The sequence below is a fragment of the Sorex fumeus genome, unplaced genomic scaffold (assembly GCF_029834395.1).
Source record: "Sorex fumeus unplaced genomic scaffold, SorFum_2.1 ptg000099l, whole genome shotgun sequence".
NCBI classification, from domain to species: domain Eukaryota; kingdom Metazoa; phylum Chordata; class Mammalia; order Eulipotyphla; family Soricidae; genus Sorex; species Sorex fumeus.
Genome location: NW_026606156.1, coordinates 125,513 through 247,408, shown reverse-complemented (window position 1 = coordinate 247,408; position 121,896 = coordinate 125,513). Strand labels below are relative to the sequence as shown.

The 121,896-nt window shown below is 56.3% G+C and overlaps 1 protein-coding gene across 1 annotated transcript; it reads right to left on the bottom strand.

The window, feature by feature from the left end:
* Positions 1-350: 350 nt before the first annotated feature.
* On the bottom strand, positions 351-86,468 carry MAML3 (mastermind like transcriptional coactivator 3). Its single transcript, XM_056134517.1, has 5 exons — positions 86,442-86,468; positions 77,096-78,574; positions 6,285-6,515; positions 4,643-4,730; positions 351-1,360 (listed from the first exon to the last, which is right to left on the bottom strand). Exons 1-5 carry the CDS (start codon positions 86,466-86,468, stop codon positions 381-383), a joined length of 2,805 nt encoding a protein of 934 aa, XP_055990492.1. The 3' UTR covers positions 351-380.
* Positions 86,469-121,896: the final 35,428 nt, after the last annotated feature.

The following is a 121,896-nucleotide window of genomic DNA, read 5'->3' as shown; positions in this document are numbered from 1 at the left end:
CGGCCGACACCTGGTGGCCACATCCCGGGGTGCCCGTACCTGCGTCCACTCAGCCTTGCGCCGCCACGAGGCTCCCAGACGGTCGGTCCAGGAGGAGGCGCCGGCCAGGGGCAGGGATGGCCCCGTGTTCTCCCCGGGGTAGGGGGTAGGGGGGCGGCCGGCTCGGGCCAGACGGAGCCGTGTCCAGGCTCTCCGGCCGCGCGTCCCCCTGTGGCCACCCTCCGGGCGGGGCCACACAATCCTTCTTCCAGTGTAGCCGCACCCCGCGCGCTCCTGGTCCAGGCGCGGGCCCGGTGGGCGCGCGCGGCGCCCCTGCAGTCCGGCTCAATCCACCGCGGGGGGCGCGGAGCCTCCTTCCCGCTCTGGGGGACCCCCGGGCACTAGGGGTTCCCGAACAGCTCGTCCAGCTCCTGCATCCACTCGTCCCCCGGACCGCCCTTGACGATGGAGTCCACGAGGTCCGGCCCATCGGGGAGGCCGGGGAAGGGCGGCCCCGCGCCGTCGCCGCCGTAGCCGTAGCCTGCGTCCTGCGTGGGGCCGCCTGTTGCCGCCGCCGCGAAGCCCCCCGTGGGCAGTTGCTGCGGGGCCGGGGGCTGGCCGAAGGCGGGCAGGGCCTGACTCAGGCCGGGCAGGACCAGCGGTCGCGCCTGGCCTCCGCCCGGCTGCGCGGGGAGTCCGGGCATCATCTGGCGGCCCGCGGCCCCCGGTGCGAGGGTGCGCACGGCGCCCGTGCTGGCGTCCACTACCGGGCCCAGTGCGCCCGCGAAGGGCGGCTTGCCGAGCCGCGGCTGGCCGGCGGGCAGTGGGTAGCTGGCCCCGTTGTTGAAGGCGCCCAGCTCGCCGCTAGTCCTGCCGGGCATGGCCTGCAGGCTCCGCTGTGGCCAGCCCGACGCGCCCTGCTGGGCAGCCGCGCCCATCATGCTGGGCAGTCGCGTGGGTGCCTGCGGCCGGGCCAGGCCTGCGCCCACGGGCCCCTTCATCTGCGCGTGCTGCTGCGCGGCCGGGGCCAGCGCCGAGTTGACCAGCATGTTCTGTCCGAAGCCGCTGACCAGGCCCGCGCCCTGCGCCGCGCCCGGCTGCCTGGGCCCCGGGGCCGGGCCGTGCGCTGCCATGCCCAGGCCGCTTTGGTTTGGGTGCTGGAGCATCGGGGCCATGCCCGTGCCCAGGTTGTACATTCCCGGCTGGCCGCTGGGCGCCGAGCTGTAGAGCCCCATGTCCGATGGTGCGGCCGTGCCGGCCAGGCTCCCCGGGCTCTGCGCTGGCCCCATGGCCATCATGCCCGCGTTCTGCGCCATCAGCCGCGCCGGGCGCATGGTCTGCATTGCTGCCTGACTCCTGGCCGCCATGTCCTGTGGAGAGCCTGCAGGGACACAAGGACACGCGGGCTCAGGCCCCACCCGTCCTGCAGCTAGGCCTCCCGCCTGCCTCCACCTCGGGGGTAAAACTGTCACCAACTGGGGAACATCGAAGATGGAAATTAATCACCCGCCTAAAGGGCCAGGGAGTGCCACCACCAGGGAATTAAGCCCCAAGTCAATAAGGATCTTCTGGGACAGACACACGCACATACACACAGACCCACACTCTCACTCTACGGTCATGCCCATACAAAGGGAAAGAAAGCAAAGGAGAAAGAGCAACCCGTGAGCACCAGCAGGAATGAGGGATCCACTGCAGAACTGAGCTGGGGTGATCGGGGTCCTCCCAGCTGCGGTGTTGGCATGACGTGCGCGTGAAAGTATTAAGAGCACCGAAAGTCACGGCAGTAGAGGTGAAAAGGGTGGAGTGTAGACAAAAAGGGTCCGATCTTCCGATCTCGCTCGGCTCAGAGACATCCCTTGTATTTCCTTGTGCCGGACCCTCCCATGCACAGGCTTTTGGGGGCCACGTCCTGCCCTGGCCTCACTCCTGTTTGCGTTTCAGGAGCAAACTGTTTCCCACTCTGCAAAACGCTCGACTCGGGCAATAAGGTGGCATGTGCCTAGGCTATAAGGGCCGTGGAGGCTGTGCTGAGGGCTCTGCCGAGTCAGGGGTGGGGGTGGGGGCAGGACCCAGAGACTGGCAGAGTCATCTCCCTGAGGACCGCGTCAGCCGTGAGCGCTTTAACCATGCTCTGGAAAACTGGCCATGGCAGAGCAGCCCACACGCTCGCTCCGGTGAGTCCTTTACCTGTTTGTGGCTAGCATCCCAGCCGGCCAGGCCCAGGACCCCAGAACAATCCCCCGTGTCCCTGCCCAGGCCTGTGTCTATGACCAAGAGGCATTTCTTGGACACTGACAGCTGGTCACTATCAGGAGCGAACTGGGTCCCCCAGGGACTGCGGAGACACGATAAGAGCGAGGGGCCCCGTGGTCCAGCTCCTGACCAGCCTCTGGGCAGCCAGGGGCTCTCTGCGTGTCTTTCGTTTGAAGAAACGAGACGAGAGAGAATTTTGATATGCCTTAAGTTTTAAGGCTGATGATCAAGTCCACGACGCATTAGGAAATGGGAAGGTCACTCAGGGTCCCGCCAGAGGGACTTGGCAGAGGGCCCCAGAAAGGCTTTAAAAACAAATGCCCCCTTCGCCCCCAAATTTTAACTATAAGCAATTAAAAAGAGCAGTGTCCCTAATTAAACACGGGATGGCTGGGGCCAAAGTGACAGTACAACAGGTAGGGCACTTGCCGTGCGCACAGCCGACTCTGATTTGATCCCCAGTACCCCAAATGGTCTCCCGAAACCGCCAGGAGTGATTCCTGAGCACAGAGCCAGGAAGAAGCCCCGAGTATCACTGGGTGTGGCCCAAACCCCACTCAAAAAACCTGTAAGACCCATGAAATATGCTGTATTTACTATGTTGCGTGTGTGTGTGTATATATGTCACTGTCATTGTCACTGTCCCCCCGTTGTTCATCGATTTGCTCGAGTGGGCCCAGTAACATCTTCATCATGAGACTTGTTGTTACTGTGTTTGGCATATTGAATACATCACGGGGAGCTTGCCAGGTTTTGCTGTGTGGGCGAGATACTCTCAGTAGCTTGCTGGGCTTTCTGAGAGGGGCGGAGGAACCGAACCTGGGTCGGTCAGGTCGGCCGTGTATATAGTGTATATATATATACACATACACACATATACACATATACACATACATACATGCATATGTACATATACACACATATATAGCATATAAGTACACACACACACACACACACACACACAGTATCTACTGCAACTCTTAATGTTGGCGTCCTGTGACCTTCCTGGCTAAATCTGTATTGACTCCAAGGCTGAGCTGATCCCAGTGGGAAATATCGAGTTGTTTATAAAAAATAGTTAAGGGGAAGACGGCTGCCGTGCAGAGAAGCTGGAGACAGCGGGTAGCGGGCACAGGCCGTGGGCGGTGCTGAGGGCGGGAATGTGGAGCTGCTGCCTCCTCAGGCCAGGCTCAGGCAGCGCCTTTCAGGAAAGAGACGGCCCAACTGCCAGGGAGCCTGCCTTCCCCGCCAGGGCGGCGGGCCACGCTCTGGGACCAGCGCCCTATTCTCACACTCAGGCTGTTTCAAGCCTCCAGGGAATAAAAATATACAGGAGACAGGGGCTGGAGCGACAGCACAGCGGGTAGGGCGTTTGCCTTGCACGCCGCCGACCTGGGTTCGATTCCCAGCATCCCATGTGGTCCCCTGAGCACCGCCAGGAGTGATTCCTGAGTGTGAAGCCAAGAGTGGCCCCTGTGCATCGCCAGGTGTGACCCAAAAAGCCAAAAAAAAAAAAATATATATATATATATATACAGGAGACAAAAAGTCAGATGCAGGGTGGGGGTGGGGGAGTTAGCTCAAAGAGGGGAGCTCATGCTGGAATGTTCCAGGCTGACCCCAAAGTCTGCCCTGCTGGCACCCCAGGTTCTGGGCCTGGTGGCCCTTGAGTAGTAATATGCTGGGTGTAGCTGCTATTAAAAAAAAAACTCAAAAAGAATCGACTTATCTAATCACTATATAGATATGTTAAGATTGTGTTACATCACAGATTACTTTGTGGGGTGGGGGGTGTTGGGCCGTACTTGGTGCTCAGGAGATCAAACCAGGGCTGGGGGTGGGGGGAACGGTGCCTTCACCCCTGCACTACCGGCCCATTCCGGCAGATTCTTAGAGCAGCTGATCGTCCCGGAAGTGCGGCATTAACTCAGGCCCCGAGAGAAGTGGGGTGCGGGAAGGAGGATTTCTGAGCCGGTCCTGCTGCTCCCTGGGAATATCTGGGTGACTCAGGCTGGGCTGGGGGGGCACGGCCAAGCTCCCCCACGCGGACAGAGGCCCTTGCTGTCAGCACAGCCGGGGCCAAGGACCCCGGGGCTGCCCCCGCCGGCCTCCATCTCCCATGGAAAGGATGCAGAATGCTGCCAACTTCCTCTCCTTTGGGGCTTCGGCCAGTGGAGAGGGCAGGAGGGGAGGGAGCATCCCCGGGACCCCTGGGGACGTGCAGATGCGACCAGCTGGTCGGGCGCTGTCCGCGGGGACACTCGGAGGGAGTGGGCCCGGGGCTCTGCTGCGGGGACAGTGCCCCCACCCCACCCACGGGGGGCTCCTGTGCGGTGACGAGAACCAGCTGCCCCAGTCCTGCGCCCCGGGCCCCTGCGTGCCGGGAACACCCCCCCGACGGTCTCACCTTGGAACTGGCCGACCTGCGCCACAGGGTACGGGCTCCGCTGCTGCTGTTGCGCGTGCTGCCGGGACAGCTGCGGCGGCGGCTGCTGCTGCTGCTGTTGCTGCAACGACAGGACAGGCTGGGCTGCCGCGGGCCCCCCGGGACGCGAGCCCCCCCACCCCCGCCCCGCGCCGCGCCCCGTCTGGGTTCACACCTCAGTGCTTGGGCATCATCGTCCCCCTGGGAGGAATGGAAGACACGGAGCACCCAACGGGGCTTGCTCCAGAAACAGTTTTCGTCGGAGAAGACCGTTGGGGCAAGGGTCTGGCCCATGGGAGACCCCCTACTCTCTCGCCCAAGCCCCGAGCCCCCCACTGAGCAACAGTGCCCTGCCTGGGGCTCTCAGGGCACCAGGTCACACGGTTCATCTTTTCCCTCGAGAACTGTCTAATCTCAACGTGCTGGGCCAGTCTCAGAGGGATGTGGGAGCCGGGATGGGTTCCCCTGCTCTTTCCTGTGCATTCCTCTTGTTCCCTGAGATTCTTCTGGGAGAGTGAGGCTCACCCAGGAGGGAGAGAGAGCCCTGCCCACCCCAGGGAACTCCATCCACCTCAGGGAGCACCATTCATGTCTAAGGAGCACCACCCGCCTCCCTCAGGGAGCATCACCCAAGCCTAAGGGGCACCACCCACCTCAGGGAGCACCATCCATGTCTAAGGAGCACCACCCACCTCAGGGAGCTCCACCCATGTCTAAGGAGCACCACCCACCTCCCTCAGGGAGCACTCTCCCTGCTCATTGGAAGAGGCTCTGTCCCCATGAGTTTCTTCTGCAGTCCCTTGGTCCACAGGTCACGGAACTCACACCCTTGGCCTCCTGGACCAATGAGTGTCCCCTACAGTCCCTGTTCCCTGGTCACCTGAGGGACAGTGCTAGAAGCTCAGGAGGCTTCTTGACTGCAAGAATGATGGGTGGGTATGAGCGTGTGCGTGTGTGTGTGTGTGTGTGTGTGGTGTGTGTGTATGTGTGAGAGTATGTGTATGTGTGTATGTATGTCTGTGTGAGTGTGTCTCTCTGTGTGTGAGTGTGAGCATGTTTGTGTGTGTGTGTGTGTGTGTGTGTGTGTGTGTGTGGGCTGACCTGACCTGGTGGATGGGCAGCTCATCTTTCGGGCACTTAGGGGTGATAGTCCAGCTGGCCGGGCCTCCTGTGCCCAGACCCTACACAGAGCCTGGTCTACCTGGGCTGTAGGGTCGATCTCCCTTGTCTACTCCTGTTAGAACATTCTAGAAGGGGAGCCATGGAGCTGGATTCCTTAGGCCTGGAGCATCTTGCCAGCGCACAGGAATGCAGTCAGGGCCACGTACAGGCCAGGACCCCCCGAACCCCCTCTCTGGGCTGGCTCCGAAGAGCTGCAGGTGCTTCCCGGGGCGGCCCGGAAGCCCCCCGGACCGCAGGCTGCTCTGTGGGTCTGCACACCCTCCGGCTGTCCCCCGACAAGAAACAAATTCTCCGGAACATTCTCACTTTTCCCTTCAGGCCAGGCATCCTGGGAGCAGATGAGGCCAGTGAGGTGCCCCTCTCCCTGCACCCCTGCAGAGGACGCTGTTCCCGGGAGGGAGGGAAGGGGGTGGATGAGAGAGGTGCCCGCCCCCCAGCCCACCTGCTCAGCCAGGATCTGCTGCTGCTGCCTCTGCTCGCGCAGGAACTGCTGCTGCTCCATCAGCTGCGCCCGCTGGTCCAGGAGCATCTGCTTCATGAGGGCCGCCTGCGGCTGGCTGCCCAGGAAACCGGCCCCCGCCGGCGTGGCCCCTGAGCCCAGGCTGCCCGAGCCGGGGGGCACGGACGACTGCAGGGGCCCGGCGGTGCGGGGGAGCCCCATGGGGTGCTGCTCCTGCGGGCGGGGGGGAGAGCAGAGAGGACATTAGCCGGGGGCAGTGCTCACCCAGGGGCTCACACCCGGGGACTGTCCAAGGACAAGGGCTGGGCGTCCGCGCACAGGCTGGTCCCTTCAAAGGACAGAGCGTAAGTATGTCCTCAGGCTGGGAACCGTCTGGAAGGGATGGCCTGATCTCACCTGTCCTAACCGCCTGCCACTTCTCGGCTGGCCAGAGAGAACATTCTGGAAGGCAGCTGGGACACATCAATCAACAAATGTACTGTTTGATAAGGGACAGGAGCGATAGCTCAGCGGGTAGGGCGTTTGCCTTGCATGCAGCCAACATGGCCGACCCGAGTTCGATTCCTCCGCCCCTCTCGGAGAGCCTGGCAAGCTACTGAGAGTATCTCGCCCGCACGGCAGAGCCTGGCAAGCCACCCGTGATGTATTCGATATGCCAAACACAGTAACAACAAGTCTCACGATGGAGACGTTACTGGGCCCGCTCAAGGAAATCGATGAACAACGGGAGGACGGTGACAGTGACTGTTTGATAAGGGCAGCATGAAGGTGTGTGTGTGTGTGTGAGAGAGAGAGACAGACAGACAGAGAGACAGAGAGAGACAGAGAGTGCGCACAGAGGGGCTGATGACCTGGGTTGTGGGTGTCCCTTACAAGGGACTGTGGATAGACATTTTCCTGGGGTTCCATGATGAGACAGAACATGAAGAAACAAAGGGGAATATTCTGACATTATTTAGAAAAAATTTGGGAGGAGGGGTTTGAGCGATACCTGGCAGTGCTCAGGGATCACTCCTGGCAGGGCTCAGGGGGCCATATGGGGTTCTGGGGACTGGATCTGGGTGGACCACATGCAAGGCCAGTGCCCCACCCGTTGCATTATGGGTCTGACCCCATATATATATATATATATATATATATATATATATATATAACCCCATGTATATGTACATAGATTTGTGTATGGACATGTATGCATATATGTATGTATTGTTTACAGCTACAGAACATGCTGGCAGCTTCCTCCCAAAGCACACGGCTGACCACGGCGGTGAGCCACGATGGACCCTGGTCTTGATCTCCTGGAACCGTCTGAGACCCCAGCCCCAGCTGCGCCTCGACTGAGGGGGGTGTGGCCACGCCCGCTGGCTTTCCCCTGCGCCTCCAGGTGCAAACACGCGAGGGCGCCCTCGAGCAGCCCACTGCGGCGTGCCCAGGAGCCAAGGGCCCAGGAGACGAGGGACACAGCCCGACCCTGCTCTGTGCCAGCCTCCGGTGCCTGGCGGCTGCGGCCCGACCCAGGTGTCTCTGCAGATCCTCTCTGGAACAGGCCAAGAGCAGAGGGCTGTGGAATGTCCGAGGCGCGATGGCCCCACAGCCCACCAGGGGCTCAAACCAGGCAAGTGCCCTCCTCTCTCCCTCCAGACGGGCAGTGGCGCCTTGTTTCCTTTTGGACAAGGGGGCACACCAGGGGTGCTCAGAGGGCCCCACATAGCCCCAGGGAGAACTGGGACGGGCCACAGGCAAGGCCAGCCCCTTGCTCCTGAACCGTCTCTGCAGCCACTGTGCACAAGAAGCACACCCCCGGCCCTGCTGACGGGCCGCCTTCCCTTCTCCAGGTGTCTGGATGACACCGGGTACTTAGGGCCTGGGTCTAGCGCTGACCAGGGCCGCCTTCCCTTCTTGGGGTGTCCAGCTGCGTGGGGTACCTAAGGGCACGGGGTGCTGGCACCCATCTCCAGGGATTCAGCTGATTCTCACCCCAAGAGATTTGGCCTTAACCTGGGAGTGAACCGCAGCTGTCGGGCACCAGCCCTCCTGCCTGTGCAGGGGCTGTGGGGTGGAGATGAAGCCTTGCTCCTTCAGCCCGGATCACTGGGGCTGCTGGGGGTGTGGGGGCTCCCAGCTAGTGCTGGGGGCCCCAAAGGCCTCTCCTGGTGGCACTCAGCCGGAGGCCTGGCGCCTGGCTCTCCCCAGGAATGCCCGGTCCCCTCCTCCTCCCCAGGGGTCAAACATGAGGCCGGCAGTGCCCCAACCCAGAGCTCAGGGGCCCAGGCTGGCCCATGACACCCTCTGAGTCCGGAGAGGCCCTTGAGAGCGCGGGGGCAGGCAGGAGAGTGGGGGGCCGACTTCCTGGGATGCTCTGACTCCCCTCCATGACCAGTCTGCTCAGAGGGGCGGCCTATGGGCCCGTGCCCCAGCCGCACCCCCATGCCCGGGACCTCCCGGTTGCTGCATTCGAGGGGCAAGGGGACGGACAGCCAGCCAGAGGCTCGGGTGGGGGCGTGCGCCCGTGGACCTTGGGGCCGGCCTGGGCCTGCACAGGGCGCCCGTGTCTGCGGACACGCGCGCGCGCGGGGGCTGCAATTACGCGGGCCGGGCCGGCCGGGAAGGCGGGCGCGGTATTTTTAGTTTTAATTACTGCCTTGCTCTCCATCCACCCCACCCCGCGCCCGCGACCTCCCTCGTCTTCTGCCCTGAATCTTAATACTGTCTCTTTCCCCCTCGCGCCTCGCCTCGCTCTGCTCCCGGAAATTAAAGCGGGGAGTGGGGTGGGGTGGGGTGGGGTGGGCTCGGGCCCCGAACCGGTCTCTTCGGGCCCCGGGAAGCGAAGCGAGCTGCGTCCTCCGCCCGGCGCTGGACCAGGGCCGCTGCCCGCCCCGAGCATCCTTCCCCGGGCGCGCGCGGGGGCCGCCGGCGCGCCCGCACTTCCCCCGCGCGCCTGCGGGCGGCGGTGTGGGCGCGCCCTGGACCCGGCCGGCCGCGCGTCCCCCCGCCCGCTCGCAGACGGCTTCATCAGGCCGCGGCTGCAGACGCCGCGCCGGGCACTCAAGTGTTACCGGCGACAGCAGGTAGCCTGGCAACTGAGCGCATAATCCCGAGCAGATGGCGCGCGCGCCGCGTGATGGACAGCGCGCACGACAGCCCGCCACCAGCCCGCGGCTCCCGGGGGGACGAGGCCCTCTTTGCACAAAATGAGTTTGCGCGCCCCGGCCCCGGCGGCTCAGGGGACCGCCCCCCACCCCCTCCCCCTGCCGCCGAGCATCTCCCGCTGACACCGAACCGGTTTCTTATTACCCACTTTCCTTCCCGCCCCGGGGGAGGACGCGGGGCAGGTGGGGGCGGGGAGTGGAGGCCCGGGAAGGAGATGGGAAGGGCCGGGGCCCCCCCTTTCCCGGAGGGTGGGGGATCTGGCTGAAACCTGACCCCAGGGGACCCTCCGCCGCGCGGACTGACCCCCTTCCCCGGGGCGCCCCGCTGCACAAAGGCGCTGCCTTGCCTTGCCGCTGCGTGGCTACCAACCGCCTAACGGAAATTTAGGATTTTCCTGAAAAAGTCTCCTGGGGCATCTCAGGGCCGTGAGGGGGTTCAGGCTTATTTGCTTCCAGGTCCCGGAGGGCCGCAGACCGTCAGGTGTGGGGCTGTGCCCTCCTGGTGCCCGGAAGGTCCTTTCCCACTGGTGGTGGCATGTGGAACAAAGAAGCCCAGAAGGGTAGTGTGTGTGTGTGTGTGTGTGTGTGTGCGCGTGCGTGTGCGTGCACGACGTGTGTGCATGTGTACCTGTGTGTGTGCGTGAGCGTTTGTGTGCGTGTGCATATGTCCATGTGGGGTGTGCATGAGCGTGTGTGTGTGTGTGTGAGACGCCCTTGCACCTCTGTGTGTGCTGGGGAGTGGGGACCTCTGGGGACAGAGCACACATACACATTCCTGGCTGGGAGCAGTAAAACTCTGTCACACCCCAGGGAAAGGGGCTTGGGGAAATAGACGTGTGCTTGGCCAGGCTCAGACAGACCTGGGGCTCTCTGTGCAGCCACCCTCTCCAGCTCTCTTTACTGGGGTTCAGGTTTCAGGAGGGGGAGCTGGTGGTCTCTGTTGGGGGCAGGTAGGCAGGTCTCAGAGGCAGCAGCAGCAGGTGGGATTGTTAATGGTGACACTAAGGGCACCAGCTCCTCTGGCCTGGAGCGGAGGCGAGGCTCAGATGTGCCCGGGAGCCTGTGCCCTCCACTGGGCTCGGAAGCCTGGCACCTTGCAGAAGCCCGCCAGGAGGCAGTGGCTGTCCCTGCAGACGCCGCTGCTGGGCAACAAGCGTCACTTTGTGAGGCTACTCCGGCACTGCAGACCCGGGAATTCTGGAAGCATCCGTGGCTGCATCCCGGGGCTGCTGTGCACGGGGTGGGCTCGAACCCCAGTGCCCCTAACTCTGGGAGGACCCTGCTCTGCTACGGGAGGGGGCGGGTTTCCTGCTGGAAAAGGCTCTTCCCCCATTGGGAGGAGACCCTGGCTATTCCCAGGGCACCTGCTGAGGGAATGTGTGTGTGTGTGTGTATACACATACAGGCACATACAGCACCACTGGCCCGCAACACGGGGCCACACCTTTTCCAGAGCAATGGGGCCCCCAAACACAGTCCTATAAAGCAAGAGGACAGAAATCTGACCCACCATCCTCTCAGTCCGCCTTGAGAAAGGACATGAAGCACAACCAGAAAATGGGGGAAAACACCCGAACGCTTGGGATTTCAAAATAAGGTGCTCCTCCCCGCCCCCCCCCCCCCGGCCCCGTCAGCAAATGCACTGTGCACTGTGGATATACAACTGCCCCCCCACCCCCATGGCCAATGAGGTGCATCCTGGCGTGACCGCTCTGCTGGCGAAAGCAGCCCCACAGTCTCCGAGACTGATGTAGCCCAGCGGGGGGCCGCCCAGAGCCCCCGCTAAAGACACGCTATATTTGCCCACTGAGTCCCCGAGAGGGCTCGGGAGGAGAGGACAGTGGGAACAGGAGGCGGGGAATAAAAAACGGGGAGAAACGCTCTGGATGACCCGCAGAGCAGACATGGCACAGAAGCATGAAGGCAGAGCAGGGCCGTCTCAGCCTGGCCAGCGGCCGTCATGTCTTGGGTGCTCGGGTTTGCCGTGTCCAGGCTGGCGTCATTTCCTACTGCACAGCAGTGGACAGGCTGCAGGCTGCAACCGTGTGACCTCTGGGAATGCCAGACCTGGCTGGTATCACGGCCCCAAGGGCCACAGGTTTTGGGGGGCTTCCCAGCCCCCAATACAGAATATTTACTGAACAGAACTAAGTGCAGAACCAAGATCATAGACTGGGGAGGAGAAAAGAAGGCGGGTGAGGGGGGTTGGCTGAGAACTTCTCTGGCTCCTGTGGGGAGGAGGGAGAGGTCAGCCCGGGGCCATGGCGGGGACAGTGCACTGGCCACGGGACCCCCCTCCACCATCCCCTCTCTCAAGCATTTTCTTGGGGGCATAAAGGACGCTATTTTTCTTTTTCAGAGCTTGGAACGCTGTCACCTCAGCCGTCCGACGGAAACGGCTCGGAGAGTTGGAGTTGTGCTTCTGCCCGGGTGTGAGTTAGAGAGCCCCGTGGATCCCTTTGTTGTGATGAATTCCGCCACCCGAGCGCCTCAAAATTGGTTACAAGTTCATTAGCGTGCAACAATAGGCACTTGATTAAATAAATGATGGCACATCCATTCCGTGAATACTAGTCAGCCCATCGAGCCCGGGCTTTCCCTGAGGGTGGGATCACACAGGGGGAGGGAAGCCAGCGACAATGGCCAAGGGGGGGGGGCAGCTTCTAAAACAGAAGTCACAGAGAGGCCGGGACAGGAGCAATTGATTCCCGGGTGCAGAGCCAGCAGGGACCCCTGGGCAGTGCAGGGGGTGTCCCCGAACAGAATAAACCACAAGCAGAATAAACCTCAACCACAGGAGGAGGACGGGCCGCCGTGGGCAGGGTCAGGCGAGGCTCCCGTGAATCTTTTCATCCCAGAGGGGCTATTCTGAAAGTCTGTTCGCTTTGGCCACGTCCACAGGAGCTGCTCGGTTGCCCCAGGGCTGAGCCCAGCCTCCACGCGCCCCTCTGGCCCGTTTCCTGGGAATCTTTCTGTGGAAGGCAACGTCGGGTCAGGATGCACGGAACAATGACTGTGCCGCAGTTCTTCTTCGAAAGGCAGAGGAGAGACGGGGCCACTAGTGCCCAGGGCCGGCCCCACAGAGGGTACCCTGGGCTCAGGCAGTTGTGCAGGCGGGTGCTCGGCCCTGGGGAGGGGCTGTCAGGGTCAGGGAGCCCGAAGGCAGGCACTCAGGGAGGAAGGAACCCCAAGCAGAAGGAACAGAGAGGCAGGAGACCCTGAGTGACCCGGAGGGGAGAGACCAAGCGGGAGGGGCCTGGCAGTGAAGGAAGCCACCGAGAGTCGGGGCCGGGGGTCAGGGGTCAAGGTTGCCAGGCTTCCCTGCCCTCCTGGCCTCATCTCCTCATTTTTCTAGTCCTGTCACAGCAGCTGTCTGAAATTGATTTTTCTTAGAGACTCGGCCTTGGGTGAGACAAACACGCAAACAACAAACGAAGCGCCAGGCAGAAATCCGGGCCAGGGGTGATGTTCTCCGCACTGTCCCTTCGGGCCCAGGGGATGACACTCGGACATGGAGGCCACGTGACCCCGTGGGCACCCCCGCCCCACCCTGGGCTGTCCCGTGCCACGGCCAGGGCTCCTTCAGTAGGAGGGCCGCCGTGTGCCGACGCGCCAGGTTTGGTTGTTTTTCTGGAAAGGGGCCACTGGCCAAAGGAGCTAGGGAGTCTGCAAGAACCACAGAACCCCCCCATTCCTGACCACAGGACACGTGGGGGTCAGCCCCGGGGCGTGCAGTGCCCTCACCTGGCCGCCAAGAACCCCGCACACCTATCTCTGGTTCCAAAGCAAGACAAGGCCGGCACCCCCTGGGGATCAGGGAACCCAGGTCGGCGCATCGGTGTAGGAGGGAAGGAGACCCTTACACCCACCCTTACACGCAGGCCCCAGGCCAGCCCAGGCCTGGTGGACAGGAGATGGCCTTGGGAGGGGCACTGGGGTTCCCTCTAAGTCCCCGCAGACCTGCTGGGGTGCCCGGCCCTGCTGTGTCAGGGGTCGTCATGCCACCTGGGCTCTGTTCCGCATCCCCTGCTTTAGGGGGTGACGCTGTGATGGCTCGGGTTCTGCCAACCCAAGTCCTAGAGCCCCCATCCCATATCGCAGAAAAGCCCCAGAATGGTGGTCCCTGGGGAGGCCGTGTGAGGCGAGAGGCGGGGGGCCGGCAGACAAAGCTCTGGGAGGAGGGTGGGACTGAGCCACCATCAGACCCCCCCAAACTGCCGAGGGGCTTCCTCTCACTGCTTTCTGGCCTGGAACCCACCTTGGTTCTGGAGAGAGGGTCAGCGAGCGGTGAGGATCCCTGGTTTTGAAGATGCAGCAGAATGGGGACTTTCTTGGGGGGCTCATTCTTTAGGGTCAAGGCCAGGGGAAGGTGGGAGCGCTCGGAGCGGCAGGCCGTAGAGGCAGGAGACATCTCCCCAGTCTCTGGGGGCTGCTTCCGGGACCCCCAGCGGACAGGCCGCGTCTCCCCCTGCCCAACACCAGGGCCCTGAGGAAGGCCCAGGAGGAGGCTTGGAAGAACATGCCCTGGGGGCTGCGTCCAGGAGACAGCCCTGGGGGTGGGGCGCAGAACCCCCACTGTTAGACACGCTGATCTGGGTCACAAGCTGGAAGGAAGAAAGCTGAGGAAGGTGTTCCAGGCGTGGGGAAGGTGCGGACCAGACCCTCCAAACTGCTGAGTTAATCTAATTGGGGTGGGGGGCGGGGGACGCTCAGTGTTGGATCACGCTCAGAGTGGCCAGAGCCGCCTGGCCAGGGCTCGCTGCACGGGAGGTATATTTAGGCTCCGCTTGGCCGCCCCGCAGGGAGGACGCCAGTGGCCACTAAAGATATCTCTGCAGGCGCAGAGACACGCCGGGCAAGGGGCTGGCCACGCCGCCTGCCCCTCGCCCGGTCCCCTCCGCCCCTCGCACCTGACGGCTAAAAATAGCCCTGCAGGAAGCGCTTCGGTGGCTAAAATAATACCGAGCGGACACGCTCCTTGGCGGCATCCACAGAGGGAGGTGGGGGCGGGCGGGCAGGCGTGCGGAGAAAGTGTGTCGGGCTCGGGCCAGGCGGGAAGGCCTCCCTCCCATGCCTCTGCTGGAGCAAGGAACCTGGCCGCCCGGTTAGGGGCCTGCATGCATTTATTTGGGGGCAGCTGCCCTAGCGTGACCCTAGTCACCACACACAACGGTCCCCAGAGCACAGAGCCAGGAGTGATCCCTAAGCATGACAGGTATGACACCCCCCCCCCCAATAAAATAAAATAAATAAAAATTCTCCTGAATTTTCACACGGCTCAATTGGTGAAAATTAAGCTGCTGGTCATTTTCTTAGGGGAAAAGAGAAACAAGAGTGTGTAAATTCAATGGAGTACTATGTAGCTGTTAGAAAAGATGAAGTTATGAAATTTACATACAAGTGGTACTACATGGAAAGTATCATGCTAAGCGAAATGAGCCAGAAAGAGAGGGATAGACATAAAAAGATTGCATTCATCTGGGGATTATAAAGTGACAAAATAGGAGATTAATACCAAAGAATAGCCGAGATCAGTACCAGGAGGATTACTCCATAGCTTAGAGGCCAGCCGGGCTCTCTAGGGGAAAGGGAAGCTCAGATAGAGAAGGGAGCACCAAATAAAGGGTGTTTGGAGGATTCTCCCAGGAGGGGAGATACATGTTGAAAGTAGACTATGGACTGAACATGATTGCCACTCAATGCCTCTTTTGCAGACCCAACACCCAAAAGGAGAGAGAGAACAAAAGGGAATGCCCTGCCACAGAGGCAGGGTGGGGTGGGAGGGTTGGGGGGGGAGGGATACTGGGATCCATGTGGTGGGAAATGGGCACTGGTGGAGGGATGGGTACTTGATCATTGTATAACTGAAACCCAAGCACAAAAATTTGTAAGTCTACAACTGTACCTCATGGTGTTTCACTAATAAAAATAAAAAAAAAAAAAGAGTATGTAAGTGTCCTATTGTTTCACTAAGATGGAGCTACACCCAGCAGGTAGAGTGCTGGGAAGGGAACTGTCCCCTGATGCATGGGGTACTGGAAAGGGCACTGTCTCAGATGCACAGGATGCTGGGAAGAAGGGCACTGTCCCCTGATGCACAGGATGCTGGGAAGAAGGGCTGTCCCCGATGCAGAGGCTGCTGGGAGAAAGGGCACCATCCCAAGAATGGAATGAAAGGAGAGACTCCTGGGTTTCCCCGGGCTTCTCCCTCTGCTGGTGTGGGATTCCTGGGGTTTGGTACTGCTCCTTCCTCCCAAAGCTTAATCCTATTTTCAGTGCTCTAGGTAAACTGGGGAAGCATTTTCTGCTGCAAGACTGCAGTGACTCACACAGTAAACAGGTCATAAACATTTTACTGCTCTGAGTAACCTCGTGCCAGGCAGGCGAGGAGAAAGGCACAGAGGAGCCCCCTGTGGGATCATCCACGGGGATGTGGAACCCTTTAATTGGGGGCACCCTCTCAGGGTCTTGGGGAGTCTGGGAGCCGCTGGGCCACATTAGCTGGTCCAGGGGGCCTCGGCCTCTGGGTTCGCCAACAGGTCGGTCATTCAGTTGCCACGTCAGAGCTCGGTCTGGCTCAAGGGGAGGGATGAAACTTTGGCACCTCCCAGGTCAAGTGGGGAGCTGTGGGCCCGGGAAGCCAAAGAGGGGCTCCTGGCCAGCAAGGGGGTGCCTGGGGCGAGAGGGGCCTCAGGGAGGGGGCAGAAATGTCACCTGCACACCTCTCCCACCGAAAGCTGGCCAGCAGGGCAGGGGCTCGCCCAGTGCCCCCATCCCTCACACAAGCCGTCCCCAACTTGCCAGGCTTCGCGCTGCCTTTGCCCGCCAGAGCCTCGGAGGGGTCCAGCCAGGGCACTGCATCCCGGAGAGATGGAGGAGACAGAAATGGGGGCCCCCGGTGGGTGCCATCTTCATACCCCGCACCACCCCTTTCTGCTTGTTTCCCATCAGCTCTGATCCTGGGGGGGCGTTGAGGTGAGACTTGGCAAGCACATAGTGGGTCAGCCGTGCAAACGCGGGTGCACCCTGGAGAGCCGCGGCTTAGACCTGGCAGAGAGTAGGGGAGAGAGCAGGGGAGCAGTGGCTGGCGGGGTTCGACCCCTGGCGCCCCGCCAGGAGTGATTCCCTGAGCACTGCCGGGTGTGGCCCCCAGACAGACAGAAGGATGCTCGGGCGCCCAGGCCAGGAGAGCCCCACGGCTGTGAGCCCTCGGCCGGACCAGAGGAGGCTGGACCCCACTATCACCACCAAGTGTGTACCCGAGACCCTGCTGGTCACTGCGGCAGCGGTGGGGGGAAGGGACGTGGGGGGCGGGGTCAGTGGGGACCTGGGGCCCTTGCCTCTCCCTCCCTGGAGTCCCAGAGTGCCCGGGGGGGCCTGCAGTGAGGAGAAACGTGGGGGGCTGTGTACAGTAGTCGGGTACAACAGGACAACAGTTCCTTCCTGCTGCCCAGAGAGGCACCGGGCTGCGCTGCCTGAGTTTCTCCGCGGGGGTATAAGGCCCCACAGAAAGTACTCTGCCCCCCAGACTTCGGCAGGGACATTTCTGCAGCAGCTCTCTCTTCGGAAGGAACTTTGCGGAAGGGAGCCAAAACTTAAGACACCGAAACACCCAAAACTACAGACAGTCCCAGCCTATGGCCGCTACTGCATTCTGGCCCTCGACTTTCCTGAAATACTGGAGGCCAGCCCTGAGGTGGCGCCACAAACATTAACGATTGTCCCAGAGCCCCCACCCTACAGGACACAGCAGGTTCTAGTGGCTTTGGGTGGGTGGGTGGGTTCCCGGGATTTATGAGCCCCCAATAGAAGATGACTGAAATAAATGAAGAAGTTTAATGAAAAAAATTATTTTTTACCTTCTCTCCCCAAAGAAAAATTTTCCCAAGTAGTTTATTATTATTTTTTTTTCTTTTTGGGTCACACCCGGCAATGTACAGGGGTTACTCCTGGCTGCACTCAGGAATTACTCCTGGCGGTGCTCGGGGGACCATATGGGATGCTGGGAGTCGAACCCGGGTCGGCCGTGTACAAGGCAAACGCCCTACCCGCTGTGCTATCGCTCCAGCCCCCAAGTAGTTTTAATTGTGTATGTATTTTTTTAGGCTTAGAACCTTGAACATGTGTGTGTGTGTGTATATATATATATATATATATATATATATATATATATGTGTGTGTGTGTGTGTGTATTATATACGTATGTCAGAGCAACACCCTCCTGTTTAGACATGCCAGTGGGTCACTGTGTCCTCCCCGGAGCACGCACGGCTGAGTCGCTGTATGAATCCTGGGGCCCACTAGCCACACACACAGATGCCCGTCGGGAGAAGGATGGGCTGGAACACGGGCTGGATCCTTTAAATCAATAACCGGGGGCGGGGGGCCGGCGGTTCTCTTTGGTGATTTCATTTGCAGCCACAGCTGGCCAGATTGCTTATTGGAAAATAAAAGTCACGGCAAATTGAGCTTGACAATAAGCAGCTCCGCTCTGGAGCCCGGATCCTGTGGCACGGAGGGGCGGGGGTCGGGTGGGGTGGGATGGGGTGGGGTGCTGTCTCGGGTCAGTCTGGGTTTACTCCGTCAGCCACCCGACGTTTGTCGCTGGGTGAGTGCCGCCCTCCTGCCCACGGCCCTGGGCGGAGCCAATCAAGAGACGGAACACACCGGAAGGATGGAGCAGGGTCCACAGCTGCATGGGACTATCGGACGGGGCAGGATGTGCTTCATGGCCCAGAACGTTCAACTGGTCAGCTGGACGCAGGCGACTCGGGCAGGGCAGGGGAGGCCCTTCCTTCTAGGGGGCCTGGGCGCAGTGTGGAAAGTGGCCGCCACCTTATGCTCCAGGACACAGAGTGGGGGGCAGAAGCCCGCCTCACCCCAGTGGCAGGCACCTCCGCGTCTGCAAAGGCATCTGGATGCATCTGGCACCTTTTCCCTGCACGCGTGTGCGTCCTGGACTGTGCGTGTCCCGGAGTCAGGCCCTCTCCTCTGAGCAATCCCCAGGGCTGAGGGGCTGTCACCAAAACCTCGACCCCCGCCTCACACCCGCTGCCCCTCCGCTTGACTGTGACGCTGGGTTCTGCCACCTTAGGCAGCCCATGTTTCTGACACTACAGAATATTGCAAGGCACAGCCTGAGTGCCCCAGCCTGCATTCTGCTGACTGGGCACAGCACATGCCTTTCACGGGGCAGACCCCGGGCTCCCCCCTGGCATCCCTGGTGTCCCCGTAACACCAAGCCACCAGCGAGAGAGGGAGTTCGCCAACGCAGGAAGCAGCAGCCCATCCTTTGGGGTTTGGATTTGATTTGACCCTGATCGAGTTAGCCCACACGCCTGTGGGTTCCCCCAGACCCACGGCCCGGCTCTCTGTTCTGCACCACCTCGTCTGTTCCCGGGCATCGGGCAGGATTAGCGGTGAGTAGTCACAGCATCATCCGGCCAACCGGAGGCAGAAGGCGGGGAGGGCTCAGAGCTCCGAGCCCCAGCCCTGTGCTTTCTCCCTGGCACCCGGGACCAACCACGGCCGGAAACAGGTGATAGGTAAGGAGAGAGACGTCTCTGAGGCAGGGCAGGGAGAGACGCACAGCAGGAGCCAGACGTCGGGGAGCACTGGTCCCTCCCTGTGCCTCTCCACACGCAGGCACCTGCGTTGCATCTGATTAGCACACGGCGGGCTATGCGGGGTTGGTGAGAAGCAGAGAGGAAAAATGGGTGAGCCCAGAATGAAGCTGCCAAATGTGCCTGCAGACCTGGAGGAACGAGTTCGGAGCTTCCTGGAACCCGGCAGAGGAAAAGGCCCAGTCTTGTGTGGGCTCAGAAGTGTGGGACCCGGATGGAAGACTGCCACGAGTGGGGGAGGGGAGGGCGGTGAGGACGGAGAAGGGACCACGGTGACCATGCTAGCTAGTGACCAATGGTCACTCTGGGCAAGAACTGGGTGCTGGAAGGAGGTAAAAGGACAAACACGATAACCTGTCAGTGTCTGTATTGCAGACCATAATGCCCAAAAGGGGAGGGAGGGAAGGAGGGAGGGAGGGAGGGAAAGAGAGAGAGACAGAGAGGAAGGGGGGAGGTGCCGGCCAGAGGCGGGGCAGGTGGGGCGGGTGGCAGGAGGGAAACTGGGGTCACTGGTGGTGGGAAATGCAGACATAGAGGGACGGGTGTTGCAACATTGTATGAGTGAAACCCAATCAGGAACAACTTTGTAACTGTGTATCTCATGGCGCAAAAATAATAAGACATGGGGGCTGGAGTGATAGCACAGAGGGTAGGGTGTTTGCCTTGCAAACCGCCGACCTGAGTTCGATTCCCAGCATCCCATATGGTCCCCGAGCACTGTCAGGGGTAATTCCTGAGTGTGTGAACCAGGAGTAACCCCTGTGCATCGCTGTGACCCAAAAAGCAAAAAACAGAAAAGAAAAAAAACCCCCTAAAACAGAACTGTGGGCTCACATGCCTTTTGGGACAATTTTGGGACAACCCACCCCGGAGGTCCCCCAACATGCTGGAAGTCCCCAACCTTCCCTGCAGGGCTCGTCTCCCCGAAATCAGGACCCTTTGGGACCAGCCAACGACTGAGGGACAATTTGGGGACCCCTGGCCTGAACGCATCTGTACCTCCACCTTCCCTTTGTGAGTTTGATTTTTTTTTTTTTTCAGGGCCACACCTGGCCGTGCTCGGGGCTGTGCGTGGTTCCGTGCCCGGGAGGGGCCGGTGGGTGCAGGCAGGCGCCCTGGCCCCGGGACCTCACTGCATGCAAGGGCAGCCGTGGGCTCCCCACGGGGGTCGTGGCGGCTCACCTCGGCGCGTGAGGCCTCGTGCACGCCCCCGCCCCGCCTGGCAGGGCTCGGCAGCCGCACATGCGCAGCCGGGCCCAGGGCTTCCTGCGTGATTACACCCCGCATTCTCGTGATCGCGTCTTGTTCTCGTGTGATCTTGCGTCCTGCTCTCGCGTGGTCACTCCCTGTGCTTGCGTGTCTGTATCCTGTTTCCTCGTGATCATGCCCAGGGCCCGCGTGATCACACACCCCGCTCCATCCGCATCCCATTCTCCCGAGATCCTGCCCTGCACCCTGCGCCCACCCAGGCTCCAGCTACGGCCTCTGTGGACCCTGCCCCTCCTGGACTGTGGGGCCGGAGTGGCCTTCCTTCCCCTGGCACCCCGTCTCTGCTGTCTGGCGCTGGACACCCAGCACTGGGTTCAGGCCGGCAGGGGCTGGACAGCTGCAGAGGCTGCCCAGTGCCCAAGGGTCAGGCTGGCACTCGCCCAAAGCCTGCTTAGGGCTCGGACCCACTGGTCTCCTGGGACCCGGGGCCACTGCACTGCTCCTCAGAGCTCAGAGTGTCCAGGGTCAGGCCACCCGACACACAGGCGAGGACAAGCACCTGCCTGGCTCTCGAGGACCCACAGCTTGGATGCTCCGTGGGCTCTGCCCACCTTTTCCCTGCCGAGGCCGGCAGAGGGCGGCTCCTTCCCCACCCCCCCACCCCCAGAAGCAAAGTGGAGAAAGTCCTGGGTTGAGTGGGGGGATGCCCCTCCCAGACATGAGAGGCTATCGGGCACACGGGTCTCCTGGGGTGTGGGCACAAGCACCCTTATCAACACAGACCCTTTCTCCAGCACGGCTGGATTGGAGCAAAACATTCCAATTTCTTGCTGGCATCTCCTGGGACATTCCAGACTGCTGGAAGGAATAGTGGGTGGGGAGGGCGGGAAGGGACCACAACCCCCTAGGCTGCCCCTCTGGCAGAGATGCCACTTCCACTTGCCCAGAGCTTCTGGGGGCCTTAGACTGCTACGGTAATGATGGCAAGAACATTGACGGTGGCCTGCATGCGTGTGTGCCCGTGTGTCAGCAAGCAGGAGCCTGTGGCTCATTTTGCAAGGGCCTCATTCCCTTCCTTAAAAAGCAGCCACGTTTGTGGAATCTAACATAAGCCAGAGAAAGAACAGCAGGAACGGAAGGAAGCTGAGAACAGACAGGGGTTCCTGAGGGGACTTGGGGGGGGGATGGAGGAATCAGGGGAGGGGAGAGGTGGAGGGATGCCGGCAGTGTTGTGGTCCCTTGAGTGGGAGAGGGTGAGCCTATACTGACACGTGGTTTCAGGGCAGGAGCAGATTAGGGGAGAGCACAGCTGTGCTGTGCAGACGTGAGGCCCCAAGTCTGATCCCAGGCACTGCCCCACCCGCCGAGTGTGATTCTGGGGCCACCGTCCTTCCCCTCCGGACACCACAACAAAGTGTTCACTCTGCAAGAAATGTGTGTGCCCCTCTGCTCTGGTGGGGTCGGGGGGCTGAGCACTGGCCTGAGGGCTGAGGTTTCCCCACAGACACACTCCCCCCTTTTCCTATCCCCCCACACACCATGCTGCTTCTCCGTCAGCTTGGAGCGCCCACAAAACTCCGGGGCGCCAGTGCATGCCTGAGATCCGCCGGCATCTCTGCCTGGACCCACGGGCAGGCTCTCTACGTAGTGGCTAGCAGCTGTTTCCATCTGGAAATAACAAATAACCAAGAATTCGGGCTTTCAGGGGCCCGAGCGGAAGAGGGGGCCACTCTGGGAAATCATGTGCTTCTGGTCTGATTTCCTAGCCCTGCCTCTCCTCCTTCCACGCAGGCCACAGGCAAAGCCTAACCACCTTCCAGAAGCTTCCCTGCACATGTGGGGCCTCGTGGGGCATGGGGTTGGCACAACAGCATGGGCGCCCATGCAAATCTCAGCCCCTCAGTCAACGAGGCTCCCTGGGGCACAGCTGCTTCTGGGGGGCCGCTGAGAGGACCCCTTGGGTCTCTTAGAATCCAGGAGGCTGGGAGCACCTCCTCCCCAGCCCCCTCGCTCTGCTCCTGGCCGTTTCCAAGCCAGGAAGCTGTTATAAATCCCCCTCACCAAGCCCTGGTGACAATTTCCCGGCCCTTCTCGGGATTTAATATCTCCACCGGCAACCCGCACCGGCCGCAGAACAGCACTCATTTTTACGGGGATCCTAAATTCTCTCTCTCCTGCAGCCTCCGAATCCTCCCCGAGCAGCCCATCGGCTTTTTAAATTGCTGCCACTTCCCAGACAGCTGTGTCCCCAAGTTATCAGCCACCGCACTCCGCGGATTCCCCCCTGAGCCCGGAGCCTCATTGAGATGAGACGTGGAGATTATGCCCGCCAAAGTGCATTACTTGACACTTAACCAAATCACTCCTCATCTCGTGTGCGCACTGCCAGGCGCCCGTTAGCTCAGCCCAAGGGCCTGTCGCCATCCTGCCTCTCTCCCTGCTCCGGAGACGCCTGGCAGGGGCTGGGGTGGGCTTCGAGGAGCCTGGACCGGAGCGCCCACACGAAGGCGGACAGGGATGGACAGGAGGTGCCCGGTTCCTGGCGGTCTTTGACAAGAGGGGACAAGTAGGGGGAAGTGCACTGTGGTGGCTCCACATGGGGGGAGCAGGCAGCCCTGTTCTGCCATTCAGCCCACCCTGGGGCTGGGCCTCCCAAGTAGCATGGAGGCTGTGATAAGGACCCGGTGGCCCCTCGGTGCTGCCCTCCGTGTCCCTTTCGGGACCCAGCTCGCTGCCTGCAGACCCAGGTCTCAGGGGTCCATGCCAGGGCATTCCCACGCAGGGGCACAGCCAGAGGCTCTACACACTCCGTCTCTCTCCCTCCCTCCCTCCCTCCCTCCCTCCCTCCCTCCCTCCCTCCCTCCCAGGTGATCTCAGCTGGCAGGGGCATGTTTAGGGGTGCAGTGGACTCCCTTCTCTAAAAAGGTCAGGACACGGACATTCTGGGTGGGTGGGGACACAAGGGGGTTTTACAGCTTGTTCCCGAATATCTGCCCTGGGGGTCTTCAGGGCCAAAGGCGGAAGCTGGGGGCACGGTCTGACCTTGAACCTTGCCAGGCTGGGCTTTAGGAAGCGCCTCTGTCTGTCCCGGGCGGGGGTAAGGAAGATATTTTCCACTTCACGTGGCTGACAGGGTGTGTGGGGGCCAATTTCCAGCAGGGGCTTAATATATTTTTGATGAAAATTGCTGCAATGTGGCGCACAGATGAAAGAAAACGGCTCTCCGGGAATGGAGGCGGCTGGCAGGGAGTTCCTGCACGGATTCCCTGCCGCTCCCCTGCCCAGGCCTCAGGCTCCGACGGCTCCCGGGCGACCCAGGGCAGATGCCGCCCCAGCACCCACTGCCCAAGGGACGGAGGGTCCCCGTGGAGAAGCCGCTGCTGGGAATGTGTTTGGAAAACAAGCTCTGTGGACGGGCTTAGCTCCCCCTGCAAGAGCCCGCAGCAAACACCCGCTAATGAGTCACCAGGCTGGCAGGCAGGAAAAGGGCCCCGCTATCTATTTCCTGGAATGCTTCAAAATGTTTCAGATGCTCCCACCGGATCACAAAACACAAGAGGAAGGGACTCCCAGAACTCAGCCCGAGACAGCAGAAGCAGGCGAAGGAACGAATGGCAAAGGAATGAATGAATGAATCGCCAGAATAGATCCACTCGGTTGGTACGTTTTCCAGATGTGTGCGGGGCTGGGGATCAAGCCCAGGGCCTCCTATGTGCAAGGCGCAAACTCTGCCCAGGAGTCAGATGCATTCCTGGCTTTCCAGAACTGTCCTTTTTTGGCAGAGGGGTTGCGTCTTACTGATACTGATTTAAGTAGGACCTCACGGAGCTGCTTACCATTGTATTGGGGAGAAAAGCATGTTTCTAAAAAAAAAAATCAAAAGAGTCCAGCCAAGTGGCAGCTGAGACTAAGGCAAGAACATGCCTCCAGGAAGGGATATGAGGACGGGGCTTAGGGAGGAGGCTGATGCCTCAAATGTGTGAGGCCCTGTGCTAGTAGGACAGGGCTCATGTGGTTGGGCCCAGTTTGATCCCTGGCAGCCCACAGTCCTCTGAGCACTGGCAGGGACAGCCCCAAATTCCCCCAGAATAAATAACAACTGGAAGCCACATGTCTACGCCGTTGCCACACAGAGACGTCAGACAGCAACCCGGAGAGAAGAAGCGAGCTACGGAGACAACACTCAGCTACTTCCCTTGCTCTGGCGAGAGTGGGTGAGGCCCAGTGGGGACCCCTAGGTACGACTGCTGGCGACAATGGAAGAAAAGCACTCGGACATTCCTTATCTGAGAACTAAAACCTTAAAGTGGGTTCATTTAAATCCAATTAGTTTTCAGATGTGGATGATTTAATTACGCATGCCTTCGGACTTGTCAGGTTCCGTTGCGTTTCTCACAGTCTCACCCCGATTTAGCCCACCAAGGCCCTAAACGCCGCGTGGCCCTGATTTCAGAAGCCGAAACAATTAAACACTAGTTACCGGGGGCATGAGAAGTGGACGGGCAGGACAGCAAGGGAGCTGAAGAATCATGGGCGACGAATTCGAGCTGTCCTCCCAAGGCAGAGACACTATCTGCAGAGAAGTCAATTCTTCCCAAATGATCCCGTGGATTCAATGCAGCTCACATCAAGACTGTGCTGGGATTAATTTATGCACTTACTGAGATGCGTTGCTAGCTACCCGAGAAAAATTAAACAGGAAGAGGAAGCACTGAAACAGCTAGCGAAGAGCAAGGTGAAACATTTAACACCCGAGTACAGGCAGGCGTATGGGACCCGTGCTCTGGGCAGACCCAGGATTGGCCGGCAGGAGAGAGATAGACGCCTAACAGGAGTGATTCCCAATTATTACACGTTCCCGATATGGCCAAAGGAAGTCTTGTTAAATAAAGAGATGGGCTGGGGGAGAAATTTAGAGGCTGATCTGCATCTCATAAGTTGCACCAAAATGCCTTTTCTAGAAAGCAAATAATTAACTGTGAAAAACAAACTCTGAAAATGTTAAAGAAAAAAGTATTTAATGACTTTTGGCGTAAAGCCTTCCTAAGTATAAAATAACTTGGAGCGATGAACGAGGTTAGCGAATTTCCTAACATATGAATTTTTAAAAGGCATCGAAACATATACAAAAAATATGAAAGTAGGCTAAAAACTGGGATGAAATATTTGCCCTGAAAGGCCAATCTGAATAGTAAGTTTTTGAGCGTCTCCCAGGCAGTGCTTAGGGGACCTAGGGGGTCACGGCTGGTGGTTCTCAGCCAGCCCCCGAGACCTGGGGGTTCTGGAGAGTGAATAGGGTCAGCCACATGCAGCTACCAATCAGCTCTTTAACCCCAATATATAGCTGTTTTTTTTTGGGGGGGGGGGCGGGTGTCACACCCAGCTCGACTCAGGGCTTACTCCTGGCTCTGTGCTCAGGGATCAATCCTGGCAGGGCTCAGGGGACTGTATGTGCTGCCGGCTTGGTCACAGGGAAGGCAAGCCCGTACCTGCCGCATGTCTCTGCAGCAACCCCTAACATATATATTTTTTGGCTTTTTGGGTCACACTTTGGTGATGCTCAGGGGTTACTCCTGGCTCTGTACTCAGGAACTACTCCTGGCGGTGTTCGGGGGACCATATGGGATGCTGGGGATGGAACCCAGGTCAGCCACGTGTAAGGCAAACAACCTCCCCGCTGTACTATCATTTCGGCCCTAATTTTTTTTTTTTAATGAAGTAACATCACACTCTAAAAATGGGGCACAGGTATGAATAGAAAAGTTTATGAATAAAAATATAATGCACTCAATAATTTTCTTTCTTTTCTTTCTTTTTTCCTTCCTTCCTCCCTTCCCTCCCTCCTTCCTTCCTTCTATTCTTTCTTCCTTCTATCCTCCCTCCCTCCCTCCCTTCCTTCTATCCTTCCTTCCAACTTTCCTTCCCTCCCTTCCTTCCTTCCTTCCTTCCTTCCTTCCTTCCTTCCTTCTATCCTTCCTTCCAACCTTCCTTCCTTCCTTCCTTCCAACCTTCCTTCCTTCCTTCCAACCTTCCTTCCTTCCTTCCTTCCTTCCTTCCTTCCTTCCTTCCTTCCTTCCTCCCTTCCTCCCTTCCTCCCTTCCTCCCTTTCTCCCTTCCTTCCTTCCTTCCTTCCTTCCTTCCTTCCTCCCTCCCTTCCTTCCTCTTTCTTTCTTTCTTTCTTCCTTTCTCTCTTTCTTTCTTTCTTTCTTTCTCTTTCTTCCTTTCTCTCTTCCTTCCTTCCTTCCTTCCTTCCTTCCTTCCTTCCTTCCTTCCTTCTTTTTGGGTCACACCTAGGGGTGATGCGTGGGAGACCATATAGGATGCCTGGGATCAAACAGCGTGCAAGGCAAACGCCCTCCTTGCTGTACTATTGCTACCGCCGACCAATAATACTTCTGTGTGTGTGTTTGATTTTGGGCCTTAGGTCATGCCTGATGGTGCTCAAGGGCTACTCCGGGCAATGGCTCAGGTCACTCCTAGTAGAGCAATGCTCAGGGACCATGTGGTGCCAGGGACTGAATGGGGGTTGGCACATGTAAGGTAAACACCTTAACTGTCTCTCTGGTCCAATGTAGCCCACAATTCAGAGACATTCACTCATAACGATCATAGAGATGCAAATTAAAATCTCAAAAAGCACATTTTTTTTATTATAGATTGCACCTCCCCCAAGTCATAATTCCTAAGACAGGAAAGAGAAGACATTCAGCTAGATGGTGCAAACGAAAAAGATTCTTCTGAAACTAATTACATATCACACGTCAAGATTCTAAAAAGTTGTTAATAACATCCAGCCCAGCAATTGCTTGCCTCAGAGTCTACACTATAAAACTCATCAGAAATTCTGCCGAAGATATGTTTACAAGGATGTTCATAAACAAAAAAGGTAAACAGCAGAAATGCTCGACAATGGGGCACAGATTAAATTTTCAATAATTTATGGTATCATCATAGCAGGGGAAATTACGCAGGCATTAAAAATCATGTTTTATAAATCATGTTTAATGATAAAGAACAAATTCTCAAAAGCTAAGTGTGAAAAAGTTGGCTACAGATCCAAGTGTGTGGGGCTCCCTGTGGCCCCAGCCCGGCTCCTGCCACTCGGCGTGGGCCCGTCGACCCGGGAGGCACTTCTCGGCCGGCGGGATGGTGAGTGATTCCAGAGCATGTGACACTAAGAACCCTGACTTGGTGGGGCATCACGTACTTTCCCTCCTGGGTCTGCTCTTGAGCCCGGCAAGTTTTTCCCCTGAGCATTGCTCTCTGTAGCTTAAACTCAGATGCAGACACTAGAGAGTGGGCACAGCTTGCACACCCCCAGTCAGATTCGACCCCCTGCATCCCTGGCCTCCTGAGCACTGAGATGAGCACTGCTGAGATGAGTACCATGAGCCCTGGAAGCACTGTGCGGGAGTCTCCATCCACAAAACAAGATGAAACGGTACCGACAGAGCTACTCCAAGGGATGCTGCTTGGTTAACTAAAAATCCCCTGCAAGGGTAGCTGTGGGCTTTTGTGTGTGTCAGTGAGTGTCAGTGTGTGAGTGTGCGTGTGTGTGAATGTGTGAGTGTGTGTATGTGAATGTGCATGTGTGAGTGTGTGTGTGTCAGTGTCAATGTATGAGTGTGTATATGTATGAGTGTATGTGTGAGTGTATGTATATGTGTGTGTAATTATATGTGTATTATATTGTGTGAGTCTATGTGTCAGGGCTGGAGCGACAGCACAGCAGGTAGGGCGTTTACCTTGCACATGGCCGAGCCAGCCGACCCGAGTTCGATTCCTCCGCCCCTCTCGGAGAGCCCGCCAAGCTACCGAGAGTATCTCGCCTGCACGGCAGAGCCTGGCAAGCTCCCCGTGACGTATTTGATATGCCAAGCACAGTAACGACAAGTCTCACAATGGAGACGTTACTGGGCCCACTGGAACAAACTGAGGAACAACGGGAGGACAGTGCTACAGCGTATTATGTGAATATGTATATATATGCGTGTGAATATATGCGTATGTGTAAGAATGTGTGTATAAGCTTGTGCGTATTGCACTGTGTGAGTGAATGTATGTGTGTATGAGTGGATATGCATCTGAGCATGTGTGTGACTGTATGAGTGTATGTGCGACTCACCTCACGGACCTGCAGATGCACACATGGGCCCTGGCGACTCCGATCTGGCTCAGGCCACTCCCGTGTGGAGCCTCCGGCACCGGGTCTCAGTGAAGTGGTTCTCAGTGAACCCTGTGGGCTGCTTGGGGAGGCGGTGCCATGGGAGGAGACCTGGCCATGCGCCACACACCCTGACGGGGACATTTTTTCATTCTGGGGCCATACCCGGTTGTACTCAGGAGACCAGAGGGCGTGTCAGGACTCGGGCCGGGGCGGTGGCACAGCCATGCTGGGCAGGGGCCCTCACCTTGGGACACGTCTCTGGCCTGGAAAGCTTTTTCTCTTTTTCTTTTGGCTTTTGGGCCACCCCCGACAGTGCTCAGGGTTTGCTTCTGGTTCTGTGCCTGGGACTGACTTCTGGCTCAGGGGTCACTCCTGGCAGGATTCGGTGACCACACGGGGCGCCGGGGGGCGGGCCTTGCATCAGCCTGTGCATGGGGCAAGCGCCTGCCCGGCCAGGCTGTCTCTGGCCCTCGGACCCTTTTCCTTACCAAACAGCTGAGCGCACGTTAGTGGCAACCATAGCTGCAGCCTCCCCCGGGGAGGGCAGGCAGCCTGGACAGGCTGGAGTGGGTCCCAGGAGTGGGGTACGAGCTCCAGTGGGGGCAGGGTCGGGCTTTAGGGGCTCCGAACCCCCCTGCCCACACCATCCCCCACTCACCCAATTCTCTTTCCATGCGTGTCTGTGCTTGCCGTGGCGGGGGGGGGGGGGGCGTCACTATATTCAGTGAACTGCCCGCCGGGGAAGGGGCAGTCCCCACCCTGTGCCCCTGCTGCTGGCCGCTGCCAGTGGCACCCTCCTTCTGAGCCATCACTGATGGGCCTCCCCTTCACGGGCCTCCACTGTGCAGGGCTCAACCTCGAGGTTCCCCAGGCTGCTCCTTGGCTGTGGGGGACCCGTCAGCAAGCGCTGCCCAGCGTCACCAGGACAGGCCCACAGGAAGCGGGTGGTAACGCTAAGCCCAACCCTAACACCCCCTGGCTTTGGGGGTGCTCCCTCCCTGGCTTCCCGGGTCAGAAGGACAGAAAGGGATGCCCACTCTCAGTCTGGTGTCTGAGGGTCGGCTGCGGGGTCCAACTGTGGTGCCACTCAAGGGGCCCTGCCAGAGAGGGGGTGATGCCGGGCGCTCCTGGTGGGGCCAGACTCCACCGCCTTCTGCTCCCAGGGAGGAGCTTCTGCTTCTGCAGGGCTTCCTGGGGTGGGGGTGGGGGCTGGAGTGGGAGGGAGGAGGGTGGGCAAAGGAGAGGACCCTCTGAGCTATTTCCCTGGCCCCCTTTGAGTCTGCCTTCTCACCAACCTGGCTGAGGCGGAACGCTGCAGTTCTAAGGCTTCCCTTCCAGAAACCCGCGACCCGGCACGGTCCAGGCTGGGGCACTTGCTGAACGTGCCCACTAGTGTTTTGCTGTTCCACACAGGGTGCCCGGGAAACAACGCTTGGTTCCTACGTTGCGGCTAGGCACGGCCGAACGAGCGCCGGGTCATCCCTTCGTCTTTCCTCCTCTACCTCCTCACGCACCGCGAAATCACAGACTTTCTTTTTAGAGAGAGAAAAGACGACGGCACAGAGATAGGACTGAGGGCAAGGCACTTGCCTTGGGCTCGGCTAAGCCACGTTTGCTCTGCGCACCAGAGACGATGCAAGACCCTGAGACCCGCTAGGAGTGATCTCCGAGCACAGAGTCAGGAGTAAACCCCGAGCGCGGCTGGATGTGGCGCCCTAAGAAACAAAACCACCTCCCCTCCCACAAGGGAAAAAAAATAGACAAAACATCAACAGGTTTGGGGTTGGAGCAATAGCACAGCGGGTAGGGCGTTTGCCTTGCACGCGGCCAACCCGGGTTCGATTCCCAGCATCCCACATGGTCTCCTGAGCACCGCCAGGAATAATTCCTGAGTGCAGAGCCAGGAGTAACCCCTGTGCATCGGCGGGTGTGACCCAAAAAGCAAACAAACAAACAAACAAAAAAACATCAACAGGTTAGGAAAGAGGCTGAAAGCAGCAATGAGCTGCCAAGGTAATTCTGCAGAGTGCAGAGCACAGGGCTAAGTGGACCAATTTAGCAGAGCGGGGGGTGGGGGGGGGGGTGGGGGGGTGGGGGAGCTGACATCTACACTTTCAACGGGGAAAAGCCAATGTATGTAAGAACCTTAAAAAGCTCAGAAACGAGAGGTAACAAGTACAGCAAAAGGATGGGGCGCCCACAGGGGTTGAAACTCAGCGGGGAGGCAAGTCTGCTGGGGACACCAGCCCCCACCCCGGGGACCTCCCTTCTCCAGAGGGCGGGCGGTTTCCATCTGAGGAAGCAGAAGCTGAGGGTGATTCTGGCGTGGGCCTGGGGTGGGGGTGGGGTGCTCTCAGCACGCTCCAAAGGCTTCCTCCAACTTGGCATCAGAAACGCTGGCGGCCAGCAGCTTCTGGGCACAGTAGCCAGAGTGGCCGCCGGGAGAAACGGCTAAGGCAGCCAGATGCCCCAGGGCTGGGGTCAAGGCCCTCCCTGAGCAGCACGGGCTCCCACCAAACCCAGGCTCCTAACACACTTCTGACAGGAATGACAAGGGACCTCGCAGGAGGTGCAGGGTGGACGTCTGCCCAGACCAGCATCCCTCAACCCGGGGCCGAACGGACTCCCTGGGCATTCCAAGTAGAAATCGCACAAAGGAGGGACCCAACCTGTATGACCAGTTACACCTGGGCACAGAAGAGGGGGACGGTGACCTGGAGAGTTGGTGCCTGTGGGTTTGGGAATACTTGCACGGGGGCCACCCCGCACCCCGAAACCCTGGGCCTGAGCTTCCCAGGGTCCCTGTCTGCTGGTGTACACAGGACCAAATGCTATGACCAGTGGCCTGAGCATTTGGGGGTTGGTTCTGACAGCCGACTGGAAGGACAGATGCCCAGCCCAGGCGAGGGAAACCCTCAGGGTGGGGCTGTTTCCGGAGCCTTTCCAGAGGTGGGCAGTGCCCTGAGGACCCAGGAACTCTCCAGCACCGGAGTGTCCTAAGAACCTCCTTGTCCCTCGTGGAAGGCCCCACCCGACTCTGAGCACAGGGATCAATTCCTGTGGGTGAGCTGGGCAGTGGCTCTGAGCTTCCGAAGGCCAAGGGGCTGTCCAGTCGGGCAGAGTCCAGCCAGTGGGCCTACAGTGGGACACAGTGTCCGCTTGAAAGGAGGCCGGAGGGAGAGGCCAGCGGGGCAGGCACTGGCTTGGCATGCAGCTGACCCAGATTCGATTCCCAATGCCACCCCTCCCCCCACCCCAGTCCCTTCCAGGAGTAATTCCTGAGCACAGCCAGGTGTGGCACAAAACCCAAACAGATAAGAATCAATTAGTGAAATCTTGAGCTGAACTGTGCACGTTTCCTGGAAAACTCTTTCGAGAACTGACCTTTTCTCTCAAAATAGGTAGATCGAGCCTGTGAGCGTCAACAGAGCTGAATTCGGTGCCGGACACAAGTTTAACACATTCAGAGCTGCCCTACAATTCATGTCGATTAACCCACAGCCACGCCTGGGCCACTCGTGGCACAGGCCAGTGACAATGTGTCTGAGTCAGTTCAGACACGTCAGCTGACTCTGTGTTCTGGGACACACTTGGCAGTGCTCAGGGCTTATTTGTGGCTCTGGGCTCAGGGGCTACTCCTGACGGGGTCTGGGGGACCGATGCGGTGCTGGGGACCTGAGCTTAGTCTGGACTCATGCCAGCCAAGCGCTCTACCCACTGTCCTCTTGCTCTGGTCACAGCCCACTTCATCCTTCAAATGCTGAGACAAGGACGAGGCCGAGAAGCCATCATGTTCCAGAAGAAGCTTCAATGCATGAAGAAATGGACCAGCCCCAGATGACCCATCGTCTGAGGCCAGTGGCGGGGTGGGCAGGACCCAGCCTCCCCCTCACCACAGGCACTTTATTCCTGTAAGGAGCCGAAACTGCAGCTGGACGGGGAGGAGAGGAAGGCCAGGTGCAGGGACCGATTCCAGGGATGCCGAATCTGACTCCAGAATTCCACAGGGCCCAGGTGATGTTTCCCTTCAGGACAAAGTTTGGTTTTTTTTTTTTTGCTTTTTGAGTCACACCCGCCGATGCACAGGGGTTACTCCTGGCTCATGCACTCAGGAATTACTCCTGGCGGTGCTCAGGGGACCATATCGGATGCTGGGAATCGAACCCGGGTCAGTCGCATGCAAGGCAATGCCTTAGCCTGCTTGGCTATCGCTCCAGCCCCAAGGATGAAAGTTTTGTCCCAAGAGGAGCTTCAGAAGCCAGACAGGGCTTCCCGCTCGCCCACCATCCATCTCCACCCGAGAGGTCAACGGCGGTGGGTGCAGGCTTGCTGGTGACCCTCCGGCATCACCGATTATCCTGGTACCATCTGACCGCCCCCCCCCCCCCCACAACTCCGTGCCACGGGGAACAAAAGGCGCCGGAGAGAGCGAGAGAGCGAGTGGCACATCTGTGAGTGGAGCCCGGCAGCCCCCTCCCCCCGCACCTTTGCAGCCTGCCAAGCGCAGAGACCAAGATGGGGTGACTCAGGCAGGGGAGCGGGGCGGGGAGGGAGCCAAGATAAAAATAGAGATGTTGATTGCATTGTTCCTAATTCCGCAGCCTGGTGAGTCAACAGCAGTGACAAGACGACACAAGAAAGCAGCCCAGGGAGGCTGGTGGGGGGTGGGGTGGGGTGGGGTGGGGTGGGGGGAGGCACCCAGACAGGGGGGCTTCAGAGGCTGCAGCTGGAACATCACGCCCCAGCCAGTCCCTCGGCCGACAACGGTGTGAGCTTGGGCAACCCAGAGAGATGTGGCGGGTGTTGGCAGGATGGGCTCCAGGGCCGCCGCCTTTGTGGGAAGGTCTTGCCCTGGGAAGGAGCATGGCACGCTGAGACAATGTTGTCTCCCGGGGAGCAGGGTTCCCCGCCACGCCATTCCGGAAGGTTGCCATGGCAGCAGAGAGGGAAGGAGGGAGGAAAGGAGGAGCAGGTGGGTCACGGGGTCCTCATTCTCCCGCAAGGGCCCTGGCCGCTCCCTTGCCTGTGGGGTGAGGAGGAGCCCTGGGGGCCAAGGCCCACCTGCGTGTAGGGTTGCATCCCCCCAAGGCTGGCCTTCCCCAACAGCCAGAGTCAGCCGCTCCCCCAGCGGTCTTGGAGGTGCTATGGGAGGCTTACTCCCTGTCTGACACAGCTGGGGCTGGTTTCCAGAACCTTCTTCCAGCTGCCTGGCTACTGTTCTGGTTACCCTCCAAGGGATCCCAAGGGATCGGTTTGGGACTCAGGGTCTGGCGCTGAGGGTCGCACTGGGATTCCGGCCACTCCCCTCCAAACGTTTCCTCGGTTCCCAGGGCGGCTCCTGGGTAGAATGACTGTAACACGGCAGCTGCCAATGTCCCCAAGGCTTTTCTGTCCCCATCCTGCGGCTCATGCCGTTACTGTAAGCGTTTCCGCAAGGGACTGACGTGGGGTCCGTTCACCGAGCACAGAGTGCTCGTCCCACTGGGAAGGGACGGAGCCTGAATGGACCTTTGTCTCCCCTTGGACCTTCCCTTAGAGAAGCAGGACTGCTGAGCCCTCAGGAGGAGGACGTCGGAGCACACGCCGACGAGATCTCACCGCACCAGGTGACCAACAGGAACCGCCGAGGCCCCGTGAGGTGGCGCGAACACGCCTTATCCTCAGCAGCAGTCCATAGGGCAGGAGTGCCCACCGAGAGGCCGCTGGCAAGGGACCTGATGAGGCAGATGAGAGGCGCACAATGGCAGCAGTGGTGACCAGGACACCCTCACGGGGCGTGAACAGAGGGGTGCGCAGCCACCACGTCTTGGTTTCTGATCTAAAAATGGGGACAAGTAATGGTATACTGCAACCCCAAAGGAGGTCAGGGAGGAAGAGGAGATGGCAAGAACTTCCGGCTCTGCAGGGAGCAACTCCTCCTGGTGTTCCGAGCACCGTCACCGTCCTGGGTTTGGGGGACACGTTTACCTTCAGGTCATCCTCGCCAAGGACACCTTTCTTTGGGGTAGGGAAGACAGAACCGCACTTGGGGTTCGTCTCAAACATTCTGGTCTGAAGAGTTCGTGTGTGACTGACTTCAGAGAGGAGGCATGAGGTCAGGGAGGGACAGCGGGCATCACTGGTGGCCAGCAGGGGCGACCAGACGTCAAAGGGGAAGAGAAACAGGAACTTGAGCACCTGAAGATCCCCACAGTAGCCAACAGGGACAGGGAAGGAAGGCCACATCATTTCTGACTCAGTAGCATGTGGTTGCAATCTCGATGGCAAACCTGCAGACTGTTCCAGAATGTTCCGTGCGAGCCTCGCTCAGGGGAAAGAGCACAGAGCAGCTTCCCTCAGAGAGAAGAGGCATGGAGGGAGGCAGAGGAAACCCGGAAAGTATTATCTGGGGCTGGTTCTAGGGTCACACTGAAGGGGAAGCTAAGGGGTCACCGGGGGCCCGGAGAGATAGTCCAGGGAAAAGATGCTCACCTTGCATGCAGCCAACTTGGATTAGATCCTCGGCACCACACCCAGTCCCCCAAGTCTGGTTGGGAGTGACCCTGAGTGCAGCGCCAGGAGTAAGTCCTGAGCATGACAGGATGTGGCCCCCAAAGCCAAACCAAACAGGGGTCAGCGCTGTATCTCCCCAGCCCTGACGCCAAGCTCCAGCCCATCCGGGTTGCAGGAGAGGGCAGCCTGTGGCACACAGCCTGCAGCTTTCTTGCCGTTGGCCTTTTCCTGGTCCCTTTTCCTCTAGAGTGCCACCAGGCTAAGGGGCCATGGCTTTATTTCCTAAACACCCATATTCTCTGGGATCCCAGGAAAGCAAGATGAGTGCAGACACCCACAGAGAATTGGAGGCTCTTCCAGAAGGTCAGTGCCGTGGGCCTCTGCCGAGTCGGAGGGTGCCCCATGCTAGAGACCCTCTCCAACTGGTTCCCCCAAGCCCCCAAGAACCCGCCTGTCACTTCAGCATTCAGGATTCTTCTGCTATGATGGTTTTCAGTGGCTGTGCCACGGGGTCACGGTGAACTTGGCACCCCGGGACCCTAACTTTTGCCTCCCCTGCACCCTTAGAATAGGAAGACCTGCACTTTTAACTCACTCAGTATTCCAAATGCTGGTACACCTCACTTTAAGGCAGAGTTTTATTTTGACCAGGATGGAACCCTGGTCTGCTGCGTGCAAGGCAAGAGCGGTACTCGACTAGCTCTCTGCTGCCCGCCTTTAATTAGAGAGGGTTTGCTCGCCCTCTTTGGGTGAGCTGATGGTGCCGCTTTTCCAAGAGCACGAGTTCCCTTCCCATCTCTGTCATGCTGAAATAAGGCATGCGCATCATTTGTTCAACATAGCACTATTGCCCCAAACCTAGGGATTGAGCTCCAATAAACCCAACAACTCTACTTCCTGGCATCTACCCCAAGGACCCAAAAACTCTATTCAGGGAGCCGGAGCAATAGTACAGTAGGTAGAGCACTTGCCTTACATGCGACTGACCTGGGGTTGATCCCTGGCATCCCATATGGTCCCCTGAACACCGCCAGGAGTAATCCCTGAGTGCAGAGCCGGAAGTAACCCCTGAGCATCGCCAGTTGTGACTTAAGAAGTTAAAAAAAAAAAACCCTCTATTTGGAAAAGAACATTTGTGCGCCTATGTCTTTTGTAGCACTATTCACAACAGCCCAAATCTGGAATCAACCCGAGTATCCGAGAACAGGTGACTAGATAAAGAAATGATGGCATATCTACACAACGGAATACTACTCAGCCATGAGGGAAAATGCAACGTGCGATTTGTTGCTATGAGAATGGACTTGGGCTGGAGCGACAGCACAGCGGGTAGGGCATTTGCCTTGCATGCAGCCAACATGGCTGATTCGAGTTCAATTCCTCCTCCCCTCTCGGAGAGCCCGGCAAGCTCCCCAGAGTATCTCGCCTGCAGGGCAAAGCCTGGCAAGCTACGTGACATATTCGATATGCCAAACACAGCCACAACTGTCACAATGGAGATGTTACTGGGCCCACTCGAGCAAATCAATGAACAACGGGAGGACAGTGACAGTGACAGTGAGCATGGACTTGAAAATATCTTGCTAGTGAAGTCAGTCAGAAGGAGAGGGGCAGGCCATACGGTGTCTCTCATATGCGGCAATGAAGAAAGCATAGTAAGGGAATAAAAAATATCCAAGGGCAACAGAAATGGAGAACTGGCCCTAAGGAGGAAGGTCACGGGGGGGTGGGGAGATGAGGGACAGCAGGATGTGGGGGGCACTGGAATGGGGTGGAGGGAAGGGGGGCACTCCAGTGCACTGAAATGATTCATGCTAAGAACAAACCAACCCACTATTAACAGCCCTGTAGACTCTGGTGCTAAAATGAAATAAAATTTAAGAAGAGGAAACGGGACAAGACATCGCAGCTGGGCAAGAAGGAAATGACGGCACTCGACACAGGGAGCTTTGGCCCACGGGTGGAAGCCAGGACACGCGTGGAACTCTGACTGCAACGTGCGACGACTGTCCTGCAGGAACCCGGGACTCAGCAGGACCCACCTCCACCTGCCACGTGTCTCATCATCTCTGTCAGACACTCGGCAGATGCGCTGACAGACAGCAAGGCACCTGCTCCGAGATGACGCGTGTCTCAGTGAGCTCGGCAGCTCTGCCAGACGCCGCCGGGAAGGAGCACAGAGCAAAGGAGAAACGCACGTCAGAGCCTGGCGTCAGGCAACGGGTTTGAGGATTATTATTCTCATAGCGGATGGAGCGATAACAGAGCGGGTAGGGCGTTTGCCTTGCATACGGCCGACCCAGGTTCGATTCCTTCGCCCCTCTGGTAGAGCCCGGCAAGCTACCGAGAGTATCTCGCCCTCAAGACAAAGCCTGGCAAGCTCCCCGTGACGTATTCGATATGCCAAACACAGTAACAACAAGTCTCACGATGGAGATGTTACTGGTACCAGCTCGAGCAAATTGATGAACAACAGGAGGACAGTGCTACCGTGCTATTCTTGTAGCGGAGGCTCCCACCTGGCTTTGCCCTGGGCTTTCTCCTGGCTCTGTCTTCAGGGGTCAGTCACTCTTGCTGGAGCACATCCGGCAGTGCTGGGGATCGAACCTGAGACAGCCGCTTGCACAGGGTGTGCCTTACCTACTGTACTACCTCCCAGACTCCCAGGCTGAACGCTGAACGTTCTTTCTTTCTTTCTTTCTTTCTTTCTTTCTTTCTTTCTTTCTTTCTTTTCTTTTTAAATTATTTATTTATTTATTTTGCTTTTTGGGTCACACCTGGCGATGCTCAGGGGTTACTCCTGGCTCATGCACTCAGCAATTGCTCCTGGCGGTGCTCAGGGGACCATATGGGATGCTGGGAATCGAACCCAGGTCATCTGTGTGCAAGGCAAATGCCCTCCCTGCTGTACTATTGCTCCGGCCTCTGAATGTGCTTTCAAGAATAAAATGAGCAAGCAGTGCAATGTCCTCGCCAGCGTGACCCAGTGCCAGTCCCCCACCTCTTCAGTGGGCACTCAGGCCCAGCTCATAGGAATTGCTTCTCTTGATAATATTTGTTTCTAGGCTATTTCTAAAGCTCTCTCTCTCTCTCTCTCTCTCTCTCTCTCTCTCTCTCTCCCCCCTCCACTTTTGCTCAATATTTAATCATGTAAAAATACCTGTTTACATTTACTCTCTTTAAAAAAATGGATCAGGGCGAGAGAGAGAGAGAGAGAGAGAGAGAGAGAGAGAGAGAGAGAGAGAGAGAGTGAGTACAGGAGTTAAGGCAAATGTCCTGCACGTGGCCGACCTCAGTTCAATCCCAGGTAGCATGTATATTCCTCCAGCACTACCTGGAGTGATCCCTGAGCCAGGAGTAAGCCCTGAGCACTGCCAGGTGTGATCCCAGTGCAAACAAAAAATATTAGGATCATATATTATTTTATGGGCTGGAGCAGCAGGTAGGGCGTTTGCCTTGCACGCGGCTGACCCAGGTTCGATTTCTCTGCCCATCTTGGAGAGCCCGGCAAGCTACCGAGAGTATCTCGCCCACACGGCAAAGCCTGGCAAGCTACCCGTGGTGTATTCGATATGCCAAACACAGTAACAACAAGTCTCACAATGGAGACGTTACTGGTGCCTGCTCGAGCAAACCGATGAACAACGGGAGGACAGTGATGCAGTGATATTATTTTATAGTATGTGTTTTAATACTTATCATATCATGAACTTTCTGGCACTGTTGAGATACACCGACCCCTTTGATATATCTCTTTGGTAGAATGTTTCACAGGATCTGTCCCACCACCCTGTGACACAGCTGTCCCTCCAGCTCCCTCTACCTTCTCCAGAGACATTCTGTCACTTGTCTTATCATCAGATGATAAACACCCTTAAGTAGAATCACTTGTCAGAGGGGTACGTCTGGGTCTTCTCCACGCACTCCTGAGTATTCGCTGCCCATTTCCCTCGTGTAAAGTGCCTGGCGATACCGCTGGAAGTTTCCTGGGAGAAGTTCGCTTGTCACATTGATTACCAATGTGACTTCTCCGATCCAAGCAAATCTATTGTTATCCTTGGAGGGAGGGATTACTCTGCTCGCCTGAATTGAGCTGATCGCTGTAATTAGAAGGACGCGCTACTGCAGAGCTTGTATTAGGCAACAAGTTAATCTAAGTGACAGGCCGTCTGCAGGCACACCCAGCAACCCCTCCCCGCCCCACCCCCAGACCAGGACAGCAGAGGCGCCGAGACACAGCCAGAGAAGTGGCCATATGCGCCCCCAACCCAAGCCCAAAGGCAAACTCTGCACTGGGGGATGGATCCCTGGGAACCTGGTTCGTTTCTTTCTCATCTGCCTAATGTGGATGATAAAGAAAAAGATGCGTGAGAGTTCAAAGGGACAGAAGGTCACGTGCCCATCACAGGGCCAGGCACAGCAAGCACCTAGAAAGTGCTTACTTTATTTTTTTTTTATTATTAGTGAAACACCATGAGGTACAGTTGTAGATTTACAAATTTTTGTGCTTGGATCTCGGTCATACCACGATCAAGTACCCATCCCTCCACCAGTGCCCTTTTTCCACCACCAGGATAATATCCCTCCCCCCCCATCCCCCCACCCCCCCCCATACCCCCCTGCCATTGTGGCAGGGCATTCCCTTTTGTTCTCTCTCTCCTTTTGGGTGTTGTGATCAGCAAAAGAGGCATTGAGTGGCAAACATGTTCAGTCCAGTCTAGAAAGTGCTTACTTTTGAAAATGATTTAATCCATCACCACATCGCATCACTGTCACTGTCACTGTCCTCCCGTTGTTCATCGATTTGCTCGAGCAGGCCCAGTAACGTCTCCATTGTGACAATTGTGGCTGTGTTTGGCATATCGAACACATCACGGGTAGCTTGCCAGGCTCTGCCGTACGGGCGAGATACTCTCGGTAGCTTGCCGGGCTCTCGGAGAGGGGCGGAGGAATCGAACTTGGGTCGGCCATGCTGCTTGCAAGGCAAATGCCCTACCTGCTGTGCTATCGCTCCAGCCCATCACATCACATAGGAAATGTTAATATTTTGGGAGTAGATGGAACCAGGTGCAAATAATACATTTGGGAGCAGGGGATACATTTGGCTCTAAAGGTGTTTTGTCTGGTAAGGCCACAGGAAGTCAGGCTCATCCTCTCCATCATTATCTCCATCATCACCATCACCTCCATCCCATGTCCTCCTCCTCTTCCTCCTCTTCCTCATCATCATCATCATGACCGTCCCACTGTTATCATTACTGACATCCTCCTTATCATCACCACCTCCGTCCCCATCACACCATCACTTCCACCCATTGTCATCTTTCTCATCACCATCATCATCATCATCACCGCCATCCCCATTATCATCTTCCTCACCATCATCATCATCACTGCGTCCCCATTATCATCTTCCTCACCATCATCATCGTCATCACTGCATCCCCATTATTATCTTCCTCACCACCATCATCATCATCACTGCCATTCCCATTATCATCTTCCTCCCCACCATCATCATCACCACTGCCATCCCCATTATCATCTTCCTCACCATCATCATCGTCACCACTGCCATCCCCATTATCATCTTCCTCACCACCATCATCATCACTGCCATCCCCATTATCATCTTCCTCACCATCATCATCACTGACCCCAGCATTTTCCCAGCACCATCACCATATGGCGGCCAACACTGGGCTGAGGGCCTGAGACGAGGGCTAGGCTGAAAGGATGCTGGGGCTGTGAGCAGCCTTGACCATGGAGTCGGGTGGAGGTCCTGGCCCCCAGCCCTCGGTCGGCCTCTCCTGGATAGGCGTACCTGTGGGCCCTGGCCTCCCACATGGCAGAGTCTGTGCCCTGAGCCACAGGTTTCCCGTGTCCGTGGCTGCCCGAGCAAGAGGGTCTTGGGATGCGGCAGGATGCAGGGACAGTGGGGATGCTCTCATCTCACGGCCCCAAGGCAGTAAGCAGGACTCCCCTTCCCGTGCCCGCGCGGGAGCAGAGGGCAGGGCGGAAACTGTCTGCGGCTTGTCCACAAACGCAGGCCAGCATTCCCTGAGATGTGAAAGGGTACAGTCGGTCTGTGTAGCTGGGGTTCCAGGGCCACCCCGCCCCCAGTGCTCCAGATCAAGGCTTGGAGAGGGGGTCGGGGGGGCGCTACAAGCAAAGGGTACATTCATGGAGGAAAAAGCCCATGTTTTTTATTCTATTTATTTATTTATTTATTTTCTTAAAAAATTTGTTTTTGAGGCAGCTGGGGCACTAGAGTGGCCAGTGTGGGCCTCGCTGTCCTTCTGGAATGAGAGCAGCCTGCCCTAGCGGCCAGCCCGGCCGTTTCCTTTTGTCTGGTGTTTGTGTCACACCCAGTCATGCTTGGGGCTGACTCCTGGCTCTGTGCCCAGCGATCACTCCTCGAGGGGCTCGGGGCTACGTGGTACTGGGGACTGAACCAGGGCCTGTGACGTGCAAGAAGGTGCCTTAATCCCGGATGGCCCGACCACACCTTCTGTGGGGGCTCCTGGGATGTTCCCAAACCATGGCGAGGCAGCAGGGAGCACAGGTGTCTTTCTTTCTTTCTTTCTTTCTTTCTTTCTTTCTTTCTTTCTTTCTTTCTTTCTTTCTTTGCTTTTTGGGTTATACCCGGCGATGCACAGGGGTTACTCCTGGCTCTGCACTCAGGAATTACTCTTGGCGGTGCTCAGGGGACCATATGGGATGCTGGGAATCGAACCCTGGTTGGCCGCATGCAAGGCAAACGCCCTACACGCTGTGCTATGGCTCCAGCCCCGACAGGTGTGTATCTTTCTACACTCATGATTTTACATTCTCGGGGCAGAGGCCAAGAGTGGAATTGCTAGATACGATGGCAGTTCTGTTTTCAATTTTTGGAGATGTCTTTGCACTGTTTTCCAAGAGGCAAGTCAGCAAATGTGAACTCACGATTCTCTCTCCCTGTGACCACAGGACCATTGTGTTTGAACAGGCTTCCTCTGAAGCTCAGATAATGGAAAGGCAGAGAAGGCTCCCAGAACCTGGGGGAGGGTGAAGGGATGCTGAGAGCCCGGCACCCCAACAGAAGGGGTCTGACCGTCCTTCACTGATCTTCCAGCTCCACTCTCCTGGACACCCTCACCACAGCGCATCCCAGGGCTGAGACTGCCTCATCTGCGTGACACTTCTGGCTCTGGTCCTTGGAGTCTGCGGGTGGAGCAGAGATGGGCCAGGCAGCTCATGGCCCCAAGGCTGGGCAGGCCTTCATGCTGTCACCTTCTGAGTTAGTGGGTCAGGAGGCCACGAGATGGGGGCGTTCCTAAGCCTCGCCTCCCCCCCCGCAACAAACCTCAGCTTGAGCTAGAAATAGTCCCATATTCAGAAATCAAATCCAGGGGCCCATCACCAACAGGCCGGCAGGCACTTCCAACAGGACACCCGGAGGCCCGAGTCCGTGTAAGAAACCCCTGCCTCTGCAGTTCCAACGGCCCTACTTTTTGTTTATTTAGGCCACACCCAGGGGTGCTCAGGGATCACTCCTGGCCCAGTACAGGGCCTCATGCAGCTGTCACATGCACGGTGGGCACCTCCTGCGGCACTCTCTCTCCAGCCAACACCCCTTCTAAATCTCTCCCGCCTCCTAGCCAGGGAATCCCCCTTATCTTTCTGGCCTAGTGCCGCCTGATTTGAATAATGTTTTGCTTAAGAATTAGTTCTGGGGAATTTTTTTTTTCCTTTTTGGATCACATCTGGCAATGTACAGGGGTTATTCCTGGCGTTGCATTTAGGAATCACTCTTGGAAGTGTCAAGGGACCATACGGGATGCTGGGAATCGAACCCGGGTTGGCTGCGTGCAAGGCAAACGCCCTACCCGTTGTATTATCGCTCCAGCCCCTGGGAAATTTTTTTTTGAGGGGGGCTATACCCGATGGTGCTCAGGGGTTACTCCTAGCTCTGCACTCAGGAATAATGCCTGGTGGTGCTTGGGAAACCATGTGGGATGCTGGGGATCGAATAGCAGACAAGGCGAAAAGCCTGCCTGCTGTACTATTTACTGCTCCAGCCCCATGTTCTTTTCTTATTTTTTTCCTTTTTGGGTCACACTTGGCATTGCACAGGGATTACTTCTGGCTCATGTATTCAGGAATTACCCCTGGCGGTGCTCAGGGGACCATATGGGATACTGGGAATCAAACCCGGGTGGCCACGTGCAAGGCAAACGCCTACCCACTGTGCTATCGCTCCAGCCCCTGGCCCCATATTCTTAATATTTTTACTATTTTTCAGCCAATCTTCTGTTAATTATATAGATATTTATATTTTAAACGAATCACCGCAAGACACAGTTACAAAGTTGTTCATCGTCGAGTTTAGGCTGGAGAAAGACACAATGGTGCATCTACACAACGGAAGTTTTTTCCATTTTGTGGTCACATCCAGTGGTGCTGGGGACAGACACCTGGCAGTCTTGGGGAATCAGACAGCGTTGAGGGTGGGAGTGGGGGAATTGGACTCGGGACTCCAGCATGTATATATAGTCTGAGCTTCCGGCCCTCGAGTCGAGCCCCCTCCTGGGACACTTAATTTATTTCTTCAGCCCTCATCACCTCTTATTTTTCTAGAGACTTCCACCTGTCCAAGGCTTTAATTTGCACCCACTTGTCAGGCTTACTCTCTGCTAGGACGGAAGCCTAGTTTCTGGGACAGGGATAAATTTTAAGGATCATGAATCGTGGTCGGCACCAGCAGGCGCTCAATCAGCTGGGCTCTAATGAGCGGCTGGGTATTAACCACGCTGGTGTAAATCCCAGCTAAGCAATTGGTACCATGCAACGGGCCAAGACCAGCTCTGCCACCGTCACCCCGCCCGGCAGCTCTGCCACAAGCTGCTCCAGGCGGCAGGAAACAGCTCAGCGGCTGCCAATCACTGTCACCCGTCAGGGGTGAGTCTGCAGAGGACGGACAATATTTACAGACAAACTCTGGGAGGGGGAGGGGGAAACAGCTGCCCGGGTTGTTGTCACTTAACTAATGATGTCAGGCCCAGCCCAGCCCCACCTTGATGATGTTTATCTCGGAATATCTGAGGTTCTATCTCAGAAGCCAAGGACCGCTGATCTGAAGCTGGGAGCATCAAGTCTCTCTCTCTCTCTCTCTCTCTCTCTCTCTCTCTCTCTCTCTCTCTTCCTCTCTCTCTCTTTCTTCCTCTCTCCATCTCTCTCTCTGAAATCTGCAATTTGCGTCTATGGCCACGACTCTAAGGGAGCAAAGATGCCCCCACTTGAAAGCTTTTCCACGCTCAGAAACCCAGCATGTCTGTTTCTGTAAATGTTCGCAACTGCTCAGGGAAGTAGGCAGGAGAACAGAGGGGGGAGAAAAAATGGAATAGCATGAACGCTGGGACCTCTGAGCTTCTCCTGGAGGCTGAAAGGTGTAATTAGGGCAAATAGATCATTTCCACTCAAACCAGGACAAGTGGCAGCAACGGCGGCGGGAGACTGCGCGGTCACCGGGGTGTGATCGGCTTCACTCGCGTCAGGAGCCGTGAGGGGACCAGCGAGGGTCCACGGCGCATGGCAGGGGCTCTGGGCTTGGTCTTCGAGGGACTGGAATGCCAGGTTGCAGACGCCCATCAAAATATTCCTACTGGCCATTTCCTCTGATCTCTCCTTGGATCATCTCCGCAGGATGCTCAATGAATGACCTAGCAAATGAATCGGCGTCCCCCCATTTTGGGGTGTCAATAGCATGACAATATCAGCAGCCCTGTGAAGGCTGACTCTGAAGCTGGGAAGGGGACACAGGTTGTTCCTCCTCCGAGATGTGCCTGTACACTGAGCCCGCTGCGACCCGCACGCAGCCCCTCCTCCGTCTCAACCAGCCCCCCCGCCCCCAGCTTTCTTTCCCTTCAATCCTTGCAACACTATCAGGCTAAGTGAAAGGGGTCCCTGATTTTCCAGGGGGAACAGGCAGTGTGAAAAGGCAAGTCTTCAGCATCATTAGCGGTTCATCTCCTGAAACCTCAGGGCAAGCCCTAGGCAGCCTGTCTGGGCCGCCCTCCCCGCTCACCCCCCTTCAGGTGTCGAACATCAAATTAATGAAGCCTGTGGAGAAGCCTGTGGACGGGTGGGTGGCAGGGAGCTGGGCCGGGAGAAGCAGCTCAAGGACCCTCCCGTGCAAGCCCCCGGCTCACTGAAACATGTGTGTATGTGTAGACATGTGCATGTGTGTATATATATGTGCATGTGTGTAAATTTGCATGTGAGTACATGTGTATGTATGTGTCTATGTGTGTATGTTACATGTGATAGCTGTGTACATGTGTACACGTGTGTACACATGCGTACATGTATGCACACGTGCATTTGCATACATGTGTATGTGTGTATTGTGTGTACACACGTGTACATTGTGTACATGCATGCATGTGTTTGTATACATGCGTATGTATGCGTTGTGTGTATACATGTGTATATGTATGTGTACATGTGTATATGTGCTTACATGCATGTGTGTACATATGTGTGTATATGTGTGAGCGCACACACACACACACACACACATTGGGGAGAAATCGGAACTTCTGTCTCCTGAGCATTAGTATGCTAAGAGGCCCCAGCTGTGGCGGGCAGAGTGGATGGGGCAGTGCTTCACAGCCGCTGAGCTGAGCCGGAGTCGGGACAGGAATAAAGCACCTGGTGGTGACCTCCAGACTGTCCCCTGTGCCCCCAAGTTCCATCCCAACCCCGATCCACAGAAACAATTTTCAGCGTGAGGCACCAAACTCCGTCCAGCTTGTTGTCACTGATCTAAAGAGAGCCAATGACTCACTCGGGGGGCACGTCCCGCTCAACCTGGGGAGCCTGCCACGGACTCGTGGGGTGGGCCAACACTGGCGGGAAGAGTAGGTGGGTGGTCAGAGTTGCGGGGGCCGGAGGGCTGTTCTCTGGGGGCCAAGGGTGGCCTTTCTGTCCTTGCTCTGCTACCCCCAGGCAGCCCCAGGGCCCGGAGGGGCTTCACTGGGAGCTTCCTCGGGTTCTTCGGTTCAGAGACTGGGAAGCCACTTGCTTCTCCGGACCCCCCGGAGAAGAGCAGAGCCATCCGGGGCCCACCACGCCTGCTGCTGTTCACTGGAGGCTCGCCAGGCAGGCTTGTGCTGGGTGAGCACCCGGGGGTGGGGGTGGGCGCTCTCATGAGAAGGGAACTTGACCTGACACCAGTCGCCATCCCCCAGGCAGGGTTATGCAGACCGGAGTGTGCCAGTGTGGGCACTGCCATCTACTTGACCTCCTGGGCACAGGGACCAGTGGGGACCAGTGAGAACCGATGTGAAGAACAGCTGGGTCCAGTGTGGTCCAGTGAGGACCAGTGGGAACCAGTGAGGACCAGTGGGCTGAGTGGGTTCAGTGGGAGCCAATGGGCTGAGTGGGGTCAGTGGGGACCACTAGGATCAGGAGGGATTGCTGCTTTCTGAAAAGTGATGCTCAAACTAAGATTGAAAGATAGGGAACTGGTTGACAAATCAAAGAAAGCCAGTAACGAACTGAAAAAAAAAAAAGCCAAACCCAACTCTAGGTGACAAATTCCACTTCTCTTGGGGTGGGGTGAGGGGCTCTGGACCACACCCAGAGGTGCTCGGGGTTTACTTGTGGCTCGGGAGTCCTGTGGGTGCCGGGATCTAACTGGAATTGGCCGCATGCAAGGCAAGCACCTGAGTCCCTGCACCCTCTCCCCAGTCTGCAAATTCCACTTTTACGATTCCATAATCAGACGGAATGCACGCTGAGACCCCACCAAGGTCTTCCGTGGTGCCCTCAGCCCAGAGAGGGGTTTAGGGCTCCTGCCTCGCTGCTGACCAACCCTGGACCAGGGTCCGAGACCCAAGTCTGGCAGCCAGAAAGTCTTTGCTGCTCTCAGGGTTGGACTTGGAAATACAGAGGCTGACCCCTCAGTGAAACTCTAACCAAGACCAGAACAAGTAAATGGACCACGGCTGGTCAACGAGAAATATGGCCAGGGTCATTTTTTTCCCCAGTCCAATATCCCTGTGAATTAAGCATTTTCCAACCGAGAATACTAATAGGAATCTGACACTCGACCGCTCGTGACCAATAAAACATATTTATGACACGAAGCGCAATGTGCCGACTTCCAAAAGGTGGTGACAAATGACTTGACTCCCAGCACGATTGGAAGCAGCTTGAAAAATGAGTGTTGAATAAAGCGTCGCCGAGGCTGAGCACGCACGGTGCCCGCTGGCCAGATCTGGGTGGGCGAGAGTGTGCGTTGTGCTCCAGGAATACAGGAAACGGACAGACAACGGCGTGGCTGTGTGTGTCTCCTCCTCAGAACCAGAGCGAGAGGCCAGTGGGTACGAAGCTGACCTGGCTGGGTCCCCCGCACCCCATAAAGAGCCTGCCCCCCCCCCCCCGCCGGCAGGGATCCTTGAGCACAGAGCTAGGAGCAAGCCCTGAGCACTGCCTGGTGTGGCTCACGCCATCTCCTACCTCAAAGCATGAGACAGTCACGCCATCACTGGCCTTTGTACACAGAGTTATGGGGAAAGCCACGGAGTAACCCTGGATATGCTCCTCTAACTGGGGTCTTCCTGAAAGGGTGGGGGACGCAGCACCCGCGGGTGGAAGCAAGTGGCCAGTGCTCACTCAGAACTCTGCTAAATGTCAAAGGGCACCTGGTATTTGATCAGATGTTATGTTTCATCTTTTGGTTGGCGATGCTCAGGGCTTCTTTCTCCTGGCTCTGTGCTTAGGAATCACTCCCGGCTGCGTTTGGGGGACCCTGTGGGATGCCGGGGATCGAACCCGGGTTGGCCTCGTGCCAGGCAAGCGCCCTCCCTGCTGTACTATTGCTCCAGCCTGCGCCATCTGGGATTTCAGGTACAGATCTGGGCATGCACTTCAGTTGTTTTGTTGTGTGTCCAGGGGCCTGAGGGTTGCTCCTGGTGATACTGGCGAGACAGGCCTGAGGGCCCAATGCTTGGGGAGGGGGTGCTGGAGCCCACCTGGACCACACCTGAGGAGTGTGCTGGAGCTGCACGGCACGGGGGATCTAACCCTGTGATGTGAGATCACAGACCCCTGTGCAAGCTGGGCATTTGCCCCTGGGCCTTGAGCCATTTCCCTGGCCCCTGGGGAGTCCCTCATCAAGAGAGGAGTTCTTATGTGCAGGACAGAAGTTATAGCATTCCCCTGGGGCAGGAATGACAGGACAGCGGGGAAGGCACACAGTCAGCCTGGGTTCGATCCCCGGCATCCCATCTGGTCCCCTGAGCCCCACCAGGAGTGATTCCTGAGTGCGGAGCCAGGAATAACCCCTGAGCATTGCCGGTGGTGGCCCCCAAAACCAAAAACCCAAAAACGAAAGAAATAACAGCACCTTTGCGACCAGTCAGAAAATCCCAAGGCCCGCGAGACAGCAGCCGGAGCACAGCTGTCGGGGTTGGGAGAGTGAAGGCTTCCGTGGGCTGTCTGAAGGCCGCAGGGGAGAAAGAGGCGGTGAGTCTGTGGAGATATATTTTAGCCGAACGCCCGGGAGGACTTTCCAATCATTCCACATCCCCAACAATGGAAATGAATGACAAGCAAGGTCTCGACAGCTCTCCTGACAGAGTTCTGGAGGAGATTACCACTCTTGGCAGGAGCGGGCGTGCCATACCCTTGACAACACACAGATCCCGCGAAAGGTCAGCACGTCCCGGCTCTCCCAGAAGCTCAGGAAACCAACACGCCCACATCCTTCACATCATCTCTGGCACCTGGGTGCACGGGAGAAATCACCCATCCTTCCTTTGCACATGGCATCCGTTCTCAAGGCCAAGAGACGAAGGCATGACAAGGGTGTGCTGGGGGCTGGAGGGCTCAGAAGACCGAGTATTGCCTGGCATGCCGGAGCCCTGGGTTTTTAATGCCCAGCACTGCATGATTCCCTCTCCCCACCTACCCCCCGGCCCCAAAGGAAGCGACCCCCGCCACTGACCTTGGACCTGGGAGTACACCTCAACTTCCTCTAGGTGTGACAGCAAAGCAACAACAAAAGCAGCAACAAACCAAAGATAAGAAATGTCGGTACTAGTTCCTGGTACTAGAGGCCAGTCACACATGCTAGGGGAAAAGGGAGCTCAGAGAGAGAAGGGAGCACCAAATAAAGGGTGTTGGGAGGATCCTCCCAGGGTGGGAGAAGCATGCTGAAAGTAGACTATAGACCAAACATGATTGCCAGACAATGCCTCTTTTGCAAACCACAACACCCAAAAGGAGAGAAAGAACAAAAGGGAATGCCCTGCCACAGAGACAGGGTGGGATGGGGGGATGGGGGTGGGAGGGATTCTGGGACCCGTGGTGGTGGAGGATGGGCACTGGTGGAGGGATGGGTACTTGATCATTGTATGATTGAAACCCAAGCACAAAAATTTGTAAGTCTACAACTGTACCTCATGGTGTCTCACTAATAAATTAATAAAGAAAACAAAAACAAAAACAAAAATAAATGTCGGTGCTAAGCCAGGACATTAAGACAAGCCTCTGGACGCTGCCCTGAAAGCAGGAAGCAGAACCGAGGCCCCACTTCTACATTACGTGGGCAAGATAAAACTTGTGAGTCGAGGTGACCCGGGAAAGTACAGCATGCTCTCATAGGCCCGCCTGGTCATATACATTATCTTGGCAGTACGAGGCAGCAAGCAGTTCCCCCCCACCCCCCACACACACATTCTTAATCTGGCTTGACCTTCACGTATCAGCATGAGCCTTCTCTTTGCCCTACGTGTAACTGGCCACAAGAATGTGGGAGATGTACTATGTAGAACCTATGTGTCCGGCTCCGTATCTTCCTCTGACATTTTATTTTATTTTTTCCTCTGACATTTTAATCATTGCAACATAGCTTTGACAAACATAGCTTTGACAAGACAATATATACGCTGATGTTCTTTTGATGAATGCCTATCCTCTAACATTTGTACTCTCGTTAGTGAGTCTTTCTCTGTGACGAAGTCATGAGGACGTGACTGATAAAAAAAATAGAATAGAAAGAAACCACTGAAGGCCGCTCTCTGCCTTGAGCCTAAGAGAGCCTTGGCCCTCTGACCTCTCTGCATTCCTCTTGTGTGTCTTGTCTGCGCCTCTGACCGACTGATACCACTTTGTGCAACAAGAAAGCCGTCACTGGGGGCTGGAATGACAGCCTGGGAAACCCGGCTTCCAACTCCGGCTCCCCGACATGGTCCTGAGCATTGCGGGGTGTGGCCCCGAGATCTAAAGAGAAAAGCCACCCTCTTCCTTCCAGCTCTGCCCGTCGGTACTCCCCGGCACCAGGACGCTGGCTCGGCCCCAGGTTGGTGTCACTCGGGAGCTGGGAGCTCGGAGCCACTCTGCAGGCACTTCCCAATCAGCCAATGGCATGCAGGCAAGATGGGCGAGATGGGTGGGCAGGGCGGCTGGGCAGCGAGGCCGGGAGCCCGAGGAGGAGCCGCTCCGTCCGCCAGGTGGAACCGGGGCCCAGTCTGCGGAGGGAGGCCTCGCCCTCAGAAGGCGAGGAAGACCCGCTCCTCAGCTGAATTCCACCCAGCACCCAGCTTGTCCCCTGCGGGGGCCGCCCTGACCTGTCCACCAGGTCAGAGGAACTTCAGAAACTGCTGTTTTCATTTCTTTTCATTTTACTGCTGGAGGGGTGGGATGGGGTGGAGGGTAGGGGGATGATCCTGCCACACCCAGCAGTGCTCCGAGCTGACTCCTTGCTCTGTGCTCAGGGATGGCTCCTGGCTTAGGGTGCTGGGGACCAAATTCATTTGCAAGCACTTTGCCCGCTGGACTCCCTGTCCAGTCACCACACGGCTGCTCTTTTCACATGTTTCGTGGCCCTTAAAAGCCCGATGCAGATCTCTGGCTCTGTTTGGGGCGCCACTGGGGGCATAAGCCACGGGAAGGGGATGAGGCTGGGTCAGTGGGGGCCGCACTGCAGATGGTGGGGCACCAGGGAAGCTGAGGAATTGAATTGGTCATTTTAAACCTCATCCTCCGAAAAGGGATCGAGAGGCTGGAGCGACAGCACAGTGGGTAGGGTGTTTGCCTTGCACACGGCCGACCTGGGTTCGATTCCCAGCATCCCCTAGGGTCCCCTGAGCACCGCCAGAAGTAATTCCTGAGTGCAAACTAGGAATAATCCCTGAGCATCTCTGGGTGTGACCCCCAAAAAAGCAAAAAAAGAAAAAAAACCAAAAAACCCAAAACAACAACAACTGTCACTGTCAATGTCCTCCCATTGTTCACTGATTTGCTCAAGTTGGGCCCAGTAACATTGTGACGCTTGTTGTTACTGTGTTTGGCATATCATCACCGGTAGCTTGCCAGGCTTTGCCGTGTGAGCGAGATAGCATGCTGGGCTCTCCGAGACGGGCGGAGGAATCAAACCCGGCTCGGCAGTGTGCAAGGCAAACGCCCTACCGGCTGTGCTATATCGCCCCAGCCCAACAACAACAATAAAAAAACCAAAAAGGGATCCAGTGGCACCAGGTAATGGGACGGCTGGGTGGGAGGCAGCAGGGGGCTGAAAGGAAGCTCCCAGTCAGGCGACACCCTTGGCCCCGTCACTGCCGCCTGGGCAGTGGACAGAGCATGAGGGTCTCACCCGCATGGCTGGGCAGGAGACTAAGGAAACTGAGGGGACAGGGAGCCACGGACACACAGGCCTAGGGCGGTTCAGCGTCAGGACACAGAGCCGCGGGGCCAGCCAGGGGCACAGGTGATGGGATTCCCGCAGATTTCAGGCCAGGAAAGAGTCACTGGACAGAGGACAGCGTAGGGATGAGACCAGTCAGTGGACACCGGAGGTGAGCAGATGGCGAGGAGCAGACAGGACCAGGACACGTTCCCCTGGCGGACAGTGTCTGGAGACGGGGACACCCCCAGAGAGGAGGTACTGTGGGCACGTTGAGCTTGCCTCTCCCTGGTCTCCACTGGCTCTGCAGGTGTGGCCCAGGTCACACGGCCTCCCCCAAGCGTCAAACCCTCAGGCCTGGCTTGCCAATATCACCAGGAGCAACCCTTGAGCCCCTGGACACATAATCAAGACAACTAAAGTGCACGCCCAGATCTGTACCTGAAATCCCAGATGGCGCGGGCTGGAGCGACAGCACAGCAGGGAGGGTGTTTGCCTTGCACGAGGCCGACCCAGGTTTGATCCCCGGCACCCCATATGGTCCCCTGAGCACCGCCAGGAGTGATCCCTGAGCACAGAGCTAGGAGTAAGCTCTGAACATCACCAGGTATGGGCCCCAAACAGAAGCTGGACAATTAAAAAAAAAGAAAAAAGGAGGGGACACCTGGATATTAGGGAGGGACCTAGGTCCATCTACTGGAACCAGACAGTGGGCCTGAATGCTGGCTGGAGCCCAGCCACTGTCCAGGAGGGGCCGTGAGATGGGGGCAGTTCTCAAGAACCCACCAACTCCGGAATAAGCCCGTATTCGCTCTCGCAGGAATCCGGATAGATGGAAGATGGGACCCAGCCTTGTCTTCTGCCTCTCCCACCGTCAACCCACCCCAAAGTGCTCACCCAGCCCCTAGTTAGAAGCCTTGAAAGAGGAGGTCCACCCATCTCTGGGTCCTGCCTGGCCACACGGTGAGTCCTTCCTGCCCTCCACATCAAATCTCCCTTAAATCTGGCCCTTAAATGTGGCCTCTGCTGTCAACGCTGAGGCTCGGAGACCAGGACCCCAGTGCGGAACAGGGAAACACGGGAACGATCTGGACCCCAACTGAGACCCCCGCCCAGCCTTCAGGGGGGCTGCTGATGTCTTGGGCTCATTGGTTTCCCATGCCCGCCATGCTCAGTGATACAGGAATGATCAATCAATCGGAATCACCAGCCAGGAGCCTGGGTACCACGACGGGTGGAAGTGGGGGGTGACCTCAGCCCCAGCGCAAAGCCCAGGTTCTGAATCCGTGGGCAGGGGGAAAAAATCTCCTCGGAGATGTCAAAGGCCAGCCCGGCTGCCCCCCCATCCACCCACCCCCTCCCCGCACCAGTGAGATCCCTTCCTAAGGGACAGAGGCACCAGCACGATTTGGTTTGGGGGCTCAGCCCCCCCCCCCCGAGAGAGCGCAGACAGCTGAATCAGCCCCTTGTGACCTGGCGTGGAAAGGAAGGATGGGTGGAAAGGACCAGGCAGTTCGGAAAAGAAAAGCAACTTTCTTCTCCCAGGAGGAAAGGGCGGGAGAGCCCAGAGGCGCCAACTAGCGGCAGCCCCCTGGGGGTGGGGGGGCATGAGGGCGGAGGGGTGTGTGTGTGTGTATGTGTGTGTGTGGCAACTCTTTGTGTCCTGGCCCAGCTCCTAAATAGGGAATGTGCGAGAGGGAGACGGCCCCTCCTCCCTCTCTCCTTCCAGAGAAACAACAACAGGCCCAAGAGCACAGCAGTCACTCGGCCTGGCCGCCACAGTGTGTCAGAGCCGTAACAGGAGCGGCCCGAAACCGCCAATTATCTCATAAGAGGGGGAATCACCTTTTCTGCTGTGGATGACGACGGCATAAATGGGGTGGGGGCAGGACTCAACCCCCCCGCCTGCCGCCGCTGTGGAAGGACACGGAGGGGCAAGGTGCAGACTGCGGGGACTCCGCCCTGGCCGGAGGCAGGGCCCACTGTCCAGGAGGGGCGAGGGAAGAAGAGGGGTCAGCGCGGAGCCACCCCGGGCAGCCACTGGGTCACAGGCACGCGGCAAACTCCGTTGACAAAGAGACATCTGTTCCATTACTCCCGAGCATTGTGGCTAATTACATCCTGGCCCGTCTGGAATGACAGCTGCTCGCTGGCCGGTGAACCGTGAAATCTCGGCATGTTCCCTTTGGGGCTGGGCTGGGGGCAGGGCTGGGCTGGGCTGGGCGGGTGGGTGGCAGGGGGGATGGTGAAAGCGTTTTCCCGCCACCCCCACCGGCCTGGCACTGGGAAACGGGCAGGGATAAGTGCGCCCAGGAGTCCCCGGCCCTGCATGCAGCCTCACGAGTGAGATGGAGAACAGGTCCTAGCGTCTGTGGCTGCTCCTGTTCACAGGCAAGCGGGCCAGGAGCTCCCCATCGCCATCCCCCAGGGTCGGGGGAGCCTGGGAGGGGGGGTGTGGGGCATCGAACCCGGGTCGTAGTGTGCGAGGACAGTGCTCTCCCCAATCCACTAACTGAGTCTTCGCGCGCGGCCTTGGCCCCTTCCAGATCCGGCCCCACCATCACCCGCTCCCGGGGCTGAGTGGAGGATGTGCGGGCTGGGGTCCCCTCCGCCTCCCCAGCAGCTCCCCTGCCTGGTCTACAGGACGGGACGCGATCTGGAGGAGGATCGAGTCGTTCTTCTGAGAAAAGGAAAGGGTGACCTGGAGGAGGAGGCGGTTCTGAGAGAAGAAGGTTCATGGTGGCCTCTGAGTACAAGGTTTCCTCTCTCAGCAGGGGTGGGGCGTGGTCTGGGTCACACTCAAAGGGGCGGGGGGCTACTCCACGCTCGCTCCGTGCCCAGGAAGCCGCCCTGGTGGGGCTCAGGGGGGCCTAGGAGGTGTCAGGGATCAAGCTTATGGGGGGGCACATTCCTGGCAAGCGCCTTAACTCTGTAACTCTCTCTCTCTGTGGCCCCACAGCGAAAGGTCTTGATTCTCGGCGCCCTCCAGTCCCCGTTTCTTCTGCACAGCGGGTGCCCTGTCCCACTCTCCCCAGGGGCCACGGGGACTGGCGCGAGGGCAGGGTGTGCTGACCCCAGTGTCCACTGGCGCGAGGGCAGGGGCCGCTGACCCCAGTGCCCGCCGTCTGGAACAGAGGAACTCGAGTCATGAGTGTCCTATGCCCATCACTGGGCCCACGTCTCCTGCAGAGGATGGTGGGGTGCAGGGGGCACCCCTTCTCCTCCTGCTGACCCAGAGCGGCCTCATGCCTCCCCCTCCCCTTTTCCATCCTGCTCCCAGACCCCCAGGGAACAGGAACCCCAAACACGGAGCTGGGCTCTGTGCCAAGCTGGAGCCAAATCCTCCCCCACGATGGGTAGGGCGTTCTGGAGGCCACATGGCTGTAGATGCCACTGCCCCAGCGGAGCTAGAAGAGCTGCCCCCCGGGGTGCCGGCGACCCCCAGGAGAACCAGACATCCACCGGGCGTCTGATCTGGGAAGAGTCGGGATTGCAGTTTTCGATCTTCACGGACGCTTTTCATCGTTGCTTCTTGCTTGGGAAAGGTTTTATCGGGACGTGTTGCTGATCCAAGTCACCATCCCGCAAGTGCCCTGGGAAACTCGGGGCATAAACGGGGAGCAAAGCAGGTGACGAAGAGGCAGGACCCCTGAGGGACCCATTCCAGGGGCTGGGCAGAGGCGGATGGGCTGTAAATCAGAAGTTGCAATTCAGAACAGAACAGAAGGACTCGGGGCAACCTGGTTCCCTAGGCGGGAAGACAATGGGCTCTCAGGAACCATCAGGAAACTAATAAACGTCTCAGTGAACCCTAAAACAATGCACTAAGCAGAGGCTCCAGAAACGGGACCCAGGTCGGCCACCTCTGGGAACCCCTCCTGTGGGGTGAACCAGAGCCAAGTGACCATCGGAAAACTCCACTGCTATGTCCTTTGTCTCACCATTGGCTACAGTCCCCAGAAAGCCTCATGTCCCAGGCGGCGATTTCAGGTGACGGCCTAGTTGGGTCTGCCTGATGTTAAATAATTAAATCTCCTTTCTCGTCTGAAGATGGTTTCGACATGATTGATTAAGCAAGTTCTGCTCTATCAGGTCTCAGCATAAAAGCTCATTGATAGAGGCCAGAGTGATGATAGCACAGCAGGTAGGGCACTGGCCTCACACACGGCCAAACCCAGGTTGGATCCCCAGCATCACATAAACCACCCCAGCCCGGCCAAGAGTGATCCCTGAGCACAGAGCCAGGAATAAGTCCTGAGCACTGTGGGGAAGGGAGGGAGGAAGGGAGGGAGAAAGGAAGGGAAGAAGAAAGGACGAGAGGGAGGAAATAAGGAAGGAAGGAAGGTAAGAAGGAAGAAAGGAAGGAAAGTAAGAAGGAAGGAAGGAAGGAAGGTAGGAGGGAAGGAGGGAAGGAAGGTAAGAAGGAAGAAAGGATGGTAAGAAGGAAGGAAGGAAGGAAGGAAGAAAAGGAGGAAGGCTTGTAGCTCTAGTTGGAGTTGAGCTGCTATGGGAACGAGGGCCAGGGAGGCAGCATGGAATATTCTGGACATACCCTGGACCTCAGAGTGGGGCAAAGTATCAAAGACTTCTGGCGAGTCACCGCCGCCCCTTTCAAACCCACCAGGGAGGCAGCTCATCTTTGGCTACTCCTGGTCTAATGGAGGCCACAGTCTTTCTGGAGTGCAAGGAACTTCTGTGGGTGCATCAGGGACCCCCCACCCCCGAGGAGCATTTTGGGGGAGCAGCCTGGCTGCGTGGACACATGGCGCAGGCTCCCGCTGCCTTTCCCGACACGGTCTGCTGGAGTCAACACGGAAATAAGGCCGAGAGCCAGTGGGGGAGGGGGTCCATCTCTGGGGGTCTTGTGGGAGCCTCGAAGGGGCGACGGAGTGCTCACACAGCCTGCGCACACTCGGGGCTACCCGGCACGTGCACAGAGAGAGCGGGGGTGGGGCATGGAGGGCCACCCGGCCGCCCCCAGCTCGGGACACGCAGGAACTCCTCGGAGGTGAGAACTAACAGGGCAAGGACACTGGTGCCTCCCCCATGGGTCCTCGGGTCCCGCAGGGAACATAAGCAGGACCAGGGGACACAAAGCTTCTGCCCTGGACTGCCCAGCACCAGGGTGAGGGGGTGATGGACTGGGCACGGGGGCGGGGGGTGGCCCCGGCTCTGCCACCCACTTCCCCCGGGGCAGCAGCCTCATGTCCCTCTGTCCTTCCCCACCTCCTCTCTCACCCTCCCTGTGTTGCGAGCAGGGGGCAGACAGAGCTTGGGGTGGCGAGGACCCTCAGGGCTGTCTGACCCCTCGCATCTTCGATCCCGCTGCCGCTGGCAGACAGGACAGCGCTGAGCCTTGGCAACAGCTCGATCCCGTCGTCGCATCAGACCGCAGCAGGTCCCGCGCTCCACAGAGACGCATGAGGACCGGAGTCCACCCGCAGCCCCGAGGTGCTGTTTCTGCTCCGGGTGTCCTGGGCAGTGGGACGCGAAGGCGGCTGCTCCCTGTCCCTGTCCTGCTCGCCATGGGGCCACTTCTTGGGGACACAGAGATGTCGGGGCGGGAGGGGTCCCTCCCCAGGCCACCGGGGCCATGAGTGGGGGGAGCAGGTTGCAGGGGCCGCCTCGCGGGGGCTGGGCTGGACGGACGCTCCTTCCCCTCCGCGGCCCGCCCGCCTCTCTCCGGCTCTCAGACCCAGCTGCCTCCACACCCGGGAGGTCACTTCCAAGCAGCCTTTTATTTGCTCGGCAGATTGAATCTGCGCAGTCGTAAAATCACAATTGTCGAAGTAAAGCCGGAGTGAGAGGAAGGCTCGGGGGTAACGGTGCTCGTTAACCCTTTAATCCCGAACGAGGAGTGGGGGGGGGGGGGGTGTGTACAGGGACCAAGGCGGAAACAGGCCGAGCCGTGGGCTCAGAGTACGTCTGCGCAGCCGGTACCCTGTGCTCAGCACTTGCGTTCTTGTGTGGGCACAGGACACGCCCCTTCCCTGCCAGCTGGGCTAAGGTGACAAGCGAACACCACACCTCACTGGACCCGCCAGATTCTCACATCAAAGCAGCTCTCTGTGTCAGGCAAAGGATATAAGAAATAAACAACCGACTGATAATCGATTCACTGTTAATTTCCATTCCAAGACTGCATCTGAAAGGCCTGGGGGGGGGGGCGCGCAGAACTTCCTCTTTAGCTACAGACCCTTCAGGCTCCATGCAGATATTTCGTTTCTCTCTCCTTAAAAATACCCGCCACGTGGCTTTATGGGATGGTAGCCAAGACTCAAGGCGATCCTCTGTGACATTCGGGGGGACACTGCCTGGCTTCCCCATAAAGCTACCGGTCATAGGTCTTGTGGGAGGGTTGTGAGCGCACGTGTGTGAAGATGTGTGTGTGTGTGCGTGTGTGTGTGAATGCATGTGTGTGAACGTGCTTGTGGCTGTATGTGTTTGCGTGTGCACGTGAGAGCATGTGTGAATGTGTGGAGAGGTATGGTGAGCATGAGAGTGTGAATGTGTTTGTGGCTGTGTGTATGCGTTCACGTGTGTGCGTGAGAGTGTGTGGATATGTGCACTGAGCATGTGTGTGAGTGTGTTTGTGGCTGTGAGCATGTATGTTCATGCGTGTCTGTGAGCGTGGGTGTGTGATATGTTTGTGTGAATGTGGCTGTGAGTATGTTCATGTGTGTGTGTGTGTAGGAGCATGTGTGTGGATACACGTGTGCGAATGGTATGGGGCTATATGTCTGTGTTCACGTGTGCATGCATGTGTGAGTGTGTGACTGTATGAGAGTGTACGTGTAAGCAAGTGTGCGAGTGGGTCTGGAGTGACAGCACAGTGGGTCGGGCGTTTGCCTTGCACACGGCTGACCTGAGTTCGATTCCCAGCATCCCATATGGTCCCCCGAGCACCGCCAGGAGTAACTCCTGAGTGCAGAGCCAGGAGTAACCCCTGGGCATCACTGGGTGTGACCCCCCCCCAAAAAAGAGAGTGTGCGAGTGTGAATGAATGAGGGGGCTAGGGGTAAGCTGGGGGTCCCTAAGCAAGCGAATGCAGAGGTTCCCCATCTTATGTGACCTTCTGCACCCCTTGCAGAAAAAACCCACTCACCCCCCCACCCCATCTACCTTTAGAGAACAAAGTGTCCCCAGTCACACCGAGGCTGTCACCCCTCATCATTCCTGCACCCCCAGGGCGCTGGCACCACCCACTTTGGGAAACACCAGTTACACTAATTGTCTGGGATCCGTCAGCTTTTCCCCACCCCATGAGTTTCTTGGCGCCCAGCAGGATGGCGTGGGTCAGGTAAGCGGCCACCGCAGACGCGCACACATTTGACCAGTCACCAACTCTTCCTCCCTCTCCCGGCTCCGCCTCCTTCCTGCCTGCCATGTCTGTTGCCCAGGCTGGGCCCAGCGGACGGCAGCGACGGGTAAATCCGGGGAGGTGTGGGCAGCTGGGGCTGGGCCGAGTGGCAGGACCAAGATCCCTCTCCGATTCCGTCCCGAGCAAATGGAAAAGGCGTTTCTCGAGAGGCTCCTGCCAAGGCTCGGAGGGATTACGGTGGCGGGTGGCGGTTTGCAGCGTTGGATACTGTCACTTTCCCCGGGATTCTGACAGCTCAGGTTACCGGGAGCCGAGCCACGCTGGGGCTAAGCTGGAACACTCCCCTGCGCCTTCCTACAAAGCCTTTAAATATGGGCTCAAGAGCAGGGCCTGGGCCTGCAGTCGCGGCGGGAGGGCGGCTGCGGAGGGAGATGCCCAGGACACTTTCCGGATGGGCCGGGCTGCTGGATGAAGCCTCTGGTGGAGAAGGAAGTCGCCTCCCCCCTCCTGAGGTGAGAGACTGGACTGAGCGTCTGGGGGCTAGGGAAGCCTCAGAGCCGGAACCTCGGAACTGGAACCTTGGAACCGGAACTCTCCATGTGCCTGGAACTCCCTCAGAAGCGGGCCTGTTATTGTTCTGTGCTAGCGGGTTTGACCTGGTCAGGAGACTAAGTCTCATCTCTATTCTGGGTGGGTGGGGGCATACCTAGCGGGACTCGAGGTTACTCCTGGTGCTGCACTCAGGAATCATTCCTGGCGGTGCTCAGGGTCCACATGGGATGCTGAGGATTGAACCCGGGTTGACCGTGTGCAAGGTAAATGCCCTCCCTGCTGTACTATTGACTCTGCTCTCCAGTTTCATCTCTCTCTCTCTCTCTCTCTCTCTCTCTCTCTCTCTCTCTCGGGTCACACCTGGTGATACACAGGGGTTACTCCTGGCTCATGCACTCAGGAATCACTCCTGGGATGCTTGGCAGACCCTATGGTGTAGGATAACACTGTTATGTCCTTCCTGCATAGCCTTAGGTAGTTGAAAAGGCTATGCTTTTGTTTCAACAGATGATAACCCCACTGAGAAACTTTGGGTCCCATTATGTCTCATCAGAAATCGAATTCATCCACCTGATTGATGTGGATCTCAGACCGCCAGAGTCTCACAAGCCTTCAGATTCCCGCTCCAAGCCATCACCAAACTAACTGATTTCGGCTGGAAGTCACAAGGACAGAAGAGGAGCCAGCGTCGGAGGACCTGCAGCAAAGGCCTCTTGCTCCTTTAACATATCATGAGGTGACATTAAGAGCTTTCCTTATCCTCCTCTTCTGCGGGTTGTGGAGCTCAAAGAAAGAAGTTACAAATAAACACAGAGGAAAGAAAGCACTGTGATGGGAGCAACCCAATAAACCTAAACGACCCGAGGCTATGCAGGAAGGACAAAACAACGTTATCCTACAATATGGGATGCTGGGAATCGAACCTGGGTTGGCCCCGTGCAAGGCAACGCCCTACCCACTGTGCTATTGCTCAAGCCCCAGTTTCATCGCTTTCAGCGCTCTCTCCTTTCTCTTTCTCCTTCCCTCCCTCCCTCTCTTACTCTCTCTCTCTCTCAAATTTTTATTTGGCCATATCCAGTAGTGTTCAATGGTTACCCCTTACCCCACTCAGCGCCCAGGGGACCATATGCTGGAGCAGGAAGCCAGCACTCTGCCCGCTGTGCCATCATGCCAACCTTCAGCACTTCTCTTGAGCATGTGGGGTAATAAATTATAGGACTCGAAGTGCCCCGGGGCACATCCCAGCCCTTCTAATAGACCTTTCCACACTCACAAGGCGCCCCAGTGACTTGGAATAACCCTCTTTCCCCGGCAAAAGCAGCCCTCTCTCCCTCACCCCCGCTTTCAAGTTTTTAAACTATTAGTGGGCCGATGAATTGCAATGGATCTTGACTGCTGTGTGCAGCCGAGGTCTGTCTGCATGTTAAATATTCACGAGGGATGGATGTCTGCGTGTGAGCGCACCCCCCAGAGGACGGTCCTCCCTGCAGACTCCCACCAGCGCCCGTCAACGCCGAGTGAGCTGCACATATCACATATCTTCGGCTGCATTAGTCCCGAAATCAGGAATTACTCTACCCTCACACACTTCCAGAACAACGAATGCAGTGGAGACGGGCAGCCACTAAGCTACAGGGTTGACACGGGAAGATGTTGCCACCCGCAGTGACCCTTTGATCACTAAAACACAGCACCCACACAGAAAGACACAGACACACACACACACACACACACCCTGCCAATCTGGGCATATGTCCGTGATGCTTCATTGTCTTCCTTGTGCTGGTCCTTCTTTCCAAGAAACATTTTCTAGGTTAACTGTAAGTGAGGGTTGTAACAGGGACAAAAACAGAAAAAAAAATCACCGAAAAATTCCAGCTGCAGCAAAATACATTTGAATACAACTGTGACGGACAAAAACAATTCTTCCTTCAGGAAAGAGGCGCTTAGAGTTCAGATGACAAATCACCCAAGAAGAGAACCAGTGTTGTCTAAATTTTTGTGATGAATGATAAATAAGGCAAGTGGATTTCCAAAGAAGACACAGCAGGTTATCACAATCAGAAAAGAGACGTGTGTGTGTGTGAGAGAGAGAGAGAGAGAAGAGAGAGAGAGAAGAGAGAGAGAGGAGAGAGGGGAGAGAGAGAGAGAGAGAGAGAGATGAAATTACACCCAAACATGTTTTCTGGCCACCGTTTGCGGCTGAGATCATAAAAAGCAGAGAAAAAAATGAGCGAGTTGAAAAAACACAGGGGTTGGCTCTGAGCTTCTCGGCCCTATGACCATCCTGGCAACATTCTTAGCTCGCTTGCTGTCTCTTGCACTGTACACTCATATCATTTTGTTCCCCAGATGGATACTCCTCTGACCACAGGAAAAAGGGGAAACAATGAATCCTCGCAGGGACACGCCCTTGAACTGCTCTGCGTGTTTGTTGCTTTCTGGGCCAGGACTCTAAGGGCACTCCAGGCCAGGGACTCAGGGTTAAAGGGGAAAGGGTCACCCCCCCCCCCCCCCACACACCCAACCTCGGCAGGAGAGGAGAGCACCAGCCCTGGAGGGGAGAATCTTGCTCAGATCCTGTCTCCTAGAGACAGGCAAGGTGGGTGGGATCAGAGCCCCCTGCCCTCACAGCTGATAAAGGGGTTAACTCCCCATCCGGGTCAGACTCTCCCCTTGAGGGTTAGGGGGGCTTTCTCCCACAAGGAAGCCCAAGGGCAGGCTGGGAGCTGCGGGGGGGGGGGGTTAAGGAGGGTCTCAGGAAGGGGTTGGCCATGGGAGGCTGAAGTGACGTTATCAGTGCAGGCGGGGCCAGGAGAGTGTGCAATGGGAAGGGGCTGAGCCTGGGTCGTCCCAGCACTGCAGAGGGTCACCTCTCGCCCCCCACCAGCACTGTCAGGAGCACAGAGCCACCAGGAGGACCACCTCCGGGTCAAAGCCAGACATATAAAGGCACACTGTCCTGGGAATCGGAAGTCCCCTCTGCAGGTCACGGACCCCAAACGTGGTCTCTCCGCACCTGAACCCTCCCGGAAACTCAGCGACCACCTTTCTCTTGTCACAGCACCCCACCTTGCCAAGGGGCCCTTCCGGGGAGGCCAGGAGCAGATCCTTCCATTGTACAGCCAGCCGGTGCCTCTCCATCCCTGTCCCCATCCTAAATCATCTCGGGAGTGAGAGGAGTGAAAGCGAAAGCTGTCTAGGAAGGAGAGGGACAGTCGCAGCCCTGGCTGGAACCATAAATTCTCCTGCTAAGACTTGGCCTTTGCTTGTGACAGATGACAGGTTCCAATTCCGTCACTTCCTTGTCTATAAACACTCCAGGTTCAGGAAGGAGGGACGCGGTGGGTGGGGTGAAACTCCCTGCTGGGTGTGGAACACGGCTAAGGGTGGGTCTGAGGCTCAGGACAGGGTCCCGGCTCATGGGGTACATGTGTGAGACCCCAGTTCAATTATTCCCAGCTGCACATTCTGCCAAGTGCTGCCAGGAGTGGTCCAGAGCAGTGAGCTCGAGTGTCCGTAGAACACAGCAAGGTGTGGCCCCAACTCCCCTGGCCCCAAACATGGGGACCCGTGTCTGGGGAGATGTTGAGGGTTAGCCGACATGCCTTGCATGCATGGAACTCCAGTTTGCATTCTGGCCAGGTAGCACCCCTCCCCCCAGCACTGCCGGGAGCCCCAGGTGGTCCCTAGCTTTGGCTCCTTGGACCTGGCGTGGTGAAGTCTGGTCCAGTCAGCTGAGAACTGCCCGAAGAGAGTGTGGCAGGGCCCCTCGGAACGGATCAGGGTGCAGGAAGACTATCTGGGCTTTGCTTTTTCTCCCGTGGAATGTTAGTGGTCCTCGGTCTCTTCCGTCTTAAGTGGCCTTATAGGTAGTATTTATTTTACTTATACAACAGGAAATGTTTTCTTTATAAAACAGGAAACGAATCGGGAGACGAAGATCAATGATATCGCTGAAAGGGCATTTGAATTTTTCCTTCAGATCTCCAAAGCCTATTTGTGTGATTTGTGTGAAATTTAAAACTCCCTTTCCTCTTTAATCCCCCAAACAGCCCAGCTTCAAACGCTCGCCCACCCCCCCCCCCCCCCCCGCACCCGAGACCCCCGCTGGAGTGATTCTCCAGCCCCAGGACTCTAGGAAGCAGTCCGTTTCTCCAAATTCCTCTTCGGGTTGGTTCTTTTGTGGGTGCAGGAAGGTGGGGTGTCTCCTCGGCTGGCGGCCAGTGGGGAGCTGGGCAGGGCCAGGGAGGGCAGCACGTTGACCTTGGGGAGCCGCGTTCTCGCGAGCTCCCGGCATCTTTGCCTTTCCTGGCTCCTGTACTGAGTTATGAAGCCCTTTGGCTTTCGTAAAAGCTGTTTCGCTCATTCTCCAACTAAACACAATCGTAAATTAAGAGCGCCTCTCAGAGGGAGGGGGAAGGCCGGCCCCTCCACCTGCTGGATCCTCACCTTCCTCCCCTCACCCCACCCACCCAGGCAACGGGCGAGGCTTTTCTTTTCTTTTCTTTTCCTTTTTGTTTTTTTTTTGGCAAATCAAATACTCCACGGGGAGCTTGACAGGCTCTGCCCATGCAGGTGGGATACTCTCGGTACCTTGCTGGGCTCTCCAAGAGGGACAGAGGAATCGAACCCAATGGAGACGTCACTGGTGCCCGCTCGAGCAAATCGATGAACGACGGGAGGACAGTGCTACAGTGCTTCTGTTCTTTAAAGAGCCTTTAAATAGCACGTTCTGTGCTTCTCTCCAATTCTGTTTGAACAGGTGTGCCTGTGTGCATGCGTGTTTGTGCACGCATGTGTATACACGTACGCGCGTGTGTTTTAACGCATGTGTGTGCGTGTCCATGAGTGTGAGTGCATGTGTGTGTTTGTGTGCATGTGTGTGGTTGTGTGTGCATGTGTTGGGATTGAACCCAGAACCCCGTCCATGAGAGGCCTGTGCTCTACCACGGAAGCCACAGCCCAAGCCCCAACCAAGCAATCTTTTATTTATTTTGGGGTTTGGGGCCACGCCCTGTGGTCTTCCGGGCTGACTCCTGGCTCGGTTCTGTCCTTTCGGAGGGGCTGCGGGGGAGAGGACCCTATATGGTGCCGGGGATCGAATCAGGGTCTGCTGCAGGCGAGGTAAGCGGGTTAACCCTGCGCGGTCTCTCCAGCTTCCTACCTCCAGGCGATCTCAATGCTGTGTCTAACTACACATTCTTCCTTCTTGTTTTTTTTTGGGGGGGGTGGGTAGGTGGGGGCTATACCCAGCTGTGCTCACTCCCAGCCAGGTGGCTAGGGTGAATCTTCTCTTCCTTCATCGCTGTTCACAGACACGAGGGAAGTCCCTGCCCGAGCGCGCAGCTAGACCAGAGAGGGGACCTGGGGGCTAGCCAGGCCTTCCTGGGGCCCCCGGGCTGGGGGTCAGGGGATTCTCATCCCAGTCCTGGAAAGCCACAGCTTCAGCTGCCACCCTGAGACTCCAGCTGCACCCCACCCCTCCTGTGGGGGGCTTAGGGCAGAGAGGGTGGGCTTCAGGGGTGGGCGGTGCGGTGGGCGGTCAAAGCCGGGAATGCGAAGCTGAGGGCTGAGCTGGGCATAGCAGGTTCTCATCTGCCCCCCTGCCGCCTACCCAGCTGTGGTGGGCGGTGGCCACCCCCTGGCCCAGCAGCCCAGATGCGGGCGGGCTCACCTCCCTTAGGCCTCCTTCACCATCTTGGTGCAAAAGACAAGCTCTTCCAAGACAGTACAGGGCTGAGGTGCTCTCCTTGCAAGCTGCTGACCCGGGTTCGATCCCCAGCTCTCCATATGGTCCTTGGACCCGCACCAGAAGAGATCCCTGAGCACAGAGCTAAGAGTAAGCCCCAACTCTGCGGGGTGTGGCCCCCCAACCTTGGGGGTGATGACGGGGCACAGAGGGGCACTTTGGGGGCTGGAAACTCCTCCTCCTGCACACCACGGGCATCTGTGCCTCAAAACTGGGGAGGAGAAGCTATGGGTGCTCCCGCCGCCCCTCTTGGCTCAGGACAGAGGGATTGGTGAGGACAGATGGACAGGCCCAAACCAGGATGCGGCGGCTTCGTGCGAGTGATTCATGCAACAGCTGATCCCGCCCGCACCCAGCCCTGGGTTCCACCGCCAGCTCCTTCCCTCACCTCCCTGCAGACGCTCAGAGCCAGGCCCCCAGCACGCGTGGGGCAGCCTGAGCCTTGCACCTCCACGGCCCAGGGAGGCCCAGAAGAGCCCCTGGCATCCTGCCCAGCCAAGAGCAGGATTTTGCAAACGATTCCGGGCTGGCCGGTGCCTGCTGCCTGCCTCAAGGCAGGGCCCTTCCAGCTGGCCTGTGGCCTCCACTCTCCAGCCCGAGCTATGAGGATTCTGACCCGAAGTGGGTCTCAGAATCCCTTCCGGCTGCCTCCAATTTGTTGGAGGAGGGTGTGTTTTTCTGCTGTCACAGTCACTGTGTTTTCCAAGGGAAGCACAGCTAAGAGAGAAAGGAAGCAGTTGCCACCCATAGGTCCAGAGGCTGGGAAGAAGTGGGTCAAGGTTCCAGGAGGAAATGCATCAGCTTTGGAAGCCACAAGAGGCTCACTCCGCCTAACACCCATTGGCTGTCTGCGCCCTGCCAATCACTCAGCCCCGCCCTCCTCTCCAGGTAAGGGCAGCATCTCAGCGGGCATGGCCTGGCCCAGGTGCAGATTTTCAAAGTTGTGGGGGAAGTCGGAACCAGGATTGTCTGATTCCAAATCAGAAAGCCTTCCACGAACGTGCCCTTTCAGAACGCCCACCAACCGTGGTCACAGGAAGTATGCGTCCCTTGGTTCCTTTCCCATTCCACAGAGGGGGAAAACAAAGCAAATTCACATAAACAGCGGAAGAAACCACAGCTAAGACAGAAAAGATGATGGACTTCAGGGACAGGGTATGCACACGTCCCTGTCCAACGAAGGCTGCATCTTGAAAACACTTGGACAGTTACGCAACAACAGCAACCACAGAGCAACTGAGTCTCGGGAGAGCAGAGGATGGGAACAGGCCCTTCTCGGAGGAAGCCACACCGCCGGCCCACGGCACAGGGAACAGCGTTCCTCCTCTCTCGTACCGGGGAGACGTGAGTGAGCCGAGAAGCCCCTGAGCTCTGCTGGGGGTGGCCCCAACCCCAACAGGAGAATATGAAAACACTGAATTAAAAAGACACAAGTCCGCTCCCGTGGGACTCCTGCAGTGTGATTCCCAACGCCCAAGGCCTGGAGCCAGTCAAGCACCCAGGACAGGAGCAGGGGTCAGGCTACTGGGGTCTCCATGCACAGTCGGGAGCTATTCTGCCAGAACCCCCCTCTCCCCGCCGTTCGAGCCCTTGGTGACAATCTAGGTGGCAGCGGAGGGGATGAGGCCAGATTAGAGCGGAGCAAGGAGGGGAGAGGAAGCGGTTCACCGGCTTCATGCCAGCTTGGAACAGGCTGACAGACACGGTGAACAAGATGTGACAAAACCAACTTCTGGACTCCGGTTGCAAAGCGGGTCGTGCTTGGGGGCCAAAGGGCGGGCCGGTCCGAGTGAGTGTGTCGAATCCAACCCTGCTTTTTTTTTTTTAATCTGATACTCTTTCTGGTGCATGCGACTCATCACGGGGGTGATGTCCATTGAGGCCCTTCGGTCCCCGAGAAGTCCGACCTGCAGGCAGGGTCTGGGCCACGCTGCCGGAACGGGGTCTCTGAAAGGTTGGCTGGGGCCCGTCTTGATCCATCATCATCTGTGAGGTCATGCCTGTCCACCCGCTGGCTCGGACATGGTGTGTGTGTGTGTGTGTGTGTGTGTGTGTGTGTGTGTGTTGTGTGCACCCCAGAGAAAGTCCAGGTTTGCTTCAGATGCCTGGAACCTGGCCCATGTCCCCACCTGCTGCCTCTTTCTCTGGGAGAAATTCTCACAGTACACAAAATAGGCCGATGGCTCAAATGTTTATTGAAGAAACGTATCTTACAATCTTACAAACCCAGCGATGCTCAGAGGTTCCTTCTGGCTCTACACTCAGGAATTACTCCTGGCAGTGCTCAGGGGACCAGACGGAATGCCGGGGATCGAACCCAGGTCAGCTGTGTGCAAGGCGAAGGCCCTACTTGCTGTGCTATTGCTCTGGTCCCACAAAGAAAGCTTTAAAGGGTGCGGGGTCTCCACCCGGAGCAGGGGGATGTGGGGGTTCTCTCAGGCAGAAGACGGTTTCCCGGGAGGCCAAGCCATGTCAGGGCCCGGAGTTCAGAGCAGTCTGGGTTCCCAGCCCAGCACCCCGTTTCCCTGCCACAAGCACCAGGACCGTGCCCTCAGGCCTGCCCACTGAGAATAGACCCCTGAAAGTGCGGGGCACGCGGTGGAGGCGGGTGGGGGCTGGGGCGGCTCCCTGGGAAGCACCAGTGTCTCTGCATCTCTTGCCTGGTCTCTCCAAAGCACCCAATGTGAACGGGAGACAGCAAAGTCTCCTCCTCCGTGTGCCGGCCCGCCCCAGGGACCCAGTGCCCCTCGGCAGCTCCCAGGAAGGGTGTTTCCAGGAGAATCAGTCCTGGGGCCTGGCCGAGCCAAAGCTTCCTCCTGTCCTCACTCCCTGCTGTCCAGTGGCCCAGCGGGACCAGACAGAGCCACGGGCAGGGGGCAGGCTCTGAAAGGTCTGGCTGTATTTTTTTTTTAATTGAATCACTGTGAGAACAGTTACAAAGCTTTCAGGTAAGTCTCGGTCATACAATGATCAAACACCCATGCCTTCATCAGTGCACATTTTCTACCACCAAGACCCCCAGTATACCCCCCATCTCACCCCCTCATCCCCTGCCAGTGTGGCAGATGATTTCCACTTTATTCTCTCTCTATTTTGATTACATTCCATTTTTCGACAGAAGACCTACCATTGTTATTTGGAATTTTCCCCCAACATTCAGACCTGCTGAGAGGGCACTGTTAGCACTGCCCTCCCGCTGTTCATCGATTTGCTCGAGCGGGCCCAGTAACGTCTCCATTGCGAAACTTGTTGTTACTGTGTTTGGCATATCTAGTACATCACGGGTAGCTTGCCAGGCTCTGCCATGCGGGCGAGATACTCTCGGTAGCTTGCCAAGCTCTCCGAGAGGGGCGGAAGAATTGAACTTGGGTCAGTTGCATGCAAGGCAAATGCCCTACCACTGTGCTATGGCTCCAGCCCGCTGAGAAGGCATCATTAGATAATTTGTTTTCTGGTTGTATTGTGATCTGGGGCCACCCCTGGCTGTGCTCAGGGCTGACTCCTGGCTCTGTGCTCAGGCCGTGAATGGCACTGGGCTTGCAAGCCGGGCGACCCATTTGATCTGTAGTGCTGCCGTAGGCGCTGAGTGCCCTGACTGCCAGGCAGGAACAGTGCTCTCACCGGCACACAGGCTGTGTGAGCACCAAGGCCAGCAGCCCAGCGCCACAGTCACTGCAGCAAGGGGGCAGGGGTCCCTCAGCCAGCACATGGGGGAGGATGTGCCCATCCCGCCTCCTCCTCCAGGCCCACCCCTGTCGGCTCCCAGGATCTTGGCTCCCCTGCCGAGCAACACCTGGTCTCCTCCCAAAGCCCTACAGGGACACCTGGGCTCCTCGAGGGCCTCTGACAGCCGCCTCCTCCCTGCCCCTTATCACCCGCCACGTCCTCCCTCGCCTCAGACATCAGAGTCCAAGATGGCAGAGCAAGGCCACGGGACTTCAGAAAGGGAAACCTGTCAATCAGTCAAAAGCTAATCACCAATCCTCCTTCTGCATGGACTTGGGGTCCTGGTGTAGCTGATCTAAATATATATATTTATAATGAAATATATTTACGTAAAGGTAAAGGCCCTCCCGTTGATCGTCGATTTGCTCGGGCGGGCCCAGTAACGTCTCCATTGGAGACTTTGTTGTTACTGTGTCTGGCATATCGAATACTCTCGGTAGCTTGCCGGGCTCTCCGAGAGGGGCGGAGGAATCGAACTCGGGTCGGCCATGTTGGCCGCTTGTAAGGCGAACAACCTACCGCTGTGCTATCGCTCCAGCCCGTACATAGAACATATTTGTAACATGTAAATATATATTTATATGTAAATATATAAAGTAAATAAATACAATGAACATTATTAATTAAAAAGTAATAAATACATACGATATAAAGTAATAAACTTTCTTTTTTTCTTAATGTAGGAGTACTGCTATTTATTCAGCCACTGATTTATTTTTATTTATTTATTTAATTACTTTGCTTTCTTTTTTTCCTAGCTAATTCATCACTTTACTTTGAAAGACTAGTCTTCCATCTAGATTTTTAAAATTTATTTAAAAAATTTTTTTATTTATTATTTTTTATTAGTGAAACACCATGTATTTTGCTTTCTTTTGAGTCACACCTGGCGATGAGCACTCAGGAATTACTCCTGGCGGTGCTCGGGGGAGAATATGGGATGCTGGGAATCGAACTCAGGTCAGCCGCGTGCAAGGCAAACGCCCTCCCCGCTGTGCTATGGCTCCAGCCCTTCAGCCACTGATTTAAAGTAATAAACTGTCTTACTGGGACGTGAGTCTTCGTGAGGCTCTTCTACAATGACTATGGCATGCCTTACTTCAGTGTCAAAAATGCATCTGCCTTTGCACCGTGAGAGATGAAAGGTGTATATGACGCCCCGAAGTGGCTCGGTTTAGGGTCTCCTCGAAGTCCTGCCCCTGCTCCAGCCCCGGCATTAGCCTGACCCCCCAGACTGGGTTTTCTGCACGCAAAGGCACACAGCCTTCACATGGGATCATGGTAACTCACTCCAGAACAGACAGAAACGGGCCTTGCTATTACTTTTATGATTTTCGGGGCCACACTCGGCTGTGCTCAGTTCTTGCTCCTGGTGTGTGCTTAGGGATGGCTTATGCTGAAGCCCCGGGGGTGGTGGTGGGTGCGTCCTCTCGGGTGCGGGGGGCGGGAGCCGGGCTGTCCCGACCCCAGGCTCGCGCCCAGCCCCTTCCTCTCCACATGATCCCTCTGGTCTCTACTGCCCCCAACACAAACTCCAGCAGGCCCTGGCCCTCTCCCACACAGAAGCTTCAGCCCTGCGGCCCCAACTGACACGTGTACTTCAGATCCTGCCCCCTGCCCTAGCGAGTGGCTCAGCTCTTGGGGAAAGAGCCGGCAGCCCGGCAGGCCTGGAGTGCAGCGTCTGACCTGCTTCTGCTTCAGGGAGCCTCCTTCCACCCTCCCATATAGGCACCCGAGGGACTCGTGGGGGGCCCCGGCCTGGTAGCAGGCGGCCCTTGTGTGGCACAGCTGGTGACTTCAGCTGGGCACTGCGAGGTCTCTGGCCTGGTCAGGAGTGGCCCAAGCTCCCGGCCACACAGGAGAAAAGCCAGGAGAATGTTCCCTCTTCACTGAGTCTGTCTCCGAAAGCTCATCTCTGCAACTGGTGCCTGAATAAACGGCGGTTTCGGGTTGGACGCTGTGAGGGGGATACTGCTGAGTACGAACTGGTCAAGTGCAGAGCATCCTAGGGCCGATGGCAGAGCAGCGAAACCCAACCAACAGGAGAGGCACGGGCCAGAGGCAACCCATGAAGAGGCTTCATTCCACAGGAGCTTACTCAGGCGCAAGTTACGATACATCTTTTTATTGCAAAAACGGAGCTCCCCCCCCCCCCCCTTTCCAAAGACTTTTGTAACTTCTAGAAAAGCCCAGAGTTTAGAACATGGTGCTAGCCTATGCTTGCAAGCCTGGAGCCCTGCTTCTCTCTGGCATTCTGCACAATGGCTATCTTTGGAGAACATTCTCTTCAAGGCAGAGATCAAGTATGAGGGAGCGAATCCTGGGAATAGTTATTTAGCAAAAGGAGCATCTGAGAGCCTGTGACTGCTCTAAATAATGAAAACAACCATCTTCATAATACTATGAAGTTACTGAAAAATAAACATTTATTTCAAAAAAAAAAAAGCCCACGGATTCCCATGCAGGGGCTATTTGTGGCTGCACTGAACAGACTTTAGAGAAATTGCTGAGTTTGCATCACACCTTTCGCTGAGGGTGGAACCAGCACCTTAACAAGTCACTGTCACTGACACTGTCCTCCTGTTGTTCATCGATTTGCTTGAGCAGGCCCAGTAACATTGTGAGACGTGTTACTGTGTTTGGATATCGAATACGTCATGGGTAGCTTGCCAGGCTCTGCCGCGCAGGCGAGATACTCTTGGTAGCTTGCCGGGCTCTCTGAGAGGGGCGGAGGAATCGAACTCGGGTCGGCCATGTTGGCTGTGTGCAAGGCAAACGCCCTACCCGCTGTGCTATCGCTCCAGTCCACCTTAACAAGTGGGAAATAAAAATCCTCAGGCTAAGAACGCACGGCTGCAGGGCCCCTGCACACAGAGCTGTGCTGGCTGTGGGCCTATACGCCAGCCGCTCACCGCCTGAACCCCTCACCTTTCCTGCCGCCTTATCATAGACTCAAACACCAAGTCCTGCTACATCTGTCCCTGAATGTGGTCGAGCTGGGGAGTTTGTATGTTTTCTTTTCCTTTTATCAGTTATTTATTTATTTTTTGCTTTTTGGGTGACACCTGATGATGCACTAGGGTTACTCCTGGTCCTTTACTGAGGAATGACTCCTGGCGGTGCTCGGGGAGACCATATGGGATGCTGGGAATCTGAACCCGGGTTGGCCGCGTGCAAGGCAAATGCCCTTCCCGCTGTGCTACTGCTCCAGCCCCTCCTTTTATCAGTTTTTGCGCCACGGTCCGAGGGTGGTCGGAGGACTGTGTGTTGCTCGGATGAACCGGCCTCCAGCGTGTCTGTAAAAAGCCTGTGTTCAGCCGACGCAGCTGTTTCTTGGTCCCAACCCTGGAGGTTTTTAATAATTTTTTTTGGGGGGGGGGCTTTTCAGTTCACACTCAGCGATGCTCAGAGATTAATCCTCTCTCTGTGCTCAGGAATTACTCTTGGCGGTGTTTGGGGGACCAAATGGGATGCCGGGGATTGAACCCAGGTTGGCCATGTGCAAGGCAAACGCCCTCCCCGCTGTTCTATCGATTTGGTCCAACCCCTGAGGCTTTTAAATGCAGAGCCCAGACGGCCACTCACTGGCTCAGCAGGGGTCTGGAGTCCGAGGCCCCTAAAGGGATGTGGTAGCACCAGGCCCAGGACCCAGAGGCCCTCAAGTGTCTGTGCAAACACTGCAACTAAAAGCATGAGGCCCCTGCGAGTGCCACAGGTGGCTGTCACAGCAAACACAAGGTCACCAAAGGGGAGGGGTGCAGGGCATGGCCTTCCCTGGCCCTTCAAGAGAAAGAAACCCTTGGAGTAGAGGAACCGGTGGAGTCCCTCTGTTACAGCCTCAGGGACGCCAGGGGCATGCTCAGAGCTGAGCCCTGTGAGCCGCTGCTGCTCTGCTGAGAAACACAGCTGTGGGCTGCCATGTTCCGGGCACCGCCCCAGGGCTCCCCCAGGACCTGCCCATGCGGGGTCTCTGCCCAGGGGCCGGTGACCTGCACTTTCCGCAGGGCATTCTTCAGTGGACGCCAAATCTCAGTTCACAGGGTTCCATTTCTCTTGGTAGACGAGAACATTCTCAGCCCACACACCCTTTCCAAGGGAATCGTCAGAGAGCATCTCACCACTGCTTCCTTCCACAAGGTCAGTGTCCAGAGGGTCTCCTGGCTGGGACCGTCCCTCGTCTGCAGCTCACCTCAAGCTCAGTGCTCAGGAATTATTCCTGGCGGGGCTTAGGGAACCATATGGGGTGCTGGGGATCAAACCTGGTCAACCATGTGCAAGACAAGTGCCCTACCCACTGCACTATTGCTGCAGTCCCTCTGTTACTATATCTTTTTTTTTTTCTTTCTGGGTCACAGCCAGCGATGCTCAGGAGTTCCTCCTGGCTCTGCACTCTGGAATTATCCCTGGCGGTGCTCGGGGGACCATACGGGATGCTGGGAATCGAACCCGGGTCAGCCACATGCAAGACAAATGCCCTACCCGCTGTGCTATCGTTCCAGCCCCTGTTACTATATCTTAAAAAAATAAAAGAGAAAAGAAATGATTACTCGCAGGGAAAGCAAAAGCATTACAAGCGCTTGGAACTAGGACCCTGTACTGAGAAGCTGGGGAGCAGAGCTGGGGCTGGGGTCTGAGAGAGAGGGTGGGTAAACCAGCCCCCAGCCCCCTCCCACGGAGCCCGGACATGGTACTTGCAGACAGACAAGCGAATAAGTGGGCGGTCTGGAGAGGAAGTGGCCAGGGGCCCACAGAAACACCAACCTCCCCACCCCCCGGGCCACGCGGTGGGTGAGGGCACCCACAATCAGGGGCTTCTGGTCTTCTTCCGCCCACTGGCTGGCACAGGCATGTGAGAACCCCTGAGAAGCACAGAGGCCACGAGTCAAGATTGGGGATCCCCCACCTGCAACCACGATCACCCGAGAGACACTGCATGTTGGAAACGATGTTTCTCCCCCACTTCCCAATTCCCTGCCCTCCCTCAGAGCTTCTGGCCCAGCCCTTCTATTTCATCTCAAAATCCGCCCTGGGCATCCAGGCCAGAACTCTGCTCATCTGCTGTAAACATTAGGCCTGAACTTCAAGAACTGCGAAAACCGAAGAAGTGTTCCAGCGTCCTTATTACAACACAGCACTCGGTGCACTGCAAACACAAACTAACGCAGAGACAGACCGAGACAGAGAGAGAAAGCAAGCCGGCGAGTCTGAGAGGAAAGATCAGGAAAAGAACAAAAAGACACAAGCATGTTTGCTGTGGTTATTTTAGCTCAGAAACTCATGTTTGCAAAGTGAAAAGGGACATCCAGAGACCGAATTCAGGACAAACCGAAGTTCCAGGAACTAGGAGGCAGGACCAATGATCAAAGCAGTGATTTTAGAACATGGGCAAGTGGATCAATCATGAATTTGCCAAAAATAACCAAACAATTATTTAACTAACAATAATGAAAGCAATAATCACTTATGATTTTACCAACTAGTAAAGGCTATTCTTAATACTTGTAGTTCAGTACATTCTTCTGTACATACTTGAGAAAATATAATCTGTATGTGACCATCTGTTGCATGATTTCTTACTCCACTTCTGGACAAGTCTTTCCAGTGAAACACTAATTCCTCGGGCTCTTCTTGGTATTTTCCCAAGATCCTTATTTTGGCTCCAGTTTCTTACTATGATAAGCCCCACCCAGAGCACCTGACATGGAGCCTTGATCCTGTTCAACGCTCTTGTTGTGTAGGGAATGATCCGAACATCCCGAGAAGTGAATTTTCAATAGCAGCAGCAGAAAAACAAATGTCAGCTCCATGTATGTTTCAGGTTTTTTTTTTTTTTTTTTGGACCTTGTCTGCATTCCTGCTAGTATCTGTGAAATGTACTGGCCTCTGGTGTAATTAACTCTCCCAAGCGTTAGGCAAATACTGCTCCGGAATCAGATAAGAGTGTGAAATAGACAGGATGTTTGCAGAATGGCATTTCAGATTTACATGTGCATTCTGAAGCTTGTTGCAAACAGGGGCCGAGTTCCTCGCGCACCCAAAGGCAGGCTTTTGCTTGATGGCACTGTAGGAGTTAAGAAGTGATTATTCTAACAAGGCCTTCCTAGAGGTGTCTCGTGAGACGCAATAAGGAAGCCTGATTTCATCCAGAAACCACCTCTTGGGCTTCTCACCTGACATGGCTCTTCCAGAACAAGATCTGCAAGCTTCCGTTACTCCTAACTAGGCAGAGAAAAGGACCCGAAATAAGTACCTTTAAAGAAATTCATGTTTGGGCTGGAGCGATAGCACAGCGGGTAGGGCATTTGCCTTGCATGTGGCCGACCCGGGTTCGATTCCCATATGGTCTCCCAAGCACCGCCAGGAGTAATTCCTGAGTGCATGAGCCAGGAGTCACCACTGTGCATCACCGGGTGTGACCCAACACCCCCCACCCAAAAAAAAAACACACACACACACACACACAAGAAAGCTTGTTCCAAAAACATCAATCCAACTTAGAACATTTCAAATACTAGTGTGTATGTGTATGTGTGCTTGTGTGTGTGTGTGTGTCTGGGTGTGCTGAGGAGGGTTCCCTTAACACCCACCCATCTGCAGAGCTGGGGAGCTCAGATGAATCATCTCTGTCTAGCTGGGAGGAGAAGCTACTGAAGTGAAGCTGGAGTGGAACCGGAGAGGCCCAATCTGTGTGACGTCAGCCCTCAGATTCCCTGAGGTGGTGGCAGTCTGACCCGCTGGGCCCGAGGGCCTCTGGGCAGCTTCCGCAGGGCAGGGTCTGCATTAAGGCCGTCCTCCCCGACTGTCTATTTTCAAACACAGCCGAGGCAAACCATCAAGTCCCGCGCGGTTGTGTTTCCCTGCCAGTACCCCACTGCCGGCAGCAGAAACCAACTGATCTTTGCATTTCTCCAGAGGGACTTTCTTTCGCGTCTGCCGGCCTGTGTGGACAAGAACCCAGCGTGCGGTTTTGGGGCTGGAAGGCGGCAAGGAATGAGGAACCAGCCGCAGAGCCCAGCCTGTCTCTGCGGGCCGGCCCGGACATGCGGGGGCACTGCAGTACGAGCCCCGAGATGCAGAGAGCCGCCGAAGGACACCACAGGACCCTCCCTCCGGGCCCTCCGACACCTGCAGGTGGGGTGCAGCCAAGTTCCTGTCCTGACCTGCATGCACAGGCTGACCCCCACAGGAGATGGCCAACTCCCTGGCCAGTGAAGGCGCCTTCAGAGCACACGGCACCAGGCAGCGAGCAGCTGGGAAGGGTTTGGAATTCCCACCCACGCAGAGAGGGTCGGGGGACACGAACCATCCCCCTTCTCCTGGCGGCGAGGCAGGCTCAGGGCTAAACTAAAGGCCGTCTGTGTGGCCTCCCATACCAGCTGGGGCTACTCACTTCACCAGGAATCAGGGGCTGACGGAGACCATAGGTGAAGTGGCCCTGATTTCCACCAAGCACCCTGATACGACCCCCGGGCTTCCCTGAGCAGGAGGGACTGTAGAGGCTCCTGGCTCTCCTCAGGCACAGGCTGCCACGGCTCCTGTGACCGGCCCGGCCGGCTTCACTCCCAGCTGAATGGCTCCCACACGCTGGAGAGAGGAAAACAGCCCCCAGGCCCAGGACATGCGGCCTCGGCCTTCGACTCTCCCTTTCTAGGACCACATCGGCCGTGGTCCGTCAGGACACGCACAAGATGCACGGCCCCTTCCCAACACCAAGAATCCAACTTCCCGGGCTCCTCACTCGGCGAGATTGTTGAGGCCGCTCAGGCCTGGTGAAGCAAGACTGGACGTCGTGACCTCCAAATGCCCACCCGCCCCCCTCCAAGCCACGTCCAGCCTGGGAGAAAAACTATTGCGAGGCGGAGCCCCAGTGTGAGAGGTCACGGCGCGAACTCTGTGAGCGGTTCCCAGCTGGCAGAGGGGGAACGGATGCAACGTTTGGTTTCTTCCCTGCCATGGGTGGGGTGGGGGTGGATAAAGGCCAGGCTCCTGGGCAGGGTCCACGAGCCCCTCTGCCCACTACGGGGGGAATCGAAAGGCCGTGAAGCTGACTAAGCCCCAGAAGGCCTAAGTGCGCGCGCACAGGAGCGCTGGCGGCCAGCGGGGCGCCCGCACGCCGGACTCACTTACCTGCCCGTGGGCTGGCAGGGAGGCGTACGCCAGAGGCTGGTTCATCACGCCTTTCTGCTTCAGGAGGAGCATGCGCTTCTGCTCCTCACTCAGGTGAGCCCTGGGGGCCTGCAGCTGCGGCGCCTGGGACGGCGGCTGCGATGGCTGGGGCTGCGGCTGCATGTACGGCATCAGGGGGTTCTTGCCGGCGTTGGCCATGGGCGGCGTCATCCTCTGATTCAGGTTGGCGTTGAAGTGGGTCAGGGGCTTGGTGTTGCCGTACGTCAGGATATTGTGCGGCTTGCTCAGGGAGTTGGCGCCGCCCAGGTTATTAGCCGGCTGGTTGACCATGTTCATGGGGTTTGGGGGGAGGTAGTTATTCATCGTTGTCTTCTGCAGGTTGTTTGCCATCGGAGGCACTATTGGGTTTTGGCTGTTAAAGGCTTGGGGGTACATCATTGGGCTATTTGGTTTCTCGGCGGCGGCGAAAGCGGCGGCGTACGGGCTGGAGGGGGGCCCCAGGGGCGACCAGCTGGAGCTCTGGCTCGAGTGCTGCTGCTTCTGGTGCAGGAACTTGACCCTCTGCTGCTGCTGCGCGGCCATCTGCTTGAGCTGCTCCGCCGGGGACAGGTCCGAGCCGGGCCCGGCCGCGGGGGTCAGGAGGTACCCGTTCCCCGGCCCCCGGGGGGGCGCCTGCCCGGGGGCGTGGGCCGGGTTGGGGGTCTGCGGGGACGGGACGGCGCAGTTCGCGGGGGAGCCGGCGGGGTTGGGGGCCGCGGGCGTGCCGGCCACGGAGGGTAACGTCGGGGCGGCGGAGCCGGCGGAGAAGGGGGGCCCGGAGGAGGCGGGCCGGGCCTGGGGCGAGGCCAGGGAGACGTGGGCAAAGGGCGAGTGCGTGGGGTCGCTCTTCACGCTCAGGCTCTCCTGGGACAGCGGCGTCTCGGTGGCCGGCTGCGAGAACTCGGGCTCCTTCTTCTCCTCGAAGTCCTCGTTGAACAGGTCCTGGATGTCGTCCTCGGGGACGGTGTTGGCCAGCTCGTCGATGAGCTCCTGCCACTCCTGGTCGTTCAGGTTGATGTCGGAGAAGAGTTTGTTCTGGTTGGACAGGGACGTCTCGGACGGGTCCATGCCGGCCGGGTCCTCCAGGGGCTCCTGCTTGAGCTCCTTGCCCTGCATCCCCGGGAAGCCCTCGTCCAGCTCCCCGCAGCCGTTGACGGGCAGCTTCATGTCGGGCAGCCGGCCGTTCTTGCCCAGGTCGTCCAGCAGCACGGGCGCGTGGGCGCCGCTGTTGGGCAGGGGCAGGGACGGCTTCAGGTCCAGCTGGTGCAGGGGCGACGCGGCGGGCAGCGGCGGCAAGCTGACGGCCTCCAGTCCCACCGCCAGCTCCCTGCGCAGACGCTTGTGGGTCGGGGAGAAGCTCCCATCGCAAGCTCCGTTCTGCTGGTCTCCATTGAGGGGCGAGCGGGCGCCTTCCAACTTCCGCTTCACCGTCTCCTGGAGCTGGAAGGGAAACAGGGAGATGGTGAGCACGGCGGGAAGCAACCCCGACTCGGAGAGCCGACCCGGGAGGAGAGAGACGCGCACACTCCAGCCACGTCCCCGTTGGGACACCCGGAAGAGACTGCCCCAAGGCCAGAAGGCAAGAGTACCTACAGGCTGCCTTACAGCCGGGAGGAGGCAGCCCCAAGGAGTGTCAGCTCCCCAGGGCGGGCGGCTGGAGACTCCCCTGGCCCACAGCTGGCCTGAGCAAGGCGTTACGACCGCACCCAAGTTCCTGTCCCACCTTGATTCAGAATGCCAAGCTGTGGGTTCAACCAACCACCCCCTGCTTTTTTTTTTTGTTGTTGTTCTTTTTGGGTCACGCCCAGTGATGCACAGGGGTTACTCCTGGCTCTGTACTCAGGAATCACTCCTGGCGGCACTCAGGGGACCATATGGGATGCTGGGAATCGAACCCGGGTTGGCCGCATGCAAGGCAAACGCCCTACCCGCTGTGCTATTTCACTCCAGCCCCTCAACCAACCACCCTTCAGGCACACTGGCCCCCTCCAGGTTTAATACCCACATCGACCAGCACGGGTACGGAGACCAGCGATGAGCGAGACCCCAACTTCCTGGGGCTCTGATGCTTCCACACCCCTCTCCCCGGGTGCCGGGAAGCAGCAGCACCCATCCACGAGCCTGCTTGCCGACGGCAGATGCAGATGTCACACTGGCCACTAGCCCCCCGCTTCTCACCACGTGCCCATGGCATGGCTCTGGCCACACCAAGAGGCCCATCCCTGCCAGGCATGAGGTGTCCATGGTCCCAGCCCCGCCTTCCTGTCAAGTTCTTCCCCCTGGGTGATCCACGGACCCTGAGGCTCAGCTTGTCCCCACTGCATGCCGCCCCTCGGTCACCAGACACAACGGCGTCTCACAAGGCGCCCAGCTCAGATGTCCTGTCCCCAGCCAGAGACGTGCGCCTCCTCCTGGAAATGACCCTCACTGCCCACCACCAAGTCCTCTGGCTCCTGCCTCTAAACCCTCCCTCAGAGATGCTCCGGCCAAGACCCCAGGCCAGGAGGCCGCCATCTATTCAAGCTCGGTGCGAGTCCTCCCAGCCGGCCTCTCTGCTGACCCCATTCGTCCATCCATCCACGCTCCCAGCAATTCTTTGTTGAGTTGTTCTTTATCAACTTTCCTCCAAGGGGACCACAGGTGAAAACTGCATACCGGGGGACCATGGCGCTAGATTAGGGGGTCTGCTGGTAGGAGGGGGTCGGAGAAAGGAAACACGGCCAGAAGGGGCCATGGTTGGGCAAAGGTGGAGAGACACTGAGGGTCTTTTAAGAGGCTCTATAACATCCCTCTTAAAAAATATAGGTTGCAGGGTTCGAGTGATAGCACAGCGGGGAGGGTGCCTGCCTTGCATGTGGCTGACCTGGGTTCGATCCTCGGCATCCCATAGGGGCCCCTGAGCACCTCCAGGAGTGATTCCTGAGTGCAGAACCAGGAGGGACCTCTGAGCATCGCCAGGTATGACCCCCAAACCAAAAGAGAATAACAATATTAAAATGCTGCCCTTCCTGTTTGCAATTCTGCCATGGTTTCCAGTCTCTGCTGAAGGTGCAAACAGGATCTCCCTCACGTGACTCCTGGCCCTCACGCACTGCTGCTCTGCCTCAGTGCTCGGCGCTGGCTCCCAGCTCTTGCAGACCGTTTCCACCCCCTCCCCAGAAACCTGTGCCTGCCGCCTCTGTCTCTGGGGCACTGTGCCACCTGCTGTCTCGCCTTGCAGCAGATTCAATTGTGTCTCCCTGCCCTGGTTGGTCACGGCTCCTCTAAAACTCAAGGACATGTGCCCCGGGGCCTCACTCGGTGGCCCCTGCAGGAACGAGACCCCCAGACAGGGCGCAGATACTGGACCAAGGGTTCCCTGCACCTTCCCCGCGACCATCAGACTTCCGGTGACTCTGTTTAGATGCTCTGCCCGCCGCCTGTTTTAGAGGCCCGCAGTGGGCTGACCCACTGATGGGGACAGGTGTAGCCTTGCCTCCTGTCCACTCACAGGCCTGCGTGTGGGGCCAGGGATCAGCACTGCCTGGCGCAGGTCCTGACCCAGACGCTGCATTTCAGCCAGTGGTCACCTTCCCTGAACCTCGTTCTCTGCACTCAGAGCACTCATTCCAGAGAAGTCCCATCCGGGCCGGGGGAAATATAGCAGGTTGGGCACCTGCCGGGCAGGCAGGGAACCCGGGTTGGAACTCTGGCACACCACATGGTCCCATAAGCCTCGCCGGGACTGACCCCAGAGCACGGAGCCAGGAATGAGCTCTGAGCACCACCAGGAGTTCCCTGAGGCCGTCTTCTCCCGACAGGCCGGACGGGTGCCCTGCTGACCTGTGGGCCTGTTAATACTCCTGCTCAGTGTGTGTCTGACCCTCCTGTCTGCCAGCCAGGAGCTTTAGGGAACACAGTGGCAGGGTGAGGGTCAGCGGGGGTGGGGGGTCACTGAAGGCTTTAGAGGCATTTCAGGAAGCGCAGGCAGAATGACCCCAGGAGGGAGTGCAGAGATCCCCACCCCGCAGTGTCCCAGAGCATTGGGGTGAGGGACCCCCAAGCCTGCATCAGCAGTGGACTCAGGTGTCGGGGCACCCCCGGTCAAGCAAACCACTGGAGATGAGAATCTCGGCTTTCGTGAGTGCAACGATCCATGGAAAAGTGAGTAGGAAGAGACCCCGAGCAACACCCAGGGCGAACCGGCTTTCCGTTTCCTCTGTTATAACTGGTTTGATGATTACTCTTGGGCCACACCTGGAGGGGCACAGGGCTGACTCCTGGCTCTGAGGTCACAGATGGCTCTTGGCGGAGTTGGGGGACCATCTGGGGTGTGGCAGGTAGAGCCCAGGCTGGTTCGTGCAAGGCGAGCACCTTCTCTGATCATCTGTTCCCCCAGCCCCTCCATTTTCACCACACCGAGCCCTTATCTGCAGTCGTGGAGGGGGACTGAAATCTGGAGACAAGGCGCCTCCCAGGACGACACTGCCCCGGCCAGAGGCAGGGAGAGACCAGTGGAAAAGGACATTATTGAGCAGACCCAGAAGCCGGGTATCTGGTCAGGGGATGTGCAGGAGCATGCCCAAAGCCCAACACAGTGACCACAACACACGGGGCCATGACACTCAATGCCACGGCATACGGGGGTCACAACACACATGGCCACGACACATAGGCCCCAACACACATCAGCCACGTTCATGGTGGCAGCTTTGGAAGCCCGAGGAGACAGCACCACACACACGTTAGCAAGGCAGGGCCAGGAGAGAGCTGAGGGGCTTGGCAGGTGGGAGGCTGGGCACCCGTCCCCTATACCACATGGGCCCCGAGCACTGTCAGGGAGCACCCTGGAGCCTCAGAAAGCAGACAGCTCCAAGCACTGTCAGGAGAGGCCAGTCACCAAATGGAACCAATTAGTTAAAATAAGCAACAACAACTAGAATCATTCACGGATCTAGGAAGGCGCTGAGATGTCGGAGAGCGCAGGCCCGGAGAGCTGAGGAGAGAGAACAACTTTGGTCCATGCCGCCATCTCGCCAAACCCGGTGGCCGAGACCCACACCCTGCTCTCCTCAGCAGAGGTGGGTGGGTGCTGCCCTCACTCCAAAGGTCGGCCAAGGTCATGGCGCTTCTGTTGGCTCCGCATGGGGTCGCCAGGCAAACCTTGGTAACCGCTACGAAGTGGTGAGTTCTGGAGAACCCCTGCCCCCCCCCCCCCCCCGAATCTCAGTTTCCTCCCCCGCAGAATGGGCCCCTCAGGCCAGGGCTGTGAGCAGCGGCTCAGACATGTCCTGCCTCAGGAAGCCCCGGGTCCCGCCAGGGTGACCTGGAAAACCCAGGCTCACCACCACTGCGCTGGCCTCTGGGATTAGAGACGGCCTGGGTCTCCAAAACCCAGCCGGGGGGGAGGGGGGAGGAGGAGGAGGAGGAGGAGGAGGAGGAGGAGGAGGAGGAGGAGGAGGAGGAGGAGGAGAACGTTTCTGCCTCCCCAAGCATCTGGGCAGCTCTTCTCATGTGCACGACAAGAATCCAATTTGCGGCTGCAGCACCAGCCCAGGTGCTAATGGATTCATGTCTGAGACGGTCCAGCAGCCCCGGTGGGCGGCTCCAATCCAGCCCCTTCCTGAGGCCCCAGCCCCCCGCCCGGAAACACCCCACAGCCCCCCACGGCGGCTCTTCTCACGCCCACTCAACACATCTGCCCCAGTGCCAGCGCTCTGGACGGTGAGGAGCAGCGGTGAGAAGCGGGTGTGTGTGTGTGTGTGTGTGTGGGGGGGGCTGTGTGTGGGCACACGAGAGCTGTGTGAGGGGTATGTGGTGTGTGGCACGTGTGATGTGGTACGGAAGCATCTGTGTGGTGCCTGGGTATGAGACTGTGGTGTGTCTGGTATGTGGTCCACGCGTATGAGGCATATGGTGTGTGCTATGCATGTGCTGTGTGTGCATGTGTGTGAAGCATGAAGGATGTGTGGCATGTGCACACGTGTGAGACATGTGTGGTCCAGATGTATGAGGCCTGTGTGGTATAGGCTGCTGTGTCTGCGCGTGTGTGAGGTATGCGTGAGGGATGGAATGTATGGGGGGGTGTGTGTGTGGGGGGGAGAATGTCTGGTGTGTATGTTGAGGCACGTGTGTGTGTGAGGCGTGTGTGAAGAATGTGAGGTGTGTGTGGTATGTGGTGTGCACAAGGCATGTGGCGTATGTGAGGTGTGTGTGGCGGGGACGCATGGCTGGGTGAGAGCCTTGTGGGCCATCTGAGCACTTTGCTGTCTGTGTCCTGAGAAGCTGTCTCCAACAGAGAGGAGAGAGGAGAAAGAGGAGAGAGAGAGAGGGAGGGGAGGGTGAGGGAGAGTGAGAGAGTGAGAGTGAGAGAGTGAGAGAGAGATCGGGAGAAATTCCTGCTCCTGTCAGCTCCTGCCCCCTCACCCCGTCCCCCCTGCAGAGGAGCACTTGGGACACAGCCTGGTCCAGGAGCCAGGGCTCACTGCTGTCGCGCCCTGTCCCAGCCCCTCTGGTACGCCAACTGTGACCAGCTCCGAGGCGTCACCACGTCAGAGCCCCGTGGTTCAGGGGCTAATTCTCCCTCCCGCCTTCCGCGCCCTCCCAGCTGTGGTGCCGAGGTCCTGACTCTCACAGCAGCCCTGCGGGCGACTCACGGTGGCAGAGCAGCGACGCCGGCCCCTCCAGGATCCGGGCCACCCTCCCCTGCCCCCACCACACACACACACACACACACACACACACACACACACACACACACACTGCGCCTCCCCAGGTCCCGCTGCTCCCGAGCACTTTTACGGCTTGTTTTCCTCAAACCGTCCAACCTCTCCCCATTCCTCTGGGTGGGACTAGCTGTATTTACCCCCCACTCTCTGCCCCTTTCACCGAGACCCTGCGACTCCACCTGGGGGTCCCCACTGCAAACACTCTCCTTGCAGCTGAGGACACACACTACAGAGTCTTTATTTTATTTTAAAAACACTATGATCCCTTGTTGGGGTCACACCCAGTGCAGTGCTCAGGGATCAGCCCTGGCAGGACTCAGGGGACCTGAGGCAGGGCCGGGGATTGGCCCCGTCTGCCGCATGCAAGGGCAGCACCCGACCTGCTGCCCTTCCTCCCTGCTTCTGGCTGCTGCCCGCTTCTCCCCGCCCCTGGGCACTCCTGCCCTGTCCCTGCTCAGGGCTCCCGGGCACGGCCATTACCTTCCCTCACCCCACATGCCCCGCACCCCCAACCATCCTTAGCTGGTGGCAGTTTTTCCGTGCTCTGAAGTCTGCACGCCAGTGTGAGGCCGAGCTCTGGAACGAGCCCAGGCCACATCTGGCCCTTCACTGCACCCAGCGGGGTCCACCCGCAGTGTGGAAGGTGCTAGAAAGGCTTGTGACCCCCGTGAGGACTCCCAGGGTTTGTCCGTGGGGAACAACCCGAGAGCAGACAGGAGCACGTAGCAGAACCTGCCATGGCCTGCGGCTGCCAGGCCTGCGCTCTCAAACCCAGACACAGTCACCTCGGGTCCCCATCCAAAGACTGCAAGCGGTTCTCACCCACCAAAGTACCTGTCCTGGTATGCTATTACATCCTGGCTAAGGTCCACCCGAAGGGTCTGTTGGAACTTACTGAGCTCCAAGAGGCCCATTTCCAAAGACATTAATATCCCGAGATTCTAGGCTCTGGGCTCTCCCACACAAATTCGGAAGGGCAGGGGTATTCAGTCCATTGCATGATCCACGACAGTTCCTGCAGGGCCAAAGAAGCCAAAGGTTGGTGCCATCATGGATGTACAAATCCGGGCAACCAGGAGTTGGCCTGGAGCATGGAACTCAGCTTCTGCTCTTTGGTACAGAGTTGAACAACACACCCCTGGGGATGCCACACCTGGTGATGCTCAGGGGCCACGCCTGGTGGTGCTCCATGGAACCACAAGTGGTGCCAAAACTCGAACCATGGTCCCAGCCACAGCTGCACATTAAAGCAACCTCCTTAACCTCTGTCCATCTCTCTGGTCCCAGCAATACACTTTTCAAAACAGCATTTGTCCATTCTAACCCAATCTTAAAACATATAAATTTAAGTATTTACACTTATTTATTTTTTATTTGTAAAACATACACATTTAAAGTCTTTAAATTTAAACAACACATTTCTGGTTGTCCCTTGATGAAAAAACAAGGATGTGAGGTCAGGACTGGTTGCATGCTAAGCCAAGAAGAGGCAGAATGTGCCCTGCCATGATTCAGGCCGAGCCTTCTTTGGGCCGCTTTATGCTCACTTCAGAGAGATACATAGAGGGGAAACTGAGGCACAGGGAGACCAGGCCAACAGGACTCTGAGTGGCCTATCCACTGACCCAGCTGCCCTGGTGTCATTTGTGCAGTCTCCATTAGCATTGATACCATGAACGTGCAGTTGTTGTTGTTGTTTGGTAATACCCAGAGATGCTCAAGGGTTATCCTGGCTCTGCACTCAGGAAATTACTCTTGGCAGTGCTTGGGGGACCATATGGGATGCTGGAGACTGAACCTGGGTCGGCAAACGCCCTCCCCGCTGTACTATTGCTCCATCCCCGAACATGCAGTGTTTTAGAAACTACCACCCTCTGTACGGACTGGACTTTTTTAAAACTTGCTTGCTCAGGGCTGGAGCAATAGCACAGTGGGTAGGGCGTTTGCCTTACATGCGGCCAACCCAGGTTCGATTCCCAGCATCCCATATGGTCCCCTGAGCACCGCCAGGGGTAATTCCTGAGCGCAGAGCCAGGAGTAACCCCTGTGCATCGCTGGGTGTGACCCAAAAAGCAAAAAACAACAAAAACGACGACGACAACAACAACAACAAAACTTGCTGGCTGGAGATCTTTCCTGCTGGAGTCTTGGACCATTCCTTTCATTTGGCGGCCACGTGAGAGGACCCGAGGGCTAGTTTTTAGAGTCACAAGAATGTGGAGGGAGGGCGGGTTTTTACAGCAACGAATATTCAGTTCCATTGTGTCCAACCCATCCTCCCCAACCAGAACAAGCCGAAGAGAAAGGAGCTGGCCGAAGACTGCCCACACAGGCGGATTTCAGGGAACGAGGCTTGCGCTCACATGCTTATCGGGATTTAAAAATATCCAGAGTGTACACAACGGAAAATGTCAGGAACTCGAGAAGCCAAAATATGCATATGGTGTTTGCCAGAGCCACGAAAACCTAGCAACTAAATACACTTAATTATGTGATGGGGCGGCCCCCACAGCCTCGCTAACCCCCATTTCCTCCATCAGAAGCCAGCACGGCTCGGCGGCTCCAGTTCCGAGACCCTTTTAGCTTCTTCAGGCTCTCACTGGACTCCGGACCAAGGCATTGTTCATCCCAACGGGAGGGCAGGGAGATTGCGTGTTGCCGAGGAGTTTGTGTTCGGGACCTGGGGCTCGCTGAAGTGGGGGTGCCTGCCTGCAGTGAGGCTGCAAGTTTGATCCTTCCACCTTCCCCATGCTCAGGGCCAGAGTTCGGCAGCATGGGCTCCGGGGATTCTCCCGTGAGCACAGAAATTTGTGGGGCTCCTGTGTTCCGGGAGCACGGGTGAGAGCATCAGAACCCCGAGCTGTAGATCACACCACAACAGCCAGAGAACAGGGGATGACCCCGGGCAGGAGAGCTCGCCCAGGAGCGGGAGGCCCATCTGCAGAGCAGACCCAGGTTCGATCCCTGCATACGAGCCCTCGGTCATCCCCGGCACCGGCTGCTCCGGTTGCCGAGTAACCCAATGGGGATGCCCCCAGACCCCTGAGCACGGCTTGTGAGTCTCCCCAATAACAACAACAACACAACAACAACAACACAACATTCTTTTTTCAGTCTGATTTTTCTTGCCTTTGGTCTATCGGAAAGAGAAATTATATTTAAATCTTTCGCAAAGTTTCGTCTTTGAAAGCCAACAACCCTCACCTCACCCCCAAGCCCCAGAAACCTGAGTGCATGCGTTGCTTGGTTCATGTAAAGAACTTTGGGGGTGCTTTCTGGAAGGCTTGTTGGAGTCAGGGCTGAGCATGAGAACTTGGTTTGGCAGGTTACACGCTGATATCACAGGGTCTCAGGATGTCAAAGGGAAGAACGTTCTGAAGCGTAACCAGCCTTCAACGTTGACAATATGGGCGTGCTGGGCTGGAGCCCACAGTGGGCTGGTGCAGAAACTTTTAGAGCAGGGTGTGTTTTTTTCCCCATCTCTACCCTCCCTTGTGGATAATTTCAAGCAAAGGGCTGTGACATCACACAAAGAGCCTGCCTGAGCTAGTCGGGGTGACCCGGCTTTAAGAACACAGGTTCTGTGGGACACCCACTGCCCAAGCCTCACCATGGAGAGTCAGGGGCTTGGGCTGATTGACATGATTGACATGGAGGAGGATTCTACTTCCGGCCTCTGTTTTGTGGCCAAAAAACTCTGTTTCTGTGAATAATCTTTGTTTTCTGGATAATCCTCAGCAGCATGAACAGTTGGGAATTTTCACGTGTCTGGCTACATCCCTGGGATAAAACTGAGAGATAAAACCACTGGCCCCCATGACCTCGGGGGTCTTTTCTAAGATGTGTGACCAGTCTCCATGCTTGAAAGACCCTCAGAGGCAGAGTCCAGAGGCTATTTCTATGCATCAAGCAGCAAAACCGGATTCATTTCATTCCAGTTCATTTCGCCTGACTCTGTAACTTGGCTCAGGGCCAACCTGATATTTATCCTCATACGCCCAAAAAAAGAGCTTACTATGGAAAAGAACCGGCATATAATAAGGGCCATAAGGGGAATGCTTAAACGCCTTAATACAGAAATGGGGCTTCAGGCCTCCGGCCCCAGGAGGCTGAGCGTAAATAAACCACTGATAGATGTATTATGAATTCTTCTCATCTATTAATTGAAGTCGCTCCCCAAGGATGCTTATTTACCAACTGTTTGAGAGTCTAGTTTGAATTGCTGCTTGTTACTTTGAAATCTAGCCGGATCTATATATCCTGACGACTAACCCGGGCTTCCAATTCTTCTCCATTTAGGCCGCTGTTGGCCCAAATTGGCTTAAATGAGGGAGAGTCTATTGTCTCCGGAAACTCAGTGTCCAAACGCGGAAACGAAGGCCACGAAATGTACCCTGGGCCTGCTGGCACACTGCAGCTTAACTTTTCGTCTGAGAGTCGTGAAGGAGAAGTGAGGAATGAGTTATGGTCATTACTGACTTTGACGCTGGAACGGAGCAGAATATGGAGAGGCAATACTGCACCCGAGGTAATTATCTCATTACTATGAAGTGTCACAGAAACGCATTAGGCAGAGTGCAGGCGGAAATACGGAACAATTTCTTTTAGGTCTAAAAGCAGTTTTGGGTTCTCTGACTGCTAGAGCTCTGCCTGGGAGCGGGGGGCCTGGAAGGAGAGTGGGGGTCTGGGGGCCCATTTCAGGATGCCCACACTTGAGGTAACAAAACCCTCATGGGAAACTTCCGTACCCCAGAGCCTAGTCTTTAAAAAGGCTTCTTCCTGGGTGAGCCCCCTCGACCTCGCAGAAAGGATGAAGTTCGTGGCCTAGAAAGCTGCCGACCGCAAGAAAGAACGTGTAGAGGAAAGGACAGTGCTGACTCCAGACCAGCGTCCCCAGCTGCGTGGACACTGAGTGAGCAGGGACACAGAACGCATGACACTGACGGGGAGCTGTTCACACAAACGGCTTCTCCTCCGCATTTCAGGAAGCACAGGGGTACGTGGGGCAGGGATGCAGTTGGATGCCACCGGCTAGAGAGAACAGGGCCACCAGCTGTGCCACAGGCCTGACGCTGGAGCCTCGGGAAGGAAGGTGGCACTGCCAGCCAGCAGCACCTGAAGATGAGCACGAGAGCCCTGGGCCAGGGGCGGCCCTGAGGACGGGCCCCTCGGTTAGATGAGACGAACCATCTCCGTGTGCGGGTCACATAAGACATCAGCCAGGACACAGGAGAAACGGGGGTCTGGTGAGGGAAGAGATGGAGAGAGAGCAGAAGGGGGAGTTGGGGAAGCGACGAGGGTCCCTCCTGGACCCAGCACCAGCCACGGCACCTAGGGATGGGATAGAGGTCCCGAGTTCTTGGTCGGACCCTGACTTGCCGAGTCAGAAACTCTCTGGGTGGGCTCAGCGGGAGAGTGGGGCCTCAGGAACAGCCGTTACCTCGCAGGAAGGGTCGGGGTGACAGGAACGTCCACTGTCCCGGGCCGTGGCAGGCTCCCAAGAGCTGAGCTGAGGCTGACGCTGGGGAGGAGGGGCCTCGGGATTCTGCTCTGTTAAGGTTGACTGAGATCTGCTCTGAGTCACGGGACTCGGTTGCCATGGAGAGCAAAGTTCTAGAACAGGGCTGCAGAGAAGGCCAGGCCTGTGGCGAGTCACAGAAGCCAGAGGCCAAGGCGCGTGGGGCTGGCAGACTCTCCCGTGGGGGAAATCTGGTCTGGAAAGGCATAAGGGCAGCGAGGCCTCAGAGCGCCTGTGCCGGAGGTGAGGTCGAGGTGGGTTCAGGGAAAGAAGGTCTCGGAGCAGAGAGGCCGGCATGGGAAGGGGCCCGCGTGGAAGGGTGCTGGGTTCCTGCGTTTACCTCAGACTGGCTACCACAGCCACTGCGCCCACTCCTTGGTGTGAAGCACCTTCCTGTATTGTACAGTCACCTCACCACCCAACAACGAGATGCTTCTTTTGGAAAAATGGAAACTCCCCTTGCTTGGGTTCCCCGGTGACCTGTGCTCACTGCTGGTCTCCGAGAGCAAATGATCCCAGACGCCTCCCACGTGGGCACACACGGCATTTGTCTCCGCGTGATGTAATGTAGCATAAAGTTCTCACGGTGCATGCGTGAGGTCACATGTCACGATTCCTTTCACCTTAAAGGTCGGATTAAAATTCAATATACCCCGTCCCCAAACACACACACACACACACACACACACACACACACTCACACACACACACGTGCGCGACCTCTTGTTCCTCTGTGCTGATGGGCTCTGCTATCCACTCTTTTCATTTGGTCTGCACCTGGCGTGGAACTGCCGGGCACGTGGCCACTGTGGTTCTCTTCTCTGACACGCTGGGCCGTGTCAGCCCTGCCTTTACATTCCCGCCCAGGGGTCTGCTTCTGAGACGATGAAGAAAGGGGAGGCAAGGCCAGCAAAAGAATGGTAGAGACAACTGGGGGAGAGGGAAGCGGAGACAACCACACACCAGGTTGTGTGGTTGTGGATGGGTGTCAGTGCATGAGTGTAACTGTGTCATTGGGCGTGAGTGTGTAGGAATGTGTATTGGTGTGTGATTGTGTGTCTGAATATGTGTGTGTGGGTGTGTGGGTGTGTGTGCGAGTGTAAGTGTGTATGTGTTTGGTTACGTTATGGGTGTGATTATGTGAATATGTGTCCGTATGAATGTGTGTGGGTGTTTGTGTGTGGTTATGTGTATAGGTGTATGTGAATATATGTATAAATTTGTGTCTGCGCAGGTAGATGTGAGAGTATATATGTGACTGTATGTGTGTGGTTATGAGGATGGGTGTATGTGAATGTGTGAATGTGTAAGTATATGTGTGTGATCTGTGTGGTTATGTGTATGTATGAGATTGTGTGAATATATGTATAAATGTGTATGTGGGTATACATGAGTATGTGGGGGGTATATGAGAGAAAGAGAGGGAGAGAGATAGAGAGACAGACAGAGAGACAGAGACGGGGTGTAGAGACAAGGCAGCGTGGGTGGAGAGTTGTGTTTTCCGGCATCTCGAGGGAAGAAGGGAAGGAGGCGGTGAAAGCCGGGGGCTCGGGCAGGGAGGAAGTCGTGCAGCTGCCCGAACCCAGAGGGGCCGGCTGCGGTTTGTGGGGCTCAGTCCTCGCCCCCGCATTTTAGAACTGCCTCAGGGAGAAATGCTGCAGCGAGGGACAGGGCAGGGCCAGGGGCTGGAGCCGGGCAGGGGACAGAACCCACCAGAACACGCCTCCCCTCCCCAGGGGCCAAGAAACGCACCCTCAGCCCACGCGACCCAGCAGCGGCCCCTGTGCTACTTCCTGGGCCCCCTCTTTCATTTCTTTACCAGGGTTACATCCGTAGGATCCTGGGGCCGTGCAGAGCCGGGACTAGATCCTAGCGCCAACCTACCTGCCAGGTCCTTTTCTGGATTTGATTTCAACTGTTTGGAACCTGAATGTGTGTGTGTGTGTGTGTGTGTGTGTAGTGTGTGTATGTGTGTGTGTGTGTGTGTGTGTGTGTGTGTGTGTGTGTAAGCCCAAACTTGGCTTTTGCCTCACCCATAAAAACTGAACTTTTCTAACGTTAAAACGTTCCAAGTCCAATTGACGTTTTTAGGTCTTTATCCTAAATTCTAAGAGTTTGGGGAAACGGGAACTGAATCATGTTCCGTGTTCACACTGGAGTTGGTGGAGAAGGGCAGGTGCTGGGTGAGGTGCCCTCAGGCGAGGCCCCTTCTGGAGAAGGGTGCGCCGTGGATCCAGTAGGTGTCTCCTGGCGTGAGCCGTGGATCCATTGGGTGTTCCCAAATGGATGTGTCAGGGGTCTCAGGATCACAGGTTGTAAAGGAGGACAAGTCCCGGTGAGGGAGTTCTGGGGCCTGAGGGTCACATGTGAGACCCTGAATTTCATCCCTGGCCCCTCACAAACACCTGCGCAAGGCTGGGTAAAGGCCCAGGCCTTCCTCCCCGCCCATTGCACTCCCTGCCCAGCACTGCCAGGCCCCAGCTTTGAACTGTCCAGTCTGTTGGCCAAACTGCACCAGGAGTGACCCCATGGCACCAGATGAACCAGGAAGTAGGAAAGCACCCCAATCCTTCCGGGCCCCGGGGCAGCGTCAGAAGGGGCCTCCAGCCCCAGGAGACAGAGATGCAACACAGATTGCTAGGGTCAGCAGAGTGACCTTGAACATCTGCCAGGGCGGAACAGAAGTCACAGAAACACTCTCTCCCACTGCCCAGCATCCCTCTCTCAGAAGGCGGACCCTTGGCTCGGCGACTTCACCTGCACCGGACCTAGCATCGGGGGTGGACACACAAGCACACACTCCCGCCACGGCCTCCAACGGCTCCACTCTGTCATTTCTCTACGAGAAATGGCTCTGGTTACCCCATTCTCCTCCCCCTGCCTTCCTGGGGCCCCTCGCATGAAAGAAAACAATCCCAGCATTATTTGGACGTTGGCTTCTCATGAAAGGCAGGAGGCACGAGGAGCCCTGCTCCAAAATTCCAAAGCAATTTCACAATCATAATGGAATTGAGGGAGGAAATGGCTTCGCCGAGGTCCTGAAAGCAATCGCCCATGCGGCCGTGTGGAGTGTCTTTATAAATTAGAAAGGGATTTGCAAACATTAGTCGCTCCACGCCACCGCTCCACACCGCTCTCTCTGGCCCTCACTTCTGTACCTGGCGCTGGGGGAGGAGCCAAGTGCGGGGCAGGAATGGAAAGACAGTCTGGATGCGGGATGGAGTTAAGGTCAGTGCAATCACCTTGCATGCAGGTGCAGCCGCCACCCTGGCTCGAATTCCGACACTGCACATGATCCCCTGAGCACTGCTGGATGGGAGCCCCAGCCCCCACAGAGCTTAAAACGGAGACAAATCCTCTGAGCATTCTGTCCAAGGGGCTTCACCTCCTGCCCCATTCCTATCTCCAGGCCCAGGAAGGAAGGTGCTCATCGACCAAGAAGCAAGTTATGCGAGGAAGAAAAAAGAAATCCCTGCGAAGCTCTAGTACTGTCTGCGAAGTACTACTGTAGTAGTGCTCTCTGTAAAGTACCCCCTGTGCAGTACCTGTGAAGCACTGTTGGTTGCAGTACTCCCTGTGAAGTTTTATCGGTTGCAGTACTCCCTGTACAGTACTCCCTGTGTAGTACTGTGAAATATTTCCTGTGTAGTACCACGAAGTACTCCCCATGAAGTTTTATGGGTTGCAGAACTCCCTGCATACTGCTCCCTGTTAAATATCCCCTATGACACGGATGGGCCACCAGGAAGAGTACACCAAAAAGAGAATACGGCAGCGCCCCCCCTCCCCAAAGGCAGCATCCACGAGCCATGGGAATACAGGGCATGTGGACACTACCCACCGGGACAGAGAAGGATAAGAAGGGAGTAAACCCTGGTCAGCAGGGACCACAAGAGGTGCTGATGCTCTGAATCAAAAGAAACATCTTTCTCTCCTCATCCTTTCCAGAGCACCCACAGCAACTACATCCACAGCATCTACATCCACAGCACCCACAGTATCTACATCCATAGCACCCACAATATCTACAACCACAGCATCTACATCCACAGCACCCACAGCATCTTCATTCACAGCATCTACAACCACAGCATCTACATCCACAGCATCCACAGAATCTACATCCACAGCATCCACAGCATCTACATCCACAGCACCCACAGTACCTATATCCACAGCATCTACGTCTAGAGTATCTATAGCATCTACATCCACAGCACCTACAGTATCTAAAACTGGGACTGGGAGAGGTGCACAAGCGGGCATTGCTCTGGGACAAGGCAAGGGAAGGGCAGGATCGTGACAGGGACACAGCTGGCGAACTCCTGGCCCTTGCAGTGACACGCATTGAAACCTGCGAGCTTCTCCCACTCTGAGACGTGGATTAGAGCAGACACCAACTTCCAGCCCGGGGCCAGGGCCTCCCCCTCCACTGGGGCTTCCTCGTCTCCCTCATTCATACGGGCACACCTCGGCAGCTGGCGGAAAGGCCCAGCGTGTGGGCGTACGAGACCGGGTGACCATGTCTTTTGAGTCCCAGTTATGGAGCAGTGGGAGGGCTCGTCCCACCTTCCCTCCATCAGCCCTCATAGGAGGGCCGGGGCCAGTTTCACTCCCAGGACTTATCCGACAGCAGAATTGGGCTCCTCCATGCCACACTGTCGGAGGAGGGCGGGGCCACACCCCACAGTGCTCAGGGACCACCGTGAGGGACCCGAGGTGGTGCCGGAGATCAGCCTCGACTGGCTGCTTGCAAGGCAAGTTTCTTGCTCACTGTCCTCTCCCTCTGGACCTGTGCTTTAGTTCTTGGGGTTTTTGGGGTTTTGTTTTGGGGGGTGTTTTGGTTCCTGGGGCATACTTGGTGGTACTCAGGGATCCCCCCTGGTAGTGCTTAGGGGGTCCTAGAGGGTCCTGGGGGTTGAACCTGTGTTGGCTGCGTGCTAGCAAGCACCCTGCGCACTGGGACTGTCTCTCTGGCCCCTAAACTTGAGGTTTACAGAGCATCTCTGGGAACCCTCAAAAAGCACGTGTATCTTATTTCTTCCTTTTTAAGGGGTGAGGGTCCGAAAGCTTTGATCCCATTCTGACTTGTGCGGGATCCTGCAGAAACCTGAGGCCACCCCTTGGGGAGAGGGAACAAGGAGGTGGGAGAGAGCTGTCCGCTGAGCGGCTGTGATGTCCTCCAGGCTCAGAGCCAGGGCCTTGGAGGAGCCCGGGGGAGCGGAGGAGGAGCCTGGGGAGGGCCCAGGGCTCGAGGGGGCCAGGGACGCGCCGCAGCTGGGCCTGCAGCTGGGCCCCCGCTGGGCAGAAAGGGATGGACTTAACCTTGAGGCTGCGGAGGGATCAAAGGGTGGAAGCCCCGGAAGTGCAGACCCCCCGGGAGGGACTTGCAGGGGCTGATTAGATGCCGGCAGAGGGGGCTGCCTGGGGCAGCTCATGAACTTCCTGTGGGCCCCCCTCGAGTTTCTAGACCAAGGCCATGGGCGTCATGCCAGGGCTGGGTAAGGGTGTCGTGGGAGGCAACCGTGACTATTCCTCCTCCTCCTCCTCCTTCTCCTCCTCCTCCTTCTCCTTCTCCTCCTTCCCTCTTCCTCCTCCTCCTCCTCCCCACTTTCCTCCTTCTCGGGCATCTGCTGTGCCCCCATCACTGAGACCTGTCCGCAGACACCCTCCTTCACGGACACTCAGGGTGTGTCGGAGTGGGGTGCTGTCATCTCCTGACAAGCTGCGGGTGAAATGCCGCCATGCTGCCCCTGGTGTCTCCTCCGCATCACTCCTCTCCCCTGTCCCAGATTCTGGGGTGCGCCTGTTAACTGCTGCCCTTGAACCCCAAGGCTCCACTTCGGTCTTCCCCATCATCCTGGAGACCCTCCGCAGGGCCTGGGGACACACAGGGCCCAGGGCACTGGCCTGGCACGCAGCCGAGCTGGGTTTCACTGCACCCACAGGGTCCCCAGAGCTCACCCGGAGTGATCCCTGAGCACCAGGCTAGGAATAAGCCCTGAGCACTGCCAGGTGTGGTCCCAAACCCAACAACAACATCGCCCCTCACAGGGTCGCTGAGTTATCATCTACAGGACCCAGGTCTGGGATCAGGACCACAGGGTCGATTGGTTCGAGGGTCTCATCTCAGGGGCCGCTGATGGGGGGCCCGCCTCAGACTCCCGCCGGCTGCTCTGGGCCGGATCTCCTTCCTGACAAGGGAAGCAAAGAGATAGATTTCTGAGGAAGCGCGGGGTGCAAGGGGTGGCCGCCGGAAGGGTTCACCTGCGCAGGGGATGGAGGGCAGAAGCAGCCCGGCTCCCTGCCCAGCACCACGGGGAGTGTCGGGCTCTCCCCATGACACAGGCCGCCTCGTCCTCCTCTTCCCCCTCCCCCTCCCTCTCCCCCTCCTCCTCCTCCTCTTCTCCCTAGCTCCCCATGGGGTCATGCTTGGGAAAGTTCACCATGTAAACAACATAAGGTGAATCTTTCCTCCTTCCCACCCCGGGGGGGGGGGGCATACCTGGCTCTGCACTTGGGTCACTCCTGAGGGCTCAGGGGAGCCTACCGGATGTCAGAGGTGCGACCTAAGCGCCCCACCCGCCGTAGGCCGACTCCGGGCCCTCTGGCATGGTCACTCATGAGATCGCGCCTTCAGTGAAAAGCAACTGCACTTCTCTCTTGATTCGCTCTTTGCTCTCCTGTTACACTTGTCAAAGCTACGTGGTTCGAGACGTCACTGAGTCGAACAGACAGAGGCTGAGTCTGACAGGAGGGAGAAGGCTGGGCGCCTTCTTCCACGCAGCGTTTGTTCGCCATGACTTTTTATAACTCACTACAATCATTTGTGAGAATCAACGACGCTGACGCTTCGTCTCACACGCTCCTCCCAAGTCCGGCTGCACAGGGCACGTTCGGCCAACGGGACTCTGATTCCTTCTCCAAATTTCTGTTCTGCACAGGAACTTTTGGGGTTTTCTGGAGGTTAATAAATAATCCGTATTTTTGCAGATGCGGTCAGAGAACGGGCAGCCGCCAAGATCCTCATAAACCAGCCTTTAAAAATCGGTTTCTAATTTTTCCTTTCTGCAGTGCCAGGGGTTGAACCCAGGACCTCAGTAGTGTGTGCGAGAGTGTGTGTGAGCGTGAGAGTGTCTTGGCTCATCTCCCCAGCCAACCCAACACTAACAACTCCCCCCATGCAGCACAAACAGAACCTGGAGCTCAGGGCCGGAGTGACAGTGCAGTGGAGAATGCATTTGCCTTGCAGGCGGCCGATCTGACCCGGGTTCGATCCCCAGCATCCCATATGGTCCCTTGAGCACCGCCAGGAGTGATTCCTAAGCCCCGAGTATCTCCATATGTAGCCTGAATAAACAAAACCAACCACCACCACCACCACCTGGAGCTTTGCTGAGGTTTTGCCGGCCCCGAGTCCCACCGCCCGCCGGCGTCACAGGACACTGCAATTCTGACTAGGATGTTTTTGAGCCATGCCGGTCCCCTCTGCTCCCCAGCCCGGCGCGTAAGGAGGAGCCCCCAGCAGCCCTGGCTCCTCCTGGCGCCTGTCCTCTCTGGTCCTGCGCCCCCCTGCCCGGCTCGCAGCACCCCCTGGGCTGGGCCCGCCTTATTTCCCGGCCTAATGGCTGCTTGTTTAAACACGGGGGCTGTTTGCCTTGCTGCGGCCTGCTGCATGTTAAACACGGGCTGCAGAAACCCTGTGCCAATCCAATAAAGGGATCAGCAGTTCAGTGCGGGGAGGCAATTACCAGATGGTCCCCAGTGCGCCTTCGAAGCTTGAGGAAGGAAAAAGGGATCGAACGGCTAAAAGGAAAATCGGATTCTGCTCAGCATCACGTGGAGGGCGCCAGGCTGGGGCGGGCCGGGGCAGAGGAGATCAATGGGGAGCAGGGAGCAAGCTCATCGCCAAGGGGTTGCCCGTCGCCCCCCCCCCCCTACTCTCTGCGCCTGCCTGCTTGCCCGCCTTGATTCCAAGGAGCGCACTGCTTAATTTTTTTTAATGAAAAACTGCCATCCTTCGCCACACCCTCCACCTCTCACCTTTAATTCCTTAAGTACTATATGAGAAAGTGGCTTTTCTTGTGCAAGCTCATTAGCATATCAAAGGCAACCCACAGTGTGCAACAATAAATAAATGGATAAACAAACCCACCACTTGGACAGAGGAATGGCATGCAGGCAAGGGAAGAAGGCGGGTATTGCCTGGGAGATCAGTGGGTCCCTAACTGCCGGTCAATAACGCGATGGATTGGTTTTGCTGCCTTAGCTAAGTCTGGGAAAGCAGGGAGATTAGAGGCGAGATTTCCATGTGGTTCTCACCCAGAAAGCAGAGGCTGGTCAGGGCCTGAGGGGAAGGAAGAGGCTGGGGTTTCCTGTCCTTCTTGGTCCCTCCTAGAAGGCATCTGCCCTGCACAATCATCATCTGAAGAACAGGGACGGGCTGGAGAGATAGTACACTGGGGAGAGCACTTGCTTTGCATTTGGCCAACCCGAGTTCAATCCCCGGCATCCCAGATGTTCTCTGAGCCCACCTGGTGTAAGTGCTGAGTGCAGATCAGAAGTAAGCCCTGAGCATCACTGAGTGTGTGGCCATAAAACAGATAAAACAACCTAAGAAGAGCAGAGAAGTAGTAGCATCAGAATCTGGCCATGCTGGGAAATACCCACAGGACATTTTTGGGAGTCCCTATGTCCCCAGAACTGCACCCAACATCTGTCTCTTTCTCATGGGAATCCTGATAGTACCTGAGCTACTACGGAGGGAGGGATAACACGGGGGTTTCCTGCCGCCATGTTCAGGGGGTTCCCTACACCAAGGCTGAGAGGTTGAGGGCACTCCACCAACTACAGGATCCCAGGAGGGCAAAGGACATACTGGAAAGTTCTCAATCCTGTTTCTGGCACCAAACACACATGAATTCTTGGATTAAGGAAGGTGCTGGCCTTGTCCCCAAGATTCACTGTGTCCCTTAGAAGGGGGAAGGGCTCAACCACCCCACAAGGGCCAGTGAGTCCTAGCTTTGTCCCCAAGACTCACCGTGTGCCTTACAAAGGTGTGTGGGTGGGTGGGGGGGGACTCACCTATCCTAGACTCCCGGAGAAAGCAGTTTCACTCCCCAGCAAAGCCGTCCCTTCCCTATGCCCTTGTCCCAGTGACATGAAGCCAGGGCTGTGGTGTAGCTACTGATGGGACAGCAGCCAGTGTCCCCAACGTGGAGCATGGGGAGCATCACAGGGAGCTCCCGAGAGCCATGGAGGAACGATGCCTTGGGCTCCCGAGTGCCCTTTGCCTTCCGGACTTAACAAGAGGACCAGTTTCCGTCCTGGGGCTCTGGGTTTCTGGGTTTCCACATACAGTGGAAGTCTCCATGGGGAAGAATTAACGAGATGCGCCTCATGCATGCCCACGCTCTGGGGAGGGGGCGGTGGTGCTGCTTTATCTCTATCTCCCGCCTTTTCAGCTACCAGCCACCTACCGACCGATCCATCCGTCTGTCTGCCCATCCATCCGTCCGTCCATCCATCTATCTATCTCGGTACATAGTCGGTAGACAGATACAGGGATGGATGGATCGATGGCTGGATTGATGGATGGATAGATCGACAGGCAAACTACATCTCTGATGTGCTAGAACAATTCTGGGGGCGGGGAGGGTCTCCCTAATGGTACCCAAGGGCCAGGGCTGCTGATGCTGGCAGTGCTTGGCCTGCCAGGGGGTGCTCTGGGCCCGTGATGCCCAGGGAACACCAACGTCATGCTTTGGAGGTGCTCGGGGCCATCTGCTGCTGGAGACCCAACTTGGGGCCTGGTGCACGCAAGGCTTGTGCTCCAACCTTTTGAATCAGCTGCACGACCTCCCCGGACAATGTTTAAAACTCTGAAACTTTTGTTATGCAAAGCTTTCTGGAAATATCAGGATGCCTTCCCAGTCCATCAGGTTGATGACCTTTTTTTTTTTTGGATCCCACGTGGTGGCCTAAGGGATGGCCACAAATATCAACCTGAGGTCTATTGCTTCATTCTCTTCTCTAGAGAGACACGCCAGTTACTGGATAATCTCTTACCTCTATTAAGAGAACCGCACACAGCAGAACAAGCGATACCTTTATGAGCCTGCTCGGATATACCAGCTCGGCGTATTTACAGTGTCTAATGTCTGGAGGGCAGTGGACGGTCTCCGCTCCCCACCTCTCTGCAGGGATAGATGTCCTTCCCCTTTCCTTCTCAGGGCGGGGAGGGGGTGTCAGCATGGACTCCAACACGTGATCCTGACTCCACATTCTTCCCTCTACTCCTGACACAGTGACACTCACAAATATTCCTGCACTCTCAGAACTTCACCTCAATGTGGAGAGAAAGAGGGAAATGGTAGGAAAATCACAGGATGAAATTCTGCTGTGAAAATGAGCACTGCAGGCCAAGGGGATGTTTTCCAATGGTTATTCTGAGATGATTGAAGTCAAATGATGGCAAATGGACTTGAGGAGATTCTTCTGTTTTTTTTTTTTCTTTTGATGTCTTCTCGTGTAGACATTGAGCCTATTTTAACTTCAAACACATAAGGAATTCTTTCTGAAATCCTTACCTGCCATATCATTTACCTAAAAATGGCTCCTCTTTCCCCCACCCCCTCCAATTTTTAACACACGCATTTTTCTCTTTAGGTAAACACCTCGAATCCTGTTATTCTGCATCTGGCAATGCTGCCCTCTCTCACTGCCATGAAATGAAAAATCACGTCCTGCTGTATAGTCAGACGAGCATTAAATCACCGCAGACAGGGACAGCCAAGGCCACCTTCATCTCCTTCAAGCTCCACTCCCTGTGAGGGCGCCCCTCGGACCGGGCGCCTCACACACTGAAATCCCACTAGGCAAATGCATTCCGATCAGGGGGTGGGGAACCTTTGTCCTGTTGGTGACATCCTCCCTGGGCCTTATGAGGGAAGGCCGCTCAGAATCACATACGTAGGTCCTGTCAAGCACGGGGTCACTTGACAGGATTTCAGAAGCATCAGATGGTGGGCGGCTGTGATATTCGCCACCACCTGGATTTAGATCATGGTGTTCTGATAAATGCTTTCTCGGAAATAAAATCAGAGGTATCGAGAATAGAAAAACTCAAGACTGATGAGGGAAGGGCTCCAGGAAAATGGCTTTTGCTTCACAGGTAGAGCTCTGCTCAGGAATCCCAACTGCACATTCTATTAGCAGCATTACGGTGTATTAGTCCCATCCCAGAGAAGAAGTCCATCTCCCACTCTATTTCTCTCTCTCCCCTCCCCCCACTTTGGCCCTTAATAAAACTGTTTTGCTTTTCTTAAAAAAATAAAAAGCTTTACATCTTCAGAGCAAAAACTTATCCCGAGATCAGAGCACCAGCATAAAGCTAATTCAGACCCCGAAGCCGTAAAGTGCATCTTTTCATCAGACGCCCCAGAAGCGACCTCGCTCTGCATCCCGCCTGCGGTGCCTGCACTGGAGCAGATGCTCCTACTGGCACAGTTACGTAGCTGGGAAACAAGGCCTTCCCCCCAAAGAAAACTCTAAAAATAAGTAGAAAAATAGCCCAGGCATTGGCCTCTGCATGCCCCCATGATCCTCATCACGCAGAACAATAGACATCTCTGATGATCTGGATAAAAGGGTCTCAGTTGGCTCAGGGGAATGGGGCGGTCTATTCTATATCAATTTGGGTATTACATGGGAGGGCTGCACAGGTAATGGGAACGTTCTGGAAAGGCTTATGTGGCTGCCTGCATTCCCGAAGGATTCCAGGCAGCTTCTGGGTTAGGTCGGAAGCACCAACTCTCCCCACACGTGATCTGTTATTACTGATCCCCCCAAAATACTCAGATAACAGGAGCTTCACCAAGCGCCGCGTGCCATACCAGTTCCACAGTCTCCAGCGCCACCAAAGTACAGGTGTGGTGGTGGCATCTGCGGAGCTAAAGGAATCTGATGGGAGCCACGGGTATGCTGTTCCCGAAGGAGCTGATTCTAGAGCAAGACTGAAAGCAACGGTGAGAACAAAGGATACAAAGATTCCTCACCACCTGACTTTCCTTTAAAACAGGGAGCCCGGATCCTCTTTGGTTTAAGAAACAGTCCTTTCTCTTAACATGGAAAAATATTTGGATTCACAGAAGAGTCAGAGCCTTTCTTTATGTGGCTGTTCTGGGGGTGAATGCTGCCGGCTTCCATCACTGGACAGTGAACAAAGGTGGGGAATGAACATCCAGGCAGCATCGTTCAAGCGCAGGTCTGGCGAGAATCTCATCAGTTTCCACCATCTTCCTGTTCTCTCCCACATATGTCCTGTTCTCTCCAAAGTGCTCGTCCAAAGTGACCCTCTTGACCCCCGCCTTGAGTAGCCAGTCCTTCTCTCTGTGGGTTTGACACTCCTGCCAGTCCTCAACTATTACTCTGGGACTGTCCCTGGGTTTGGACTTGTCTGTGTTTGCAGACTGCAGTGACATGCTCTGACAGCAAGAATAGTTGCCGAGCAGTGCCTGAGTTTCAGTGACTCATCCCAGCGACAGGTTGTGGAATCAAAGGGCCCCTAGGACTGGGGCATTCCCGGGACGCCTGTCAGAGTCTCAGAGCGTGTAAGGCTGAGCTTTTAGTTGGTTGGGTTTTGGGGGTCATACCCAGCAGTGTGCAGGACTTACTCCCGACTCAGGTCTGGGGACAGAGAATTGAATCTGCTCAGCAAATGCCTTTACTCCTCTACGATCTCTGACCCTTGCAACAAACGCCCAAGCAATCCAAGTTCTACTGTTCCTGGAAACTGTCACGAACTTCAGCCCCACTCCCGAGGCCTAAGTTTGCCAACCCTGCTGTGGGTATGGGGGCTGCCTAGCAGTGATTCCCTTGAATTCTGCTAGGAAGGGCTCCCCCTGCCCTATCCTCCCCTCCTTGATCTTAAACCGGTACAGACTTGTGGACATTGGTTTAATTCTGGAGGTATTACTGAGGACTCTGAGATCCAGGTTTTTCTTGGTGGGGGCCAAACACCGGAGCGAGGGGTGGCACAGAGGATCGTGGGATGTTGTGGAGGATTGTGAGATAGTGTACAGAGGCTTGTTGGCTAGTGGGGCTCAGGGGGTGGGGAAGACACCAGAGAAAACTGCTTCCCTCTGACTCAGTGACACGCGCTGTGGTTTGCACTGGGCCGCCCCTCCATGCAGAGTCAGCCCTACAGGAACCCAACGTGTCTAGGCACTTACTCAGGGTGTTGGGAAACTCCCGAGGAGCCCTAGCCTTTGTCCTCTTCTCACTTCCTTCCTTTCAATCACAACACTGTAATTTACCAAGTTATTCATAATACAGGTGTTCCAGTCACTGAATGTTCTGATATCAACCCCACCACCCCTGCGACCTTCCCTCCACCAGCATCCCCAGTTTCCCACACACCAACCCAACCTGCCCCCTTAGCATCGTGCGAAAAAATTTCACTTCCAAGTAAAATTGGAATATTACAGCACAAAAGCAAATGGAATTACCAAAACTTAGATCACTAAAAAGTTAATTTATGATGACCCTATATCTCTCAATGGTGTTAACTAAAATCCTTGAGGATCTAGACTGAGCTGGTTCATGCTAACTGAACCTTCTGTATTATTGTTTTCACTCATTCAGCTTCGTGGGCGGGCTGGAGCGATAGCGCAACGGGTAGGGCATTTGCCTTGTTGGCTGACCTGAGTTCGAGTCCTCCACCCCTCTCAGAGAGCCCGGCAAGCTACTGAGAGTATCTTGCCCACAGGGCAAAGCCTGGCAAGCTCCCCGCGACGTATTCAATATACCAAACACAGTAACAACAAGTCTCACAATGGAGACATTACTGGGCCCGCTGGAGCAAATGGATGAACAACGGGAGGACAGTGACAGTGAGCTTCGTGGGCTTCTAGTGACTTTCCCATCCAATTTGCTGTGATGCTACAGGGCTGACAGTCCTGTGACATTGGGCTCATGCACCTGGCATGGCTGCACAGTCCAGATGCTCGGGCACTGGACCTGCGTGGTGACCTGGCAGCTTCATGAGGCTCAGCTGTGGAGCCGTTTCTCTGCCACAACACAGCAGGGGTAGGTGGGGGTGGCTGCGTTTTCTGAAGGCAGAGGCAGAAGGCCCTGCCCTTGGGTGTTCTGAGACCACCGAGTTCTCAGCCCGAGGACTGGGCCACGGGGAGGATGCGGGAAGATGCGGCTGTTGCCGTTCTTTCTGAGACCAGCTGGAGGGCTGGGTGGTTTCCAGGCATGGCTGTGGGTCGCGGGACCTCCTGGCGGAGAGGAACCTGCCCACCCCCTTCTTAGAAGGAGCCAGAACCTTCCCCGGTTCCTTTTGAAGATGACAGTAAATGGGCTGTCGCTAGTCCCCACAATCCTCCACGCGCCATCCCCATAATCCTCCACGGCCATCCCACAATCCTTCACTGCCATCCCAGAATCCTTCACGCACCATCCCATAATCCTTCACGGCCACCCCACAATCCTTCACGCGCCATCCCAGAATCCTCCACGGCCATCCCACAATCCTTCACGCGCCATCCTACAATCCTTCACGGCCATCCCAGAATCCTCCACGGCCATCCCACAATCCTTCACGCGCCATCCCATAATCTTCCACACGCCTTCCCACAACCCTCTTCTTGCCATCCCACAATCCTCCTCGCGCCATCCCACAATCCTCCTCGCACCATCCCACAATCCTCCTCGCACCATCCCACAATCCTCCACGCGCCATCCCACAATCCTCCTCGCACCATCCCACAATCCTCCTCGCGCCATCCCACAATCCTCCTCGCGCCATCCCACAATCCTCCACGCGCCATCCCACAATCCTCCACGCGCCATCCCACAATCCTCCTCGCGCCATCCCCAGCCCCCACGAGCGACCCCCTCCAGTCCCTCCCGCAGGCACGCTCCTTTCCTAGGCCTTCTTTCTGGAGACGATCTTTGAAAAGGTACTTTAAAGATTCCTTCCTGTTGTGCATCTTACCTTGAACACTGCCCTCACCTGCGCGTCCTGAACCAGATTTATGAAAGAAAACTAGCATATAAATAAAAGGGTTTTCATGCCTATTTCTCACAGCAGGGCACTTTCTCCTATGCTCAGATTTTTAAAGAAAATCGTTTTCATGATCAAGAGCGGTTTCTGGTCGTCGCTGAGAGGGAGTGTGTGGAGAGCCTCCGTCTCCCCTGGGCCTTGTATTGGTTCATTTATGCATTTGTCCCTTACCGCTTTAGAAGCTCCTCTTATCTGAGTATTTTTTATATGTATATATATATTGGAATTTATTGCTATTTCTTTTTTATTCAAACTGGAAATCGAGAAGTGTGTTTGGAGGAGAAACGGGACCGTCTTAACAGTCTGGGGTGGTGGGCACGTGCTCAGCAGGATACAGGCTGTGGGTGAAGGATGTGGCTATGGGCATGTGGGTCATGGGGTCTAGGAACCTGGTTTGGGGATGTGGGTGTGGGGAAATGGGTGCAGGACGTGGGGTGTGGAACTGGGGTGATCTCCCGAGACTTAACCCAGAACTGGTACAGATTCTGTAAAGGGCTCATAGGGAGCTTGTGGGGATCCGAAAAGCATCTATCATGAGGCTGAAATGCCTCTTTGCAAGGCATTTATTTCAGCATGAATCCACTGTTTATAACCACTCATCTGCATGACCCAGGAAATGTTAACCCCCAAATTCCTGCAAATCCGGAACAGGCAACTCCTACTCTCTACTTCCAGAAAAATGGGTGCAAATCCTTGGAAGGTGGGTTTGCACGAGCAACAAACAACTGGAAAAGATAACGTGGTACCCACAGGATAAATCTGGACCTGGAATTTCATCCTTAGTGTGCCCCTCTTCACCCCCATCTCTCCATCCTCCTCTCCACCCTTCCCTGCACCCCACCCTCACCTCTCATCCCATCTTTCCATACTCTCTCTCCCACTAAGATGTCACAAGCAATTTATTGCTGCCAGCACCCAGGCAGCTGAGTGTACACTCACTCCCCCACCTGACCTTCCCTCACGGCTTCTCATCCTTTCTCACCACAAACCAGCAGAACCTCTTGGGTAATCCAGTTTACCCTCAGCTATGGTCCACAGGCAGGCGGAAAGACACTTCTCTCTCCGGGACAATATTCCGTTAAACCTCACAAGTTGATTAGTTCTGACTCTTAACAACCCATCAACCATTAGTGCTAGGAATAATGCCTGGAAATTAATATCCGCATCTCAGCTCATAGAGGAGTCTGTTCTCTTCAAAGTTAGAAATAAATAACAAGACATGAAAGCATTTAAGCAACAAACATATTCAACAAACAATGCTCAGGAAGCAAACAAAAGTGACTCCATCGATATCTGGGTCAAAGCCCCCTCCAGCCACCCCGCCCACTTCTCTGGTGGTTCTAATCCCCTCATATTCTATATTGGGTGGGGGGATTTATTAGGGAAAATGGTAATCCCCAGACTGAACACTTTCAACATCTCAGTTTTTCTAGCTTCTTTGTTTTCCTGCTTCTGTTTGTTCTAATTTGTGCTCAGGACTTACTCCTGGCTCTGTGCTCAGGGACTTACTCCTGGCTCTGTGCTCAGGGATCACACTTCTGGTGGGGTTTGGGGGGCAATATAGGATGCTGGGGATCAATGCCAGTCAGCTACATGTAAGAAGAATGCCTTACCCACTGTACTATCTCTTTGGTGCCATGCTTATTTTTAAAGAAAATGTAAGGTCCGATGAATCTTTGTTTGCTCCTTATCTCTGTTTTCCATCCTTCAGCCCCCCAATAACATGGCTTGAATAGCTCTTCAGAAGGGATGGTTGAAAAGAGAGTCTATTGAAATCATGGCTTCAGTTGCATTTTTCATGAACCAGAAACCATTAGAAACACTGCTTGGCTGTGAGATTTGGGAGTCAGAACTCGATTCTGTTCCTTCAGGTTAGCAAAGGAGGGTTGTGTCTCCCCATGTGTCAAACTGGAACAAGTGATGCCCCGACCAAGCAGCACATTTGAAAATGCATGTGTTTAAACATGGAGAACTGGGGACCAGAATGGTAGGGCACTTGTGTTGCACATGGTCGACCCTGGTTCAACATCCAGCATCCCATATGGCTCCCTGAGTCCACCTGGAGTGATAGTGATCCCTGAGCACAGCGCCAGGAGTAAGTCTTGAGCACTACCAGTTGTAGCCCCAAATCCAGAAAATAAAAAATAAAGCTACTTCTTCTAAATACGAGAACTGGAAAGAGAGGATATTTGTCTCTTGCTGAATATATATATATATTTTTTTTTTCTCTCAAAGATTTACTCCCCATAAAAAGTTCTGTGGATACTTTTCTTTCTATACTGAATTCAATCTGCATAATTTCATCAAATTTCTTTTGCCCCTCAAGGAAATGTAATTATTGCTCTCTTGTCTTTGGGAACTAAATATTTTATTCTTAACCTCATTCACAGATTGCACACATAACCATCACCCACCACAGAATCTGGGCTGGCAATAGTTTATAAAGTAAATTAAGACAGAAATCTGGTCCAGATATGCCTGCCTGGAGAGACATTGTCTTAGTGATAAGTCTCAATAAGGTGTACCATAAGGTGTACCATAAGGTGTAGGAAAGCTCAGCAGGCTGGGGCACAGGGTGGGGCCCTGGTTCACTCCCAGGGACAACTTGGACCCCAAACCCAGCCACGAGGCTGGAGATGAGAGAGAGTTGAGTACTGAGGGAAAACAAAGCAGTCGACTCTTCGGAAACAGTAACCACAGGCCAGGCCTGGCTCTCACCTCCTTGGGCTCCAGCTAATGGGGTTCTCCTGTCCAGACCCCCTTAAATGATCTCACACCTGCCCTCCCTGTGTGCCATCCTGAAGGCCACTTGTGACCAGCCACAGAAAACAAGGACTCGACTTAATTCCCCATTTCCTCTGCCCACTGCAACTCAAACACTGAGGGTGCCACATGGAAAGCCCCCTGTGACCCCGGACCCTGGGTTTCCATCGTCCCTGGCTCTGTGACTGGACAGTCACATCTCGACAGAGTCCAGAGGTCCAGATTTGAGAGAGGGTGCCCCAAAGCCAAAAGATTTAAAAATGTCACCCAGAGGCCAGAGACACAGGACAGTGGGGAAGTTTCTTGTCTTGCATTTGACTGACCCAGGTTCAAGTCCCAGTGCCACTTCTGGTCCCCCAACCCCTGCCAGGGGTGATCTCTGAGCACAAAGCCAGGCGTGAGGCCCGAGCACCACCTGAGCACCCCAAAGGCCCAATCCTAAAATGAAACACCACTGAGGTAATATCATAGCCTGAAACTGCAGTGGCAAGTGGTTTGGTCCACCCTCAGTCCTGGAAGAACGGGTGCTCAGCACCAGATGTAGGTCCCAGCTCAGGTACGCTCAGGTCTGGGCATTTGGAGCCCAGAGCACTGGCCAGGGTCCACCTCCTAGGGAGCCCCTCATTCATACCCTTTGAGGGGAGGAGCACAGTGCCAGGAGCATGTGTCCTTTGCTCAGTCTGCTCCCGAAGCCAACTGGAGGTAAGCAACGTTCAGACGGGGGCCCAGGGTCAGTCCCAGCTCCCGTGATCCAGCCAGCTTGGCCCAGGAGCCCAGGAACCATGGCCCCACAGTCATCAGGGCCTGGGAGAGGGCCACTGCGGGGGCGAGTGGAGCCACAGTCGGAAAATGGGGAATCGTCTTCAAATACTGACAACCAAGTTGCTCTCCCAAAAGCCCGCAAGAAAACTCTCCAAGCCAAAGTGAGTCCTTCGTGCCCGTGGGAGCACCTTTTCCTGGGTAAAGGTGGTTTGGAGACACAGAGGTGGGCCCGGGAGACCGCACAGGGGCTAAATCACTTGCCTGGCATGTGGCCGACTTCAGCTTGATCTCCAGCACCCTGTATGGTCTCCAGAGCCTGGCCAGGAGTGACGCCTGAGCGCCTCCAGTGCTGGATGAGACGCAATGTTGGTGGTCAGAGAGATTATACCAAGCCCATGGTGGGCATTAGGGTTCACTTGCACGAGGCAGGAGTTGATTCAATTCTCAGATCTGGTTATTGACATTGTGCTGGAATCCACGTTAACTAGAACTGTGGTTGTTGCGATTGTGTTGACTCTAACAGTTAAAGTAGACATGTCCAGGCCTTGAGCATTCTGTCAGCCTCTTCTCTTCATGCTCAAAGGTATGTGGGCATCTTCATTTAGTGTCCTACTGTGAGATGGGGCTGTACATTACTGGCACTGAGCACTGTGAGGAGGAAGCCTTGAGCACCACTGGGTATGGCCACAAAACAAAACAAGAAAGTGGGGCCAGAGAGACAGTACAGAGAGAAAGGCACTTGCCTGGAGTGCAGATATGGCAGCTGCAACACAGGCTTGAATCCCCGCATCACATGTGGTCCACTGAGCACCACCCGTGGGTGCCCCGAGACTCCAGAATTTGACAATAAGCTATGTTTATACTCTCCTGGAACAAACCTTGTTTGTTAGTTTTTTGGGTTACACCCAACACCCAGGAATCACTTCTGGCAGGGCTCCAGGAACCTTATGTGGTGCTGGGGATTGATTGAAGCCCAGGTCTGCCACACCCCACCCACGGCTCCGGCCCTGTCCCGCCCATTCTTCCCTGGGGATTAAGACTTCCCAGCTAAGTCTTTACATGCGTGGAATCTGTACTTGCTACAGTGTCCAGTTTTGCACAGTGCCCTGTGGATTCATGATATTATTCAGGTGAACAGTTTCTCCAGTAAACTCATCAACACATAGAGGTTGGCCGATGATGTAGTTATGGGATTTTTAGGGCCAGAGATATAGTATAAGGATTAAGGTACGTGCACTACACACAGCCAACCTTGGCTCAATCCATGGCACCACATATGGTCCCCTGAGCACCTCCAGAAGAAATCTCTGAGCGCCACTGGGTGTGGCCACAAGACAAAACAAAGTGGAACTAGAGAGCCAGTACAGGGGAAAAGGCACTTGCCTTGAATGCAGATACGGCGGCTGCAACACGGGCTCAAATCCCCTGAGCACCACCAGGAGTGATTCTTGAGCACTGTCAGGTGTGACTGCCAAGCCAGAATACAACTGAACTAACTGAACTTGGCGCTTATTGAGTTCTCTCCTTAAGAGTCCTGCTCGGGGCTGGAGAGAGAGCACAGCGGGTAGGGCGTTTGTCTTGCACGCGGCCGACCCGGGTTCGATTCCCAGCATCCCATATGGTCCTCTGAGCACCGCCAGGAGTAACTCCTGAGTGCAGAGCCAGGAGTAACCCCTGTGCATTGCCAGGTGTGACCCAAAAAGTAAAAAAAAAAAAGTTCTTCTGGAACCTTAACTGGTACCCTAAGTCCAGGAAGGCTGACTTGTCACTGGGGAGGAGGGCTGTGATGCAGTTTCCTAAGGGTTGGGGGCGAGCCTTGGGGAGGGAGGGTGGGTGGGAAGCAGGGCCAGTGGAAGCAGGGCCGGGAGGACTGGTTGTTATGAGCAGAGGCAACCGAGATGTGTGCACTTGTGTGGTTCCTGCACAGCACTGGGTGGGGGTGCAGAGTGAGCTCATCTCAGCTAAAATTTGGCAGGGCGGGCTGGGCAACACTCGCCTCAGCTTGGGGGTCTAAAGCACCCTTCTCTGGGCTCACAAGGACAGCTGGAGGCCACGATCTCCTCCGTCTGCACTGAGGAACTGTCCACGCTGAATAGAGACAACCTGGGGAGCTGAAGCCCACAGAGACACGGGCAGCCCGGGTCGCCCACTCGGTCAGGGGCCGGGGGTGAGGAATGATGGGGCTGAAAGCGGCGCTGCCAAGACTCTGCCTATGACCTCCATACCATGAGACCTGAGGATGTGGGGGTGCAGCTGAAGAAAATGGGAGCAGAAGCCTTGGGGAGTCCCTCCAGGCTGGCACGACCCTCACCAGGCCCGAAATCAGGCTTCGAGAAGATGCAGCTTTGCTGTATTATTTCCTTACCAAGGTCTGCGCCTACAGCCACTCGTTCCTCCGTGAGCGACAAAGGAGTCGGCTGACGGATCTCTCAGGGACAAAGGGCCACGTCCTCTCCGCTCACCCCAACAAACACCCCACTGGAAGGCAGGCTTGTCCTTTGGTTCGTTTCCTCCTCAGAGCCCTGGAGAGCAGCTCTCGACGGAGTCACAGGACGGTTCCCGCCTGACGGGAATCGGGGCCCCACTGCGCTGGGTGCTCTTAGCACTTGACCGTCCTAGCGCCAAACAATTGAAACCTGCCCAGATAAAAGGGCCTTATCACTGGGTTTGCCTTGGGATCTTTATTTATTTTTTCTTCAATGCAGCACACGATCTTTTACAAGAATTTGAGAAAAAAGGTCTGTCTTAGGGAGATATGGGAAAAGGATCTGGCAAAAAGTTGAAAAAAAATTATAAAAAGGCAGAGAGGCTGGAGACATAATATGGGGCATGTCATGGCTCATGCCTTGCATGGGACTGACCCTAATTAGATCCCTGGCACCCCATGTGGTTCCCCGAAAGAAGAGCCAGGAGCAAGCCCTGAGCACTGCTAGGTGTGGCCGCTCCCCCTCCTCCAAACAAAAGCAGAGTTCCCATGCTGAGCCCCTGGAAAGGAGGGAGGTGACTTCCGAGTGGGAGCTGAGCCTGGGTTCCTCTGGACACCCCCTCTCCTGGACCCCCTTTGCTCTTCTTACTCAGTCATGGCAGAGAGATAGAATTTTATTTCTTAATAAAGATGAAATTATTCCAAAGAAAAAAACTCTTCCTCTGTTGGTTACCCGGGCAGTCATTTCATTTTGATTTGCTAATGCCCTGCATCCACCTGGAAGGGGTCTACAGCCTCACCAAGCAACGCCGCAGAGAAGATTGCTCACACGCCTCAGGGTTCCTACTTGGCAGGTAGGACGGATGATTGCTGGGTGCCCATTGCACTTTTAATGCCACCAAAAAGGGGCTGGAGAGATGGACAGGGCGGCCTGCCTGCCTTCATCCCGTAGATCCAGGCTCGGTATCCCTGGCACCGCCTATGAGTGCAGAGTCAGGAGTGATCTCTGAGCACAGAGCCCTGAGCATCAACAGTACGTCTCTGAGAAACCGTCACCACCATCACCACCAAAACCATCACCAACTGTTTATCCTACACACGAAATCCAAACCACAGAGGAGACACAGCATCTTCTGAAGCACCCACATCCGTTTTAAAGCCCAAGTTTTTGTTGAAAGAAGCTACTTCAAGGTTACCCCATCAGCACTTTCTCTTTAAACCCTCTTCACTAATGTCATGTACGTGAATTTCGCCAATCCCTGTTTATCTGAGGCGTGTTTCCCCCACCTGCTGTAACTTCTCATGCATAAAAACGCCGTCGCATTTTTCATTCAGATTGCTGGAGCTGTTATGACTGACTTTCCCCAGTCCCCAACAGTATTTTGGACCTCGCCATGGACAGCTTTGGAAGGAATGAGCCGGGCCGGGCTCTTTAATATGAACTGTATGAACCTAACAAAAGAAGAAGCAATAAAGCGCCCCGCACTGCTCCTTCATAAGCGTATGCATGGCACATCGGCTGCGTCCTGATTAACGACATTCTATTTTAGCACCAGACATCTTCTAATGAGAAAATGGTAAGTTCCCCAAATGGGACGATAGGCGGATGCAGAATGGAAAACACCAATAATCTTTGTGGATAGGGTGCCCCCCAAAACGTGGGCCTCTGAATGGTTTCTTTTTCCTTTCTTCCACCCTGCTTTCTTTCGAATCGATCACTCAAGACACAGACTCTCAGGACTTACTACAGGCAAGGTGCAGTATAATCTCAGTGCGAAAGCGGGAGCTAATGTATGCAGCTGGTTCGTGTTCAAAGGTGGTGTCTTGAAGCCAGGTGGATTCATTCATTATCTCCACAAACCACCCAGGCTGCCTTGTTCAGATGCAGGGAATGTAGATTTGAGCAAATTTTCACGGTTGACAGGAAGGGCTTAGGGCTAGCATCGTCTGTGAAGAGCTGGCGGTGGAAAGGATCTGAATGCAGTCATTTCTGCCGGCGCTCAGCACACAGGTATAATACACCAGCACACAAAGGGAATTCCTGAGTTGCCCAGAAATAACCACGCCAAACACAGAGCTGCCTTTTTCAGGGGGGATACTGCATCGTCGTTGATGTTTTTAAAACTGTGAGCTTCCACGTCAGAAAAAAAAATTATTTCCAGACCACTGAATGGATGACTTATGTAAAAATCAAACGGGGGGGGGGGGGGAGAGGGAGAGAGGGGGAGAGGTGGAGGGAGGGAGAAGGAGAGGGAGGGAGGGAGAGCCCAAGCGTATGTTCAACACATAGGCCCAGGTTCCATGGTCTCAGTATGACTGGGAACCACCCCCAAACTCCCTGTACCCCAGCACCAGACTGGAAGGAAGCCCCACGCACCCTGGATGCCGCCCCCCCCCCCCCAAAACAAAAAGCAAAACAAACTTCAAGAGCCCAGTTGCCATCCCTGGATATGTTCAAGTGAAGGAAGACACATGAACTCCTATGGCGGGAGGAGAAACCGATGAATAAAACATGCTTTGGGTCCCGAGGGAGCGTCTGGGTTCGTGGAGGGTCCGGACTTTCTACTCTGCTGACATCACCTTCTGGCATCGCCCCGACAGATGCTGCCACAGGCGCGGCAACACCACCCAACCCTCTGCAGAGAAGTGCGCCCCACACACGCCACTTTAATTTTGTTTATTTATTTTGGGGGTACTGGGCCACACCTGACAGTGCTCAGACTCTACTCCTACTCCCCGCTCTGTGTTTAGGAATCACTTGTGGAGGACCATATGGGATGTGGGGGACCAAACCCGGGTCGACCGCATGCAAGGCAAGTGATCTGCCTTGTCTTATCATCTCTCTGGCCTCAGAGACACCATTTTTAAACACAAAGTTTTACACACACACACACACACACACACACACACACACTCTCTCTCTCTCTCTCTCTCTCTCTCTCTCTCTCTCTAAAAGAAAAGTTTTCCAGCAACTACAAATAGTATCAGCCCCTGTGATGGCAACAGAAGAGCACCAGTGTTCTGAGGAACTGGGGGTTTCCCACCTGGGGGTCCGGATAGATTTTTTCTCCCTGTGTGGGAGCAGTTCCTCCTCCATGCCTTCTTTCACTGCGAACACCCCATGCAGGGGAGGCGCTCAGGGTCACCAGCAGGGGAGAGGTCAGCACCGGCCTGGGGTCCTGAACCCGGGAAGACCCCACTTCTGCGGCAGGAACCATCGACTCCCCAGCAAGCCTCAATGATAAAACAGGTCCCAGACCCAGTGCAACGACCAGCGGTAGGGGGGGTCCAGGGACCCTCTTGCCACCCAGCGTGCTGCTCAGAGGCCAGATCTCAGCAGAAGAGAACCAGCCTGACTTAGGAATGAGAGCATTCAGCACAGTGAAAACCACCCCTTGACCCCCCAAATACTTGGTGGGGGCACAGACAGAAAAACATCGAGACAGCACCCAGTGCCAGAGACAGGTGGGGCGGTGGAGCACTGCCCTCTGCCCTCTTTCTGGCTGGAAGAAGGATCAACGGGCCAGTCGGGAGACATTTTGGCTTTTATAGCCCCACCCGGAGAAAGGGTTGCAAACCAATTTAACTGCCTCTTGGCAACGAGGTGCGGCCATGGGCGCATTTATTTCCTCCTCTGGACGGTGCTTCCAAGACGCGAGGTGTGTGAGCTGATTCGAATCTCTGGAAGCCTGACCAAGTCCTGCGGCCCCCCACTGTGAGGTGAGGCACTCAGCAGGCCCCAGCCCAGGCAGAGGGGACAGTCTGGAGGGGTGGGTGGGGGTGGCAGGGGTGTCAATGGGGGCAGACACATCCCCGGGGCCACCCATTTCCACGCATCCCTCCCACCACCCCGCCCCCTCCAACCACCCCAGGCCTCATGCTGCATCCACCCCAGGGCCAGACACAGCAGCGAGGACAGTCCTGCTCAGGCCTGTGTGAGGCCACAGAAACGGGAGACCCATTTCCACCATGCTGGCTCCAGGCTGGTCATCGGGAGAGAGGCCCCCTCCTCCAGGCAGCCTCCTTGCTTCGACCCACAGTTCAGACTCTCAGGCCCCGAGGCCTCGGCATGAGTAGCCAGGGATCCCCCACTGTCCTCACAGGAGCCAGAGAAAACAAATCCTGCTTGCGGGGCCCCCAGGGCATGAGCAAACACGGGTGCCCCCCCAGCCCAGGGGGTTGCACCCCTTCCCTACATGGGGTCAACTCTGGGTCTCCATATCTCTGCGTTCCTGGATGGAGAAGAATGACTTGGCTCTCTGCAAGAGCAGCAGAGATGTGTCCTCTGGGGCCCGAGACCAGGGGTGTTCAACCTCGGGTCCCCCGGCACAAAAGGCCATGGCTCTGGATTCTCCATGCCGTCCACCGGCTGAGAGCAATGCGTCTCATCCAGCCAGAAGCACCCGGTTCCAGGAACTTGTCCCGGGAAGGGCGGGGCTGGCTTCCACAGAGGGAAGTGGCTTGCTCGGGCGGCCTGACGGTACAAGAGTGACTGAACTGCACCGAGATCCAGGCGAGGATGGGCTTCATCGGGTAGAATGAGCGCTGAGGAGTGACTAGGGTCGGAGGGGCACTTGCCCTGCATGCAGCCAACCTGGGTTCAATCCCTGTTAAAGCCCAGACGGTCCCCTGAGCACTGCCCAGAGTGATCCCTAAGCGCGAAGCCAGGTGTTGGCCCCGAACCAAAACCAACCAGAAAACCACATACAACGACGAAGATGTGAAACACTCTGGGGACCAGGTTGGTCTTCAAACAATCAGCAAGCGCGTGGCAGGGCGCTGCTGTGGCCAGAGGAAAGCCATGCCCCCCTGTCGGCAGCTGCCTTGGGGGGCCGAAGAGAGATGCCCTGGGTCGCATGCCACATGTTCTAGGAGGCGCTTTGATGGCCCCGTGGAAAATTACATTTAAAAACAAATTCCCTGGGACTCCAGCTCCCAGGCCGGCCTGGAGGACGCGCACAGACACTTCGATTTGTCCCCAGGGCCTTGTTCAAAAACCGCTGTTCAGTGCGCTGACATTTAAAAATATATCAAGCCGTGGCTTGTCGGAAACTCTAGGGATCAGACTGGGGGGACGGACGCGGCCGTTCTCTGAAGCCCGCGGCTGGATTCCTGGGGCTGACATTCTCCTCTGGGGAGACTAACCTTTCCCTCCAGGGGGAACGGAAGGTGGCAAAGAGGGAGCCCAGACACGACCACTGCGGGTGGAGAGCCCCTCAGCTCGGTGACGTGTGCGTTTGGGTCTCGGTCCCGGACCTGGGACTCAAGAAGCTGGAGATCCAGCTCTCCCTTAACCCCTGTGAGGGAGTGAGCCCAGGCGTGGTCCCAGACACTCAGATACATGGCCCGTCGCTTCATGGGTGTGCTCTGCAGCTGGTGAGTGCCCTGCTGTCTGCTCAACACAGCCACAAACACAGATTCTCTCCCATCACCCCGACGTGATGCCTTGGCAAGCCCCATCCCTGCCCATGTCCTGCCTGTCGCATGGGGGCTTCACGATGCTGCTCCAGTCAATGAGACGCGTGACCTGGGAACCTCGAGGGTCCACCAAGAAGCATACGGGTACCCGGGACGCAGGCCAATGCCAATGGCAATGCCCCTCTTGCTCACTCCAGCCGCCAGGCCCACTAGGGTCACTAAGTTTGAAGATTCAATTTGTTGAAGAGGCCACAAGGTGAGGGGTGTGTGCAAGTGTGAGTTTGCGCCATGGAGAGTCATGTGTCTGGATGGGGGGAGGGGGTGTGAGAGAAAGAGGAGACAGAGACACAGAGACACACAAAGAGAGACAGAGACAGAGCAACAAGAGACCCTGCCAATGCTTATGTCCAGAGCTATAACCCGAGTGGTTAATAAAATCGGCGTAGATAACCCTGGTATGTTTTCTAATAGTTCTTAGGAGTAAGCATGATATATTCCAAGGAAAAACTTTCTTTTTTAAAAATCCATACGTTTCTTTGTAAAAGAGATTAGAAGGGAGAGAACCAGTTAATGGAAATCACGTTTTCTGCTTGATTTTTTAGTGAAAATTCTAATTTTTAAAAGCTCAGTCAAAATAGAAAAGGAGTCTCCCCCTGCTGTCCCCGTTAATAATAAAATAATAATAAAGGTGTGAAGTGATGGATGTGTTAATTAACTGGACGGTGTGAGAGGGGAGAGCCCCTTCTCGATAAGCCTGTGTATGACAGCATCAGGACGTACACTTTAAATATCTTCCATTTTAGAGGTCAATTATGCCTCCATAAAGCCAAAATAAAACAAAACCCTAGACAAAACAAAACCAATAAAGGGCCAAGGTTAACCTGACCTGTGCTGCTTACAAATGCTTGGAATTTTGGGTTTTATTTTTCTCTTCGGCAGCTCCGCCTCATCTCACTGCTATTTAGAGCTAGGTCAGTGGCTGCAGCACAGACTCTGCATGCAAGGGCCCGGGTTCGATTCCCCAGCACTGTCTGGTCATCCAAGGACTACCAAGGACAGAGCCAAGGAATGGTCCCTGAGCACTGCCAGGTGTGATCCTCCCCCAACCAAATAATGGTCACAACAAAAATTCACTGTAACGGTGTCCTGAGTGTTGGGGCCAGGAGGCGTGGGACTGCAAGGCCTGGGACGGGGGCCTGTCCTTCTGCTCAAGGGTGGGGGGCTTGAAGGTGCCCCCTGGCGGGCAGGGCTGGCAGCTGTTAGGAAGGGAGTGAGCATGAACCCCCACCCCCGCCTGCTCCTTCAAAGTGGGGCGGTCCAGCCCGGTGATAGGAGGATCCAGGTTGGTCAGCCTGGTGCTGCTTGCCCGGAGAAGGATTCTTTTTCTGGAAAATTCCTTTCCAAGAAGCTGTCGGGGGTGCGTCGGCTGGCAAGCCCCAGAAGGCAGCTCTTGGCATAAAGGAAGATCAGCTGATCGGCTCTGCCCAACCCTTCAACCTCGTCCCTGTCCTCAGAGTGGGGGGACACCCTGCAGAGCCCACCCTAAGCCCCCAGCCCTGGGGGGCCTCAAGAGAAAACACGTCTTCCAGCTAGGAAAGGGGTGCAGATATGATGGCCCTCAGACACTCTGGAAGCTTCTGCCCTGACAACTGGTCAGGATCCCTGCCTTGGGGTGCTCTGAGGAGAGACGAGGCACGGGTGTTCAGGGCACCCAGGAGGGGGGGCACTGCAGACCTCGAAACCCGCCTGCAGACACCAAGTAGAAGTCGCAGGAGGTGGGGCTGGAGCAATAGCACAGCGGGTAGGGCGTTTGCCTTGCATGCGGCCAACCCGGGTTCGATTCCCAGCATCCCATATGGTCCCCTGAGCACCGCCAGGGGTAATTCCTGAGTGCAGAGCCAGGAGTAAGTAACCCTCGTGCATTGCCAGGTGTGACACTCCGCCCCCCCCAAAAAAGTCGCAGGAGGCAAAGCCCAGCAATAGGAGGGTGGGGAGGGAGGAAGGAGGGATGAGGAAGCTCTTGCTGCGCGCTCCCACGTCAACTCAGTCACTCCCTCCTCCTACTGCCCGGGCCATGCTCCATGCTCAGAGAGGCCAATTCACTTGCCCAACTCACACAGCTCTAAAGGGAAAGGGGAAGTTAGGGACCACAGCCAACCCCAACTGGCTGGAGAAGTACATACAACAGAGCCTGGGGAAGAACCCCAAAGAGCTGGAAGGTGGACGGTGAGGGAGACTGGGGAGGCCGGTACGTGGGACCTGGAGACACCCCTTTATCAGGGCCGGAGTGGGGATACAGCAAACTATCTGGGCAGCGGCCAGCCCCGCGCACACGGTCACTCCCGTCTCGAGCCCCGCTCCGGCCCAGCCAACGGCGTCGCCCTGGCAGAAAACTTTCCTTTCTTCCCTTTCTTGTCCGGGCCATCTTTACATTTCCCGCACTAAATTGTTATGATCAGACACTTGCACATTTCCTAAACTCCCGAATCACCGAATAATTGTGAGTTGTTTTCTTGTTGTTGTTTGGCATCGTTTGCTAATCCTCCGCTAAAACGTTCTTCCACCCCGCAGCCAGAGAAGAGCCCGCAATTACGACACGACGCGGGAGCTGGCGAAGCTCATTACCATCCCCGTGACTGACACGGAGGCTCATTAATTAGGCATTCGGAGCAGAAGTATGGATGTATAAATTAGCATCTACTCACCATTTAAACGGCGAGAGATTTTTCATATCTGAATATTAACGATGTTGGAAAATTACTAAGTTTTTTTCCTGAGTGAATTCCACAAACAATACTCCACTGTGGTAGCAAGTACAAAAGGGAGCACGAGGCAGCTCCAGGCGCTGCCCCGGCCGTGGGGAGTGGGGCGAGGCGGGAGGAGTTGGGGGCTGAGCGTCTCCCTCACCCGCCTGCTAGGAGCCGGGGCCATGCCTTTCCCTTGAGGCTCGGACAGGGGTCCACCACTGACTTTCAGGACCCAGGGGGCTTCCACTCGTGGGGTCTCTGTGTCCTGACTGCGTGGGGTGGGGGAGGGGCTCTGGAGCAGGGAAGGGTCGGGTCCCTGCAAGGTCAGGGACCACTTTTGAGGATTAGGAGTCACGCGGGGAAGAAAAGACACGCATCATCTACAGAAGCCACAGGAAGTGGCCACGGAAGCCGGCCACGGAAGGCAGAGGATAAAACGGCCAGAGAGATAGTCCAGAGCCAAAGACTCTTACCACATACAGCTGTGGCGGCACCCCTGGTTCCAATTCTGGCACCACATATGGGCCCCTGAGTACTTAGTGGCCCTTGAGCACTGTTGTCTCCAAGACAAAACACCACAGAGCAGCAATCGGCTCAAAGGAAGGTGAGATGTCCACAGGACGGGGCGCCACGAGGAGCCATGCCAGGGCAGAATGAGCGCTTGGACTCTAAAAGCGTCAGGAAGGAGGGAGAGGAAGTCAGTGGGCGCAGGAGTCCCCTTGGACTGGGGGACGAAGGTTAATGGGACTTTGGTAGGTTTGGGGAGAGAACACATGTTTGAAGAGGGGTGAACATGGACTCCTAGAACACACCGAGGGCTGCAAGTTGAAGTCACAGCATTAAGAAGCACGAAAGAAGAGTCCTCTCTGGAAAGAAAGATGGCGGCCGCACGGGAGCCTTGTGGACAGCAGGTTTGAGCCGGGCTCGGCGGGAGCGGCGGGGACCTCATGGGAAGGGGGGCTTTGTGGGCCGTCCCCCACGCCCCACCGAGGTCGCCAGCTGCCCCCCACGAGCGGCTCTCCGGTACGGCCACGACTCCAGGGCACAGAAACCAATCTCTTAACTATCTAACTTTTAATAGAAATTCTTCCAGGGTCAATAAGTAAAATAGCAGAAATTCAAAACCGCGCGGACGCGATTGTGTCCGCGCGACATCATTTTATTCTTAAACCAAGTTGTAGAAAGCAAATCATTTCACAACGCTGTTTCAGCATATCTGATTGTGGGGGGTGGGTCGTAAACTCTAAACAATAATTGTGCATCTTCTGTCGAAACTATCTAGTCAAAGTAGATAGAGTATTAACTAGAACTCATCTGCCTCACAAGAATTGGGAGGGGTGGGAGGTGGGGGTCTATTGGGGTTCGGGGTTAAAAATAAGTATTGGTAAAGGGAAATGTGTTTGATATTTACATGACTGAGACCTAAACCCGAAAGCTCTGTAACTTTTCCCACAGTGATTCAATAAATAAATAAATTAAAAAAAAAAAAGAAAGCACAAAGCTAAAAAAAAAAAAAGAAGCACGAAAGAAGAACAGGCTGTTTTTGGGGAATCCCCGTGGAAGAAGCACAGTTGAACAGAACGTGAAGGAGGGAGAGAAGAGGGGATTGAGCAGAGTTGGGGGCATGGAGAAGCTGGAGTTGAGTTTATAGCTCTTCATCCACGGTTCTAGAAACTTCTATGTGTGTGGCTGGCCAATGGTACCCCAAACCCACGTGCGCAGGCATGCAAAGGAGCTGTCATGCCATGGGTCCCGGAAGGCGGAGTCCTCCATGTAGGGGAGCACCGTGATGGCCCACGACTGCCCCTGGGGTCTGTGACAGCGCCCCTCATGGCATGGCGGAGCTGTCCTCACTGGGCCAGATCTGTGCCAGCGTAGCTGTATTCTCCGTGGCCCTCCTGGGGATAGCTGGAATGTGCAGCTCCAGAGCCATTTGTTTCCGGGGCATCTCGCTGGCAGGTGTGGGGACCACACACAGAAGGGGGTTTCTTCAGGCTTCTAATGCTACACCCGAGCTCACCCATCACCTGAGCTTCGCTGCTGTGGCTTTTACTGAAGGCACTGAGAGAATCCTTCTCTTGAAGGGAAACAGCCACAGGGCCTCTTGCAGGTGAGGCAAGTCATCTGAGGCCCACCACTTGGGGTCCGGAGAAGCCCAGAGCATGGGAGCCAGGTTGTTGGCCGCTTCCAGCAGAAATTCTCACTCAGAGGCATCCACAGCACATGGGGCCCTGACACACAGCCTGGGAGAGGTCGGGGTCGGATCTGTCACCTCCAGCTTCTGTGCTGTAGAGAAGGGATGTGTGACTAAGGCCAGATTTCATGTGTGCTCAAGGAATAATACAGCTCGGTGGACTCAGCAACCCAAGAAGAGACGACCCCAGGGGCAGAGTTGAGGAAAGAGACTTGTCTGATGACCCAGAGATGGGCAATAAGCAGAGAGAAGGCCCAGAGTATTCTCGGCTCACAGACCCGAGGACGCCCTCACAGAGAACAAAGGCTCTCCAGAGCACGCAGTTAAAGAAACTCATGCGCAAGGCGGGGGAGATGTCTGTGGGCACGGCCACTCAGGAAAACAGGATACAAACAGGGAAAAGTGATCATCTCAAGAAAAATGTCTCTAATTTCACAGAGCGAGAGGGTGGCTTCTTCCAGAAGCCAGAGACACCACACAGGCCCTCGCAGATTCACTTCCGGGTCACACTCTGACAAGACAAAGACACCAACACAAAAGCCACGTTCACTTGGCAGCTCACTGCAGCATGTTTTACAAAAGCTAAAACGTGGGACCAAAGAGCCTGTGGTCAGAGGGATGCTGGATGAAGAAGATGTGGAACATCCAGACCACGGAATATAAGCTACTTATTTTTGACACTTGCAATGCCGTGCAAGGAGCTGGGGGAATTAGGCAGAGTGAAGTCAGAAGGAAAAAAGGTAACACTGGGTGGCTTCATCCATGTGTGTCATAATGAATGAATGGGCAAACAGAAACAAAAATGCCCCAGTGGACAGAGGTCACAGAAGTGAGGTTACCGAGCCAGAAAGATAGTACAGCGGGTAGGGCATTTGCCTTGCACACGGCTGACCTGAGTTCGATTCCTGGCATCTCATGGGGTCCCCCAGGCACTGCCAGGAGTAATTTCTGAGTGCAGAACCAGGAATAACTCCTGAGCATCACTGGGTGTGACCCAAAAAGAAAAAAAAAAGGAAGTGAGTTACCTGAGGGGAAGGATGGGGGTGGACACAGAGGTGGAGAACTGTGTTGGCAAATCCAGTGGGGGGTATCTCCTGCAGCCAGTGGGCATTTTCATGTGCACATGGGCCCTTCCTGGTTTTAGCTCTTGGCAGGTAC

What these genes read in the sequence shown, in the direction of transcription:
- MAML3 (XM_056134517.1), bottom strand. Translation starts at nt 86,468, where the DNA reads ATGAACAATGCCTTGGTCCGGAGTCCA. An exon ending in ATGCCTTGGTCCGGAGTCCA is followed by an intron (nt 78,575 to 86,441) that starts GTGAGAGCCTGA and finishes TTTCCCTTCCAG; the next exon opens with CTCCAGGAGACGGTGAAGCG. An exon ending in GCAGGTCGGCCAGTTCCAAG is followed by an intron (nt 1,361 to 4,642) that starts GTGAGACCGTCG and finishes GTGTCCCTGCAG; the next exon opens with GCTCTCCACAGGACATGGCG.